Below are 141,393 nucleotides of genomic sequence, written 5' to 3'. Positions count from 1 at the left end.
AATTTCTCTCTGAGTGACTCTGTTGTTCGTGTAGAGGAAAGCTATTGATTTTTGTTTGTTGCTCTTGTATCCAGCTACTTTATTGAATTTGGTCATTAAGTCTAGAAGACTTTTGGTGGAGTTCTTGGGGTCTTCTATGTAGAATATTTTGTCATCTGCAAATAATGACAATTTGACTTCTTCATTTCCTATCTTTACTCCTTTTATTTCTTTCTCTTGTCTAATTGCTGTGGCTAATGTTTCCAAAACTATATTGAACAGGAGTGATGATAGTGGACATCCTTGTCTTGTTTCTGATTTTAGTGTGAAGGATATCAGTTTTTGACCATTTAGTATGATATTGGCTGTTGGTTTTTCATAGATGGCTTTTATCAAATTGAGGTAGAGACCATCTATCCCAATTTTTTGTAGGGTTTTTTTCATAAATGCATGTTGGATTTTGTCAAATGCTTTTTCTCCATCTATTGAGATGATCATATGGTTTTTGTCCTTGGCTCTATTGATATAGTGTATTACATTCATTGATTTGCATATATTGAACCATCCCTGCATCCCTGGGATGAATCCCACTTGATCAGGGTGTATGATCTTCTTGATGATCTTCTGCATTCTGTTTGCCATTATCTTATTAAGGATTTTTGCATCTATGTTCATTAGTGAGATTGGCCTATAGTTCTCTTTTTTGGTTGGGTCTTTCTCTGCTTTGGGTATCAAGGTGTTGTTTCCTTCCAGGAATGCTTTTGGGGATATTGCTTCCCTTTCAATTTCATTGAAGAGTTTAAACAGTAGTGGCATTAGTTCCTCTCTAAATGTTTTATAGAATTCAGCAGTGAAGTCATCAGGACCCAGGCTTTTCTTGGTTGGTAAGTTTTTAATTACATTTTCAATTTCATTGATTGATATTGGGTTGTTTAGAATTCTTTGGTCTTCTTCACTCAACTTTGGTAATTCATACTTATCTAGGAATCTGTCCATTTCTTCTGTGTTTTCCATCTTATTAGTATATAGTTTCTGGAAGTAGGTATTGATGATTCTTTGGATTTCTGCTGGGTCTGTTGTAATTTCACCCTTTTCATTCCTAATTGCATGGATTTGGGCCTTTTCTTTCCTTTTTCTGACAAGGTTGGCTAAGAGTTTGTCAATTTTGTTGATTCTTTCGAAGAACCAACTCTTGGCTTCATTGATTTTTTTGTATCGTTCCCTTAGTCTTCATTGCATTGATTTCTGCCCTGATCTTTATAATTTCCTCCCTTGTATGAGCTTTGGGGTTGTCCTGCTCTTCTTTTTCTAGAAGCTTGAGGTTCAGCATCAGGTTGTTTAATTGGGCTTGCTCTGTTTTCCTAATATGATTATTCACTGCTATGAATTTCCCTCGTAAGACCACTTTCATTGTGTCCCATAGATTCTGATATGTTGTATTGTCATTGTCATTTATTTTAAGGAACTGTCTGACTTCTTCTTTAATTTCCTCTGTGACCCATTGGTTATTCAGAAGTGTGTTGTTCAATTTCCATGTGTTTATGAAGTTTTTGCAGTTTCTTTTGCTGTTAATCTCCAATTTCATCGCACTATGGTCTGATAATATACAGGGGATAACCTCAATTCCTTTGCACTACCCTAAATATGTTCTATGAGTGAGTATGTGCTCTATTTTGGAGAATGAGCTGTGTGCAGCCAAAAAGAATGTGTAATCTGATTTTGTGGGGTGAAACACTCTGTAAACATCTGTTAGGTTCATATCTTCAATAGTTTGATTGAGTTCTATTATTTCATTGCTTTTGTTTTTTAGTTCTTTTATTGGTACATTTTAGGTATACAATTCATTTACATTTATCATTGGGTGTTTGTACCTGTACATGGTATATCTTAGTTCTTATTTTTTTTCTCCCATTACCAGTGCACCTTTACCCCCTCCACCTTTCCCTATTTACATAGATTTTATTTCCATTTTTTTTTCTTTTCTCATAGTTTTTCCTTTCCCTCTTTTCCTTTCCCCTTCCCCTCCATTCACTCCTTCATCTTTGGACCTTTTTTCCTATTTCAAATTATCAATTATTCATTTAAATCATTTTAACCCTTGTTTACACTATTAGTTTCTTATCGCTTCTTGACCTTTTGGCTAAGATCAAGGGTAGTACACTATTAGTTTCTCACACTAGTGAAACTATTCGGTATTTACACATGTCTGTCCTATTTATTTCACTTAAGAGTATGGCCTCGATATGCATCCATTTAGCTACAAATGACTCTAGTTTTTCTTTCTTTATGGCTGAGTAGTACTCCATTTTATAAAAAAACCACATTTTCTTTATCCAGTTTCCAGTTGATGGGCACTTGGGCTGTTTCCAAGCTTTAGCTATTACAAACTGTGTCGCTATGAATATGGGTACACATATATCACTGTGGTATGATTCTTTTAATTCTTTTGGGAAGATACCCAGCAGTGGAATAGCTGGGTCAAATGGGACCTCTAGTCCTAATTCTTTGAGGTATCTCCATACTGACTTCCACAGTGGTTGCACCAGTCTGCACTCCCACCAGCAATAGAGAAGGGTTCCTTTCTCCCCACAACCTCGCCAACATTTGTTATTTGTTGATTTCTTGATAGCAGCCATTCTTTCTGGGGTGAGGTGGAATCTCAGTGTTGTTTTCATCTGCATCTCTTGAATGACGAGTGATGCTGAACATTTTTTCATATATTTGTTTGCTGCTTTTACTTCCTTGTCTGAGAAATGTCTGTTCATTTCAGATGCCCATTTTTGAATTGGGTCTTTGAATTTGGGGGGTTTGACTTTTTTCAATTCTTTATATATTCTCGATAGTAGTCCTTTGTCTGAGGTACAGCTGCTAAAATTGTTTTCCCATATTGTAGGTTGTCTGTTAGCTCTGTTGGTGGCTTCTTTTGCAGTGCAGAAGCTTTTTATTTATTTTTTTGTATTAAATTCTTTTATTGGTACATTGTAGGTATACAACACAATTACATTTCTCATTGGGAATTGTACCTTTATATAATGCATCTTGGTTCTTATTTTTTCCCCATTCCTAGCCCTCCCTTCACGCCCTCCACCCTTCCCTATTTACAAAGACTTTATTTCCATTTTTTCCATTTCTCACCATTTTTCCTTTCCCTTCTTTCCTTTCCCCTGCCCCTCCCACTACCCCTACCCCTTTGGACCTTTTCTTCCTAATTTACATTATCAATTATTCATTCTAATCATTGATACATTTTAGGTATACATTATAATGACATTCATCATTGGAAATTTGCACCTTTACATAGTCTCTCTTGGTTCTTATTTTTCACCCTTGCCCAGCCCTCCCTTCAACCCCTCCAGTCCTCCCTATTTACAAGGATTTTGTTCCTATTTTTCCATTTTCTCATATTAATCCCATTCCCTTGTATCCTTTCCCCTAGCCCTCCCACTTCCTTCCCCTTTGCCCCTTTTCTTCCTATTTCACATGACCTATTATACATTTAGTCCTTATTTACACTTTCAGTTTTTCATACCAGAGAAACTATTTGGTATTTACACATGTGTGTCCTATTTATTTCACTTAAGAGTATTGCCTCAATGTGCATCCGCTTAGCTATAAATGTCTCTAATTTCTCATTCTTTATGGCTGAGTAGTACACCATTTTATAAAAAAACCACATTTTCTTTATCCAGTCTCCAGTTGATGGGCATTTGGGCTGTTTCCAAGTTTTAGCTATCACAAACTGCGCTGCTATGAACATGGGTGCACATATATCACTGTGGTATGATTCTTTTAATTCTTTGGGGAAGATCCCTAGCAGTGGAATAGTGGGGTCAAATGGGACTTCCAGTCCTAGTTCTTTGAGGTATCTCCATACTGATTTCCACAGTGCTTGCACCAGTCTACACACCCACCAGCAGTGGAGCAGTGTTCCTCTTTCCCCACAACCCCGCCAGCACTGATTTCATGATAGCAGCCATTCTTTCTGGAGTGAAGGGGAATCTCAGCATTGTTTTCATTTGCATCTCTCGAATGACCAGAGATGTTGAACGTTTTTTCATGTATTTATTTGCTATTTCTACTTCTTTGTCTGAGAAATGTCTGTTCATTTCAGATGCCCATTTTTGGATTGGGTCTTTAAATTTGGGAGGTCTGATCTTTTTAAGTTCTTTATAGATTCGAGATAGTAGACCTTTGTCTGAGGAAGAGCAGGTGAAGATTTTTTCCCACATTGTGGGTTGTCTCTTCACACTGCTGGTGGTTTCTCTTGCTGTGCAGAAGCTTTTTAATAAGAAGAGATCCCATTTGTTGATTGTTTGTGCTAGTTCACGGGCAACTGAGGTTTTGTTCATAAAATCTTTTCCTACACCGATGTCTTCAAGGGTTCTACCTAACCTCTGTTCCAACTGGTTCAGAGTTTCTATTTTAATATTTAGATCTTTAATCCATTTTGATTTTAGTTTAGTGCATGGTGAGAGATAACAGGTCTACTTTTAATCTTTGGCAAGTTGAAGCCCAATTTTTCCAGCACCATTTATTAAAGAGGCTATCTTTCCTCCAGTGAGGGTGTTTGGCTCCTTTGTCAAAGATGAGATGGCTGAGTGTGTCTGGCATTGTTTCTGCATCTTCTAATCTGTTCCACTGGTCCTCAGGTCTGTTTCTTTGCCAATACCATGCTGTTTTTATCACAGTAGCTTTGTAGTAGTTGCGGGTTGGGGATTGTGATACCCCCTGCCATGTCTCTGTTACCTAGAATTGCTTTTGCTATTCTGGGTCTCTTCTTGCTCCAAATGAATTTTTGGATTGTTTTCTCGAGGTCTATGAAGTATGCTGCTGGGATCTCAATTGGAATTGCATTAAATCTATATAGCAGTTTTGGAACTATGGCCATTTTCACTATATTAATCCTTCCTACCCAGGAGCAGGGGACGTCTGTCCATTTTCTGATATCATCTTCAATCTCTCTTTTCAGAGTGCCATAGTTTTCAGAGAAGAGGTCTTTGATTTCTTTCATTAGGATGATTCCTAGGTATTTCAGTTTTTTGGATTCTATTGTGAAAGGAATTATTTGCCCTATTTCTGTCTCAGTGAGTCTGTCATTCGTGTAGAGGAAAGCTATTGATTTTTGTGTGTTGACCTTGTAACCATCTATTTGACTCAATTTGGTTATTAAGTCTAGAAGACTTTTGGTGGAGTTCTTGGGGTCTTCTATATAGAGGGTCATGTCATCTGCAAATAATGACAATTTGACTTCTTCATTTCTTATCTTTATTCCTTTTATTTCTTTCTCTTGTCTAATTGCCATGGCTAATGTTTCCTGAACTATATTGAACAAGAGTGGTGATAGTGGACATCCTTGTCTTGTTCCTGATTTTAGTGTGAAGGATTTCAGTTTTTGACCATTTAGTATGATATTGGCTGTTGGTTTTTCATAGATGGCTTCTATCAGTTTGAGGTAGAGACCATCTATCCCAATTTTTGTAGGGTTTTTATCATAAATGCATGTTGGATTTTGTCAAATGCTTTTTCTGCATCTATGGAGATAATCATATGGTTTTTGTCCTTGGCTCTATTGATATAGTGTATTACATTCATTGATTTGCATATATTGAACCATCCCTGCATCCCTGGGATGAATCTCACTTGATCAGGGTGTATGATCTTCTTGATGATCTTCTGCATTCTGTTTGCCATTATCTTATTAAGGATTTTTGCATCTATGTTCATTAGTGAGATTGGCCTATAGTTCTCTTTTTCGGTTGGGTCTTTCTCTGCTTTGGGGATCAAGGTGATGCTTGCTTCCAGGAATGAATTTGGGAGTATTGCTTCCCTTTCAATTTCATTGAAGAGTTTAAACAGTAGTGGCAGCAGTTCCTCTCTAAATGTCTTGTAGAATTCAGCACTGAAGCCATCAGGGCCCAGGCTTTTCTTAGTTGATAAGTTTTTAATTACATTTTCAATTTCATTGGTTGATATTGGGTTGTTCAGAATTTTTAGGTCTTCTTCGTTCAACTTTGGTAATTCATATGTATCTAGGAATCTGTCCATTTCTTCTGTGTTGTCCATCTTATTGGCGTATAGGTTCTGGAAATAGGTATTGATGATCATCTGGATTTCTGCTGGGTCTGTTGTAATTTCACCCTTTTCATTCCTAATTGCATGGATTTGGGCCTTTTCTTTCCTTTTTCTGACAAGGTTGGCTAAAGGTTTGTCAATTTTGTTGATTCTTTCGAAGAACCAACTCTTGGCTTCATTGATTTTTTTGTATCGTTCTCTTAGTCTCCATTGCATTGATTTCTCCTCTGATCTTTATAATTTCCTCCCTTGTATGAGCTTTGGGGTTGTCCTGCTCTTCTTTTTCTAGAAGCTTGAGGTTCAGCATCAGGTTGTTTAACTGGCCTCGTTCTGTTTTCCTAATATGTGTATTTACTGCTATGCATTTCCCTTGGAAGACTGCTTTCATTGTGTCCCATAGATTCCGATATGTTGTATTGTCATTGTCATTTAATTGAAGGAACTGTCTGATTTCTTCTTTAATTTCCTCTGTGACCCATTGGTTATTCAGAAGTGTGTTGTTCAATTTCCATGTGTTTATGAAATTTTTTGAGTTTCTTTTGCTATGGATCTCCAATTTCATTGCACTATGGTCTGATAATATACAGGGGATAACTTCAATTCCTTTGCACTTACTTAAACATGTTCTATGTGTGAGTATGTGGTCTATTTTTGAGAATGACCCATGTGCAGCTGAGAAGAATGTGTATTCTGGTTTTGTGGGGTGGAAGACTCTGTAAACATCTGTTAAGTTCATTTGTTCAAGAGTTGGATTGACTTCTAGCATTTCATTACTTATTTTTAGTCTAGTTGATCTATCTATTTGTGACAGTGAGGTGTTGAGGTCCCCCACTACAATTATATTAGTGCATATATGACTTTTCATGTCCATTAGTATTTGTTTTATATAGTTGGGTGCACGAGTGTTTGGTGCATAGATATTTATGATTGTCATCTCTTCCTCTTGGATTCTTCCCTTTACAAGGATGTAGTGTCCTTCTTCGTCTCTCTTAATCAGTGTTGGTTTGAAATCTACTTGGTCTGCCAAGAGGACAGCTACTCCTGCTTTTTTTCAGGTTCCTGTCGCATGCAGTATTGTTTTCCACCCTTTAACTTTCAGTCTATGAGTTTCCTTTTGAATTAAGTGTGTTTCTTGTATGCAGCATATTGTTGGATTTTGCCTCTTGACCCATTCTGCCAGTTCATTTCTTTTGATTGGTGAATTGAGACCATTAACGTTGATGGTTATAACTGAAATGTATTGACTTGTCATTGCCATGACTTTTTCTTTTTGTTGGGTTCTCCCTCTTTGCATTTAATTTCTTGTTGTGCCAGATGGGTTCATTCTGCTTTGCTTCCTGGGGTTATGATCCTCAATGTCTTTTCCTAGGATATTGTGTAAAATTCTTTGGAGTGCTGGTTTGGCATTCACGAAGTTCCTAAGGTGCTCTTTGTCATGATAGTATCTTATTTCTCCATCCATTTTGAAAGACAGTTTTGCAGGGTATATCAATCTGGGTTGGAGGCTGTTTTCTTTTAGGGCTTGGAATATGTCACTCCAAGCTCTTCTTGCCTTGATGGTTTGTGTTGAGAAGTCTGCTATGATTCTGATGGGCTTTCCTTTGTATGTGATTTGTTTCTTTTCTCTGACTGCTTGTAGAACTTTGTTCTTCTGTTGTGTTTCTGGAATCTTAACAATTATATGCCTATGTGTAGATTTTTTTTGATCAAGGCTATTTGGAGTCCTATATGCCTCACTTATCTGTATGTCAAGCTCTTTTCCCCTGCTTGGGAAGTTTTCTGGCATTATTTCTGTGAAGAGATTTTTTAAGTCATCTGCACTCTCTCCTGTTTCTTCATTGAGCCCAATCAGTCTTATGTTATTCTTTTTTGCATCATCTAGCAGCTGCTGGATTGATTTCTCATGTTCCCTTATAATTTTGAAGCAATTTTTCTTTTCCTGGTCACTACTTGCAATCTTATCTTCTATATCTGAAATTCTGTCCTCACATTGGCTCATTCTGCTGTGTAGACTTTCAATGGAGTTTTTCATGTCCTGGAAATCTATTTGCATCTGTTTTATGGATTCCATTTGTTTCTTATGTTGGGATTCCATCATGTTCCTCAGCTCCTCTCTAGATTTATTGATCATATTTTGCACTAGGGGCACAATTTCTCCTGTTATCTGAGAAATTCTTTCTGATTTCATTTTTTCCAGATCCCCTTTTGTTGCCAGTTCAGTGGGTCCAGGTGGTTGAGTATCAAAGTGTTCTATCTCATTTCCCTTTGGGGTTGCTGTAGGTGATCTGGAAGTCTGGTTTTGAGACTTATTTACGTGTTTTCTCATTTCGACTGGGGCAGGGGGCTGTTAACGCCTGCACGAATTACCTCCCCTGAGCTGGGTGAGGTGGGACAGGGGCCGGGAGCAGCGGTAGGGTTGGTGACACAAAAGCCCTTTCCCGTGGGCTGGGAACAGCCAGAGGGATGGTGGCCGGGAAACCCCTTCCTCTGGACCAGGAGCAGTGGGATGGTGGCTCAGAAGCCCCTCCCTCTGGGCCGGAAGCGGTGGGAGGGATGGTGGCCCGGAAGCCCCTTCCTCTGGGCCAGGAGCAGCGGGACAGAAGGTGGCCCAAAAGCCCTTTCCTCTGGGCTGGGAGCAGCTGGAAGGATGGTGACCAGGAAGCTCCTTCCTCTGGACCAGGAGCAGTGGGACGACGGCTCAGAAGCCCCTACCTCTGGGCCAGGAACAGTGGGACTCAATACCTTGGTCTGGTGGTCTGGTGTCCTCTGCGTCTTTGTAGTGTGGAATCAAGTGGCTGCCTGTCTGCAGTGGGGTGATTCGGTGTCTTCTGCGTGACTCAGGACCTCAGTAGGGCGTGCACAGACCTGCCTGTCTGCAGTGGGCTGATTCGGCGTGTTCTGTGAGACTCAGGACCTCGGTAGGGCATGGGCAGACCTGCCTGTCTGCAGCGGGGTGGTTAGGCATCTTCTGCGTGACTCCAGAAGCTTTTTAATAAGATGAGATCCCAGTTGTTGATTCTTTCTGCTAGTTCCCGTGCTGCTGAGGTTTTGTTCATGAAGTCTTTTCCTATGCCAATGTCTTCAAGAGTTCTACCTAACTTATTTTTCAGCAAGTTTAGTGTTTCTGTTTTAGTATTTATATCTTTAATCCACTTTGATCTTAGTTTAGTGCATGGTGATAGGTATGGGTCTAATTTCAATCTTTGGCGGGTTGAAACCCAGTTTTTCCAACACCACTTATTAAATAGGCTATCTTTCCTCCAATGATGGTGGTTGGCTCCTTTGTCAAAGATGAGGTGGCTGAGCATGTCTGGAGTTGTTTCTGCGTTTTCTAATCTATTCCACTGTTCCTCAGGTCTGTTCCTTTGCCAGTACCATGCTGACTTTATCACAGTAGCTTTGTAGTATAGTTTCAAGTTGGGGATTGTGATACCCCCAGCCATGTCTCTGCTGCTTAGAATTGCTTTAGCTATTCTAGGTTTCTTATGGTTCCAAATGAATTTTTGGATTGTTTTCTCTAGTTCTGTGAAGGATATTGTTGGAATTTCAATTGGCATTGCATTGAATCTATATAGTAGTTTTGGAAGTATGGCCATTTTCACTGTATTGGTTCTTCCTACCCAGGAGCAAGGAATGTCTTTCCATTTTCTTGTATCCTCTTCGATCTCTTTTTTCAGGGTGCTGTAGTTTTCAGTGTAGAGATCTTTTGCTTCCTTTGTTAGATTGATCCCTAGATATTTCATTTTTTTGGATGCTATTGTAAAAGGAATTGTTTCCCTAATTTTTCTCTCAGTGAGACTGTAATTTGTGTACAAGGCTATTGTTTTTTGAGTGTTGACTTTGTATCCAGCTACTCTGCTGAATCTGTCAATTAAGTCTAGAAGTCTTTTTTGGTGGAGTTTTTTGGGTCTTCTATATAAAGTATCATCGTCAGCAAATAATGACAGTTTAACTTCTTCTTTTCCTATCTTTATTCCTTTTTATATCTTTCTGTTTTCTAATTGCTATGGTTAATGTTTCCAGAACTATATTGAACAGGAGTGGTGATAGTGGGCATCCTTGTCTTGTTCCTGATTTTAGCATGAAAGCTTTCAGTTTTTGACCATGTGGTATGATGTTGGCTGTTGATTTTTCATAGGTAGCCTTAATCAGGTTAAGATAAAGACCTTCTATTCCAATTTTCTGTAGGGTTTTTATCATGAATGCAAGCTGGATTTTGTTGAATGCTTTTTCTGCATCTATTGAGATGATCATATGGTTTTTGTCCTTGACTCAGTTAATATGGTGTATTACATTTATTGATTTTCAAATGTTGAACCATCCTTGCATCCCTGGGATAAATCCGACTTGGTCAGGGTGTATGATCTTCTTGATGACCCTCTGTATTCTGTTTGCCAGTATCTTGTTGAGGATTTTTGCATCTATGTTCATTGGGAAGATTAGCCTGTAGTTCTCTTTTTGGGTTCTTTCCCTGGTTTTGGAATCAAAGTAACACTTGCTTCCAGGAATGAATTTGGAAGTATTGCTTCCCTTTCAATTTCCTTGATGAGTTTAAAGAGTAATGGCAATAGTTCTTCTTTAAATGTCTTGTAGAATTCTGCAGTGAAGCCATCAGGACCTGGGCTTTTCTTTGTTGGTAAATTTTTAATCACATTTTCAATTCACTCATTGTTATTGGGGTGTTTAGAATTTCTATATCTTCTTCATTTAATTTTGGTAATTCATATGTATCTAGGAATCTGTCCATTTCTTCTGTGTTTTCCATTTCATTAGAGTACAGGTTCTCAAAGTAGGTATTGATGATCCTCTGGATTTCTGCTGGATCTGTTGTGGCTTTACCTTTTTTGTTCTTAATTGCATGGATTTGAGCCTTTTCTTTTCTTTTTTTTGATAAGGTTGGCTAAAGGTTTATCGATTTTATTTATTCTTTCAAAAAACCAACTCTTTGATTCATTGATTTTTTTGTATCATTCTCTTAGTCTCCATTGCATTGATTTCTGCCCTAATCTTTATAATTTCCTCTCTTGTATGAGCTTTGGATTCATTATGCTCTTCTTTTTCTAGGAGCTTGAGGTTCTGCATTAGGTTATTTATCTGAGTTTTCTCTGTTTTCCTAATATGGGCATTCACTGCTATGAATTTCCCATGTAGAACTGCTTTCATTGTGTCCCATAGATTCCTGTATGTTGTACTGGCATTTTAATTTACTTGTAGAAACTGTTTAATTTCTTCTTTAATTACTTCTGTGACCCATTGGTTGTTCAAGAGGGTGTTATTCAGTTTCCATGTGTTTGTTGGGGCTTTGGGGTTTCTTATGTTATTGGTCTCCAATTTTATTGCACTATGATCTGATAATATACAGGGGTAACTTCAATTCTTTTACATTTACTTAGGTATGTCCTATGAGCTAGCATGTGGTCTATTCTGGAGAATGACCCGTGCGCAGCCAAAAAGAATGTGCATTCCGATTTTGTGGAGTGGAACACCTGTAAACATCTATTAAGTCCATTTGTTCAATAGCTTGGTTCAGTTCTAGAATTTCCTTGTTAACGTTTTGTCTAGATGATCTGTCTATTTGTGATAGTGGGGTATTGAGGTCCCCCACTATAATTGTATTAGTGTTTATTTGGTTTTTCATGTCTATTAATATTTGTTTTGTATAGTTGGGGGCATTCATATTTGGTGCATATATATTTAGGATTGTCATCTCTTCCTCTTGGATTGTTCCCTTCACAAGGATGTAGTGACCATCTTTGTCTCTCTTAATTAGTTTTTGTTTGAAATTTACTTTGTCTGCAAATAAGATTGCTATGCCTGCTTTCTTCTGGGTTCCTGTGGTGTGGAGAACTGTTTTCCATCCTTTTACTTTCAGTCTATGAGTTTATTTTTGAGTTAGGTGTGTTTCTTTTGTACAGCATATTGTTACATTTTCCTTTTTAATCCATTGTGCCAGTCTATTTCTTTTGATTGGTGAATTGAGGCCATTAACATTGATGGTTATAATTGATAGATATTGATTTATCCTTGTCATGATGTTTTACTTTTGTTGTCTCTTTTATTTCTTATTTTTTTCCCCTTTCCCTTTAGTGTCTTAACTTGCCTGGTGGCTTCCCTCTGTTGGGCCTCATGGAGTTGTGACCTTCATTGCTTTTTTCTGGGATATTGTTTAGAACTGATTGTAGTGCTGGTATGGTGTTCATGAAATTTCTCAGGTGTTCTTTGTCGTGGAAGTATCTAATTTCCCCATCGATTTTGAAAGATAATTTTGCAGGATACAACAGTCTAGGTTGAAAGTTATTTTCTTTTAGGGCTTGAAATACTTCACTCCAGGCTCTCTTTGATTTGAGGGTTTGTGTTGAGAAGTCTGCTGTGATTCTGATGGGCTTTCCTTTATAGGTGATTTGTTTCTGTTCTCTAACTGCTTGTAGGATTTTGTTTTTCTGTTGAGTTTCTGGGATCTTGACTATTATATGTCTAGATGTAGATTTTTTTTTGATCATGGCCAGTTGGAGTTGTATATGCCTCACTTATCTGTATGTCCAATTCTCTACCTCTGTCTGGGAAGTTTTCCACTATTACTTCTGTGAGCAGTTTTTTTTAATGTCAATTGTGCTTTCTCCTGTTCTTTCATGGACTCCTATCAGTCTTATGTTTTTCTCCTTTGCATCGTGTAGCAGTTGTTAGATTGATTTCTCGTGGTCCCTTACTATTTTTAAGAAAACTTTATTTTCATGGTCTCTAATCGTGATCCTGTCTTCTATATCTGATATTCTATCTTCAGATTCCCTTAATCTTCTGTGGATACTTTCAATGGAGTTTTTGATCTCTTGAATATCTGTTGGAATCTGTTTCATGGATTCCATTTCTTTCTTATGTTGGGCGATCATAATTTCCATTTCTTTCTTATGCTGGGTATTCATGGCTTCCAGCATGTTTCTGAGCTCATCTATCTTTTTATCTGTTTCTGTTCTAGATCCTCTAATCATGTCTTTCACTCTGCTCACCATCTCTGTGGATATCTGGGAGATTATTTCTGCTTTGAATTTTTCTAGAGCCTCATTCATCTGTTTTGTTACTTCCTGTGCTATCAGTTCAGGGTATCCAGGTGGTTGGTTATGGGACTTTTCCATCTCATTTCCCCTAGGATTTACCCTTGGTGGGGTGGAAGCCTGAGTTTGTGCCTTGGTTAAATGTCTTCTCATTTTTGTTTTTGGTTCTGTCCTTGGATTAACTCCCAGGTTGATAGTTTGAAATTGCTTATTGTAGGTATCTTTGTTGCTTGCAATTAGAACCCTTATGGAATGATTGCTTCTCAGAGGTGTTTTCCAGATATAGCTGGTCTTTAAGTTTTGAGTCTCTAATGACTCTAAGGCTATCTCATTTTCCTTATACTAGGAATGTTCATTGACTAGATCAATACCAACACCTTAGCCCAAGTGATACAATCAGCAACACCCTTGGATCAAGTACATCTTTGAAAATGACATTTTGTGGTAGTTTTTAATCTATCACCTTTAGCTGTGTGAATTAAATCAAGATCAAGGAACAACCCACCATATAGTGAATAAACTCTTCAATATGACAACTTTACCCTGTGGGATGGGGAGTTAGAAGGAGTTGGGGAGGGAGGGATAGATGGAAACAAGGATAGGGGAAGGTTAGCAGTGTGGTCTGAGGACACAGGTGAGAAGGAAAAAGAGAATAATAGGAAAATAAAGAAGAACTCCGAATGAGGACCAAAATAGGGACAAAAAGGGAAGATGAACAATGTGAGAGAGCAAGAGAGTGAGTGTAAGAGAGAGAGAAAGGAAAGAGAAATGAAAGAAGAAAAGAAAAGAAAAAAAGGAGAGAAAAACAAATATTTGCAAAGAGTAGGGAAAAAAATTAAAGACAAGAGAAGCAAAAGAAAAGAAAAGAGAAAAAACCCAAACTAATAATACTAATTTTGGGAATAAAAAATAACCATGAAGATTAAGGGCCTCTTTCAGGGTATGTCTCTGCTGTCACAATAGACAACGTGGGTTGCAGTGTGCAGATATAAGTCAATGAGTCTCAGCAAGCTGGCCGCAGACCCATGAGATTCAGGCAGATTTCTGGCTGCAAATCCTAAGTTGAGCTCCCTGTCCTCCTGTAGTGTTGAACTCTGCAGAGCTGTATTGCAGGTTCCAGCTGCCTTTCCCCTGAAGATAGTCCTGCTCCTTATGGGAGGTGAAGATGACTCCAACTTACCCAGTACAGTGGTCTGGTGGTCTGGTGTCCTCTGCGTCTTTGTAGTGTGGAACCAGGTGGCTGTACAGAGGAGTGGGGGGGGGGTCCAGTGGATTGCTGCCGGGGCGTGGGCTAATTCAGCACATTCTGCGTGACTCGCGACATTGCTATGGAGTCCGCAGACCTGCCTGCCTGCAGTGGGCTGATTCGGTGCGTTCCACATGACTCCAGTGCTTTTTTTTTGTCTAGTTGATCTATTTGTGACAATAGGGTATTGAGGTGCCCCACTACTATTATATTAGTGCTTATATGGTTTTTCATGTCCATTAGTATTTGTTTTATATAGTTGGGTGCACTAGTGTTTGGTGCATAGATATTTATGATTGTCATTTCTTCCTCTTGGATTGTTCCCTTTACAAGGATATAGTGTCCTTCTTTGTCTCTCTTAATAGGCGTGGGTTTGAAATCCACTTGGTCTGCAAAGAGGATAGCTACTCCTAGTTTTTTTGGGGTTCGGGTCACATGGAGTATTGTTTTCCACCCTTTAACTTTCAGTCTATGAGTTTCTTTTTGCATTAAGTGTGTTTCTTGTATGCAACATATTGTTGGATCTTGCTTCTTGACCCATTCTGCCAGTCTATTTCTTTTGATTGGTGAGTTGAGACCATTAACATTGATGGTTATAACTGATACGTATTGAGTTATCATTGTCATGACTTTTTCTTTTTGTTTGATCCTCCCCCTTTGCTTTTAATTTGTCGTGCCCGGCGGATTCATTCTGCTGGGCTTCCTAGGGTTGTGATCCTTGTTGTCTTTTCCTAGGATTTTGTCTAAAATTTTTTGGAGTGCTGGTTTGGTATTCATGAAGTTCCTAAGGTGCTCTTTGTCATGAAAGTATCTTATTTCACCATCAATTTTGAAAGATAGTTTTGCAGGGTACATGAATCTGGGTTGGAGGTTGTTTTCCTTTAGGGCTTGAAATACATCACTCCAGGATCTTCTTGCCTTGAGGGTTTGCACTGAGAAGTCTGCTGTGATTCTGATGAGCTTTCCTTTGTATGTGATTTGTTTCTTTTCTCTAACTACTTATAGAATTTTGTTCTTCTGTTGGGTTTCTGGAATCTTACCTATTATATGCCTATGTGTAGATTTTTTTTTTACATGCCAACAGTATGTATTTATTATTCATGAGCAGTCAAGACTTACAAGGGCCATTATTATTAGTATCACCAAATATGAAATATCACTTAGCAACATGGAGTGAAAAGGACAGTTATATATTTATATTAAAAAAATACACATACACACTCTCAAGTGCTTACCATACACTGCTACAAAAGCAGGAGGCAACAGGCTTCAGAAGTTCCACTATACATAACATGTTGAAGTATCTCAAGCATAAAAATTGTACTTAAGTTGCAAAAATTAAGTTTCTTTCTTCAAACATTTGATCTGAGCTCAAGCAAATAACACCAATGATTTTTATACAATTTCACACACTTGAAAACAATCAACGTACAACAGTCAACAGCTGCAAAAAAAAAAACCCTGAAAATATGAAAGTTATGGGAGTGAACAATGCATTTCATCCAAAATAAGTTTACAGCAGATCTTTTTCATCCTGGCTCTCAGATATTTAAGAACCTTAATTTTATTCAAACCGCAAATTAAGCCAGAACAAAATGATAAAGAGAAAAATCATTAATGCAAACAAGGCATCAATGCCCTTTAAGTTTCTTTATATACCTTCACTAGTGCAAGAGCATCATTTACCTGAAAAACTGAGTCACAACTGAAGAATGCTCATACAAAACTATTTCCTTTTTTTCTTTAAAAAGTGCCACATACCATACTTTTCATTAAAACAAAAAACCACAAATAAACATGTGCTAATGAAAAACCGTTTGTCTCCATCTCTTGTCAATGAGGAAAGGCCAGAGTGATTCTTTAATTCCAATTCGAAATGGTGTTCACTGGCCAATGCCCAAGGTCTCCAATTTGGAGCAGTCAAGCTGAGCATTTCTTGGATGTTGTGCTCCTATGACAGGGCTGTCAGTAATAGGTCTTAAGTGACTGCTGGGGAGGTTGAAAGCATCTGCGATCGCACATGCCATTTCATACTTAGTCATCTGCTCATTGCCAGACCAGTGGAATGTTCCCTTAATTGATGGATCCAGCATTCTCTTCTCTGCCAACTGTCGACACACAGTGGCTACATCTTTGACATGAGTGGGAAACCTCTGCTGCCAGTGGTCCATGTTTGCTGACTTGTTGCTGAACTGCACTTTATCAAACATAACAGTTACAGCACTTTCTTCAAGCTTTTCAACCTCCCCATACAGAACAGGAATTCTCAAAACAGCAGCTCTTAAATTATTCTCCAGGACAGCCTTTTCTCCTTCCAATTTTGTTTTGCCATACAAATTTAGGGTAGCTGGTATGTCTTCCTCCCTATAAGGTGGGTTTGTTCCATCAAACACATAATCTGAGCTAATGTAGATGAGAAATGCTCCAACTGCAGCTGCTTCCTTTGCTAAATTCCCAGAAGCATCCACATTAGGCTGAGAAGCAGCATCTGGCTGATTCTCCACAACATCTGATCTTCTCTCTGCTGCACAATGTACTATGACATGAGGCTGAAAATCATGAATGATGTGATGAACTGCTTCAGAATCCAGCAGATTAACCTGTTCAAATTTTGGCCTTGCTCTTCTAAAACCACAACCAGTGGCATGCCAGTTGTTCTGCTGAAATTCTTTGTACACAGCTCTACCAAGAAGCCCAGTCGCACCAGTAACCAGAACCCGCCTACTGGGGACGTTCACTTCCTCCTCTACCAGTCGGCAGCACCCGGGACAAAGTGGATGGACAGTTCTTTCTCCCGCCCCACCAGGCCTGCTGTCTTCACGCCCGCGCCTTCCTCCGGGCGAAAACGGCCGCAGAGCGCAGCGCCGAAGCCCGAGGCCCGCCTCCCCCAGGCCCAGCTGTGTAGATTTTTTTTGATCAAGGCTAGTTGGAGTCCTACATGCCTCACTTTTCTGTATGTCAAATTCTTTTCCCCTGCTTGGGAAGTGTTCTGCCATCACTTCTGTAAACAGTTTTTTTTATGTCATCTGGACTCTCTCCTGTTTCTTCATTGACTCCAATCAGTCTTATGTTATTTTTCTTTGCATCATCTAGCAGCTGCTGGATTGATTTCTCATGGTCCCTTAAAATTTTAAAGAGTTTTTTCTTTTCCTGGTCACTAATTGCAATCTTATCTTCTATATGTGAAATTCTGTCTTCACGTTGGCTCATTCTGCTGCATAGACTTTCAATGGAGTTTTTAATCTCCTGGAAATCTGTTTGCATCTCTTTTATAGATTCAATTTGTTTCCTATGTTGGCATTCCGTCATGTTCCTCAGCTCCTCTGTTTTTTTTTAATCTGTATCCTCTCTAGATTTATTAATCATGTCTTGCACTATGGGCACAATCTTTGCTGCTTTGTGAGAAATTATTTCTGATTTCATTTTTTCCAGATCCTCTTTTGTTGCCAGTTCAGGGAGTCCAAGTGATTGAGTATCAGCGTTCCATCTCGTTTCCCTTTGGGGTTGCTGTAGGTGATCTGGAAGTCTGGTTCTGTGGCTTGTTTACCTGTCTTCTCATTTTGACATGGGGGGCAGGGGTAGGGTGGGTGTGTGTTCCTTGTGCCCACACGGCTCACCTCCTCTGGGCTCGGAGCCAAGTCATGTCTACCCAGAAGCTTCCTCTATGCTGGGAGCCGCAGCACGCCTACCCAGAAGAGTCCTCTTGCCTGGGAGCCATGTTGCACTGATCTGGAGGTCTCCTTTGGGCTGGGAACCGTGGCACACCTTCCCGGAAGCTTCCTCTATGCTGGGAGCTGCAGCACACCTACCCGGAAGCCTCCTCCTGCCTGGGAGCCATGGCGCACTGATCTGGATGTCTCCTCTGGGCTGGGAACCGTGGCATGCCTACCCGGAAGCTTCCTCTCTATTTTATGGATATTGAAGACACTGGCAAATCTCCAGTGCTTTTCAATTTATCATGTGTTGTAGAGTAGTAACCTCTTAACTTTTGGCCCATACATAATTAACTCAAAGATAGCTGAATTCCTTCTTTTTTTCAAAGAAACAAAAGAAAAGATAAATATGTTTTGTTTGTTTAAACAGATTTGAAAAAAGAAGAACTTTTAGAAAGTAAAAATATAATAATTAAGATTATAAAGTATTTTATGAATTCCTCTGTTAAGGAACAGCTTTTTTCATGTCATTTAAAAAATAGTGTTCAGATAATTAAGAATAAATATTCCCCTTTTAGAGCATTCCTTGTTCTCTAAAGCTAAAAAAAATAGTTGGTTATTCCATGGCCTTCTGGTGAACTCCAAAGACAGTTTAAAATGACAGATGTTTCTGAATCTTTATTTTTCTAAATATAGGACCTGAGGCAGAGAGGGCAAAATTATCAGAGAATATTGATAATTTAATTAGGATTATAGCACCGATGCCTGGAAAAAGGAATGGGTGTGGTTACTATGTAGAGCTAACAGTGCAATATTTTAAAAAATTAAAACTACTGAAAGTAACACAATTTTAAGGAACATTAATGCATTCAACAGCAAGTAAGCTTTACTTATTTGTTTTAATATTTCAGGGTATAATCAATTCAACAAAACCACAGAAAGTTATTGTGATGAGGTATAGAATTTCTGGTAAGTAGACTATACAGGTGATATAAAAATGATTTTTACTATTTCATTTTGGAGCAGACTGAACATGGCAAGACCAATTTGCTTTTGAACAGAGAGAAAACAATTCTAGTCTTGCTAAATGCAATACATGAATGCAGGAAAGAATTTTCATGGATGTACCTTGAGACTGTACTTTTAAGTGAGATAAATTGGACACATTTGTTTAAATACTGTATTGTTTATCTGGTATGAGAAACCACAAGTCTAAATAAGGACCAAAATATAGAATAGATATTAGGAAATGGGAAGAAAATGTTCAAATGAGAAGGGGGACAAGGGAGAGGGGAGGGAGAAAGGAAAGGACAGGAAAAAAAGAGAATAGAAGGAAAAAATGGAAACAAAGCTTTTGTAAATAAGGAGGGGAAGAGAGATCAAAGGGAGAGGAGAGGAATGGGAAAAAAGATGCAAGATATATCATGTATGGGCGGGGATTTAGCTCAGTGGTTCTGCTGCCTGCCTCGCAAGGGCAAGGACTGGAGTTTGGTCCCCAGTACAAAAAAAAAAAGAAAAAAAAACATATATATATATATACACCATGTACAGGTACAAATTCCCTATGATGAATGTGATCATTATGTGTATCTAAAATGCACTAAGAAAATAAAAATAATGTAATATTAAAAAAAGAAAGACAATACAAAAATAAAAATGTTTTTAATAAACTCATCAAATTTAAACCAATGTTGCCAGAGTTTTAACACATATCATTGTTTTTTTTCAGTGTCACTATTTGCAGGTATTAGATATAGTCCAAGGAAAAAATATTTAATTTTGGCAAACTTTTTGGTGTATATACATTTTAGATTTTTCCTTCACTATCATTTTTTACTTTCTAGTACAACTAAACACATTAATGAAAAAACTACTCTTTTTTTTATTAACAAAAACATCTCCAATTTCCCTGAATACATATTTATATTTCTTTGCCATTATTGTTTCAGTATGACCTGGACAACTTAATTATCACTGATAATTAAGATAAATTTCTCTTTCACACAGAAAACCAAGAGATAGGTAACAATTATGTCATGATCAAGAATTAAGAGCTCCAAAAGAGCTCATGACCACACAAATCCAAACCATAGTAGCTCCTTACCTTCTTTTTATATATATATTTAAGCAGCAAAAATAATTTTTTACAAAAACATAACCTATGTCAAGAATTATGAAAAATCTGAGGCTGCCTTTGAAGGGTCTGAGATTTTACCCTACATGAAAGTTAATGAGTTAGTCATTTCACAGATGTTAATAGAAGATATGATGCCCCTGCTTTAAGGCAAAGAATGCCAGTTAAGTCTACACAGGTGGAGGGCAGGCAAGGATAACACTGCAGCAATGGGTCTGCTCAGCTTCTCACATTTACAGTAACTGAGTAAGCCTAGGGGAAACATAAGAACTATGCATAAAGTCCTCCACAGATGTAGCTAGTGAGAAAACAAAAAACAAAACCCAAAAAACCTCACCCTAATTACTGTGGTTAGAAAACATGAACAAAACTATCCTATTCACAGTAGAGATGCCAGTTGGCAAGATATCCAAAATGCCCCCCTTCCCAGTTCTGTCTTCCTTTTCACCTGATTAACAGAAAATGTGAAATATTTCTCCTACAATCCCAGAATGAAAAGGCTTTGCAAAGTATGACACAATTCCATGAGCCATAGAAGAAAAGATTCAACAAACACAAAAGTATGTAATAAGGCCATATGGAGAAAAACTTTCAACCAACATTAAAAGGCAATAAATTAGGAATACTGGCAACACATGAGGAGCAAAGTGTTACTTTACTGACTATATTAAGAACTCTTACAAATAAATAAAAGTCAACACATTAAAAAGTTGACAAAATATGTGAACAGTTCATACAAAAGAAAATACAAATGACTTAAATTCATAAAAATTATGGTAATAGAAGAAATACAAATTAAAATGACATTGAAACACTTTTTAATCTACCAGACTATCAAATATCAGTAAGTTTTCAGTCTTCTATGGTGATGAGGACTTGGAGAAATAAATACTTTCATATATTTATTAAAATTTAATTTTCATTGATATGTATTTGTAGTCTATAATGATTACATTCCTCATAGGGAGTTGATACATATACATAACACATTCTTTTTTCAACTCCTTCCCCTTCTCTCCCTTTCCCCTCCATCTCTTGGTTCTCTTCCCTTTTACAAAAGACCTATCTTCCTATTTCCTATTAGCTATTTTTTTCCTTTGCTCTTGGGTTTCTCATATAAAAGAAATCATGCGATATTTAAGCTTGTGTGTTTCATTTTACTTCACTTAACATTATGGTCTCAAGGTGCAATCAGTTGCTACAAATAATTCAAGTTTACCCTTATTTATGTCAGGATAGTCATACTCCCTTGTGTATAAATATACAATTCTTTATTCATTCATCCACTGATGGACACATAGGTTGCTTCCAAGATTTAGGTATTATGAGTTGAAGCATTGTCATATATTGCCAAGGGCGTATAATTTGGTATAACTTCTCTGGAAAGACATTGACAAAAACCTATTAGCATTAAAAATACAAACAATTCCACAATTTATCCAGGAGATATGTTGTTTATAACACCAAAAGCTAGTTGAAACTATACATGTCCACCAAATTGTGTTACAGCCACATAATAGAATAGCTTACACCTATTAAATAAAATTAACAAGCTTGATATGGAAAGATTTACAAGGTATGTGATGAAATTTAAAAATCAAAGCACCAATGTTGTATGATACTATTTGGATGAAAAAATATAAATATATTTGTAAATGTATAGATGATCTCAAGAAAATGTTTGTGAAATGATAATAATATGGCTTCCAGAGAAGATTGACTGGGCAGGAAAGGAAAGTTTTTCATGGCCACCTTCTTGTATCTTTTAAACTTGCATCATTTGCACATATTACTAATTTTAAAGTGAGTAAAAACCAAACAAACAAAAAAACCCCAAAAACACAGGAGACCTGGGTGGTGGTCTACTTATAGACCTGTGAATTCTATTAATCTTTGAAATAGAAACAACAGATATTTCAAAATTACTTAGAACATTCTAGGTTAGAGGAAAAGATGGAAATTTCACTAGTTTATTTTATGAAAATAGCATATCTTCAGTATCAAAACTTAAGAAAGACAGCTCAAAGAGAGAAAGGATGGTCCAATTTTATAATTGAATTAATGTGCAAAAATTCTAATTGAAATACTGGCAAATAGTAAACATGAGTTCAACAGAAGAATAATAAAATACTGCATACTGTGGTGATACATGTATGCTCATGTTTATAGTGGCCTGATTCACAATAGTTAAGCTGTGGAAACAACCTAGATGCCATCAACAGATGACTGGATAAAGGAAAATATATATATATATATATATATATATATATATATATCAGCTGTAAAGAAGAATTAAATCTTGTCTTTTCAGGAAAAATGGATGGAACTGGAGACCATTATGTTAAGTTAAATAAGACAGTCAGAAAGTTAACTGCCCAGCATAGTGCCACACACCTGTAATCCTAGCACTTGGGAAGCTGAGACAGGAGGATTGCTGCACTTCGAGCCCAGCCTGAGTCACATAGTGAGTTCAAGGCCAGCCTGAACTATATAGTGAGACCTTGTCTCAAAAACAAAACAAAACAAAATAAAACTCCCACCAAAAAGAAAGTTAAGTATCACATTTTTCTCTTATATGAACTATCAAAAAATAAATTTTAAATAAATAAATAAATAAATAAATAAATAAATAAATGCGAGTTGACAAGAAGTTAGATGGTAGACTTTTAGAGATTGGGAAGAGGATCAGAGGGAGGAAAGAGAAAAGGGAAAGGGAATAATGAGGATGAAAATAACCAAAATATGTTATATGAATGTAGCAATACACCAAAAGGAATCTCATTATTCTGTATTACTAATATGTACCAAGAAAAGTAAAAATTTCTAAGGATTGGACAGAGACCTTAACAGACAGCTTACCAAAGAAGATATACAGATAGCGAATAAGCATAAGAAAAGATGCTCCAGGTCATATGTTGTTAGGGAAATGCATGTTAAAACAACGATGGAACACCACTATCTACCTATCAGAATGGCCACAGTCCAGAACCCTTGTAGTACTAAAAGCTGACAAGAATGTAGAAAAAGAAGAACTCTTTTTTAAAAAAAATTCTTTTATTGGTGCATTTTAGGTATACAATACGTTTACATTTATCATTGGGTGCTTGTACCTGTACATGATGTATCTTAGTTCTTATTTTTTTCCCTATTACCTGTGCGCCCTTCACCCCCTCCACCCTTCCCTATTTACATAGATTTCGTTACCATTTTTTTTTCTTTTCTCATAATTTTTCCTTTCCCTTCTTCCCTTTCCCCTTCCCTTCCCACCACCCATACACCTTTGGACCTTTTCCTATTTCAAATTATCAATTATTCATTTTAATCATTTTAACCCTTATTTACACTTTCAGTTTCTCACACCAGAGAAACTATTCGGTAGGTACACATGCGTGTCCTATTTATTTCACTTAAGAGTATGGCCTCAATGTGCATCCATTTAGCTATAAATATCTCTAGTTTCTTGTTCTTTATGGCTGAGTAGTACTCCATTTTATAAAAAACCACATCTTCTTTATCCAATTTCCAGTTGATGGGCACTTGGGCTATTTCCAAGCTTTAGCTATTACAAACTGTGGCACTATAAACATGAGTGCACATATATCACTGTGGTATGATTCTTTTAATTCTTTTAGGAAGATGCCCAGCAGGGGAATACCTGGGTCAAATGGGACCTCTAGCCCTAGTTCTTTGAGGTATCTCCATACTGATTTCCACAGTGCTTGCACCACTGTGCACTCCTACCAACAATGGAGAAGGGTTCCTTTCTCCCCACACCCCTGCCAGCATTTGTTATTGGTTGATTTCTTGATAGCAGCCATTCTTTCTGGGGTGAAATGGAATCTCAATGTTGTTTTCATCTGCATCTCTCAAATGACCAGTGATGTTGAACATTTTTTCATATATTTATTTACTGCTTTTACTTGACAAAGAAGAACTCTTATTCATTGCTGATGGAAATGCAAAATAAAACAGCCAATTTGGAAGATAGTTTGGTGACTTCTTACAATACTATCCAACAATTATGCTCCTTGGTATTTACCCAAAAGATAGAAAAACCTATCTCACCATAAAAACCTGTACTTGGGTGTTTATGAATAATTGCCAAAAATTAGAAGAAATCAAAATGTCCTCCATGAACATTTGAATCCTGGATAATAAATTTGATAATTGGATAAACAGTGGTAACTCCAGATATTGGAGTATTACTGGAGTATTATCCAGATATTGGAGTATTATGCTACAAGGAAATTAATTAAGCCACAAAAACACATGGAATAAATTTAAATGGATTTTGCTAAGTAAAAAATGCTGGTCTGAAAAGTTCACATACTGTTTTTTCCAACTACACGACATACTGGAAAATGCAGAACAATGGGTGCAGTAAAAAGATTAGTGGTTGCCATGGATTGGGTGGGAGGATGGTTATATAGATGAAGCACAGAGGGTTTTTAGAGCAGTAAAACTAATCTGTATGATACTTGTCTTAGTTACTTTTCTTGTTGCGGAGACAAAATACCTGACACCCAAAGTTAAAGGAGGAAAGGTTTATTTGGCTCACAGTTTGTAGAGGTTTCAGTCCATAATTGGCTGGCTCCAAGGCAGGGTGGCATGGCAGACAGGCATCGCAGAGGAGAAACAGTTCATGGCAGGCAGAAGGTAGCAAAGCAAGCAAACAAACCAAGAAGCGACTACGGCAGCTTCTTTCTGCACCTTTTATATCCTATCTAGGCTACCCAGTTTAGGGCAGGTACCAAATCAATCAGTGGACTAATTTTGTAATCACACACCCTTAATCCCAGTGCCCTTAATCCTAGCATTACACCATGAATCAACCACACAGTATAGATCCAGCCACCTCTGAAAAAGCTGCACCTATGATTGCATGAGGCTTTGGGGGAACATCTAAACATAAGCCATAACAATACTTAATGGTAGATACATGTTGTTATAAATTTGTCCAAATCCATAGATTATCTAACAAGAGTGAACCCTAATATAAACAAATGGTTCTATGTGATAGTGATGTATACATGTAATGTTTATCAACTGTACCATTCTAGTAGGGAATATTGATAATGGGGGGGTCTTCATATGTGTAGGGGCAGGAAGTATATAGAAAATCTCTGTTACTTCCACTGAATTTTTCTGTGAACCTAAAACTGCTCTAAAATTGTCTATTTAAAAAATATCTTGACGTAGCATCAGATTCAGCTTTGCAACTATTTGAAAAGTGCTACTTTCTAAGTGGTGGTATAGTATCAAAGAATAGCTACAATTTTCTTGAAATGGTACTAAAGTACTCCTTCCTTTTCCAACTACTATGCTGATTTGTGCAAGTGCATATTTTCTTATATATTTCTGCCAACACAATATCTGGAACAGAAACAATGTAGAAACAAATAGATGAATCTAGCTAAAATCCAAAGTTTCTTCCTCCACTTCTGCTTCCTTTCTCTAACACCCTCTTGCTTTCTCTCCCCCACTTGCCTCCTAATTCTAGTCACCTGCAGAAAGTTTTCAGGGCTTGATTGCAAGCAGCACAGTCACCAGGGTCTGGTAGGGCTACTTTCTGGAGCATTGGATTGGACAGTGTGAGCAGGAGGAGATAAGGTTGGAATAAGTCAGCATAAAGAACCAGAGTTCCATAACTTGGCATCTCCTATCCCCAGGCATTAGCAAGTAAATTAAAGGAAAAATGGATTGAGACTGGAGCACAGAGTATACATAGGTGGCACTTGTTGTGGGGTCAACTAGGCTCTCCTTTTCCAATATGTGTCTACTTTTTCTCTTCTTTTGAGCTCCTTTGACTTTTTCTTCAATACAGACACAACTTTTTTCACTTTCTTTTTTATTTTTTACTGATACATGAAAGCATAAAATATATATATTTATGGTATATGATGTAAAGTTTATATATAAATAATATATATATAATAAAATATATAATATAATAATGTATATATAATGTATATATATCAGTAGTTAAATGTTCAAATCAGAGCAGCAATCTTTCTTTCTTTCTTTCTTTCTTTCTTTCTTTCTTTTTCTTTCTTTCTTTCTTTTTCAGGGCCTTGCTATGTAGTTCAGGCTGACCTTGAACTTGCAGCGATCCTCTTGCCTCAGCCTCCCAAGTGCTGGGATTATAGGCATGCACCACCACACCTGGCTAGGGCAAGCATTTCCATCTCTTCTAACAGTTCTCATTTCTTTTTGGTAAAATATTCAAAATCATTTCTTCTAGCTTTTTGAGATATACAGTATATTATTGTTCTCTAAAGTCACCCTACTGTTCAATAGCATACCCAGGCTTCTTGCTCCTCTCTAAACCTTAGTACCCACCGGTCAACCTTTCCCCATCTTGTGTTCCTCCTGCTCTCTCCAGCCTCTGGTAACCACTATTATACTCTCAGATTCTATGAGGTCAATTTTTAAAGATTCTACATATGACTGAAATAATATAATACTTATCTTTCTGTGCCTAACTTATTTCACTTAATAATAATTTCTAGTTTGTTCTATGTTGTTGCTAATGACAGGATTTCATTCTTTTTATGCTGAATAATATTCTACTGTGTATAGGTACCAATTTCCTTTAGTCATCAGTTGACAGCTGCTTAGGTTATTTTCATTTCTTGGGTATTGATAATAAGCATTTTAATAAATATGAGAGTGCATGTATTTCTTCAAAATATTGACTTTATTTCTTTTGGATGACAGTTCTATTTTTAATATTTTGTTTTCCATAAGGGCTGTACTAAATTACAACCCCACCAAGAATATGCAAGTGTTTGCTTTTCTCTCTGTATCTTTGCCAACATGACTTCCTCATTTTTAACATCTGTGAAGTGGAAGCTGGGCTAGAAGGGACCAGGGTGCAGTTTGTTCTTTTTCCACTGCCCCACCCCTCCTTTCCCTTCCTGCCTCTGAATTTCCCAGAATTATTGGAGTTTCTATTACTGCACCCCATTCTTTGCTCTTACTCAGGCCTAGCCTGAGTCCCCAACACCTGAGCATCCTCCAGGAGCTCAGCCATCAAGCTCTCTATCTCTGGTGTCACTCTCCTCACTCCATCCAGAGGGAGGAAAAGACTCTGGAATTTCCTGGCCAGAATGTGGAGTGGGAGAGGAGGAGCAAACTTGTGGGGAAAGGAGCATACTTTTATTGAACATCAAATCTGTGATGGATATTGTTCCAGACACTTGCTTCACATTTGACTTCCGCCAACACCTTGGTAGGCACTTCAGATGACTAGTATTATCACAATAATAATTTTGACTTTCTGGATCCCTGACAAGGTCTCAGAAACCTGCATGAGTCTATGGTGTACACATTGAGAACTCCTGCTGTAAAATAACTAATATTTTGTAGTGATCTCATATCTAACCACATTGACAAATCCTCTTATTAATTCTAGCAGGCTTTCAAAGAATTCTTTTTTTTTTTGGTACCGGGGATCAAACTCAGGTCCTTCCACTTGCAAGGCAGGCAGCGGAACCACTGAGCTAAATCCCCGGCCTTTCAAAGAATTCAGCTTCTTGTATTTTAAGATGTCAATATAACATCAAGCATTAGAGAAAATGATATCTATTTTAACATTTTACTTCATATTTTCCTACATGTATTCACTTTTCTAACTAATACATTGTATGTTTAAAATGAATTAAAATTTACCTAGCTCGTTAATGAAGGCATCAAATATGGTGAAGATAATTAAGGGGAGTATAGGAGAGACAGAAAGATTGGTAATAATTCAAAAATTACTAGACTAAGACTGTTTAATTAAATGCAAAACTTACTTGCCCTACAGGATAATAAAGCTGTAATCTCTGGGCTGTCTTTTTTGTTTTTTTTTTTTTTAAGAGTAGGAAACATTTATTGAGAGAAAGAAAGCTTCTGTTTAAGAGAGACTGAAAAGTGGGTTGCCTGGGACCCTGTTTTCCAGGGAGTTTTAATGGAGCAAAGGCACGAGGTGAAGGAGATTCAGGTTGGGACCTGGATTGTCTTTTTAACCAGAGAGAATGCTTTGCATTACTGTTGGAGAAGAATAATTTGCCTTGTTATTACCTTTTTATAGATCCTTAAAATATAGCAACCAATATTAAATACCAAAGTTAGATAATTATTGTGTTTTTTAGTCTTTAGCCTTTTCAAAGTATTTTAGTGTAATAGTTATAGATTTGCATTTATTGTATTCCCTATCTCTAAGTTTTGAACATTTTCTAAACAATTTCCCCTTTTATCACAAATAATCTCAAGACATTTTTCTTGATCACTACAAAAGATGGTGATTGTACTAATTCATTTGCATAGGTACAGCATGAGGAGGCCCCTCCCTGTTCTTTGAGAGTGCTGCCCATGCTGCCCTTCATATGAGTCACTACACTGCAAGCTGAATGATCCTGCTATAAATGAGCCTCATTGTGTAACTCCTCGTCAAAACTTTTCGAAGTCACTGGGTGTCATGGCACATGCCTGTAATCTTAGCACTTAGGAGGCTGAAGCACGTGGATCAACAGTTTAAGACCAGCCTGAACTACATAGCAAGACTAAAAACAAAACAAAACAAAACACCCAAACACATTCTGTCTCAAATTAATAAACAAAAAAATCTTTTCCAAAACCTTTCTGTTGAACTCAGAGTAAAGGCAAGTTTTCTACAGGGACTTTCAGGACTTGGGTAATTCATCCCCACTTGACTCTTGGAATTCAGCTGCTGCTCTTTTGTCTTGCTCTCTCCACTCCAACCACACTAACCTCATCATCTTCCTAAGAGAGGACCAAAGTGATACTACGCAGGTGCTAAAAAGAGTGAAATACAGCTTTTTTTCTGACACAGTTTAGTTTAGTACACTGTTAGAGATATGGGTCTAGATTCAGTCTAGCCAGTTAAGCAGCACCATTTCTTTTTTTTTTTTCCTTAAATTCTTTTATTGGTACATTTTAGGTATACAACACAATTACATTTCTCATTGGGAACTTGTACCTTTACATGATGCATCTTGGTTCTTATTTTCTTCCCCATTCCTAGTCTTCCCTTCACCCCTCCACCCTTCCCTGTTTACAAAGACTTTATTTCTATTTTTTCCATTTCTCATCATTTTTCCTTTCCCTTCTTTCCTTTCCCCTGCCCCTCCCACTACCCCTACCCCTTTGGACCTTTTCTTCCTATTTTGCATTATCGATTATTCATTCTAATAATTGGTACATTTTAGGTATACAATATAATGACATTCATCATTGCAAATTTGCACCTTTACGTAATCTCTCTTGGTTCTTATTTTTCACCCTTGCCCAGCCCTCCCTTCAACCCCTCCAGTCCTCCCTATTTACAAAGATTTTGTTCCTATTTTTCGATTTTCTCATATTAATTCCATACCCTTCTTTCCTTTCCCCTACCCCTCCCACTTCCTTCTCCTGTGCCCCTTTTCTTCCTATTTCACATTACCCATTATACATTTTAGTCCTTATTTACACTTTCAGTTTCTCACACCAGAGAAACTATTTGGTATTTATACATGTGTGTCCTATTTATTTCACTTAAGAGTATCGCCTCAATGTGCATCCATTTAGCTATAAATGTCTCTAATTTCTCATTTTTTATGGCTGAGTAGTACTCCATTTTATTAAAAAATCCCACATTTTCTTTATCCAGTCTCCAGTTGATGGGTATTTGGGCTGTTTCCAAGTTTTAGCTATCACAAACTGTGCTGCTATGAACATGGGTGCACATATATCACTGTGGTATGATTCTTTTAATTCTTTGGGGAAGATCCCCAGCAGGGGAATAGTGGAGTCAAATGGGACTTTCAGTCCTAGTTCTTTGAAGTATCTCCATACTGATTTCCACAGTGCTTGCACCAGTCTACACTCCCACCAGCAGTGGAGCAGGGTTCCTCTTTCCCCACAGCCCCACCAGCATTTGTTATTGGTTGATTTCATGATAGTAGCCATTCTTTCTGGAGTGAGGTGGAATCTCGGTGTTGTTTTCATTTGCATCTCTCGAATGACCAGTGATGTTGAACATTTTTCCATGTATTTATGTGCTATTTCTACTTCCTTGTCTAAGAAACGTCTGTTCATTTCAGATGCCCATTTTTGGATTGGGTCTTTAAATTTGGGAGGTCTGATCTTTTTAAGTTCTTTATAGATTCGAGATAGTAGACCTTTGTCTGAGGAAGAGCAGATGAAGATTTTTCCCCACATTGTGGATTGTCTCTTCACACTGCTGGTGGTTTCTCTTGCTGTGCAGAAGCTTTTTAATAAGAAGAGATCCCACTTGTTGATTGTTTGTGCTAGTTCATGGGCAACTGAGGTTTTGTTCATAAAATCTTTTCCTATACCGATGTCTTCAAGGGTTCTACCTAACCTCTGTTCCAATTGGTTCAGAGTTTCTATTTTAATATTTAGATCTTTAATCCATTTCGATTTTAGTATAGTGCACGGCAAGAGATATAGGTCTACTTTTAATCTTTGGCAAGTTGAAATTCAATTTTTCCAGCACCATTTATTAAAGAGGCTATCTTCCCTCCAGTGAGGGTATTTGGCTCCTTTATTGAAGATAAGGTGACAGTGCCATTTCTTAATGAACCTATCTTTCCTTCAATCTATGTTTTTGGACCTTTTGTTAAAGATCAGATAGCTGAATGTAACTGGGGTTGTTTCTGCATCCTCTATTCTGTTCCAGTAATCCATATGTCTATTTTTGTGTCAGTAGCATGCTGTTTTTATCACTGTAGTTTTATAGTATAACTTGAAATCTGGAATTGTGATGCCTCATGCTTTCCCTTTGTTACCTAGGATTGCTTTTGCTATTCTGGGTCTCCTATGGTTCCATATGAATTTTAGGGTTGTTCTCTCCAGTTCTGAGAGGAATGCTGTTGACATTTTTATTGGGACTACATTAAATCTGTACATCAATTATGGAACTATGGCCATTTTGACTATATTCATTCTGTCTATTTAGGAACGGGATATTTTTCTATTTTTTGATATCCTTTTCAATCTCCTTTTTCAAAGTACTATAGTTTTGTTGTAGAAATTTTGCACTTCCTTGGATAGGTTAATTCTTACATATTTAATTTTCCTTGATGCTATTATAAATGGTAATGTTTTCCTAATTTCTTTCTCAGTGAATTCACTATTGGTTTACAGGAGTGCTACTGATTTTTGTGTGTTAATTTTGTATCCTGCTATATTACTAAATTTGATTATTAATTCTAGGAGGTTTTTGGTGAATTTTTTTGTGTCTTTGATGTAGAGGATCATGTCATCTGAAAACAATGATAATTTGACTTCTTCCTTTCTTGTGCATATCTCTTTTATTTTTTTTCTCTTGCCTGATATCTCTGGCTAATGTTTTGAGTACTATCTTGAACAGGAATGATGAAAGTAGACATCCTTGTCTTGCTCCTGATTTTAAAGGGAAAGGTTTCAGTTTTTCCTCATTTAATATGATGCTGGCAATAGATTTGTCACAGATGGCCTTTATCAGATAAAGACACAGTCTGTCTATACCTATTTTCTTCATGGCTTTTTGTTTTATCATGAATGGATATTGGATTTTTTAAAAAAAATTCTTTTATTGGTACATTTTAGGTATATAATACATTTACATTTCTCATTGGGAACTTGTACCTTTACATGACACATCTTGGTTCTTATTTTTAGATACTGGATTTTGTCAAAGCCTTTCTCTGGATCTATTGAGATGATCATATGATTTTTGTCCTAGTTTCTGTTTATGTGATGTATTACATTTATTTATTTGCATATGTTGAGTCATCCTTGCATCCCTGGGATGAAGCCTACCTGATTATGATGTATGATATTTTTGGTGATTCATCACATGCTGTTTGCCAGTATCTTGTGGAGGATTTTTGCATCTACAGTCATTATAAAGATTGCATCTGGTTATCTTTTTTGGGATAGATTCTTGTCTGATTTTTCAATCAGGATAATGCTAGCTTCCAGTAATGACTTTGTGAGTACTCCTTCCCTTTTGATTTCATTAAAAAGTTTAAACAGTATTGGCATTAGATCTTCCCTGAAGTTCTTGGATAATTTGACAGTGAATCCATCAGGACCTGGGTTTTTCTTAGTTGGTAGGTTTATTTTTTTTCTTTTCTTTCTCCTGCTTCAATTTCATTGCCGGTTACTGGATTATTCAGAATTTTAAAATCTTGATTCAGTTTTGGTAATTCATATGTATCTAGGAATCTATTAATTTCTTCTCAATTCTATGATTTATTGACACACAGGTTTTTGAAGTAATTGTTAATAATCTTTTGGATCTCAGCAGTGTCTACTGTGATTTCACTTTTTTGCTTTTAATGGTATTGGTTTTGGGTCTTTGATTTTCTCTTTTTTGGTAAGATTGGCTAAGGATTTGTCTACTTTTTTTTATTCTTCCAAAGAACAAGCTCTTCAATTCACTGATTCTTTGTATTGTTTTTTTATACATAAGTCTTCATCTCACTAATTTCTATCCTGATCTTTTGATTTCTTTCCTTGGACTATCCTTGGATTTGAATCATTCTTGTTTTTCTAAGACCTCGAGGTGCATAACTAGGTTATTTATTTGGCATACTCTGTTTTTCTTTTCTTTTTTTTTTAAGAGTAGGAATATTTATTGGGGAATAAGAATGAGAAATAGGAATAGGGAATAGGAATAGCTCCTGTGAGACAGGAGGGATTCCAAATGGGTTGCCAATGAGCTCACTTCCCTGAGAAAGTTTTATAGAGCAAAGTCACAAGGGGTGGGTACAATGTGGGTCAAATTATAATCAACCAATAAGGTTACAAGCATAGTCACTTAGCTAATGTTGATTCAATAGTAGCATGGGCCTGTGGATGACATTGTTAACCTTGGTTGATAATCTATAGTCCTAGTCTTATTTTTAGTCTTAGTCTTAGTGGGTGGGAAAGAATGGCCCACTCCTAATGAGATAATGGTTTATCTAAATGAATACATTTAGTACATCGTGAAATTAGCAATAATGAGTGTCACAGCTATATGGACACCTTTGTCTCTTAATTTCATTTTGTACCAAGAGCATCTTTCAATAAGAAAACTTTATTGTTCTACCCAGAGAAAACCTTTTGATGATAACTGATGTAAACATATAATATGTTTAGCACTGTTTATTGGGCTATGGAAATTATTGCGGTTCCATTAGTGAAAAAAGACTGGAATAAATGTTTCCAGGCAGCTGCTCCTTTATTTATCAAGGGGAGTCTTGTCCAGCAGTTTCCAAACCTAAGGGGTTCTCATTTAATTATCTTAACAAATTTTTCAGATAATCTATGAGAACCACATAATAATAATTAACACACTATTTTTGACCAATGAAAGATTCCCAAGTTATTGTACACAGAGATCAATATGCACTGCGTTTGTAAAACCAGTCTTGACATTATTTTGATCAGCTGGCAACCTGAGTGGAAGCATGCCCTTAACTCTAATGACACATCTACCAACCAACTTAAGCTGTAGACATAAATATTTTAAAAATCCAAAAAGGCAAAAAAGAAGAAAAAAGTGTTGAGCTCAAACAAAACAGCTTAGATGTTGCAACCAGTCACAAATTGGACAGACAGACAAACACACACACATAAGACAATTGTTCATAGACCACAGTGTACTCTGATGTATTTGGCCAAGTTGAATTACAATAACCCTTTTATAGTTTTTAGGTTCATAACTATAAATAGACTAGTCAAAACTTTTTATATGTAATTTAACAGAGATCTCTTGTAATAAGAATCAGAAGGAATAAAAACCTTTTACTCTTATGAAAGCAAAGACAGTTTTTAAAATGAGCTCTAGACTGATGGTTTATATAATTGGAATACCCAGCAATACAGGCTTCTCATTGTGGCTTTCATAGCCACAATTGTTTGGTGGTCACAGCTGATAGACAAAACTGCTGTTTTGATAGCCACATACAACTGTTCCCTCTAAAGGGACAGAGAGTTAAAGATAACTTTTTTCCATTAAGTTTATTGGTACATTTTAGATATAAAATAGTTACGTTCACCATTGGGATCTTGTACCTTTACATGATGTATCTTGGTTCTTGTTTTTTTCCCTTCCCCTGCCCTCCCTTCACCCCCTCCATCCTTCCTTATTTGCAAAGACTTTGTCTCCATTTTTTTCCTTTTCTGTCACTATTGAATCCACCAGAGCATCCTATGTCTGCCAAGTCTGAGTAAGTGGCAAAAGGAAACTGGCTAACATTTAAACCCAAGTTACTCCACAAGGTTGATACACTGCATGGCCAGAACTTAGGTGGGTCCCACCAGGACTGAGACCTGCAACCTGGGGGGCTACTTGGCTACAAAAGGAAAGGTGAGGCTTCCCAGGTCACAGCAAGCCGAGAAAGGCTTTGTCTTCCTCTATTGTCATCCCTGGACCCCCAAATAGCCACAGCTACTCAAAAAGAAGATCAGGTCCCAGTTACCCAGGGGAGTGAGCCCTTGAGACAATGACTGTGGGTCTGTGTGCATCTCTTGTGCAGGCTGGTCAGCTGTGGCCTCACATCCAAATGCTGCCAGGACCTGGCCTCTGTGCTCAGTGGCAACAGCAGCCTGACAGAGCTGGACCTGCAGCAGAATGACCTGGGCACCAGTGGTGTGCAGTTGCTCTGTCAGGGGCTCAGGCATCCCGCCTGCCAACTCACACTCCTATGGTAAGGCCAGGGGGTCTCCACTGGGGAGGAGCAGAAGGAATGGGAATGGGTCAGGGAAAGGAAATTGAACTGATAAATGCATTATCAGCCTGGGCTCCCTCCCAGGTCTGCCACATACTCACACCAGGTGACTTCAGCGACTCTTCTGTGAGACTTGGTTTCCTCACTATGTATTGGGGGTGTCACATCCACTTCATGCTTTCCAGATTTCTGGGTTCTGGGCACCTTGGGATCATAGGGAGATCACAGGAGAACTAGATTTCCCTTTTTGCTCACAGCCTGGACCACATTCTTCTGAGTGAGGAGATGAAGGAGGAGCTAAGGGCCTTGAAAGAAGAGAAACCTCAGCTGCTTGTCTGCAGCAGATGGTAAGGGTTGGCCCTGGGGCTGTCTGGACAACTCAGGCTGAGGGCTGAGCCACTGTGGATGGTCCAGAGTGAAGTGATGGGAAGGGAGTATTGGGCTGAGGGAGACAAACAGAGCCAGGAAGAACCCAAGAAACCACAGCCTGTAAGATATTTGTTTTATTTTGCTTTGTTTTGTTTTTTGGTTATTTAATGAGCACAGAATCACATTATATGCATGCTTACACCCTTCCGTTAGGCAACTAAGGAAATGAGAAAGTGAGTGAGTGAATCCTATGGGCCCACCACACTGTGATAACCACTGGTCACTCGTATTGTTGCCTTAAATTAAGAGAAGGTTTAGAACAATGGAAGCGGTGACCACAGAGTGGGGCACAAAGGCAAAGACACAAAGAGCCCTTTGGGAAAAGACCAACATCACTCTACCTGCCCCCCACACACCTATATACATACCTGGGCTTAAAAGGGAGTCTCAGGGCAGGAGAGCCAACCTCTCCCCCACTGGGAATGGGTTGCAGCCCCATGTGCTCCCATTTTGGCCCACGTTGTCCCATGACCATGAAATCTATCTTTCCCCAAGTTCCTGGCTATTATGCCTCACCTGAAAGGGAAAGGAAAGGGCTCCTAGGCTTAGAAGAAGACTTCCATTCATTAAACAAACATTCCCCGTAGACATACTGTGTGTTGGGAACTATTTGAGGATCTTAAATATAACTGAGAATGAGACACAAGCAGTCCAAACTCCTGGCAAACTCCAGTCCAAACTCAGTTCAGCAGGGAGAGAGGCACAAGTTCTCCCACAAGCCGTGTAATTGCACCTAGGGTTGCTGTGCATGCACTGGTAGGCCTATTTGACTTCACCCAATGGATTGAGCTGGGCTCTGAAAGATGGGAAGGGTGAGCTGGGGCAAGAAGGGGATGATTTCAGGCAGAGATATGTGAGAGAATGAAAATCTCTATGTATAGGAAGCCACGTGTGATGATCCCTACTGAGGGCAGGAATGGAAGAGAGATGGGTACTAGCACATCCTCACTCAAGAGGCAGAGACCATAGTCAGGTATTTGAAGGGGCCAGCTTGGGTCCATCATGGTGTGGCTGCAGGGAGGGGAAGCTCTGGGAGGTCATCCCATCTATCCCCCTGTCCCAAAGATGAGACAAGGAGGTAAACCACCTAGAAAGGCCCTGCTCCATGCAAGATCTTCAGTTCCTAGATCTCAGCTCTCCCAGACTTACAGTGTGATCTGCCCCTCTGCAATATCCATGCCAAGTGTCAGAGTCTTCACCGGGGCCCAGTCTCCCATTCTGGGCTTCTGTGACCTGAGAATCCCCTCCTTATCTCTGCCTGCCCACCTGTACTGTTCAGCTTTCCAAAATACCTGACACCCACAACTTAAAGAAGGAGGTGGGTATTTGGTTCATGGTTTCAGAAGTTTCAATTCATGGTTGGCTGGGCCCAAGGAAGAAACATTATAGGGTAATGGTATGGCAGAACAAAACCACTTAAATCACAAAAACCTGAAAGCAGATCGCAGGGGAAGACCACCATTGAGAGATATAACCAAAAAGGCAGCCCTCTCCAATGACCCACCTATGGCTGAGCTCCAACTCCTAACAGCACATTCAGCTGATGAGTGCAATTTTGACATGATCCGATCATTGCTCCAGGAGTCTTTTAATCCAGTCAAGTTGACAATTAAGCTTAACTATCACATCATTCATCCATTAAACCAGGTTCCTTTCTCAACTTTTTGACCTGGGACATGCTGAGAAAAGTAGTACTTCTGGACAAGTCGGGAAAGGGAGATGGGCACAGAGTGTCAGGGTCAGGGTTAGTGGGGTGCATATCCTAGATTACACCAGGTAGTACCAGGAGCAGTGACAGATGCAGCTGGAAGACTCCCTTTCATGACCACTCATGCCAGCCTCAGGAAGGACCCTGCCATAGGCCTGCTGTAGGAGGCTGGGGAGACCAGGCAGGAGAACTTGGAACTGACCACTTCCCTTCTGATCCCAGAGGAAGGCTCCCCACAATTACCCCAGATGGAACCCTTCTTTTTGCCCTCTCCCTCCCCTCTGGGACACCAGCACACGGAGCCTCTGGGGACTGAAGATGACTTCCATGGACCAACAGGGCCTGTGCTTACTGAGGTTATTGACAAAGAGAGAAACTTGTACCGGTGAGTGAGGGGCTCTGACTGCTCCAGACTGGGCTCCCCCACCCCAGTGCCCACACTGGATCCCCATAGACAGCACCACATCCCCTCTCCACTTGTTCCTTTGTTGTCAGGCCAGCAGAAACAGACTGAGATACTAGGTGTGTGGAAAATATTATAGAAATAGATGTTTAGATATAATATAAATATATAATTACACAAATTACATTTTATAGATATATGTCCATTTCATTTCTTGGAAACTATAAAGAAAAAAGCAAATTTCAGATCTGTTTTTCAAAAGTCTAAGGGAAATCCTGCAACCTCAAACTTATGTGTAAATATGTTCAAAAGCAGATGATACCAGAAAAGCTGCACAAAAATTCTGAAAGGACTGGTATGTATGAGAGCCTATGATTGGGAGAACTCAGAAATCACTAGTTTAAAAGTAGAAAATGGCACCCAAACACATAGGCTGGGTCCTTTGGTGGCTATAGTCAGCAAAGGAAATCAAGCCCCTTTGAACCTGCTAAGGTTTGGAGAAAATGAGAAAATATGGATATAGGAAAGCACATTTGAAAAAAACAACACATCTTTCCTTGAGCTGCACACCATGGGAAAGCTATTCTTGTCCCTTCATAACCCAATGCCCACAGGAAATTTCTGCAAATAGCTGATAGAGAAGACTCTAACTCATTCAAATATGAGTTTTAAATAGGAACTAACATAGCATTTACATAAGATAGCATATACTTTTAAATGAGAAATAGTTCAAAGCATTTTTACAGAAAGTATTCATCAGAAATATGTTTTAATTAGTTAGATAAAATATATATCCAATATATACTGAAATATCAGTGTGAATTAAAAGTCACTTAAAGCAACTGCCACTATGAAGAAACATCGTAAGACAAAATATAGTACAATAATGTGGGAACTAGATGACTAAACCACATGGAAATTAAAATGACAGCTAGTGAAACTCAGAAAAGAAATGAGATCCAATTACAGATTGAGTTAATAACTCTTAAAGATTCAGAACACAGAAAATGCAAGATATTTTAAGAGAACAGCAATTAAATTATTGGGCTGGGGTAGGAGAAGATATGGGAAAGTCAGTTTGGAGCTGGACTGTGAGAGGTGTGATTGCCACGTGGAGAACCTAGGACAGTGGCAGGTAAGCGAGAAGGTGAGGAATTCTGCGTTAAAGAGAAAGAGAGGGTGAAGAAGTAAGCAGTGTTTTATAAAGGCCAGTGTGGCCAACATGAGGAGGCAGATTAGAGCAGCACAGATTCATGGGAGGATGTGTATCATGATCCAGGTGACAAAAAGAGAAAGTGAAAAGCTGGAATGGAGGAGAAAGATGAGAAGTACAATCAGACCTGGATGTTAGTGGAAAAGTCCAGGAGAAAGCCAGTGTTTCGAGCACATGACTTTGGAGGATGGAAATGGCATTGACAAAATGGGAAAGCTCGAAGAAGGAACTCTTTAAGACAAATAATTAGATTTAGTTGTAACCAAGCCCATATGAGTAGTGGTGGTGGGTGACACAGAAAGGAAGAGTTGCTCGGCAGGTAATTGGAAATACAGACTTGGAATTTTTGAGATAAGTCAGAAGAGGAGACCAAGGAGTCATATGCACAGAAGAGGAGATTTTTCAAGAGCAAAGAAGTAGAGGGAATCCAAGGCCTGAGCCTAGGGGTGAGGAGGAGGGAAAAAAAGAGCCAATCCAGGGATCAAGAGGAGAACAGCACAGGGTTTAGGAAGCCAATGGTAATAGAGGTTTGAGGCTTAGGCAGGTAATTGGTGTCTAGTATAATGCAAACTTGTGGTATATATGTTTTTAATGCATAACTGTATAAGGACATACACTAAATTTTTAAGAGTGGTGAAAAAGAACTGAGGACATTCCCTTCAACTGTGCACGAATTTTTACAATTACTAGACATTATTTTTATAATTATCACCCTCCCCCATTACAGCCAGAGAAGAGTGGTAATGAACCACTTCGTTCTCCCACATCCTTCCATCTTTCCTTCCAGTCACCACCCTTTGCTTCTTCTCAGCCAGTGTCTTTACTTCCTTCACAGTGTACTCCTAATCTCCCTACTGCAGCCCGCTTCAATTTCCTCAAAGTGTGGGTCAACCACACTTTGTTGGGGGAAGGGTGAATTGTCCAAGGGGCCAACATAAAAAGACAGCTTGTTTTTGTCTTTAAGGTTTCACTGATGGTGGTTCTCATCCCTGTTTCTTCCCAGCCAGTTGTTTCTATCTTTAATGACATATGCTTCAGGAAGACCTTCAAGGTTACAACTATATGGCTATACTCTGTGAGCTTTACCCTGACCCTCTACATCTTGATTTTTACAAGATAAAATAATAACAAGAATACGGGGCTGGGGATTTAGCTCAGTGGTTCTGCCTCCTGCCTCGCAAGCGCAAGGTCCCGAGTTCGATCCCTGGTACCAAAAAAAGAAAAGAATACAGTGGTATCCTACTTATGTGTAGTGCAAGGTGGTTTAGAATCCTTCTCCTCGCAGGTACACATACAGATATTGTCCGCATGGAACAAAAGATCTAAGGCTCAGGTGGCCTGCTGGCTGCAAAAACCTAGAATAGCAATTAGAATTTAGGATTGCTAGTTCAATGCTTTTTATATAATGTCTCATGTGTTATATATAGTGTGACTTCTTTACTGTTTAATGTGAAATTATACATTTCATCAAACATACCTTATTATTTAATATTGCCATATCTTTGGCTGTGTCTCTTTACCTTCTTACTCATGAACAAAAATTAAATGACATTACCCTTACATTATCAGCATCATCTCATCTGGCTAAAGCCTTACTTTTATTATAATTTTAGATCATCTTTACCTTTTCATTACACACGCACACACACACAAAATATAAAATGCTCAGATCCTACTACTTGTTCCTGTGGTAGTAATCACTTAAATTCACTTCTTTGTTCTCACTCCCAAATCTTCCTCTTCTTTCTTTCTTCCGGAAATCAACAGCATGGATACAAAAAAAAGAGTCTACATTAAAAGACTTTGTTGGAATGGTTTACACTTTCCACAGAACAGAAACTAAATAACCTGTTATACTATTACAGTAGTCACAAATACAGTTTTTGAGGGTTTTTTTTCCCCCATGCAAGTAAGTATTGTCAAAAACATATCTTCTTTGTGGCAGTGAGGACCTGCCACTACTCTGCTTGGCTGTTGTAACCTGTAGCTTCCCTGCCACTTCTCTGGGTCTCCTCTCCTGTTAAGCTTTGTTTCCTGGCAGTAATTAAAACCTTCTGCCACTATCAGAGCTATTGCTGGTTCTGAAACCACCATAGCCAACTTGATTTTGAGGTTTCCCAAAGTATTGGCCTGCATCACCATAAAAATCAGAACTTCTGCCTACATTCATGGGTCCAAAATATGAAGACCGATGTAGCTGCCAAAATCATTGTAGCTTCTACCACCTCCAAAATTGCTTCCATCATTACCAAATCCTTTTTAGCCATACCCACTTCTACCATATCCACCACAGCCACGGCTGCCACCATAGCTGCTTGGACCACTGAAGTTTCCTCAGTGAACAAAATTGTCACTGCCACCAAAACACCTTTATGACCACCAGCAAAATTTTCAGAAGTGCATCGACTTCTTTGGCTAGATGAACCACTAGCTGTCTCCTGCTTTGAGAGGGATTTCCTCACTTCACAGTTAAATGGGCACTTGGTCTTTGAAAATCTTCTCTTGAGACCACTCTCTTTGGTTCCACAACTCTTACATCCACCTTGTGTGGCCCTGTATTCATGGCTGCACCCACCTCCTCCACAGTGGTGGAAGTGATAAACCCAAAGCCCCTGGAGTGCTTGGTATTTGGATCTCTCATTACTGCACAGTTCACAAGTGATCCCCATTGCTCAAAATGACATCTCAGACTCTCACTAGTTGTTTCAAAGCTCAGCACTCTGACAAAGAGCTTCCACAGCTGTTCCAGCTCCTTAGGAGACTCTGACTTAGACAGGACAGCAGTCAGAAGAGAGACTGTAAAGATGCTCCCATGAGCAGAAAAGGCTCCTCTCCTTTCTTGAAAGATCTTACTGCATTTCTGAGGGCAAGAGAGTAATTGCCTCTGACTTGTGTAATAGAAAAGAATCCCAAAGAAAATAACATATAAAGCTGAAGATTTGGTAACTGATATGGGACTTGACCTCCTATCATTAAAAATAAAACAGAAAGTTTGGAAAATATGTGAAACAAACTGTTTTCAAACACTGGATAAGAGGTAGTACAGAGTGGTGAAGAAAAGTAGGCCATAGGAATCTTGAAATTGCCTGGGCTTTCTCCCTTGAGGCCACTTCTGGCCTGCAACTCAAGCAGGGGGCTCCCAGACAGAGCTGCACTGAAGTTCAGAAGCAGAGATCAGAGGTGGGGAGACTGAGGCAGAAGTTAGTGGGCAGAATGAGAGAAAGGAAGGAACTACACAGAGAAAGCTCCAGAAATCTGCACGGAGTTCTCCTTGAATGTTTGGCTGAATATCAGTCTGGCAAAGGGTGAAGTTCAGTAAGGCTAGGCAATTACCAGAAAGACAACAATTATTTGGAGATCTGCAAGTCACAAAATTCCCTGAGCTCACAGAGGGCTGGAAGTTTTTCAAGCACCCACCAGAGTGGAGAGACCTCATTAAACATATAGCGCATTTGCTAAAGTCCCAAGCGCATCATCCTTAGCTCTAGGGATAACCAAGCCTTAGGTACAAGCTACTCCAGATCTACCCTACAGCGGTACCCAAAAATAAGACTCAAAAAGGTCAAGGGGATCTTCAAGCCTGTTAACTATCTGACAAAACAAAGTCCAACACTCTTTTAAGAGACATGATGAAGCACTCAACAGTGTATGATGTACCAATATCTGCCACTCAATCAGAAATCACCAGCTAGCCAGGCATGGTGACACATGTCTGTAATCTCAGCATTCGGGAGGACTGCCCTGAGTTCGAGGCCAGCCCGAACTACATTGAAAGACTCGGTCTCAAAAAAAAAAAAAAAAAAAAAATCACCAGCTATGTAAAGAAACAGGAAAGTGTGAGTCTTTCCAGAAGAAAATGTAGTGAATAGAAACAGACCAGAGGAGATGACAGAGATGATGGAGTTGTCAGAAAAGGCCTGTAAAAATTGCTTCTCGGCCTTTTGGCTAAGATCAGGTATAGAAAAGGCCTTTAAAACAACGACTGTAAATGTAAGTCTGCTCAAAGATGTAAAGAAAAAGACAGATAACAAAAGAGAAATTAAAAAATTAAAAATAACTAAGTGGAACCTCTAGAGATGATAAATGAAACCTTTCACTGGATGAAATTAACAGCAGGTAGTCCTGGTCAAGCTGTGGTCTGATTGCTATTTTAGGATTGGTTTTGTAAGGTTGCTTTGGAGAAGTCCTTTTGGCTTGAGGAGGCAATTTGTTTCCCACAAAATGATTGCTCCTCTTAGCCAGACATGGCAGTGCACACCTACAATCCCAGCACTCTGCGTGACTGATGAGAAGGACCTCAAGCTCAAGCCCAGTCTGTGGAAGTTAGTAACTTAGCAAGCTCCTTACTCAAAATAAAATATTAAAACAGAACTGGGGCTGTTGCTCAGTATGAAGGTACTGGGTTCAATCCCTACTAGATGCCACTCCCGTAGGTCTGGAACAGGATATTTATATATTTGTTTATTTGTTTGTTTGTTTTTGACAGGGTCTTACTATGCAGTTCAGGCTGGCCTTGAACTCATTGTGTAGCCCAGGCTGGCCTTGAACTCATGGCAATCCTCTTGCCTCAGCCTCTTGAGTGTTGTGATGATAGCCACCATACCTGGCTGGAACAGGATGTTTAAAAGCTGGCAATTAAATCTCCCCCCCAAGTCCTAAAAATACCTTAGTTACTCTGATGTTGGTGATCTCAGTCTTGAAGGGGAATGAGATAGGGTAGGTAAATTTAGAACTAATAAAACTTGTATTTCCAGTTTTTAGTTTGGTACCCCTTAAGTGATTAACATGCCTATATACAGAGCTGAGCAGGGTTCTAATTTAAAGTTTTAAAATAATGAAAGTAAACAGATATAAAATGAAGCCAGAAATGCCAAGCTTTATTCTGCTTTTAGTTACACCGTGGGCTTCTGGTGTCCAGTTTCTAAGTTCCTGTTATAACACGAAAAAAGATTAAATTTCACTTGTAATAACACAAAAGCAAATGAAAAGACACTGAGGTACCATTTTTCACCAATCAGATTGGCAAAAATCTAATAATACTAATACTAATAAAATCACCCTCTCTTTGTCCGTGACACTTACTGTTTTACATGCTTTAGAAATTTTAACTCACATGTTTAACATACTTGTATGCGTAAGAGGACTATAGAGAAATCACACCCATGTGCTACAAGTGGGTGTGTAACTTGGATATAACCCCTTTGTGGAAGACAATTTGGTGATATCTAGCAGGATTATGAATGCATATATTCTGTGACCCAGCAGTAATGTTTGTGAGCCCTTATAATTCATATACTTGCACACAGGAAAAATGTTTAGAAGGTTAATCATTGCTTTACTATTTGCTTTTGAAAAGAACTGAAAAAAAAGTCTAAATGTCTGACCACAGATGACTGGCTAAAACCATTACAGTGCATTTATACTAATGAAATAATTTTCCACTATACAAGAATGAGGAAGTTCTCTGCGCTGATGTGGAAAGGTTTCCAGATACGAATGAAAACAGTAAGATTAAGAACAGCGCGTTTAGTATGCTTTTATGGAGAAGTGTTCCTTTTTCTGGTATGTTCATAAGAAAACTCTGAAAGAATTTACAAGAAACCAATTCCATACTGTGCTCGAGAGAGGTGTATGAGGTGTGTGAGACTTGGGGAGACAGACACAGGAGGAAGAATACATTTGGTGTTATCCCTTTATTATTTATCAATGTGAAGCCAGCACATTTACAAATTCTTGGAGACAGTATATATAAGAACAAACTTTGTAGGGAAATTGCCGCTAAATACCTAGAAACATAAAAATATCCATTACCTTTTCCCCATTGGTTTCTCTCATGGAAATTTATACTTCAGAAGTAATTCAATCAAAGAAGAAATGTACAAAATTATTTTAACAGTATATTACTACTAAATGCAAAATTTAGTGGCGGAATGAAAAAAGGAACAAATGTATAGTCTCAATAGTTTTAGAAAATTGTAATCAGGCAAACCATGTTATAACTACTATGAGAAATCAAGCCAGACACCAGTGGCAATAACCTGCTTTAAGGATGGATGGCATGGTGTTAGGTCAATGACCAGTAGAGCATTTAAAATAAGACAGAGAGCCCAGAAGCAAATGCAGGCATATATGGACACTTCAGGTTTGACAGAGGTGCTGAGCTACTTGATGTGTTGATCAGGTGGGAAAAGAGGGACTATTCAATAAATGGTTCTAGACAGGTTTAAGTATACAAATTTTAAAATGTGCCTTTATTTATAGCATATGTGTTAGTTTCAAGTAGTTTAAAGGTTTAAATATAAAAGATAAAACTACAAAGATTTCAAAGGAAAATACCAGCAAGATACCACAGAAGGATTTAAAGATAGCACTAATCCTAAAGAAAAAGATGATAAAGTGACCTACACTAAAATTAAGAAACTAGTCTTTGAAAAACAATATAGTTGGGCCAGGGATTTAGCTCAGTGGTTCTGCCGCCTGCCTCAAAAGCACAAGGTCCTGAGTTCAATCCCCAGTACCAAAAAAAAAGAGAAAAACAATATAGTTGTTGAACACTGGTGATTGGAATGATGGGGTTTATCATACTTTCTATTTTGGGTTTATATTTTGTTTCAACATGACCACTAAAATGATATTTATTAAATGCCTGTAAAGAAAATTATTAAAGAACTAATAATATGGGAAAGAATTGCTAGTGCTAGTCACTAGAATATAAAACAGCTCCAGTAAATCAATATGTAAGAGACAACCTAATAGGTAAAATACTAAGAAAGGCACTTTACAAAAAAGGGGATCCAAGGGCCAATAAAAACATTGTTAACCTTATTAGGAATGAGGAAAATATTAATGAAGACATCCATGATACACAATTGTATACTTCCAGAATAGTTACTGTACCAAGGAATGTAGAACAAAGGGAATTCTCATTTATTGCTAGTGAGGCTGGGGCACCCAAAAGCAAAAAACTGAGAGTTTCTCACAAACTATTTTGCAGAAACTTAATAGTAAAAGAAATTCTGCTTGGCCAGGGATTTAGCTCAGTGGTTTCACCACCTGCTACACAAGCGCAAGGACCCGAGTTCGATCCCCGGTACCAAAAGAAAAAAAAAAATAAAGAAATTCTGCTTGTGAATTTGGAAAGGATAAAACCTTTGGTCAGGTCCAGGGGGTGGATGTCAAATCATTATATACCTTATGATGGAATCAGTTTGGTGATTCTGAAGTACGTAACTTTGACTTATACAACCCACTGTACTGGGACAGAAGAAAGGATGTGCTTGGTATCGGGCAGTTCCAAGACTGAGTTTGCAAAATGCCTAAAATAGTTGAGCACAGTGGCACATGACTGTAATCTCAGCACTCTGGAGCTTGAAGCAGGAGGATCCCAAATTCAAGCCCAATCTAGGTAATTTAGTGAGACTGCCTCAAACTGAAAAAAGTAAAAAGGATTGGGGTTGTAGCTTAATCCCTAATGTTGCAAAAATAAATAAATAAAATGTCTAAAGTAATAAGAATACTTGGGAGGAATACTTAATTGAAAATAACAGTAACTACAGTATAGAAATGGTAGAGCTGAATATATAGGCATATAAAGCCTCTAATATAGAGCCATACGATCTAAAGAAAAATATATGACTCAAGGACTTTAATTTGATGAGTACTAATTTCCACTTGGTCATAAGCTATTGATATACCTATCAGCTCATCCGAAAAGAAACTGAACTATGGCAACACGCCCTGGAACTTTGTGCACCCTTAAGAATTTCTGCTCAAAAAACAGATTCCTACTTTATGCTTGATTTTTCTATAAACCTAAAATTTCTCTGAAAAAAACTATTAATTTTAAAATGTATGCACTGGAAATAGATAATATTCTTGTTAAGAAAAACATGAAATCAATGTGTAATCAGATACAAAATGTACATGATAGCATTTCTGGTCTTAATTCTTAGAAACAAAATTAGACTTTGTTTTATCTTCAGAAAGAATAGAAGGAAAGCAAACTGATCCTAAAATGAAGATGAGTTACTGTTTCTGTTTAGATAAACCAGGAGAGGAAGTTAAACTGAGCAAGCATGAAGAAAAAAGTGGATTCCTTTGAGGGCTGCCTGTGCCTTTGGAGCACTGAAAGTAACAGATGTGCAACAAACTGGAGACCTGGTTAATGGTAATTAAAATGTCCTGAATGGAAAAGTTGTTTGGGATACTGATGAAGTATGTGATTACTATCAAGCAGGTTATGGGCGTACATTGCTATTGTATTTTTTATATAACTTCACATCAATATTTTTCAAAAGAAATGTCATCATCCACCAACCCTAGCTCAGATATGCTTTCCATTCAGGTGCCTGTTTGATGCCTGAAGGGCTTAGGTATTTCTAGAAATGACAGTTATCCTGGATTTTCCTAAGAACACCAGTTACCTTGCTCATAACATGTAATAACTCTCCCATTTACTACCTACTCCTAAAAATCTAATGAAGCTTATCTTATAATCTAAAAGTGTGAAAAATAGTTGTAGTCAGGGTTAGCACAGGAATAGATTTAATACAGGACACATAATTTATAAGATTATTTTATAATATTCACCCAAAAAGTCAAATGCAGAGGAGTACAAGAGATCTGTTTATGCACTAGAGACCCACAGAATCCAGCCAAGGGCCTCGATCCCACAACAATGTCCAGCACAAGTCCAGCTGAAGGCCTAGAGCCCAAGGCAATGTCTCATGCAAGTCCATATCAAGGATCTGCCCTGGAAAGGCCAAAAGGCCAGTGGTGGAAGCCAGAAAGTCTGTGCTGGCAGGGTGAAGCATTTGTGTCACCAGACTGAGAAATCTGCACTGGAATCAGGAAGCGATGGTCAAGACAAACACCAGAGCTCCCCTGACGAGAACAGCAGCCATCCCCAGAGATGGCAAGGACCCTAAATTCTCTGACGATGAGAATAGCGGAGTTCATATCATGAAAACCAGCCACAGAAAGCTTCACCAAGAAAATCAACAGTATGCTATCTTCTCCTCCAGTTCTCTTTTTATGCGGTTGACAACAATCCTCAAGGGAGACTTCCACACCCAGAACCATGCTGATTCAGTTCAGCTGGGCATTCCAACTTGACCATTAGTTAATCCACCATAATAGTCATGACGAGAATTTCTGCACACACAAAAAGATAAATTTTAAATGAAAAAACCTGAATCACATAGCTAATAAAGGTGATTTTTAAAATATGCAATCAATATAAAGTGCAAAACACTGAGAAGGCATCACAAACCTGGATTTTCACCTTCCAGATCTCCTGCTTTCTCAAATTTTCCTCATGTGTCAAGAAAGTATCATTACATTTCTGGGAACTAGTAGGTATTGCTCTAATGAGACATTCACTCAGGGTGGAAATTCAGAGAAAGTAAAGATAATGAAATAATTAATCAAGAGATTCCCTGCCAAGATTCATCCATTCATCCTAGCACTTTTCAAACTTTTCAGCCTATGTAGAACCAAGTATTATATGGTCCACATCATGTTCTCCGATAGTGTCAGTGGAAAATCCTAAAAGAAGACATTCTTGACTTCCAGAAAGATGGAGGAGCAGTAAGCAGCAACAAATCAGCCTCTCCAAGAATTGAATGCAGACACTGGAAAATAACAACTTGGAGAGGAAAAGAAGGAGAGAGGTGGATCTGTGGGACCCAGGAAAGATGTGAGGGAAAATCGGAGCCTGTAGAGAAATTGAAGAGACAGACCACAACTTAGAAAAAGGAAGGGGCAATTTGCACTTTCTCCCTGGCTCTGGCTTGTGAGGAGAAAAAGGAAGACAGAATCAAGAGAAGCACAGTGAAAGTGGGTGACTCTAGAAGCCTTCAGGGAGAAACACAGCAGTGGAATGGAGCACTAGATGCCATGCTGTGCAGCACTGCAACAGCCAGTGAGTGCCTGGTTGGATGCCATTCTAGGGAGGGGACAACTGAACCCGGCACTCAGAGCAGCCTCGAGTTGGCTTCATCTCAGGGCCCCTAGTGTTAAACTCCCACAGCGACTGGGTGAGGGACAACCACAGTAGACATCCATGGTCAGGGAGCTGTGGTCAGACTGGCAAGAGACACCCAAGGTCTCATAAACTAAGCAGCTCAGGCCCCATCCTGACAACCAGAGCCAGGTTCAACCTGAATTTCTGTGGAATTCAAAGTCCCAGAGACAGCACCCCGCCCTAATCCAACTGCTGGCTTTCTGGGATTATCCAGCACAGATCTGGGCTCTGACTGCCTCCCTTGTTTACCAGTGAGAGCAGAGTCACATCTTGAATTAGACATTGCCAGAAAACTGTAGACCGCAGAAGAAAACCACGGGATTGAAATCACAAAGAAATATATATACACATATATATGTGTGTGTGTGTGTGTGTGTGTGTGTGTGTATATGTGTGTGTGTGTATTTATGTGTGTGAGTATATATATTGCTTTAGGACTTAAAATTTTGTTTTATTAATTTGTTTTTTTGTTGGTTTGCTTGGGAGTTTTTTGATGAGTGTGAACACTGTTTTTAGTTTTGTTTTGTTCTTGTTTTTGTTTACTCCTTCTTTCCTTCCCCTTGTCTTCTTCACCAGTTTTCTGAGGCTTGGGTAATCTTCCTTTGTCCTTCAGCCTTGCTTCTAATCTCTTTTTCTTCTTTTATTTCTCTCTTTTTTTATACGTATCCCTTTTAAATTTTCTCCCCTTAAGATAAAGTTGCTTTACTGAGAAGATGGATACCTGCTGTATATACTTTTATGCTTAGATTTTTTTATATAACTATAAATCTTGACCCTAGGGTTAAACGTGGCACATTTTTAGTTTTTATAGTATGTTATTTTCCAGTGTGTGTTTGATGCTGTTAGTATTACTGATTGTACTTTTTTAGCCAAGGTGTTATAGTTGTTGAGATCAATTGATCTTCCTTGTACGCCAATACTTAGATTGTCTTGGGCTCATTAACAATACTACACCTCAGTACCAAAGAACTGGGTGCTACACCAAACAGGCTGCAACCTTTTGTCCCTAATAAACAGAAGAGGCAGGATCCTGGGACAGACTCAAAGACCAAAAGTTAGCTACACCTAGAAGACATCTCTGAAAAACTGTCATTTCCTTAGGATATCTTGATACTAGTAATAAAGCTACCTACCATAAGCAATTTATAAGCGTCAATGTGAAAGACAAATTTTAAGAAAAAAATGAGAAAACTCAAAATCAAGATGCAACCGAACACCCCCAACTTGCCCCATACAAGTCCAAGGGACTTTGACATAGAAGAAATAAAAAACCACTCAGCTGAAATTTCTGAAGTGGTAGTAGTGCAAGTAACAAGACAGATGGATGAATCTTTTGACAAAACCAAAACAGAAATAATTACAGAGATAATTGAAGAGATGACCACAATGAAAGAAATTGCTAGTGAATCTAGAGTAGATACAGATAAAAAAAAAAAATAGAGGAGCTTAGGAAAGAGATGGAAACCATGAATGCCCAACACAGGAAGAACTGGGTTATATAAAACAAATTCAAACACATATACAGGGGATTAAAAATTCTATTGAAAGTATATGCAGCAGAACCAAGCAATATGAAGATAGAATATCAGGTCTAGAAGACTTCTTAAAAATAGCAAGGGAGGGCTGGGGATTTAGCTCAGTGGTTCCACCGCCTGCCTCATAAGCACAAGGACCAGAGTTCGATCCCCGGTACCAAAAAAAAAATAGCAAGGGAGCTGGGGATTTAGCTCAGCGGCACCGCACCTGCTTTGCAAGTACAAGGTCCTGAGTTTGATGCCTGGAACAAAAATAAATAAATAAAAATAGCAAAGGACCATGAAAAATCATCCAGCAGGAGCCGGGGATTTAGCTCAGTGGTTTCGCCGCCTGCTGCACAAGCGCAAGGGCCCGAGTTCGATCCCCGATACCAAAAAAAAAAAAAAAAAAAAAAAAAAAAAAATCATCCAACAGCTGCTAGATGATGCAAAGAAGAATAATATAAGATTAATTGGAAACAATGAAAATTCAGAAGATAGCACAAAAGACTTAAGAAATGTGTTCACAGAGTAATAGCAGAAAAATTTCCAAGCATGGAAAAAGAACTTGACATACAGATAAATGAGGCATATAGAACTAGAAATAGATGTTATCAGAAAAAAACTACACCAAGGCATATAATATTCAAGATTCCAGAAATTCAACACAAGAACAGAATATTAAAAACTATTAAAGAAAAGAAACAAACCACTTATAAAAGAAAACCCATCAGAATCACTGCAGACTTCTCAACATAAACCCTTAAGTCAATGTGAGCTTGGAGTGAAGTATTTCAGGCCATAAAAGAAAACAACCTCCAAACCAGATTGTTGTACCCTGCAAAAATTATCTTTCAAAACTGATGGAGAATTAAGATACTCCCATGATAAAGAACACCTGAAGAAATTCATGATCACCACTTCAAATAGTTCTGAAGGATATTCTAGAAAGAAACAACAAAGACAACAATTCCAAGAATGCCAATAGAATGAATCCACTGGCAAGACAAACAATTAAATAGAGGCAAAGAACAGGAACTAATAACAGGAAGATAATAGTAAGATAAGGATAAGTCAAAACCTATCAATTACAACCATTAATGTGAATGGTCTCAATTCACTGAGGAAAAGCAACAGATTGGCAGAATGGATCAAGATACAAGATTCAACAATATGCTGCATACAAGAAAAACATTTAATCCCAAAAGAAATTTATAGACTGAAAGTCAAAGGATGGATAACAATACTCCATGTAACAGGAACCCAGAAAAAAGCAGGAGTAGCTATTCTATTTGTGGACAAAGTTGATTTCAAGTCAAGACTGATCAGAAGAGACAAAGACAGGCACTACATACTTCTTAAGGGAACAATCCAAGAGGAAGAGATAACAATCATAAATATATATAAAACAAATATCAGCCCACCCACCTATATACAACAAATATTAACAGACACAAAAAATCAAATAAAGACTAATGTAACTGTAATGGCGAACCTCAATATCCCATATCACAGCAGAGAGATCAACTAGATAAAAAAATCCAACAGTGAAATACCAGAGTTGAACCAAACCTTTGAACAAAAGGACTTAATAGATGTCTACAGAGTGTTCCACCCCACAACATCAGAGTGCATATTCTTCTCAGCTGCATACAGGATGTTCTCCAAAATAGACCACATACTAGCTTATGGGACATACTTAAGTAAATACAAAGGAATTGAAATTATCCCATGCATATTATCAGACCATAGTAAAATGAAATTGGAAATCAGTGGCCAAAAAAAAATGCACAAGAATTTTATAAACACATGGAAATTAAATAACACTCTCCTGAACAACCAGTGGATCACAGATGAAATTGAAGACAGTAGACAGTTTCTATAATTAAATAATAATGCCAATAAAATATACCAGAACTGGGCTGGGGATTCAGCTCAGTGGTTTCACCGCCTGCTGTGCAAGTGCAAGGACCCGAGTTCAATCCCCGGTACCAAAAAAAAAAAAAAAAAAAATACCAGAATTTATGGGACATAATGAAAGCAGTCCTACAAGAGAAATTTATAGCAGTGAATTCAGAAAAACAGAGTGAGCTCAAACAAACTATCTAATGTTGAACCTCATGCTTATAGAAAAAGAAGGGCAAGTCAAGCTCAAACTTCACATGAGGGAGGAAATTACAAAGATCAGAGCAGAAATTAATGCAATGGAAACTAAGAAAACAATACAGAGGATCAATGAATTAAAGTGTTGGTTCTTTGAAAGATTAAATAAAATTGGCAAACCCTTAGCCAACTTTATCAAGAAAAACAGAAAAGTCTCTAATCCATGCAATTAAGAATGAAAAGGGTGAAATCACAAAGATCCTGCAGAAATCCAGAAGATCATCAATACTTACTTCGAGAACCTGTATTCTAAAAAGATGAAAAACACAGAAGAAATAAACATATTCCTAGATATATATGAATTACCAAAGCTGAGTCGAGAAGATATAGAAATTCTTTTTTTTTTTTTGGTACTGGGGATCGAACTCGGGTCCTTGTGCTTGAACAGCAGGTGGCGAAACCACTGAGCTAAATCCCCAGCCCCAAGAAGATATAGAAATTCTAAAGAAACCAATATCAATGAAGTTGAAGATGTAATTAAAACCTACCAACAAAGAAAAGCTTCCACTTGATGGATTCACTGTTGAATTCTACAAGAATTTTAGAGAAGACCTAATGGCACTACTTCTCAAACTTTTCAATGAAATTGAAAGGGAAGCAATACTGCCAAATTCATTCCTTGAAGCAAGCATTACCCTCACACCAAAGCCAGAGAAGGATCCAAACACAAAAAAGAACTATTGTCCTATCTCTCTAATGAACACAGATGTAAAACCTCCAATAAGATACTGGCAAACAGAATGCAGCAAATCATCAAGAAGGTTATACACCATGACCAAGTATGACTCATCTCAAGGATGCAGGGATGGTTCAACATATGCAAATCAGTAAGTGTAATCCACCATATTAACAAAGCCAAGGACAAAAACCATATGAATACCTCATTAGATGCAGAAAAGGCATGTGACAAAGTCTAACACCCATTCGTGATAAAAGCCCTACAGAAAACTGGAATAGATGGTCTTTATCGAAAAGCCACCTATGACAAACCAACAGCCAACATCATACTAAATGGACAAAAACTGAAAGCTTTCACTCTGAAACCAGGAAATAGACAAGGATATCCACTGTCACCACTCTTGTTCAATAGTCACAGAGACAAGGCAAGAGAAAGAAATAAAAAGAATAAGGATAGGAAAGGAAGAATTTAATTATCATTATTTGCAGATGACAGGATACTCTATATAGAAGACCCTAAAAATGCCAGCAAAAGACTTCTAAATTTAATAACCAAATTCAGTGGCATAGTTGGATACAAAGTTAACACTCAAAAATCAATAGCATTCTTGTACACAAATAATAAACTCACTGAGAGAGAAATTAGGGAAACAATGCCTTTGATAGCATCCAAAAAACCCAAAATACTTAGGAATCAATCTAATGAAGGAAATAAAAGATCTCTACATGGAAAACTACAGTACTTTGAAAGAGGATATCAGAAAATAGAACATATTGCTTGTTCTTGGATAGGAAGAACCAATAGAGTGAAAATGGCATACTTCCAAAATCATTTAGTACAATTCTGATCAAAATACCAATAGCATATCTCACAGAATTTGAGAAAAACAGTACAAAAATGCATTTGTAATCAGAAGAGACTTAGAATAGCAAAGGCAATTCTAGGCAACAAAGGCAAGCCAGGGGGCATCACAATTCCTGACTTGAAATTATGCTACAAAGCTACAGTCATAAAAATGGCATGGTGCTGGCATAAAAACAGACCTGAGGCTCAATGGGACAGATTAGAAGAGCAGAAACAACCCCAAACACACTCAGTCACCTTATCTTTGACAAAGGAGCCAAACACTTTCACTGAAAGAGAGATAGTCTCTTTAATAAGTGGTGCTGGAAAAACCGGCTTTCCACATGTCAAAGATTAAAACTAGACATCACCATGCACTAAACTAAAATCAAAATGGATCAAAGATCTAAATCTAAAAACAGAAGCACTAAATCTGCTGGGAGATAGAATAGGTAGCACTCTTGAAGACATTGGTGTAGGAAAAGACTTTATGAACATAACCCAAATCACAGGAAATATTACAAAGAATCAGTAACTGGGATCTCATCTTTTTAAAAACTTTTTCACAGCAAAAGAAACCACCACAGAGTGAAGACGCAACCCATGGTGTGGGAAAATTATTTTTCCAGCTGTCCCTCAGACAAAGGACTAATATCTAGAATATATAAAGAACTCAAAAAAAACCAGACCCCCCAAATTTAAAGACACAATCCAAGGATGGGTAACTGAAATGGATAGACACTTTTCAAATGAAGAAGTAGAAACAGCAAATAAATATTTGAAAAAAATATTCAACATCACTGGTCATTCGAGAGATGCAAATTAAAATAATGCTGAGGGCCAGGGATTTAGCTCAGTGGTTCTGCTGCCTGCCTTGAAAGCGCAAGGTCTCGAGTTCGATCCCCGGTACCAAAAAATAATAATAATAATAATAATAATAATAATAATGCTGAGATTCTATCTCACTCCAGAAAGAATGTCTGTTATAGGGAAATCAACCAATAACAAATGCTGGTGGAGATATGGAGGAAAAGGAACCCGTCTCCACTGTTGGTGAAAGTGCAGACTGGTACAACCACTGTGGAAATCAGTATGGAGATTCCTTAAAAAAACTAAAACTAGACATTTCATTCAACCCAGGTATTTCCCTTCTTGCTATCTTCCCAAAAGAAGTAAAAGCATCATACCACAGTGATTTATGCATACCTGTGTTTATAGCAGCACAGTTTGCAATGCTAAATCTTGGAAACAGCCCAAAGGCCCATCGACTGATGAATAAAGAAAATGTGGGGATTTTTATACAATGGAGTATTACTGTTCCATAAAGAAGGATGAGCTTGAGACACTTCTACTAAATGGATGCACCTTGTGACCATACTCTTAAGTGAGATAAATCAAACACACATGTTTAAATACTGCATTGTTCCTCTGGTGTGAGAAACTGAAAGTGGAAATAAAGACCCAAGTATATAATACTTATTCAGAAATGGGAAAAATGTTAAAATAAGAAGGGGAACAAGGAGGGAGGAGGAGGAAAGGAATGAAGGGATAAGGTAAAAAGAGAATAGAAGGAAAAATGGAAGCAAAACTTTTGCAAATAAAGAGGAGAAAAAAGGTTGGAGGGAGGGGAGAGAAATGGGGAAAAAAGAAGCAAGATATATTATGTACAGGTGCAAATTCCCTTGATGAATGTTATCATAATGTATATCTAAAATAAATGTTTTGCTTCAAAAATAAATAAAATTTAAAAACTTTTTTTAAATGAAGAGATTCTCAGAGTCAAAGATACTTCTTTGACCTAGATTCTTTTTTTTTTTTTTTGAGACAGGATCTCTATAAGTCTCTAAGTTGCCCAGGCTAGGCTTCAACTTGCAATCCTCCTGCCTCAACCTCCCAAAGGGCTGGGTTTATAGCTGCATGCTAGTATGCTCATCTTCACATATTTCATTTCAGACAGAATTAACAATCTTATTCTTATTAGCAAGCTCTTCATGAACCCAATATCTTACATCACTTTTCCATCATTGGGACAAAATACTTAGCACCCACAATTTAAGGAGAGGTTTAGTTTGGCTGCCAGGTTTTAGAGATTCTGTCCCAAGATGACTGAGTCCAAAGTGGAAGGGCCTGGGTAGAGGGTTACTCCTCAAACCATGGCAGCCAGGGAACAGGGAGAGAAGGGAGAAGCCAGATTCACCCTTCCAAGTCATGCCCCCAGTGACCCACCTCCAACCAGGTCCCACCTCCTAACAGCAAGTCAGCTATAGCACCCCCACGATCCAATCATCCTCCAAAAACCCAACCTCTGAACACAGGAGGCTTTGGGCAGACAGAGTAGATCTAAACCATAACACTCAATGAACAAACTCTTAAGAGAGCCACACTTAGACCCTGACAAAGTACTGCAGATTTTCGTAAGCATAAGAAGGTTGAAGTCAAAAGCCCATTGCCATGATTCTCTGATGGTTATTAAAACAATCACCTGGAAAACTGTGTTGTACTTTAGACACCTAGGAAACTGTCTTCTTTTGACTCCTCAAGATACTTTGTACCTGATTATATTGAACTATATGTAGAGAAGAAGCAGGTTTTTTAATGTTCTCACTTGTAATATATTTCCTCTCTTAGGCTCTTCTATGAGAAGAACCGCTTGTTCATTATTCAAATCCAGTAATCATTGGTTAACTCTACAAATTTTCTTTTGCTCTTCTCATTTCCAAAAGTTCATTTTATCCCAAATAATTTCTGTCTTCAATGTTGCATTTCTTTGTTTTGCATTTTTTAAATCTTTCTACAACTATTGCTTAGCCACTTTTACTCATTTTTCCAAATTCTAACCCATGCTTCAGCTATTTTAATGTGCCTTTAAATTAGTCCCTCACTAATAAATTTGTCAAAACTGACTCCTCCCACCGAGGGAGGCCACGTTGCATGGCCTGGCATCTGTGTGATGGTTAGATGAGGGCGTGGCACTCTGGGTCCTGATTGCTGGGGCCGCTTGTCAGTGTGATGAAGATTGGCACCCAGGCCACAGGCGCTGCTTCTCATCTGTCTGTTCATCTCTGGACCTGTGGTTCTGCTCCTCCAGGTGCTCAGGTGCTTGTCATGGTCCCTGGCCCATCATTCCAGCTCCTCAGCTTTATTTCGAGACACCACCTGCTTCGGACTCAAGATGATCTGATGTCTTAAATCAAACTCTTGCTAACCATGATGGCCACACAGGCACTGAGTATAGACAGCTATCCAGGTGGACAGCAAATGCAAGTGGTAACAGAGTTTAAAACAGAGCGAGATCCAATCTGCTCTGAACCGGATGTGGGAGTGAGCCCTCCTCCCTTGGAGTCTCAGACCCTGATGGCTAAGGACAAGCAGGCCGTTTATAGGCATCCCGTTTCCATGCTTAGCTTTGTTGTTTAAAAAATGTGAACAGTCCATGCAAGGTTCCGAAGGCACGACTTCTGCCAGTTTTGCTGTGGACATTGAGAACTTTGTCGCGAAGCAAGAGAAAGAAGGAAAAAAATTTTTATGGTCTTTTTTCGTGGATGGGGTGATCCCAGGCTGAAGTGTTCTTTTCATCACTTTGATTTCATAAAACATGACTTATGAACCCCTCTTTACCTTACAAGACTGAACCAAAAGCACTAGAGACCATGAAATTATAATTCAGCTCCTTCGTCCTTTCCCATACTTCCCTAAATTATTTTAGAATTTATAAAACATTTTTAAAAGATATTTCACTGCCAGAAGTTTTAAAAACTACCTGTATTATAAAACAAAACAATTTCTTAGATATATACTATATATTATTTTTAATTCAAAAGTTTACATCTTTAAAAATAAAATATTTTCAACTACAAAAAAAAAACCACAAAGGGGGAGAATGCAACAAAAAGAAAAAATCGTGACAAGGCTTTTAAAACTTTTAACTTCGTCTCCCTAATGAGTGTATAATTCAATCTTGTTATTGTACTGATTAGTATTTTTCTGATTCTAGAGTTGCATACCTTTCCTTGTGCTATACTGGCTATTTATCATCTTATGTCTACTTTTTAATTGGGTTGTCTATTAATGAGCTCTAAGAATTCTTTATATATTCTAGTCATAGGTTACATGCATTGTAAATATGGTCTGCTTAAGGACTACTTTCCATTTTAACGATGTCATTTAAAGTTCTAAATTTTGATGGAATCTCATTTATCAATTTTTTTATTTTATACATCATGTTTTTTGTATCCTAGGAAGTTCTTGTCTACCCTAAATTCAAAAACATTTTCCCTTATAATTTCTTCTTAAAGTTTTATACTTTTAGGCTTTCATATTTAGGTTCATAGATCCTTTCAAGTTAGTTTTATGTATGGAAATAAAGGGTTGAGGTTAATTTTTTATATATGGATACCAGGTGTTCTAGTGCCATTCGCTGAAAACACTATCTTTTCCTCAGCTCTTGAATTGAGTTTATATTCTATAAAATGTTAATGTTAAATAATCTTTCAAAACTCAGTGGACCATATATGTATGGTTCTATTTCTAGATTCTCTGTTTTATTCCAATGATCTATGTGTCTTTCCTTACACCAACACTGCCTTGACTACTGTAGCTTTAGAGGAAGTCTTAAAATTAGGTACTAAATGTCTTCTAACACTGTTTTTTTTCCTTTTTCTTTTTACTTTTCTAGGTCCTTTGTACTCCTACATGACTTTTAAATTTCAATATCCAATTTTTCATTTATAGCAAGTATACATAGACCTGAATTTTTATGTATACCTTGTGTTTTCTAATCTTGCTAAATTCAAATACAAGTTCTAGGGGCTCCTAGAGATTTCTTAGTATCTTCTCTGTAGATGATCATTTCATCTACATATAAAGATTTTGCTTCTACCTTGCCAATCCTATCCTAATTGTGTCATTTTATTGCCAGACTATTTTGGTTTAGGCCTATGTTTCAAATTTTAATGGACAAATGAAGAGTAGGCATATCTGCCTTTGTTCCCCACCTTAGGGAGAAAGCATTGTATCATTTCCATTCATATAAGACATTTTTGCTGGAATTGTTATTGTTGACCCTTACTTTGCTAAGCAAGAAACTGAACTGTTACAAGATTACTCTTGAATGTCTACCACAAAATGTTGGTTTCTAAAAGAAGTTTGGCTATGCGGTCTCTGAAGAAAACTACATATGCCGGAGTTTTCTAAACTAAAAGTAATTTAAGAAAATCATATAGGAGCTGATGTGCTGCACCCAGTGGCCTCCATCAGCACTGAACTGAAAAGCACACTGCAATATCCCAAGTACAATGACGTTTAGAAGATTGCCTTAGGCTGGTGGGACATGCTGTGAATTCAGATCACAAATAAGTATTATAAAGGGATGATTTTTAACCAAATGAATATATTTTTAACTGGAAAAAAAAAGACATTTTTGCTGGAAGTATGGAGTACATGTGTTTAATGTGTGAGAAGGTTCTGTTCTACTTCTAGTCTCTTGATAGCTTTTACCATGAACAGCTGTAGAATTCAGTCTGATATTTTTTCTCCAACTAGTGACAGGATCATATGGCTTTTTCCTTTCCTCTGTCAAAATGATGACTTATGGGGGTGGGCCTTCCAACGCTGAACCAACACTGCCATCCGTATAATAAAACCACTTTCTACATACTGCCAGATCTGACTTCTAATAGTTTGTTTTGTTAAACAAATTTTTATCTATGTTCACACTTTTTTCTTCTATTATCTTTATCCAGTTTTAGGATTAGCACAATGTTGATTTCCTAAAATGAGGGAAGAAGTGTTCCTTCTTTCTTCTGCTTTAAATATTTGATATAATTTATCAGCTTAAATGTATATGAGCCTGTTGTTTTCATATAGGTAGCTTTTTAAGCTGGGAATATATTTTCTTTAATAGGTGCTATTCAAATTTTATATTTCATCCAGTGTCAGTTACATTAATTTGTCTTCCAAGGTACTTCTTAGAAGTTATCGAATTTATTTCAAAAGAGATCTTTGTAATATGCTTTCTATATCCTTTTAAATCCTATAAAATCTGTGGTAATGTCCTCTAAATCTTGATATTGTAATTTTAAAAATGTATAATTGATATTGTGTAATAGGAAGAAAAGGTCTAAAGGAGTAGGGGAAGTGGGAGGGGTAGAGGAAAGGAAAGAAGGGAAAAGAAAAAATATGAGAAATGGAAAAAAGTGGAAACAAAGTCTTTGTAAATAGGGAAGAGTTGAGGGGGTGAAGGGAGGGGAGGGGAATTGCGAAAAAAACAAGAACCAAGATACATCATGTAAAGGTACAAGATCCCAATGATGAATGTAACTGTATTTTATACCTGAAATGTATAAATTAAATTTATTGGTATAAACTTAATGAAAATAAAAAGATAGCTACTGCTTCTTTTTTTAGAGTTCCTGTTGCATGGAGTATTATTTTCTATCCTTTGATTTTAGTCTATGAATATCTTTTTGGGTTTAATATGTTTCTTGTATACAGTGTGCTCTTTGATTTTATTTCTTAGTCCACTCTACCAATCTGTATCTTTTAATTGGGGTATTAAGACCGTTCATACTGAGAGTTATTACTGATAGAGAATGACTTATTCTTGTCATTACATTATTTTTCTGGTGCTGATTCCTTTTTCCCCCCTTTCTACTGAAGAGTCACCCTGCCTGGTGTATTCTTTCTATTAGACATTTTGATATTATTAGCTTCACTTTCTCCACCTAAGATATCCTTGAATATTTTTTGGAGTGCTGGTTTGGTGGTCCTGAATTTCTTTTGGTACTCTCTGTCATGGAAAATCTTATTTCTCCATCAATTTTAAAAGATAGTTTTGAAAAAAAAAAATCAGTCTGTGTTGGAAGTTCTTTTCCTTTTTTTTTTTTTTTTTTTTTTTGGTACCGGGGATGGAACTTGGGACCTTGTGCTTTCAAGGCAGGCAGCAGAAGCACTGAACTAAATTCCCGGCCCCTGGAAGTTATTTTCTTTCAGGGCTCAAAACATTTAATTCCAAGCTCTTCTGGCCTTTAAGGTTTGTGCTGAGAAGTCTGATATAATTCTAATGAGTTTATCTTTATAAGTCATTCATTGCTTTTCTACAATTGCTTTTAAGATTTGGTTCTTGTGGGGCTGGGGATTTAGATCAGTGGCGCCCATGCCTGCCTTGCAAGTGCAAGGTCCTGAGTTCAATAGCTGGTACCAAAACATAAAAAATAAAGATTTGGTTCTTGTGGACTTCTGGGATTTTGACTGTGACATGTTGTGGAGAGGTTCTTTTCTGATCCTGGCTATTTGGGGTTTCATTTACCTCACTTATCTGTACGGTAAATTATTTTTCCTTATTTTGAAATTTTTCTATTATTTCTATAAACAAGCTTTTAAAATTCCATTTGTTCTGTCTTCTGATTTTTCACCAATTCCATTTAACCTTAGATTAGTCTTCTTTGCATCATCTTGCAGGTGCTGGATCCACTTTCCATGTTTTCATTTTACTTAGATGTCTCTGAATAATTGGTTGTCAACATCAGCCCTCTTTTCTAGTTTTGACACTCTGTCCTCACATTGGTCACTTCTGCTGCACATACTTTCAATAGAATTTTTAATCTCCCAAATTTCTGTGTGGTAAGTTTCATGGACTCTAATTCTTTGCTAAAACAGTCATTCATGTTTTGCATCACTTATTTAGGTTAGCTAGCTTTATATAGTGTCTTCTATAAACTCACTAATTTTTTTGTTTATTAGGTTCATTATCTGTTTAGTTATATCTTATTTGAGTTTGCTGAGCACCTTATTGATCTATTTTTAAAAATCTCCTCTGTTATCCTTTTGAATAATTCAGTTGTGTGGCTTTTGATTTCCTGCCCCATGGATAAGCTTTGAGGGAGTTGGAAGTTTTGGGAGACATTTGTTGCCTTGTTTTCTAATGTTTCTACGTGTGTGTGTGTGTGTGTGTGTGTGTGTGTGTGTGTGTGTTGAGATTTGCAGCTTTATTACAATGGAAGACTTGGTTACTTTTATGGAGACCTCTTTAGTTAGTGTCTGCTTCTCAGTGATGTAGTCTGGGAATGGCTAAGTATAGGCCCTTGCTTCCATCCCTAGACCCAACCACTTCTGTTGGGATGAGAGGTTGCTGGGTTTTTGGCTGCATACCCAATTCTTCAAGAATGAGTTGTGAAGTTGTTAATGAAACAAATGCAATCAAGATATTGACATACAAGGAAAATCAACTACTGTAATAACTATGCCACCTTGGCAATAGCAATAAAATCAGCAAAAATAATAATGTCAAAGACAAAATGGATATTGACATATTCTAAGAACCAATAATATATTACTTTTAACCATACAATAGAGATCTATGATTGTATTACAAATACTAAGACACACCAGATACTGACATACAGTAAATATCTACTAGGTACAATATTTATACCTCCACTAATGATAGAACAGTATTCAACACTAATAGCATAGTGTTAACTATATAAAGCTTTATAAAGCTTAGTGGCTATTCTAGTAAAGATTCATGGGGTAGGAACAGGAGAATGAAAAAAGTAAAATTTGGAAAATTAATTAGTGAAAGATGAGAAGGAGGAGAAAAAATAAGAGAGATGATCTTATTTGAGGAATAAAAGGAAATTAGTAGTATTAGATAAAAGCAACAGGAGAGAACAACAAAAAAAAAGAAAAACAGAAAATAAAATAAAGGACAAAAATGAGAAGGAAAAAAGTTAAGAGAAGAACAGTGAAAAAGGAAAGAAAGGAGAAAAAAATCCTGAAACTCCAATCAAACAATGAAGGAAAAAGGCCCAGGAAAAAGAAATTTAAAAATTTCTCTGTATTTTTGAATGAGTGGTTTCTTTTCAGGATATGAAGTCTTGAAATACAGCAAGTCAATATTTTCTTGTCTAGCTTTACAGCCTGTGGATTTGTGAGGTGCCCCTCTCCCTGCTACAGAGGTCCCTCTGGCCATACATCCCAGAGTATGGCAACCGTCCAAACCAAGGTGTATCTTGCCTCACATTTATAGATGGGGAAAGCAATCAAACCACTGGTTTCTCCTGGATGTGGGCCACAGAGTGGGGGCTCAAGCAGACTATTGGACTGTTTAGTATTCCAGCACTTTCAGATCTAGCTCCCTCTGAAAGGCATCCATACTTGCTGGGCCTGGCTTCTCACTACAGAGGGTCGGGCCTGTGTCCTTCTCAGCCTGCATTTAAACTTTCCAGGGGGTCTATGTTTAGCTTGCATCCTGTCCACAACTGTCTCCTGTGGCTGTCTCAATTTTCCTGTCTGGCAAGAATACGTTTTTGTTTGTTGCTTTATGTTTTGCTCTAATGAGGATTGAATTCAAGGCTTTGCTCATGCTAGACAAGCAATCTACCCTCTGAGCTACACTCTCGGCCTTTCAAAAACATTTTTTCATTTTGAGACATGGTCTGTATGAGTTGCCATGCTGCTCTCAAACTTGTAATTTTCCTGCTTCAGCCTTTCAAGTAGCTGAAATTACAGGCATGCACCATTAAGCCTAGTTTGCAATAATACATTTTAAAAAGACTCTTCTTTAATTTTAGGAAACTTCTCATCCTTGCCCTCTAATTACCCTTTAAGACTCTCTTCTGTAAAAGGATATTCCTTGTTTATAAGGAGATAAAACTACTTTTTCATAATCATGTAAAGATTTCTAAATTGCTTCTTAGGACTAGGAGTTTTAAGTAAACAGAGATGAGACCATGGAAAGGATAGTGTGACACTGGTTTGAATCCCTATTAGAGTCGTATGTTTGTTATAAACTACAGAAAATATCTGGACATAGGTAATATTGATAAACATTTGTTATACAGAGGTGTCTCACACAATCTACTTAGGGTTGAATTATATCCTTCAGAAGATATATTAAAGCAGGCATGATGGTACATGCCTGATAATCCCAGAACTCAGGGAGATTGAGACAGGAGGACTGCAAGTTTGAGCCCCATCTGGAGAACTTACTGACTTAGCAAGACCCTGTATCAAAATAAAAAGTAAATGGCTAAGGATGTAGCTTGGGTTCAATTCTCAGTACTGAAAAAAAAAAAAAGATATGTTGACGTTCTAAACCCCATTACCTCAGAATGTGACCTTCTTGGAAAGAGAATCATTATAGATGTGATAAGTTAAGATGAGGTCATGTTGAAGTAGGGTGTGCCCTTAATCCAATATGACCAGTGTCTTTCTTTCTTATTTATTTATTTAATTTTTTTTTTGGTACTGGGGATCGAACTCGAACTTGGGTCCTTGTGCTTGTGCAGCAGGCGGCAAAACCACTGAGCTAAATCCCCGGCCCATGATCAGTGTCTTCCTAAGAGAAGAGACACAGACACAAAGGAAGACAGAGATACAGGCACAGATGTAGCAACAGACACAGAGATGGAAGTACTAGAGCTGAAAGTTTAGGAATGCCAAGAATTGCAGATAAATCACTGAAAGCTGGGAAGAGGTAAGAAAGAATTCTCCTCTGCAGGTTTCAGAGGGAGCATGGCCCTGCCCACAGCCTGATCTCAGACTTCTAGACTCCAGAACTGTGAAACAATATGCTTCTGTTGTTTTAAGCCACTTTGTTTGGTGTACTTTGTTAAGGCAGCCTTTAGAAACCAATCTATGACCCTAAAGTGGGGGAGTGGCTGAAGCTCTCAGACTGGAAAGGGGAACTGAAACCTGGAAAGTCTGTCTCTCTCTCTCTCTTTCTCATTTTCCTTGTGAATTTTCCCTCTTTCCCACTGCAGACTATCCTTCTTGCCTCTGTAACAAATATTCTCCAGGGTCATTTCTTGCTCCTCTCTTGGTTCAGCTAAGCAGGACCTAGGCTATAACTAGCCTAGGATAGTTCCTACCCACTTCATTACCAAGGGCTAGAATTATGATTGGTTGAAACTCGTTGGGGCAGGCCTACTCTCTTTTGTCCCTGGTTGGTTTATATATGTGACTCGGTTCTGGCCAATGACACTTGAGAATCTGAAAGTTTCCCATGGCTGCGGTGAAAGATTTTCTTTTATGATGAAAAAAGAAAATGTGGGGTTGGAGGTGTAGCTTAGTGGTAGAGGATTTGCCTAGCACGTGTGAGGCCTTGGATTCAGTCCTACCATATGACCCCTTTGGGGAAGACAGCTGGGGGTTATCTGTCTACATAGCTGATTCAATTCTGCTTCTCATCTGTAAAATACACATCTTACAGTTAATGTGCTGACAGGTTTGGGGAAAGAGAATGATAAGAGCTAACAGGATCTGAAGAAAATGTGGGAATCATTGGCTAGAAAGGAAGACAAATGCCTCCCCCAGTGCTGCCAGAATTCTTAGGCTTTGAAATGTCAGAATTAGTCATAACTAGTCATGTTTTATAAGTGAAAAAGCACTTCTATTGTGTATTACTCACATAGTGCATGATTAATTCATGAGGGTGGACAAGAACAATATATTTCCATTTGATAGAATGGCTTCAGAATGAGAAGAGAAAAACATTCAATAAATCATGATATGCAGTGGGTACCCTCCTAACTCCAACAGTTTCCCACACATTGATTTGCACTAAGAATGAGGGGACAAGATAACCATCTGTTATGGTTTGGAAATGGTTTGAGTATGCCCTATAGGGGTTCATGTGCTAGAAGCCTGGCCCCTAATGTGACTGTGTAAGAGTGGTGGAATCATCAACATTAAGAGGTGGGACCTAGTGGAAGGTAATTAGGTGATCGAGAGCACTGCTTTCAGAACAGTTCATTTAATTGTGGCCTTATAGAATGAGATAGTTCCTGCACAAGTAGGCTACTTTAAAAAAAAACATGCATAGCTGACCCCTGAATCTTTCAGGCTTCCTCTCTTAGCCTGTGATCACGCTTGCACATGGTCCTACCACTGTGATGTCATCTACCATGGGACTTCACCAGAGGTGAGGCATAGCCACTACCATTAAAATTAACCAATTCAAGTTAATGCATAAACTCCAGTTTTTTATCTTGACCATGGTGAACTGAGACTAAGAATGGAGTGATTCTGTTCCAGAAGTTTGCAAATAACAGAATGCATACATATACTAGACTGCCTTTGACGTCTATAGAAAAGTTGTATAGATATCAGTCACAAAAAACTTTTGTTCCCACAGATCAGCAATATTGTTTGTTGAGCTGAAGTCCTCATAGGGTTCTGTTAATCTAGCACAGGGACATGAGTGAATAAAAAGTGACTTTATTTGCCATTACAATCCTCTCCCCTTTGACCATTCATATTAATCTCAAGACCTTTACTGGTTCATGACCTCCAATCAGAGTGAAGTGAGAACAGGTCTATAGTTCTTGATATAAGGGATTAGAACCCTTCCTCTCTTGCTGTCTCTGTCCTTCTCATTCTACCATTGCTCTTCAAGCTTTTCCAGAATTCTCAGGATGTCTCCTTTCTTGGCAAGATCTTTTCCATCCTTCTCATGAAAGAGTAGGAGGGGTTGAGTTATACATCTCCAACTCTTTTTACCTGAGGATCGGCCAGCCCACTTCTTTGCCCAAACCTGGAAACTGGTTCTATGAACATTGTAACATCCAAATTGTGCACATTACAGAATTCCTGTAAAGTAGGCAATGAACCAAACCCTTACTCTTCTGTTTGGATATTAGGAGATGAGCTCCTCCCATTGGAAGTCACCCACCATGTGTGCCTTTGCATTATCATGCTATGTGCAGCCCAACCAGCCCACCATGTAGCAGACAGCTCTGGTCTTACTAGCTTCATGTACTGGGCCTGAAATGGTGACAGTAGCTATGGATATTCCTTCCTGAAAAGCTCTCTATTTTGAAAGACTCTTTCTCTTGTTCATATTTCCAAAATTTCTTCTATTTACTTAAACATATTCAATATTACTTTGTGTTTTTTTTCAATAATTCAGTGTCTAAATTCTACACAGGTGTTATTCTGCTGTTTGCTATCTTTGGTTTGTTTATTATGTCCAGTTTTCTTTGTGTTTTGTGATTTTTAAAAAAATCTCTTAGTTTTTGGGACTTTTATCTTCCAAAAATATTTTTGGTGTGGTGTGATGGTATCTTCCTCCAGAGAGGACTTGTGCTTTTTTTGTTGTTGTTGTATATCCTTTTATTGGTACGTTTTAGGTGTACAATATAATGACATTCATCATTGGAAATATGCACCTTTACATACTTTCTTGGTTCTTATTTTTCCCCCTTCCCCTGAGAGGATTTGTATTTGTTTGTGCCTGAGGGCCTTCCAATCTGATACTTGTTTAATAAAATGCTCAGCTGGAAGTTTCTTGGATCTCAGATGTGAATATTTGTGCTCTGCTTCTGCTTGAGGCAAGCAGCTTCTGGTTAGGAATATTTATGGGAATCCTTTTTTTTTTTCTACCCAGAGCTGGGGCCAAGACAGACCAGTTTCCTTTTCATCTTTTTTTGTGGTGCTTTCCTTGCCTAGTATCATAATGTCCCCACTCTATGTGGAGCTGAGACTTTGTCTCTTGCCACCTACATAGGCATTTGAAAGCCCATTACGTGTAGCTCTTCAGTCTCTGTCTGCTTTGGTCTTTGTTCATGTCTCTGAATTCATGCTTCATAGTTAGGAATTTCCTTAATTTAAAAGGAATTTTTGTCCCCTTTTTAAAACCCATTTTTAGGTATTTTGTGGTAGGAGGGTTTTAGGAAAGTGAGATGCCCTACTGCTAGCAATGGTAGTTAAAGATATTCTAACCACCTTGCCAAGTTTTCTTATGATGTTTTAAGATAGAGCCTTTCTGTTCTCTAGATATTCAGTTCTATAATTATGTACTTTGTGTTCTGCACTTGTTAAACTTCTGGATATTGTTAAGTAACAACAGTAGGTCATACTATTATGGGTATTCTGTTTATTCTTTTTAGCAAAATAGATTTAGAGATTTTCTTTTTGCTATTTGCCTTTTTAGAGAAATATACCTTATCAAATTTAAGACGTTTCCTTATAGGCCTATTTTACTGAGAGTTTTCTTTTTAAAGTAGAAAATTGCTGCCAAAGCTTACCTAATGTCTTCTCAGAATTTACTGGCATTGGGGCCGGGGATTTAGCTCAGTGGTTCTGGCACCTGCCTCGCAAGCGCAAGGTCCCGAGTTTGATCCCCGGTACCAAAAAAAAAAGAACAAAGAAAAAAGAAACAGAATTTACTGGCATGAATTTTTAACCAAGTCTTGCCTAGTCATCCTTCAACCATTTACCACTCCAGCATGGCTGGAGCTGAGGCTACAGGACAGAGATCTCTGAAGATACAGTTTTTTGGCAGGATGCATTTGATAAAGGGCCTTGTGGTCTTTATCAAGAAAACAAGGCTTTTCCTGAGGCAGGAGACTTTATGGATAGATCAGATGAATTTTTGTAATAAAGAGAATGGGTTAGCCCAATTAGGAGATGCAGAGGAAATAGACATCTCTCTATGGTCCCTGTGTTTCCTTCTCCTTGGGACCATTCGTGCCAAGTGTACCTGACTCTTCTCATATCTGTGCCTAAGTCTGCACACAACACTCTGCCTACATTCACTATCCAGGTATGCCAGGGTAGAACTTCCTTAAAGATTCAAACACTTGGGAATCAAAAGCTCTCCCAAATTTGTTTATTTATTTAAACAAAAAATCCTTTAAACATAGACATCATGATGGGCTAGAGAAGCAACACTCATGAGACCTTCAGAAAATCCTCTCCAGGATCCCTGGGTACTCAGAAATGTCAGGGGGTGGGGCGGCTAACAAACAAAAAAACAAAACTCAGGAAGTCAATTTGAAGGAGAAACCCTTTGAATGAATTGCAGTATCAGGGGTGTTTACAGAAAGAAGCAAGGCAGCCTGCCCAACCCAGGACTGTTTACAGCCCAGGTTCAGCAAGCAGGTCATCTTAGGAAAGGCTCTGACTCTCTGGGGGAAGAAGCCTAGTACAGCTGTGGTAGCTGGATTTCTGCATTTGACACACTGCCTATAGTTGCTGCCCAGTGCCCACCTGTCCTAGCTGTCTTCCCATGAAGAGATGGAGCCCAGAGAGCAAGATTTTTGCCTCTTCAGATTAGGGCACCAAGGAAGGTATGAGCCAGAGAATCACTCAGAGGGTGGTGATTGAGTTAGGGTTGGCCAGCCCTAGGGACAGAAAGAAACAGGGTCATCGTCCTGGATAGGAACCTAGAACCAGGCATTGAGTGATCCATGGGACCATGAGTCCCAGAAGTGTGCAGTGGCTGTGACCAATTCGATCCACAGGTAGAGAACAGACACTGGAGCACTGTCACAGTGGGCATTCTCCCACCACCCCACCAAAGCCACCAAGCTCTGTGCTCATGTGGTATCTTTCCTGCTGCCCCCACAACGCTGCAGAGAGCTCAGCACCCATACAGAACCCATTCTACTGTCCACCAAAAGCTGCTGAGCTCAGTGCCCATGTAAGCTCCTCCTGTTGACTCCCAAATGCTACTGAATTCCAAGCAGAAGAGACTTCCTTCTGCCAAGCCATAAACACCACTGCATTGGTGGGGTGGATACAGACTATTCGAGAGGCTCAGACAGAGTTTGGTGTGGATGAAAAGCTGGAGAGCAGCTTCAAGCAGAAGGTGTTGCACAGCACAGTCATGTGGAGAGCTGTCGGAAGAGCAGACATAAGCAGTTGCAGGGATTATCACAAAGGGAAGGAGATGGAGATTGAGGAAGCCACTCCAGAGATCAGTAGAAGACCAAATGCTGATCTTTCAACTTCTCCCAATCTTTCTTCCTTTTTCCTGCCACTGCAAATAACCTGAAAGACCCTCTTTCCTTCCCTCCATCCCAAACATAAAAATGATTATCACCAAAGTCCTATCTCTTTTCTTTCTTTTGTTGGCTGTTACCTTTTTTCTTTTTTCCTTCTTTCTGAACTATTTTCTTCTTTCTTTCTCACTCCCTCATTATCTACATTCCAACCTACTTGTCATCAGTACTATTTTATTGTCCACCTAGGTTATTGAAAAAAGAGTAAAATCATTAAAACAACTTTTAAATTACACAATTGAATCATAATTGGTTCTGTAGAAATTGAAATGACTGGTAGTTGTTCTCTCCTTGCAATGCAGTGATCGTATTATGTTGAGTAGGCTGATAGGTGTATTATCACCAAAACATAACCAAAGCCACAGGAAGACATACACTAACTAAAGAAATCTCAACATTAGTGACTGTATTATTCTACCCTAACTGATCTTCAATTTTCAGCACAAGAATAATAGAAATATGAGAAAAAAAGATGTTAAGACGCCTCTAAAAACTCAACTCCAGGCCAAGAATGTAGCTCAGTGGCGCTGTGCCTGCATGGCAAGCACAAGGTCCTAAGTTTCACCCCTGGTACCAGAGAAAGAAAACAAACTCATAACTCCCCAAAAGCTGATCTTATGGGTATTGTAGTACAGGGTATTGCAAAGAACTGAAAAACTAAAGAATTAAAATGTTTGAAGATATCAAAGAATAAACTAATAAGCAAATCCATAAAATGTTCAGTGAGTTTAAGAGGATGTAAATAAACAGATAAAGGATCTAATCAATAAACTGTTTAATGAGCTTAAAGAAGACACAAAAAATTGATTAAATTAATGAAAGCAATGAAAGAGATACATGGCCACTTTGGTAACAACTAGAAAGTATGAAAGGGAATCAAGCAGAAATCCTGGATGTGAAAAATTCAGTTGAAAATATGGGTAACAAGAACAACCAATCTGAGGGGAAACTGCCAAACCTTAAGATTGATATAGAGGATCATGTAGTCAGTCATATCATAAAAACAAAACACCATGGAATCTGGATCTAACAGCTGATAGATGACTCAAAACAAAAACCCAATTTAAGAATTATGGGAGTTATGGAAAGGTTACAAGATGACACCAAAGTATAAAAAATTTATTCACTGAAATCATAGAAAAATTTCCAAATATAGGAAAAGAATTCAATATCCACATAAATGAGGCATAATCAGAAAAGAACCTCTCCATGATATATCATTGTAAAACTTCCAAAAATTCAGCACACAGAGAAAATACTCAAAACAGAAAAATATCAAATAATCTATAAAAGCAAGCCTATCAGAATAATAGCAGATTTCTCAAAACAAACCTTAAAGGCTAGGAGAGGTTGGAACAAAATGTTTTAAGCTCTAAAACAAAACAATTGCCAACCCAGATTACTATATCCTGCAGAATTATCCTTCAAAATTGATGACGAAATTCCATGACAAGAATCTAAAGGAATTCATGACCACTCACCCAGCATTACAGAAAGTACTTAAATCCTAGAGAAACAGCAAAACCAGTATCACCAAAGAGCCAAAATAAAAGAATATATCTAACTGGGAAGAGTAAACATAGGAAAATCTAAAGGAACCAGCCTTAGAAAAATAATGGAATGATAAGATTCAGTAAATACTTTTCAATGATAACACTCAGTATCAATGGTCTTCTCAATCAAAAGACAGACTGGCAGATTGGGTCAAAATACAAAACCTAACCTTATGTCGACTGCAAAAGATACACCTCATCCGTAAAGAATTGCATACGGTGAAATTAAAAGGATGGAAAAATGATGCTCTATGCAACTGGATACCAAAAGCCAGTAAGACTTGCTTTCTTATCTTCAAGCCTAAACAGATCAGAATAGGCAAACAAGAGCATTACATACTGGTAAAGGGAACAATTAGGCAGGAAGAGATAACAATTGTAAATATACATGCACTGAATTTTGGCAATTTCTCTCTCTCTCTCTCTCTCTCTCTCTCTCTTTCTCTGTACCGGTGATTGAACTCAGGTCCTTGCGCTTGCGTAGCAGGCGGCAAAAAACCACTGAGCTAAATCCCCGGCTCTCTCTTTCTTTTAGAGAGGGTCTCACTATGTAGTTCAGGCTGGCCTTGAATTCACTATGTAGCCCAGACTGGCCTCGAACTCATGGTGATTCTCCTGCCTCAGCCTCCTAAGTGTTGGGATTACTGGCATGTGCCACCACACCTGGCTTGGCTCATTCAATTTCATAAAGCAAAAACTACTGGTATAAAAGAATACATAGGGCCCTATAAGTGACGGCTTCTCATCATGGCAGACCCCAGAGATAAAGTGCTTCAGGACTACTGCAAGAAGCTGCTGGAGCACAAGGAGATCAACGGCCGCCTGAAGGAGTTAAGGAAACAATTAAAAGAACTTACCAAAGTGCAAAGGAATTGAAGTTATCCCCTGTATATTATCAGACCATAGTGCAATGAAATTGGAGATCCATAGCAAAAGAAACTCAAAAAATTTCATAAACATGTGGAAATTGAACAACACACTTCTGAATAACCAATGGGTCACAGAGGAAATTAAAGAAGAAATCAGACAGTTCCTTCAATTAAATGACAATGACAATACAACATATCAGAATCTATGGGACACAATGAAAGCAGTCTTACAAGGGAAATGCATAGCAGTGAATATGCATAGTAGGAAAACAGAATGAGCCCAATTAAACAACCTGAGGCTGAACCTCAAGCTTCTAGAAAAAGAAGAGCAGGACAACCCCAAAGCTCATACAAGGGAGGAAATTATAAAGATCAGAGGAGAAATCAATGCAATGGAGACTAAAAGAACGATACAAAAAATCAATGAAGCCAAGAGTTGGTTCTTCAAAAGAATCAACAAAATTGACAAACCTTTAGCCAACCTTGTCAGAAAAAGGAAAGAAAAGGCCCAAATCCATGCAATTAGGAATGAAAAGGGTGAAATTACAACAGACTCAGCAGAAATCCAGATGATCATCAATACCTACTTCCAGAACCTATACGCCAATAAGATGGACAACACAGAAGAAATGGACAGATTCCTAGATACATATGAATTACCAAAGTTGAACGAAGAAGACCTAAAAATTCTGAACAACCCAATATCAACCAATGAAAATGAAAATGTAATTAAAAACTTATCAACTAAGAAAAGCCCAGGCCCTGATGGCTTCACTGCTGAATTCTACAAGACATTTAGACAGGAACTGCTGCCACTACTGTTTAAACTCTTCAGTGAAATTGAAAGGGAAGCAATACTCCCAAATTCATTCCTGGAAGCAAGCATCACCTTGATCCCCAAAGCAGAGAAAGACCCAACCGAAAAAGAGAACTATAGGCCAATCTCACTAATGAACATAGATGCAAAAATCCTTAATAAGATAATGGCAAACAGAATGCAGAAGATCATCAAGAAGATCATACACCCTGATCAAGTGGGATTCATCCCAGGGATGCAGGGATGGTTCAATATATGCAAATCAATGAATGTAATACACTATATCAATAGAGCCAAGGACAAAAACCATATGATTATCTCCATAGATGCAGAAAAAGCATTTGACAAAATCCAACATGCATTTATGATAAAAACCCTACAAAAAATTGGAATAGATGGTCTCTACCTCAAACTGATAGAAGCCATCTATGAAAAACCAACAGCCAATATCATACTAAATGGTCAAAAACTGAAATCCTTCACACTAAAATCAGGAACAAGACAAGGATGTCCACTATCACCACTCTTGTTCAATATAGTTCTGAAAACATTAGCCATGGCAATTAGACAAGAGAAAGAAATAAAAGGAATAAAGATAGGAAATGAAGTCAAATTGTCATTATTTGCAGATGACATGATCCTCTATATAGAAGACCCCAAGAACTCCACCAAAAGTCTTCTAGACTTAATAACCAAATTCAGTCAAGTAGATGGTTACAAGGTCAACACACAAAAATCAATAGCTTTCCTCTACACCAGTGACAGACTCACTGAGAGAGATACAGGGCAAATAATTCCTTTCACAATAGCATCCAAAAAGCTGAAATACCTAGGAATCATCCTAACGAAAGAAATCAAAGACCTCTTCTCTGAAAACTATGGCACTCTGAAAAGAGAGATTGAAGATGATATCAGAAAATGGACAGACGTCCCCTGCTCCTGGGTAGGAAGGATTAATATAGTGAAAATGGCCATACTTCCAAAACTGCTTTATAGATTTAATGCAATTCCAATTGAGATCCCAGCAGCATACTTCATAGACCTCGAGAAAACAATCCAAAAATTCATTTGGAGCAAGAAGAGACCCAGAATAGCAAAAGCAATTCTAGGTAAAAGAGACATGGAAGGGGGTATCACAATCCCCAACCCGCAACTACTACAAAGCTACTGTGATAAAAACAGCATGGTATTGGCAAAGAAACAGACCTGAGGACCAGTGGAACAGATTAGAAGATGCAGAAACAATGCCAGACACACTCAGCCATCTCATTTTCGATAAAGGAGCCAAACACCCTCACTGGAGGAAAGATAGCCTCTTTAATAAATGGTGCTGGAAAAATTGGGCTTCAACTTGCCAAAGATTAAAAGTAGACCTGTTATCTCTCACCATGCACTAAACTAAAATCAAAATGGATTAAAGATCTAAATATTAAAATAGAAACTCTGAACCAGTTGGAACAGAGGTTAGGTAGAACCCTTGAAGACATCGGTGTAGGAAAAGATTTTATGAACAAAACCTCAGTTGCCTGTGAACTAGCACAAACAATCAACAAGTGGGATCTCTTCTTATTAAAAGGCTTCTGCACAGCAAGAGAAACCACCAGCAATGTGAAGAGACAACCCACAATGTGGGAAAAAATCTTCACCTGCTCTTCCTCAGACAAAGGTCTACTATCTCGAATCTATAAAGAACTTTAAAAGATCAGACCTCCCAAATTTAAAGACCCAATCCAAAAATGAGCACCTGAAATGAACAGACATTTCTCAGACAAAGAAGTAGAAATAGCAAATAAATACATGAAAAAATGTTCAACATCCCTGGTCATTCGAGAGATGCAAATGAAAGCAATGCTGAGATTCCACTTCACTCCAGAAAGAATGGCTGCTATCATGAAATCAACCAATAACAAATGTTGGCAGGGCTGTGGGGAAAGAGGAACCCTGCTCCACTGCTGGTGGGAGTGTAGACTGGTGCAGCCACTGTGGAAATCAGTATGGAGATACCTCAAAGAACTAGGACTGGAAGTCTCATTTGACCCCGCTATTCCCCTGCTGGGGATCTTCCCCAAAGAATTAAAAGAATCATACCACAGTGATATATGTGTGCCCATGTTCATAGCAGCCCAGTTTGTAATAGTTAAAACTTGGAAACAGCCCAAATGCCCAACAACTGGAGACTGGATAAAGAAAATGTGGGGTTTTTTTATAAAATGGAGTACTACTCAGCCATAAAAAATGAGAAATTAGAGACATTTATAGCTAAGTGGATGCACATTGAGGCAATACTCTTAAGTGAAATAAATAGGACACACGTGTAAATACCAAATAGTTTCTCTGGTGTGAGAAACTGAAAGTGTAAATAAGGACTAAATGTATAATAGGTCATGTGAAATAGGAAGAAAAGGGGAAAAGGGGAAGGAAGTGGGAGGGCTAGGGGAAAGGATAGAAGGGAATGAGATTAATATGAGAAAATGGAAAAATAGAAACAAAATCTTTGTAAATAGGGAGGACTGGAGGGGTTGAAGGGAGGGCTGGGCAAGGGTGAAAAATAAGAACCTAGAGAGATTATGTAAAGGTGCAAATTTGCAATGATGAATGTCATTATATTGTATACCTAAAATGTACCAATGATTAGAATGAATAATCAATAATGTAAAATAGGAAGAAAAGGTCCAAAGGGGTAGGGGTAGTGGGAGGGGCAGGGGAAAGGAAAGAAGGGAAAGGAAAAATGATGAGAAATGGAAAAAATGGAAATAACATCTTTGTAAATAGGGAAGAGTGGAGGGCCTGAAGGGAGGGCTAGGAATGGGGAAAAAATAAGAACCAAGATGCATTATGTAAAGGTACAATTCCCAATGAGAAATGTAATTGTGTTGTATACCTACAATGTACCAATAAAAGAATTTAATTAAAAAAAAGAAAAAAAGAACTTATCAAGCAGTATGAAAAGTCTGAAAATGATCTGAAGGCCCTACAAAGTGTTGGACAGATTGTGGGTGAAGTGCTTAAACAATTAACTGAAGAAAAATTCATTGTTAAAGCTACAAATGGATCAAGATATGTTGTGGGTTGTTGTCAACAGCTTGACAAAAGTAAGCTAAAGCCAGGAACAAGAGTTGTTTTGGATACGACTACACTTACTATCATGAGATATTTGCCAAGAGAAGTGGATCCATTGGTTTACATGTCTCATGAGGACCCTGGGAATGTTTCTTATTCGGAGATTGGAGGGCTATCAGAACAGATTCGAGAATTAAGAGAGGTTATAGAATTACCTCTCACAAACCCAGAATTGTTCCAGTGTGTAGGAATAACACCTCCAAAAGGCTGTTTGTTATATGGACCACCAGGCACAGGAAAAACACTCTTGGCACGAGCTGTTGCTAGCCAGCTGGACTGCAATTTCTTAAAGGTTGTATCTGGTTCTATTGTAGACAAGTACATTGGTGAAAGTGCTCATTTGATTAGAGAAATGTTTAATTATGCAAGGGACCATCAGCCGTGCATCATTTTTACGGATGAAATAGATGCTATTGGTGGTCGTCAGTTTTCTGAGAGTACTTCAGCTGACAGAGAGATTCAGAGAACTTTAATGGAGTTACTGAATCAGATGGATGGATTTGATACTCTGCATAGAGTTAAATGATCATGGCTACAAACAGACCAGATACACTGGATCCTGCATTGCTACATCAAGGAAGATTAGATAGAAAAATACATATTGATTTACCAAATGAACAAGCAAGATTAGATATATTGAAAATCCATGCAGGTCCCATTACAAAGCATGGTGAAATAGATTATGAAACAATTATGAAACTTTCAGATGGCTTTAATGGAGCAGACCTGAGAAATGTTTGTACTGAAGCAGGTATGTTTGCCATTCGTGCTGATCATGATTTTGTAATTCAGGAAGACTTCATGAAAGCAGTCAGAAAAGTTGCTGATTCTAAGAAGCTAGAGTCGAAATTGGACTATAAACCTGTGTAATTTACTGTAAGGTTTTTGATGGCTGCATGACAGATATTGACTTAATGTAAAAATAAAGTTAAGGAAAATAATGTGTGTATTGGCAGTGAACTCATTAAAAGTGTATAAATAAAATGTATGTGAATAAAATCATAAAAACTAGTATGTAATTCAACTTTTAAAATTGGTACAGAAAATATTTGTATGTTAATGTTGCATTTATCGCAGCAGAAGTTTTAAGAGTATTAAAGCTTTTCATATTTGGAGTGTGAGCATTTTGTAAAACATTAAAAATGGTTTGAAAGGGTAGTATGAGAGCATTTCTTATGACTTATTTTATATAATTTGTTTTCCTCATCCTAAAAAAACCAAATAAAACCTGTTTGATTTAGTTCTAAAAAAAAAAAAGAATAGATAGGCACCAATATAATTATGGTGGAAGATTTTATCATGCCATACATAATAACAGCACCTTTCTTTTCCCTTTAAGTATCCACTATGTTTGTGGATATATACATACATATATATGAGGTAATTTATCATCAGTATTTAATCCAACTGATTCTTTTTTGAAGTACTAGGAATTGAACCTAGGGTCTCATGCCTGCTAAGCAGTGCTCTACCACTGAGCCTTAAGTCCTAGTGGAGAACTTTAACACCCCATTCTCACAAATAGATCAATCAGACAAAAAAATAACAGAAATATCAGAGTTGAACCACATCATCAAGCAAATTGACTTAACAGATATCTACAAATGTTTCATCTAATAGCAGAAGTGTTCTCCTTTTTCTGAACAGCACATGGAACTTTCTCCAAAACAAGCCATATCTTAGGTCATAAAACACACTTAACCAAATACAAAAAATTGAAATAATCTCTCACATCCTTTCATGTCATAAGTTTCATATCAAACTAGAAATCAACAGCAAAACAAACCACAGGAGCTAGGCAAATACTCAAAGATTAAATAATATATTCTGGACTAATCAATGGATCACAGAAGAAATCAGGGAGGATATTTAAGTTTCTAGAATCAAATGACAAAGGAAGCACAACATACCAAAACCTATGAAACACAACAAAATCATTTCTAAGAGGTAAGGTTATGGCCAGGGATTTAACTCAGTGGTTCTGCCGCCTGCCTCACAAGCGCAAGGACCCAAGTTTGATTTGATTCCTGGTACCAAAAAAAAAAAAAAAAAAGAGCAAACCTAAATAAATTACCTAATGATACATCTCAAGGACCTAAAGAACAAGAGCAACCCAAACTCAAAACTTGCAGAAAGAAGGAAATCATAAAGACCAGAGCAGAAATTAATAAAATAAAGCAAAATAGAGAGACTCAATGAATCAAAGAGGTGGAACTTTGATGGGATAAACAAGATTGGTGGCCTTTCAGCCAAACTTATGAAAAGAAAGAAATAAAAATTTCATATCAATGCAATGAGAAATGAAAATGACAAAATCACAGTGGACACTGCCAAGATCCAGAAGATTATAAGAAACTATTTCAAAAACTTATATTCTACACTTGATCTTAGCCAAAAGGCCGAGAAGCAATAAAAACTTATATTCTAATAAGTTGGAGAATCTAGAAAGAATGAATAAATTCTAGACACATATGAATTACCAAAATTAAACCAAGAAGATACAAAATCCTGAGGAGTTGAATAGCAGGTAGTAAAACTGAAGCAAAAACCCTACCAACTAAGACAAGCCCAGGACCTGATGGATTCATCACTAAAGTTTACCAGAACTTCAGGGAAGAACTAATCGCAATATGCTTCAAACATTTTCACGAAACTGAAAGGACAGGAATCCTGTCAAATTCATTCCTTGAAGATGCCATTACCCTGATACCAAAAATGGACAAGGACTCAACAACAACAACAAAGCTACAGACCAATTTTCTTAACAAACAAAATCTTCAACAAGAGACTTGCAAGCAGAATGCAACAGATCACTAAAAAGATTCTACATCATAACCAAGTCAGCTTCATCCCAGGGATGCAAAAGTGGTTCAATATATGTCAATCAATAAATATAATACACTACATAAATGTAAGTAAGGATTTAAAAATCACATGATTATATCAATAAATGCAGAAAAATCCTTTAAAAAATCTAACATTTATTCATGATAAAAATATAAAAATAGATATAGAATGATCTTACATTAAAATGATAAAACCTATTTATGACAAATCCATTGCCAACATCATATTAAATGGGGAAAAACTGAAAGCATTCCCCCTAAAATCAGGAACAAGACAAGAGTGTCTGACCCACTCATGTTCAATATAGTGCTCAAAACTTTAGCTAGAGCAATCAGGTAAGAAAAAGAACTAAAAGGAATTCTAATAAGAAAGGAACAATTCTTATTTTCAGATGACATGATCTTTTGCATAGAGGTCCCAAAGAACTCTAGAAGATTCTTAGAACTAATAACCAAATTTAGCAAAGTGGAAGGACATAAAGTCCACACAAAAATCAAGTGTTCCTGTACACCAACAATGAATACACTGAGAAAGAAATAGGAAAACAATTCCACTCAAACCATTGTAGCTTAAAAAAAAATTAAATACTTAAGAATTAGCCTAACCAAGGAAGTAAAAGACAAAAGCTATGTAACTCTGAAGTATAACAAAAACTACAGTACTTTAAAAAAAGAGACTGAAGAAGACATTAGAAAATGGAAAGACAGTCCCTGATCTTGGATAGGCAGAACCAATATAGTCAAAATGGCCATATTAGGAAAAATGATGTATAGATTTAATGCAATTCCAATAAAAATACCAACAGCATTCTTCATAGAACTAGAAAGAATCCTAAAATTTATATAGAATAGAAGAGATCCAGAATAACCAAAGCAATCCTGAGCATAAAGAGAAAAAAAGGAGGCATTAAAATCTCAGATTTCAAGTTATACTACAAAGCTCCAGTAATAAATACAGCATTCTACTGATAAGAAAATAGACATATTGACCAAAAATAGAATTGAGGATGCAGAAACAATACCATGTACTTTCACTAATCTGATTTTTGACAAATGAACTAAAAATAAACACTGGGGGGAAAAAAGCTTCTTCAACAAATGGTGCTAGAAAGACTCGTTCTCCACATGCAGAATGAAATTAGACCCATATGTCTCATCCTGCACTAAAAAATCAAAATGGATCAAAGGCCTTGAGATAAAAACAGAAACACTGAACTTTCTGGAAGATAAATTTGGTAAAACTCTTAAAGAGATAGGCATAGGCAAGGACTTTGAGAACAGAACCCCAATTGCACAAGAATCAACAAATGGGATCAAAGCAAACTAAAAAGCTTCTACACAGCATAGGAAACAACTAACAGAGTGAAGAGACAACCCAAGTTGAGAAGGGCGGATTGCCACCTACTCCCAAGACCAAAGACTAATATCTAGAATATATGAAGTACTAAAAATAATTACACTCCCCCAAAATAAAATACACAGTGAAAAAACAGGAAATTGAAAGGAATAGACACTTCTCTGAAGACAAATGACTTCCTGGGAAATAAGGAGAGGTAAAATCACACAATGTTATCTTTCCTAAATCACAGTGAAATGAACCAACCAACCACCATAGCGGCGATTGGAAACAGTAAAGATTACTCAAGCAGCATCCAAATTTGAAAAGCTCATGCCTTTCAAATCTGACCTAAAATTTAAGAGAAATAGAGATTTGAAAATAAAGAATATAAATTTCAGCATTTTTAGATTTAGTAATTTATGTACTAATTATCTTGGATTTTTAAAACAGACAATTACATCATTTACTAATAGTAACAGTTTTGTCTCTTCCATCCCTCATGTGTTTCATTCATCTGTGTTGTTTTTCTGCACCATCTGGTAGAATCTCACAAAGAATTGGTAACATGACCACCCTTTATCTTATTCCTAGCTTTTAAAATATGCTTCTTGCTGTACTTACTGGGACATTTCCTCAACTTTTATCTTCCAATTCTTCTACTAATTCACTCATTTAAGTTGGAATTTTTAAATATTTGAATGTATTTATGTGTATACACATAAGTAAATTAAATTATTTATGTTACACACAAAGAAATTTTAAAATTAGAAAGAAATAATAGAATTCCTGATAGCTGAATGACATAGATCCCTGCAAATGCCCTGCACAATGGGTCCCAAAGCAGTCCCATTCTGATGAATTTCAGAATATCATGTTGGAAGTAAGATATTTAAAGATTTTCAGAGAGAACATTTTGAAGGCAATCACAAAATAATAGAAACCAGATGTATAATTTCTAAATCATTATAAGAAACAAAATAACAGTAAATCACCAAACATCAGGAGAGAGGGATGAGAGTATAGTTCAGTAATAGAGTTCTTGCCTGGCATTCACAATGCCCTGAGTTTGATCCCCAGCACAAAGAAGAAGAAGGAAGAAGAGAAGGAAGAGGAAGAGGAGAAAGAGGAGAAGGAGGAGATGGAGGAGGAGGAGGAGGAAGAGGAAGAGGAGGAGGAAGAGGAAGAAGATGAAGGTGGGGAGGGGAGGGGAAGGGAGAGGAGGGGTAGGGGGAGAAGAAGCAAGAAATATGGTAGCTAATATGGCAAATAGAAAATATGAATATATGTGACAGAAAAAATGAAAATATAGCAATATTTATAATAAATGTTTGTGGGTTTAATTCTAGTAATAAATAATAAAAACACTTAGATTTGCTTTTTAAATCCAGTTATATGCTGTTTATAAGCTGTGTGTATATATTTAAAACAAAACACAAATATGTTAATAAAGAAAAATATGTTCTAGACAAATGTTAATAAAAATAGCACAAGTGAAACAGTATATGACAAAAAAGGCTTTCAGATAAAAGGTGTTAAACCACATCATGTGTTGACAGAGTGCACCTAAAATGAGTCGTACATAGTTGACTCCTTTGATCTGAAGGAGTAGCTCCAACTCATTTAGAGCAAAAATCTGCAGAAATATAAGGATAAATTGATAAAGTCATAATTCATGGAAGATGAATTCACCTTTTCTTGCACAGAAACAAAATGACATCAACCTCTACCTTTGAGATAGCAAAATTTGAAATCAGAACTATGTCTATTTATAAAGGAAAGTCTACTTGAATTAAAGGTAAACTTGAACCCAAATCCCCTGGACTTAAAACATGGATGTTATACCACCAATACCTTATCCGGAGAACCCAGATTTATAATCTAATGAGTAAAACAAAAGCAAAAAATTATTTGTGGAAACTCAGGTCAGGGCAAATGTCAGGAGTGAGATTAAATTTGGCTCATCTCTCCAATCTGTTGTGTGATGGATTTCTTTTTAGTGATTTTAGTATTTGATGTAAAGACATAAGCTTCTCTTGTCACATCATCTTACTCAGGTGACTACCTTTTCTCATTTGAAATACAAAACTTTTTTGTAGGAACATTAAGTTTTGCAAAAAATATTTAGATAATGCTGAGAAGTCATAAAGCATTATTCATGTAGGAAGTAGCAATTTTCTTAAAGTATGTGTGTTAATCTCTGTAGCTATCACTGAATTTAAAATTAATGTCTTTTTAAAAATTTCTTTTAAGCACTTGAAATTCAATCTCTAAAAACTCATTGCAATATCTAATGTATGTGTAGTGTTTTGAAGTAGCCATTACATATTTTTATCTTGCAGTTGTAGTGTTCATAGTAAACTTTAATTAAATAAATGAGATTTTGGCATTTTAAAACCTAAAATATAATTCAAAACTTTGTTTTTTCCACATAGTTGCAGGTAAGTATTCATTGAAACAATGAGATAGAAAATATTTCTTGATTGGCAACAATTAAAAGTTTGTTGGAGAAGGTGTGATAAATGGGTATCCTTTTATATAATTGTTAAGAAATTAAATTGATAAATTCTTTTTGAGGCAATTTGGTAGTACAGTTATCTATATAAGTTTTTCTTTTAACATAGATGTTTCTACTCAGCAATTCTATTTCTAGATATCTAGGAGAAATATTTGATTATCATAAATAGGCAAATGTAATTCTTAAATAAATACAAAAGAATAAAAATAATCTCACATATATTGTCGGGCCATAGCACAATGAAACTAGAAATCAATGGCAAAATAAATCATAGAAACTACACAAATACACAGAGATTTAAAAATACACTTTTGAATAATCAACAGATCACAGAAGAAATTAAACATTACCTAGAATCAAATGGTAATGGCACTACAACATACCAGAATTTATGAGACATCATGAAAGGAGTCCTAGCCAGGCGTGGTGGAGCATGCATGCAATCTCAGCACTCAAGAGACTGAGGCAGGAGGAAGGCCATGAGTTTGAGGCCAGCTTGGGCTATTTAGTGACCTCAAGGTCAGCCTCAACTACATAGCAAGACTTTGTCACAAAAAAAAGCAGTTCTAAGATGAAAGTTTATAGCTGTGAATGCCCATACTAGGAAAACAAAGTAATCCCAAATAAATAACCTAATTGTCCACCTCAAAGTCTTAGGAAAATAATAGCAGTCCAAATCCAAAACCTGTACAAGGAAGGAAATAAAGAATAGAGTAGAAATTAATAAAATTGACACTTAAAAAATACAAAGAATCACTGAATCAGAGTTGAATTTTTGAAAGGATAAACCAAATAGACAAACCCTTACCAAAGAAAGAAAGAAAAAAATTCCTATCAAAGCAATTAGAAATGAAAAAGCAAAATCACAATGGACATTGCTGAAATTTAGAGAATTATAAACAACTACTTTGAAAACCTGTATTCCAATAAATTGGAGAATCTAGAAGAAAAAAAAGAGATTCCTAGACATGTGTGAATTACCAATACTAAACCAAGAAGATATAACAACATGGAACAGACCAATAATAGCAATGAAATAGAGGCAGTAATAAAAACCCTACCAATTAAGAAAAGCTCTCAATCTAGTAGACTCACATTAGAATTTTACCATAAGCTGAGGGAAGAATTACTACCAGTGCTCCTCAAATTCTTTTTTTTTTTCTTTTTTGGTACCGGGATCAAACTCAGGACCTTGTGCTTGTGAGGCAGGTGGCGGTACCACTGAGCTAAATCCCCAGCCCACTCCTCAAATTCTTCCAGGAAATTGAAAGAGAAGGAATACTGCCAAACACATTTCTTGAAACTAGCATTATTCTGATAGCAAGACAGGATAAGGACTTAACAAAAAAAAGAAAACTACAGACCAATTTCCTTAATGAACACAGATGGAAAAAATCTCAACAAGATATTTGCAAACAACACAACAAATAAATAAGATTCTACATCATGATTAAGTTGTTTTTAATCCCACAGATCCAAGGATAATTCAACATATGTAAATCAATAAATGCAATACACTACATAACCAGAAGTAAGAATAAAAGTCATATAATCATCTCAAAGATGCAGAAAAAGCCTTTGACAAAATGCAACATCCACTGATGGCTCTTTCTGCCAGCTACACAAGATATGGAAAGGGAAGAAGACCAAGAAGAAAAAGGCGGCCCTGGGCCCCGCTGTCACAAAGCAGGAGGCCAAGAAGGTGGTAAATCCCCTGTCTGAGAAAAGGCCAAAGAATTCTGGCACTGGACAGGACATCCAGCCCAAGAGGGACCTCACCCACTTTGTGAAATAGCCTCACTACAGCAGCAAAGGGCTGCTTAAGCAGTTGAAGGTGATTCCTGCAATTAACCAGATCACCCAGGCCTTGGACCACCAAACAGTTACTCAGCTGCTTGAGCTTGCCCACAAATACAGAGCAGAGATGAAGCAAGAGAAGAAACAGAGGCTGTAGGCCAGGACTGAGAGGGAAGCTGCTAGCAAAGGGAATGTCCTCACTAAGAGAACACCAGGCCAGAACAAGTGTTAACAATGTCACCACCCTGGTGGAGGACAGGATCAGCTAGTGATTGATGATTGCACACAACATGGATCCTATTGAGCTGACTGTGTTCCTGCCTGCCCTGTGTCCCAAGATGGGGTTCCCAGTGCATCATCAACGTGAAAGTCAGGCTGGGTGTCTAGTACACAGGAAGACATGCACAACTGTTGCCTTCACAGAAGTCTACTCAGAAGATAGAGGTTCTCTAAGCTAGTGGAAGCTATCAGGACCAACTGTGATGACAAATATGGTGAGATCCACCCCAAAATCTATGGCTTGCATTGCCAAGCTGGAAAAGACAAAGGCTAAATAACTTGCCACTATGTACTCTTGAGTTTTCTGTACATAAAAACTAATAAATTGTCACTGGGCATAGTAGTGCATGCCTGTAATCCCAGCACTTGGGAAGCTGAGGCAGGAGGATTGCCATGCATTAGAGGTCAGCTTGGGGTACACAGTGAGTTCAAGGCCAGCCTGAACTACATGGCGAGACTCTGTCTCAAAAAGCCAAAAATAAATAAATAAATAGTCCTTAATTCAGTGTTTAAAAAAAACCAAGCCAAACCAAATAAAAAACCTTGATGAAATTAGTATAGAAGGACTTTACCTTAAAATGATAAAAGCCATTTATGACAAACCCATTTCCAATATTATACTAAGTGGAGAAAAATTGAAAACATTGCCTCTAAAGTCAGAAACAAGACAGTGGTATTTACTCTTACCAATCATGTTGAAAATAGTACTTGAAACTTTAGCCAGAGCAATTAGGTAAGAGAAAGAAATAAAAGGAATCCAATTAGGAAATGAAGTCAAACTTTCCTTCTTTATAGATGACATGATCCTTTAAATAGAGGACCAAAAAACTCCATCTGAAGACTCTTAAAACTAATAGATTCAGCAAAATGTCAGCATATAATATAAACACCTCAAAATCAATAGCCTTCCCATACACCAAGAATGAACCCACTCAGAAAGTAATCAGGCGAACAATCCCATTCACAGCAGCTTTAAAATAATTAATAAATAGAGACCTAAACCTAGAAATTAACCCAACCAAAGAAGTGAAAAACTTCTATAACAAAAAGTATATACTCTGAAAAAAGAGATGGAAGAGGATATTAGAAAACTGAAAGACATTCTCTGTTCTTGGATAGGTAAAACTAAATATCATCCAAATGGCTGTATTACCAAAAATTATATATATATTTAATACAATTCTCATCAAAATATCATCAATTTTTTTCTAAAATTTATTTTGTAATCAGAAAAGACCCAGAATAACTAAAGCAATCCTGGCCATTGGTATTATGTTTTGTAGATGCTTCTTATTTATTTATTTAGGTACTAGGAATTGAACTCAGGACCTTGCGCTTGTGAGGCAGGCATGGCACCACTGAGCTAAATCCCTGGCCCTGTAGACACTTATTTAAACATTTAGAATTTCATTTTTATTTCTGTATTTTGGAGCTCCTTAACTCTCTCATGTCTTAAGCATTTATGTAAGTATGTGAAAAATTTTAGCCCTAATCCCTGTATACTCAGGGGGTAAACCACCTCTCCTTCAGAACAGCAAGGAAATAAACTCGGAAATCACAAGCCATCTAAGAAAGGCCAAGCTTTATGTATTTAGTGGAGCTCAGGCATCGATATTAGCCCACCCAGCTGTAAAGTATTCTCAGAACTCACTGGTCCTGAAACATCTGCTCTTGAGCCTTTGGCCCTACCTTCCTACTCCCAGATTCCTGGGCCCAGGGTAAATTCATTATCCAAAAACCAAGTTGCCCCTCCTAGACACCCAGCTGATGAGAATGGCTAGGGCTTCACCTCACCTCCCTGGAGACCTATGTAAGAGAAACTTCCCTCCAGGTGAGATGATGACACCACACGGTCACAAATGTGTTTTAAATTAGGGTCAGTCCTATTGTGAGGGACTCCTGGTTAGGAATCAAGGAAAGAGCGAGCTATCTTGAGCACTGGTGAGGCAAAGAAGCAGAGATATTTGAGCAACAGCAGCAGTCTTTAGGGCCAGTAGTGGCAGGCAGCGGCCAGCAGCGACATCTAGTGTCCCAGCAGTGGCTTTAGCAACTCATTTAGATGTGTGGTAGTCTGTGCTCCTGCCAAACCTAGGTCTGCAGCCTTCTTGATGATTTTGTGAGCTACCCAATATCCTTTAATAATTTATTTCCTTAAATAAGTCAGAGTAACTATCTGGGGATTCAAACTAAGAACTTTAAAATAAATGTTGGCCAAAGTTCCAGAACCAAAATATGCTAGGCTTTCATAAGAAATCCAGGAGTCAGATTCTCCAGACAGAACCTCAGCATGTAAAGGATGGGGATGGGGATGGGGATGGGGAGGTGGTGACCATGATGGGGACTGGACTGGAAGGGCTAGTAGAGGCAGATTTGGTAGAGAAGGTAACATGAGAGTCATTTGGGAGTAGGATTCTCATCCCATCCTAAACCATGACTCCAACTTAGTTTCACCCCCAGCTGCCTCATCTGTGCCAACCCCATCACCAGCTCCTGAGAGCTCCAAGTTCAGCTGATTCCTTACCCCCCATCCGAGAAGACTTGGGACTCAGGTCAGTTCCCCATCCAGCCAACTGGTCATCTATGTACAATGAGCCCCATCTCCCTTGTGCTGCATTACCCATCTTGATGGATGGGTTCCCATGGCCCTGAGTCACAAACTCAAACTTTTGTGTCCTCATCTCCTTCCAAGGCCATGTTCTTCTACCACTTTTCCAGCCCCTGGGTGTGGGCTTGAGATCTGTGTTGACTTCCCAGTGGGCTGATCTGGAGAGCTGGTGAAGGGAAGAGCTTGAGGGGACGGCATTCAGGGATAGGAGGCAGCTCTGTTAGATCTTAGCAGCCCAAGATCAACTGAGCCAAACACCAGAAGTCTTTATCTTTCTGAGTTTCTGAAATATAGCAATGTTCCTGTGGTTAACACTATCCATCCTTGCCTGCCTCTTCCCTCTCTATCCATCTTCCGCACAGAGAGTACCCTGGTGAGTGTGCCCAGGAATAGCTGGGCTCAGTCCAGGGCTTCCCTGAGAACAGGCCCCAGAGAAACTTCCAGCAGGTACTCCCATGAGAAAGCTTCATAGCCATTTTAGAGTGTATAAATCGAGGCAGACTCCCATGTCCCTTAAACAAATCATGTCCATATAGTCCTGAACCCTTTCTTATGATCTCCCTAAAGATGTTATCTTAGCATCTGCTTCTGGGGCTTTTCCACATCAGGCATTACTAACTTGGTTCACCAGTGACTCCTTCTTGTGATATCGCCACATGCCATGGAGCACCAGGCACCAAGTCCACTTACACAATGACTCCTTTGTCTGGTGTTTCTCTCATTCAGCCAGTCATCAGTCATCCTTGACATCTTTGGGTGTAAAAGATCCAGAGATCAATAATGCAAGGTACTACCTCCGGAGCCCCCAGTGCAGGAACAATGCAAGGGATGGACAGTTTCACTGCAGGCTAACAGTGTTTTGACTGAGGTAAATGTACGCAGCTTAGGAGCTGGTGTAGTCAGAGATACTTCCAGAAGAGGCTTTCTGCCCTGTCATTAGCCTTCTGTCGTCTCTAACTGCAGTGTGCCAGGAAAAACAAAACAAAACAAAACAACCTTGGAACAAATATGTACATACATAGTGCTATAAAGTATATTTGATCTCATAACTTGGGGAGAAAATGGTAATTTGTCTAGTTGTAGCATAATAGTTTAATCAAAGCATCACTTTCCTATGAAAACATGCATCAGAGATTTTTATAAAGTTAGGTACAGTGGTGCATGCCTGCTACTCAAGGCCAAAGCAGGACTGCTTGAGCCAGGAATTCAAGACTAGCCTAGGAAACATAGCGAGACCCTGACTCAAAAATAAATAAATTATACATTAATTAATTAATATTGTTATAAAGTAAAATTTAAAATTCCATGTGAATTTTCTACATAAAACAAAATATTTCAGAGTTTTCCCACACACAAAAGGCCTGCCTCCTAGATTGTCCTTACCCCTCCAAATGTGGCGTGGGTTCTCTCTCCTGTGTCCAGCTTCCAGTATTAGTGAATGCTACTTCAGTGGAAATGTGGGGGAAGTATCAGTCTCAGGAAAAACATTTCAATTCTTTTGTTTGGTCTCCAAGGCCTTTCCGTTTGGACCTTCTTCCCTAATAGCTTCATCCTACGTTATTCTCCCACCCACTGTCTGTTCTCTACACAGCAACTATTTACAGCTCCCCAAATAATAAACAATATACTAAGCTTTCTCATCCCTATGTAATTTTTCACAAGCTGCTCCCTTTGCCTGGAATGCCCCTGCCCACACATTCATCTGGCAAATTTCTACTCATCCTTCAAGACCCGGCTCAGGGGCTCCTCTTCTATGAAGCCTCCCAGAAGGCCCAATCCAATGAGTCAGTTCCTCCCATGCAAGCACTCTACCATGCATGCATCCCTCTTCTTGTTCTATTTCTTTTCTTTATGTGACTGATTCTCTAATTTAATTGCGGGGGCTGAAACAAGAGAGATTGTATCTTATTCATATTTGTAGTTCTAAGCATGGTACGAGGCATGTATAAAAGAATGAATAAAACTTATTTTGACTTCTTCATTCTGCTTTGTTTTAGAGTCAAGAAAAGGAGACCAGCATTTTCTCATAAATTTTGTAAAACATTCAAACAAACAAAAAACAAAAACAAAACAAAACGCAAAGAAAACCCCCCCAAAATTCCCATGTAGGAAATCAGTATGGAGATTTCTCAAAAAAATAAAAATAAAAATTCCATTTGACCTATCTATACTTCTTCTGGTTATATTCCCAAAAGAGTTAAAGTCATCCTATTACAATAGTACATGCATATCCATGTTTACAGTAGCATAGTTCATAATAGCTAACTCTAGGGCTAGAGATTTAGCTCAGTGGCACTGCGCCTGCCTTGCAAGCACAAGGTCCTGAGTTCAATCCCCAGTACCAACAAAACAAAACAAAACATAATAGCTAACTCTTGAAACCAGAATATATGTCCATCAACAGATGAATGGATAAAGAAAATGTGGTATACATACACAATGGAGTACTACTCGGTCATAAAGAAGGATAACTTTGAGTCATTTATAGAAAAATGAATGGATCTTGAAACCATTATACTAAGCAAAATAAATCAGACACGGAAGAACAAATATTGCATGGGTTCTCATATATGAAAAATCCAACATATAAATAACTTAAAGAGCAAAATAAAAGGGAGATGGCAGGAAACGGGGGTAGACTCTGTGGAGATGGGAAGGAGATCTGAGGAAGGAGGGTGAGAGGAGGATGAGAGGGAAGGGAGAATAAAAATAAAATGTGATATGTACGTGTACCAGTTTCCCAAGATGAATGAAATTATGTATCACAAATATATACTAAAAATGTTTCCATTTAATCTCTTTATAGACATTCACATTTTATAATCCATGTGGTTCTACTGGGAACTCACCAGACAAATTCGTTTCCTTGACTTTGAGGCATTTATAGAGTAGCCAGGTGGGGAAAGGGCAACAGGACAGAGTCCAGCCAGGTTCCCTTGTATTACAGTGACAGCAATGGGGACCAGCACCTATCACACTCCAGCACTGTTCTAAGTCCCTTACTTACACATGAACACACAGTGACTCATCTAATCCCTGTGATAACTGTATCAGGTAGCTACTACTACACCCACTTTAGAAATGAGGAACCTGAGGCACAGAGAGCTTGAGTAATATGCTTTCAATCATATAGCTAAGCAGCAGCAGAGCTGGGATCCTAACCCAGGAAGTCTAGTGTGGGGGTCCATTCTTCCAGTCGCTATGCTATATTTGCCTCCATAAGCAACAGATGGCAATTTTGATTAAAAATATAGGAAACACAAGGTAGAAGAAGAATGTGCTCTTCTACAACAAATCATCCAAATCCCAGGGTGTGGAATGCCCTTCTAAGTTCATAAATATTCTGCAAAAGTGCTCACCATTACTTGGTACAACTCTTGGACCCAAGAGGGCCCAGTCTCCTCTCTGACTTCATTTCTGCTTCACCACAGAGAGAAGGTGGTTAGTCTTAGTTGGCCTTATTCAGCTTTTGGCAGAGTCCTCACCAGGTGGCTTGAGGAGCTCCTGCACACTAGGCTGGGGAAACCGGTGGGGCCACTTTTCTACAGTATACCTGGCAAGACCTTAAACTTTGATGGACTCTTGTGGAATAGCCCAGGCATGTCCATGAAACAACTGAGAATTCACTGGCTGGGAATGTGGAAGAGGGCAGTGATGTGGTAGAAAGATGGAATGAAAGGTAACCTGGGTCTTTATTATGAAAAGCCTTATACACAAAGTAAAGAAATTAGATTTTCCCCCTCCCTATAAGCAATGGAGAGCCCTCAAAGGTCATGCCTTTTTTTTTTTTTTTTTTTTAGATTTACAGTTTCACAACTTTAAACACTTGCATTGCCTTTCCTTACATTGCAGATACTTTCTTAACATTTAGGAAACACTGCCATCATGTGGCTGCCAACAGATGCCCGGTCCAATCTGTAAATTGCTGAATTTTTCTTGCTATTGAATAATAATTACACCAAAGAACAAATTTCTTGATTTAAACATCTGAAATAAAGATATGCTAACCTGTAAAAAAAAAAGTTATTCTAATGTTTTTCAAGAAATCAACATCTAGATTCAATTCCCCAATTTCTTACTTTGCTTTTAAAATTCCAGCCTAAGTTTTTAGATTCTGATGGCAAAGATCTCTTCAGTTCCCTCCCTCTGCAAAGGTTCTGTCATTTCCAGGGAAGATTGCACCAAACTGTCTCTAGGCCATTTCCATTAACTGTGGCAGATTCTATTTCATTCCTAGGTTTGCTCTCCCTGTAGCCCGAAGTTGGACAGACCTAAATTCAAGTATTTCTACCATTTTTTTAGCTGAGTGATTTGGGACAAATTCCTACCCTCTCTGTGCTTCAGTTACTGCATCTGTAAAGGGGGGTGGGGGTGGGGGTGGTATCTTTTTCATAGGGTTTTTGTAAGGATGAAACGATAACACGGTAAAAGGACTGCCAGGCCAGGCACATCACAGATATTAGGGAGCCCTCTTCCCTCCCTCCTTGAGGGCATGCTATTGAGCAAGCAGCAGATATCCCTTGAGGTCAGGGATTTAATTGATATCCGAGATTTACCAGATCCTCAGCAAGGCTCCCGAGAACAGAACTACTCATCCTCTTGGTTTTGGGGACACCCTCTATTTCCATGCGTGGGCCGCACACCGTGGGTTTGGTAAAGATTGCAATCCACGCGTCTCCTCTGCGCTCAGTCTGTGGGAGGCGCGTGGGCGTGAGCCGGGCGGGGCCGGATTCATTCTTCGCTCTCAGCTCAGGCCAAGAGCGGTGTGCGGATAATTCAATCCCCCTGGGACTCAGAGTCCGGCCTCACCTGTGGCTCCGCTGATTGGCTGTCTCAGCTCGCCCCCACCCTCCGCACCCCGCGTCCCCAGTGGCTCAGGCCCCGGCGGTGATCTCTGTTTACGGAGAGAACCGGTCCAACTTGGGCTCCATCTCTGCACTGCACTTCAGGGCTCCGCTAGCAGAAGCCCGGAGAAAACGCGGCGGAGCCCTTACCCTCCCCCCCACCGCCCGAAGAGGTTGGGTAAGGGGGAAAGGGTGCGTGTGGGAAGGGGAATCCCCCGGCCTGGGGGATCCAGCTCTTCCCCTATCCCGGTACCTCGCGCACACCCAGGAGTTCTATCCCTAGGCCTGATTCCTGCGCCCTCCGCCCGCGCCCACGCTCGGGTGACGAGCCCACCCTGGGTGAGCAGCCCGATGCTGGATCTCAGAGATGCCAGCTCCTCAGCGGAGGCTCAGGCATGGAGACTTCACTCACAGGTGTCTGTTCACTCCCGCAGACGGCGATGACCCCCAAGACGGCCGGACCCCCTGACGGGGGCTGGGGCTGGGTGGTGGCAGCCTCAGCCTTCGCAGTGAACGGGCTCTCCTACGGGGTCTTACGCTCCCTGGGCCTTGCCCTCCCTGACCTCGCGGAACACTTTGACCGAAGCGCCCAGGACACTGCGTGGGTCAGCGCGCTGGCCTTGGCCGTGCAGCAGGCAGCCAGTGAGGGGGCCCCCCAAGGTGGGAGGCGGGAACATGGTGGAGGGATGGCGAGCGTAGTGATGGGAGACCCACCTGATTTCCAGACAACCCGAGTTCTAGAAACGAGTGGGTCTTGCGGTCAGGGGAGGAGCTATTAGGCCAGGGGAGGAGTTTTAGGCCCGGCAACAGCCAATGAGAAGTGTTGGAGAGAGTTTGGGGGTCCGGAAGCGTGTCTTCGTTGACTCCGCCCCCTTCTAGGCCCAGTGGGCAGCGCCCTGAGCACACGCTGGGGGGCGCGCCCGGTGGTGATGGTTGGGGGCGCCCTTACTTCGCTGGGCTTCATCTTCTCGGCTTTCGCCCAAAGCCTGCTGCACCTGTACCTCGGCCTGGGCCTTCTCGCTGGTGAGGGGAATGGGATGTCCGGGTCCTTCAGGGCTGTTGGAGGGCATAGGAGTTTGTTGGGGGTGTGAGAACGAACGAGGCGGGCAGCTGGGAATGCCGGGGCGAACATCCCGGGTTCCTGCCCTCATCCTGTCCTTTCCATCTTCAGGCTCCGGCTGGGCCCTGGCCTTCGCCCCTACCCTTGGCACCCTCTCCCGTTACTTCTCCCGCCGTCGGGTCTTGGCGGTGGGGCTGGCACTCACAGGCAACGGGGCCTCTTCGCTGCTCTTGGCGCCCGCCTTGCAGCTCCTCCTTGATACTTTCGGCTGGCGGGGCGCCCTGCTGCTCCTTGGCGCCGTTACCTTCCACCTCACTCCCTGTGGCGCCCTGCTGCGCCCCCTGGCCCTCCCCGGCGACCCCTCGACCCCACCTCGTGGCCCCTTAGCTGCCTTCGGCCTGGGTCTCTTCAAGCGCCGGGCCTTTTCAGTCTTCGCTCTGGGTACAGCCCTGATTGGGGGCGGGTACTTTATCCCCTACGTGCACTTGGCTCCCCATGCTTTAGACCGGGGCCTGGGAGGCTACGGGGCAGCGCTGGTGGTAGCTGTGGCTGCAGTAGGGGATGCGGGCGCTCGGCTGGTCTGCGGGTGGCTGGCAGACCAGGGCTGGGTGCCCCTTCCACGACTGCTGGCCGTGTTCGGGGCTCTGACCGGGCTGGGGCTGCTGGCAGTGGGACTGGTGCCCGCGGTGGGGAGAGACAGCTGGGGAGGCCCCCTGCTGGCCGCAGCTGGGGCCTACGGGCTGAGTGCTGGGAGTTATGCCCCGTTGGTTTTCGGTGTGCTCCCGGGGCTAGTGGGCATCGGAGGTGTGGTGCAGGCCACTGGGCTGGTGATGATGCTGATGAGCCTGGGGGGACTCCTGGGACCTCCCCTGTCAGGTAAGGACCTGAGCCAGGAGATCTGTTCACAACCACCCTCTGTCTCTGGGTTTCAAGGACTCTAATTTCTTTACCTCTCCTCTCAGGCTTCCTAAGGGATGAGACAGGAGACTTCACTGCTTCTTTCCTGGTGTGCAGTTCTTTCATCCTCTCTGGCAGCTTCATCTACATGGGGCTCCCCAGGGCTCTCCCCTCCTGCCGTCCAGCCTCACCTCCACCTACTCCTCCTCCTGAGAGGGGGGAGCTGCTCCCTGTTCCAAAGGTTGTCCTCCCCCCAGGAGGCCCTCACTCCACTATGGACACCACTTGTTGATTCTTGTCTCATTTAAGCCCCTCCTTTCAATAAAAAATTTTTATCTGATGCTCCAGAAAGCTCCAACTGTTAACCAACTGAGGACCTTTAAAATATTCTACTTAAGATCTCCCAAAAGGCTGGCTGAAAGGAACAGGACCCCAGTAGCCCTGAGGGCGGGGAAGAATGTGTGTCTGCCCAGCCAATCCGTTTCTCTTTGCCCATGTCCTTGCCATAACAGGAGTCTTTGAGGAGAGGTCTGCCAGTCAGTCAGTTTGCTGGAGATCAGGGGAGAGATGCTTGTCGGTACCATCTGTTTCATCTTCATTTCTCTTACTTGAGTATCCAGACCCCACAAACTTAACTTTTTCCTGCATTTTCAATTTCCCTCTATTGGCTTGAGGGAAATACAAGGACCCTAGGTTCAAACTTCAGCTTTTTTATGCCCCCCCCCCACATGCATGCATACACCCTGTCATCTTGTGATTCTCTTGATTTCTTTTCTAAGTCAAAGGAATAGTGGGGAAGTGGATTGGAGGACAGAACACTGGGTTGCCAGAGTTCCTGGACACCTGACCTCCCACACAGTCATGACTCCATCAGTACATGGGCCCCAGATCTTTTTGAGGTTATGATTATTGTCCAGTTTCCTTATTCAGTTTTATCCCAAAGGGACATCCTTGTTTCTCAAACATCTGTCTTTGGAGAGGAAACTTTAAGAGCAACACTAGGAATCACATGTAAAACAAAAAGTCTCTTTGATTCTCACAGTTGATTCACAGCTCAGTAGAGCAGGACCTCCGGGATCCTTCAGAAAAGATTGGGAAAGCAAAGGAGGAAAAACATGAGAGTCCTCAACAAAATACAAAGGGTTGGCACACATATCACAGGAGCCCCAGGCCTGGTCTGGGCGAGGCAGATCAAGAATCTTAAGGCACTTTGTTTCTATGGATGCCTTGTTAAGGCAGGAGAAGGACCTGGAGCTGTCAAGCTCTGGTTTTGGGGGACTGAATGCCTCTTGGTGGAGTTTAGTCCTCTCCCAACCCCTCCTCCCTGGGCAGGGAGACTTTGGTATCTAGTGCCTCTATTATAAGATCCTGGGGCCTGGAGGTAGGAGCTGAGAAGCAGGAGAAGAAGTGGGGCAGGGTAACGAGAATTCCACTTCCTGCAAGAAGGAAGGCCCCAGCCACCACAAAAGAAGCTGTGTAGTTGCCTGTCACATCTCGGAGGTACCCTAGGTCCAAGAGAGAAAAAGAATACACATGCATGAGTGATTTGTTCACTGGTACAGGCAGCTCAGGCTCATTTCTGAGCATAGAGAAAACTCCCTATCTTGCTCTTAGAGGAGTTGGAACTCCCAAGTTAGGGTTGGATGAATGTGAGAACTCTGGTTTCCCTTGGGGCTCCACAAGGTAATTTCAACCACCTTCCTGCCTTCAGAAAGGACCTTTAAACCAGCCCCAGATAACAGTATGGATTTGTGATCCAGATTAAGTCAGGCATACCTGTGGGTTTCTTTCCAGCAACTGTGATCTATCTACACCTTCAGTTAATAGTTAAGGGGAAGATGTTAAAGGTCTGGTATTTTGAGCCTAGAGAACTTTAACCAGATGGCTCAGAGCACCTGGGCAAGGGCCCAGTAGGGCAAAGGAAAGGAAGACAGTGGAATGCTATGTCAGGCCAGGTCCAGCTAGGTCCTCTGAAAACCCAGGGTGTATGTACCCTACCAAGGGTTCCACTTAGCTCCTCTTTGTCTCTCCACTGAAACCTTCTGAGTTTCAGGTTCTTTGTCCCATGGGCCCATTTCAGGGCTGCTGTGATTGATCATGTGGGTTGTATACTGTACCACACCAGAGAGCAATATTCACATACACTATAATGGGAATAGTTCCTTCCCCCAATTGTGCAACATGGCAGCCCTAGCCCACCAGGCAACCCCATCCCCTTTACCTGACAGAGGAGCCCCCAGCAGTCCTCCAATGCTCTCTACCATCTGCAACAGTCCGAGGCCACAGTAAATCCTTCCAGTCCCCACCAGTTCAGGTAGCACGGAGAGGGCCACTGGGGTCAGGGCCCCTGATGTAAAGCCGTAGGCCACAGCCAGAACCACCAAGGCTGTGGGAGCCTGAGCCATAGGGAAAAGGGCTAGTGACACTCCAGTCAGGGTGGTCCAGAGCATCAGAAGTCGTGCCACAGGCCCTGGGACTGCATCTCCCATCCAACCAGAGGCCACACGCCCTACAAGATCAGAAATAGCAGCCACCGAGAGTAGGAAGGCAGCAGACAGTGAGTCCCAACCCAGGTCCTGGAGATGGGCCACCAGGTGGACATAGGGAATGAAGTAGCCAGTGTTGATCAGGGTGAGGGCAACAGTATAACGGAGGAAGGGGCCATGATGAAGGAGGGAGGTTAGCTGGGCCCCAGGGCCACCCATAGCAGTGTCCTCAGCCAGGGAGAGTGGGCGAAGGAGAGCACCACAGGCTACAATGTGGCAGGAGAGGGCAGACACCATCAGTAGGGCCCCCCGCCAGGCATAGTGGTTGAGCAGCCACTGGAAGAGGGGAGCAAATGCAAAAGAGGAGAGGCCCACTCCTGTTAGTGCCAGCCCCATGGCCAGGCATCGACGGCGGGAGAAGTAACAGGACAGACATGCCAGGGTCGGAGTGAAGGTCAAGGCCCAGCCAGAGCCTGTCAAAGAGGAAGAAATGGGGGTTGAAGACTTTAGAGGGGAGCTCAGGGCACCCAGTAATCACAACACTACCACCAGCAGAATGAAGACCTTGCTTTGGAGTCCCACAGATTTGGGTTATAGTCCTGGCTTGACACTTCCCAGCTGGATGACTTTGTATGTTTAACTTACTTTCCCAGCCTCAGTCTACTCATTTGCAAAATACATAGTGTTAATACACTTTATGGGACTGGAGAAAACTAGAGAGGTCTGTAAAGTAATTCGCACAGAACTTTGGAGTTAGATCTCAGCTCTACCATTTCTAGCGGTGTAACCTTCCATTGTCAAGTTGTGTAATCTTTGAAAGGCTTTCTTTATACATAGGCTAATGATATCTATTTCACAGTCACAGTGCCTAGCACAATTTTATAGATATTCTTTCTCTTGCACTCCATTCCCACTAGCCTGGGCTTATATACTCGACATTCATCATTCTTTGGCTTTCCTAATTTTCCCACCCTCTTTATCAATTTAGTCATTCTTCCTAAGAATTGCCTTCAAGGCACAAGTGCGAGCCAATCTTTCTACTCTCTAAGCCTTTTGCAAGGAGCAGGAAGAAAATGAAAATCAAGGGGCCAAAGATCCAGCCATTTGGCTCTCCTGCCCTTGCCCAGAATCTCACCTGAGAGCAGCCCAATACTCAGGTATAGGTGGGTCAAGGAGGTAGCAAATGAAGCCAGCAGCATCCCCAGCGCAGCCAAGATGCCCCCAGTCATCACCACAGGCCTGGGCCCAAACTTCGTGCTCAGGGCACTACCTATTGGACCTGGGGAAGCGGAAGAGAGTTCTTTGGGGTCGTGGGCGCCCTCCCCAGCATCCTCCCAACCCCTCACCCTTGCCTTTCCTTCCCCTTCAATACTCTTTTTTCCCAGGGTCCCGGGACACTGGAACCAGGTGCAACACTCACTCCCAAACTGCTGCACAGCAATTCCTATGGAGGCAATCCAGGAAACACGCGCTGACTGCTCCTCAAACGCCACGACAAACTCCACGAAGAAGACACCAAAAGAACGCAGCACCCCAAACACCAGCGCGGACTGGAAGAACGCCGAGAGGACCACCATCCATCCCCAGCCGCCATCTGGAGGCTCGGCTCTGCCCGCCATCTGGGCAGGAACCGGGTTACCGCCACTAACAGCCCCTGCGGGAGCTGGGCTCTGGACGGGTCACCTCAGCCCACCCACCCATGCACCCTGCAGGGCGGCGGCGGGGTCGGGGGCCGCTTAGGAGAGGAGAGGAGGCTGATAGGAAGGCGTGTGAGGCGCCTGCGCCTTCCCCGAGGCTCCTAGGACCTAGGCGCCTAGAAACTAGGGCAGGCCAGGGCCGGCCCGGGGCCCCAGCGCGGAGGCGTGGCCCCGCTGGCCCGCAGCTACGAGTCCAGGCTTGAGACTACAGGCGGATCCCAGTGTTGGACTAAGGAATAGGGAGCCAAACTGGATTTGGCCCAGGCTCCAGACGCAAGCCAGTCTCTGTGTGGGTTGTGTTATCTTTGTGAATATCAGCACCTGCCCCACCGGGCAGACATCCTGTCCGTAGCTTGCCAATGAGGACGAGCGTACTCCTGAGCAGGGGGCGGGGCCAGAAGGGCTGGGCGGGATTAAAGCACTGTTCAGGACAGGCAGTGAGTGGGGCGCATGCGTAAGAGGGACGGGAGGAGGACGGCTGCATAGGGCCCCACGTGATGCAGGGATCTATGGTGAAGGTGCAGTAGTCTAGTTTCTATTGTAGCCCCGGTTTGTCTATTTTTCAGCAGCAAGGCCTACACTTAAGGATAGGTGGTGGATAAACTGATTCTGGAGAGATAAGCACTCACTACTTGCTTAATGAGGGGTTCAGGAAATGCCAGGCCGTGGTGAGAGGAGGGGAGAGGTTGTGAGATCTTTAAACCAAATACTGTAAGGCAGCCTTGAAAAATGTAGATGCCTGGATCCCTGAGAAGTTCAGAGGCCCTGGGAAAACAGGAGAGAAATGGGTGGTTGGACGCCTTCATTTCTGTGATGAAAACTCGTTCCTGTCATTTCTCTTCCCACTAACAGGAAATCTACAAGTCATTGAGACCAAAAATAAATGAGGGAAAGGAAGGGCGCTTGTAAGCTCACACAAAGCTCCACCAACACCACCTACCCCTTCCTCATCGGGGCTGGGACATTTTTCTCTACCTTCTAATAACAGCCATTTCCTACCCACAGTTTTTGATCTCATGATAGGGTAAAGAGACAAACTATGACTGTGTCCACTGGAACAGTCAGCCCCTCCTCAGTCAGGCCCTCCTATCCAACCCAGGCCCCTAACAAGCATTCCCCTGCCCAACACCAGACCCAAAAGCGCTAATGGCTTGCACTTCCTGTTCCTTCATTGTAACTCAAGCTCCTCAGGACCCTGATTTTAGACTTGAGTTCATACCCAGACTACTGGGGAAAGATGCAAAAAAAATGACCCTGTGTAGTTTTTTTAAAAACATGTTGAGCGTTATAATTTCATATACAAGAAATAAAAATCATACCAAAATGCTGTCTAGATGTGTTATAAGTGAAGTCAAAACACTGGCAGATGCAAATTGGTCTGGGCATGATCACAGTTCCAATCTTGACTTCATCACTTGTTAGCTTGGTCAAGATACTGAAGCTCTCAATTGGTGTCCCCATTTGTAAATTGGGGATAATACTGCCTAATTTTTTAATGGTTGCCAGGGGTGATAAATTAGTAAATCCACACATTAAAATGCTTAGTTTAGGGTATGACATGTAGCACAGGATAAGTAATAAGCTGGTCTTACTTTCAACAGCTGTAGTGAGAAGCAAATAAGGTTCTAAACTAGTTTGGGAGTGTTTTTTTAATGTCTAATCCAGTTCTTGGGTTTTAAAAGATTAAGAAACACAATCACAACCTGTAACACTGGGAAGAACTGCAAAGGCCATGTTAACTGGTTTTGATCATAGAAGAGGGACTTAAGGCCTAAACAAAGATTCCATTAGAATTAGTGATTTCTGCTCATGGGCAAGAACAGAGCTGTGCACCCCGGAGACACATAGGACAGAGGAAAGGTTGAGAGATGCACATGCACTGTACACTGAATAGATTCTAAGATACTATTGCTAAGACAAAGCTGGACTTGGGATGTTGGCTTTCAACTACTCGGTCTTCTCACTGCTGCCTCCAGACCCCGTTGTCCTTATGGCATCCAAGTCCTACCCATTTCTTTGGTGGTGATGGTACAGTGTCCCCAAAATTAAGATCCTCAGCAGAGAAACATCCATCCCCCATCTCTTGGTATTACTAGTAGCTTCCTAGTTTCTCCCTGCTGCCTCCATACCTCAGGCAGGAAGTGACTTCAGACTAGCAGGATGCAGGTGGCTCCGGAGAAACTTCATGAAGTCACTGATTCCTACACAATATACCGGAAAGCAAGGGCTGGGAGGGGAGAATACTTAAGATGTCTGGTGGGATAGCATAGTAAAATGAGTACGGAATCCCAGATACTATTCAGGAGGGAAGAAATCTCTTTCCAAGACCCAGATACCCCCAGGCAAGAATCCAGGACACAGCAGTAGAACAAAGAGGCTTCTTTATTCCAAGGCTCTGATCTCCCAAGATCTAATACTTCCATCCCCAGGCACTTTTCACCTGCCCATCCATTCTGATAAATAGAAATCATGGTTCCTTCTCACATTTCTCTTTTACTTTCCCTCCGTTCCTCAATTCTGCAATGGGGTGATGGGAATTAAAATGCATAAAGAAAATAGCTTTCTCACCAGTCCCCAAGTGACATCCTCTAGTATTGACTTGAGGAGTTCCACACCACAAATTCAAAAGTGCTTCTTATCCTCCACCCATGTCCCATCAAATAGGTCCAGGGCAACAAGGGTCTGAACTATAAATCAAGGCTTCAAAGTATTATCTAACATTCCAGACACTTCGTTTTAGCCAAGAGGCAACACCATTTCTAACTTTCTTCCTACCTGGTCTATACCAGAAGATGTAGCCCTCAACCAGCCTCTTCATCCTACCTGGCAGATTGGTCAACTAGAAGAGGTCTTTGGCCCATGAGTCAACCAGTCTTTTAGGTCTCTTAAATCTGTAATCCCAACAATAATCCCAATCATAATCCAAAACTTCAACAAACCCAGAATGGAACTCAGCCCCTTTTTTCTTCTTGTGGAAGGTTCTAGTACATTCACTGGTTCCAGACAGGAATGCAGTGATAGGAACACTATGTTACAGACCCAGCTTTTCTAAGGTAAGAAAGTTACCAAGGACTTGTGACTTTTAGAGACAAAGAAGTTGTTTCTGGAACCTGGACACTTTCGGAAAGATGTCCAAAAACAAGGAAGAAGGGGATCATCACAGGTAGAGAACATCAAGGAATATTCAAACCCAGACACCTCTGCACTAATGGATGGGTCATGACTCTTTAAAGTACAGAGTTTCATAATTCTCCCCTAGATCACAATATTCTTACAAACTGGTTTGGAATCAGAAAAGGTCACATCATCTCTGATAAGGCATTTCAGATCTCTCTATGGAGGGATCAACTCAGTGCTAAGAACAGGCCCAAGTGGAAGACTTATGGGCTTGACTTATACACTTGGGTGATAGATGCATATAGTGCAGCCAAACCCAGGTGACTAGGTTAATGGGACAGTTTAGGTTCTGAACCATCTTGTAGGAAAGACTACCAGCCTCACTTCAGGAGGCTGAAGCAGGAGGATCTTGAGTTCAAGGCCACCCCGGACTACAGAACAAGACTGTGTCTTTAAAAAACAAAACAAAACAGGAAATACAGAATCCAGTGCCCACACCCCCATCCTGCAGGAGGCATTTATCACCTCAATTTCAGGCTCACAATAAAGGTTTCTATAACCCCTGAAGAACAAAGAAGAGTCTATGTCAGTGGTGGCAAACCTATGGCATAGGTGTCACAGTGGGTTGTTTGTATCATTGAAAGCTCTAAAAGGTTCACCATCACTGGTCTATATTCAGTTCTAGCCTGCTAGAGAGTAACAGAAAGGGTTCCCATTCCAATTCCACAAGTTCCCAGGGCTTGCCCAAGAACAAATAAAGGTTCCAGACCTAGAAATTGGAGGGGCAGAACACAGAGAACCCCTTTCTTAACCAACACGTGAACAAACAAGAAACAGAACAATTCTAAAGATAAAAGTTATGACAATAACAATATAAAAACACCCAAGCCAAAGGAGAAAGCCAAGTGCTAATCTCTGCCAGCAGAGCTGTGACCTCACTTTCCCTGTTTCAGGTCACTTTTGATCACACTTGTAGAAGAGGGAACTAGGAAATGCCACAGAATGAAGGCCTTGGTGAAACCCAAAGGCCTCAATAAATTATATTTACAGATAAACCAGATGAGATTGGGGGCTGTAAGAAGAGGGCTGTTTCCTTAAGGAAATCAGGCCTCCATTCTCTCCCTTCCTCCAACCTCTAGCTAGACAAACTAGATTATGGGAAAGAGGTTTTGACCAGCAAAACAGAGGGAGATCTAGCCAGGATCTGCCCACCCCTGCTCTCCCCAGCAAGAAATTAAGGTGGCAGCAGTTTCTGACATCAGAGTTGTCCTGCACAGCCCTGTCCCAAGACTGACTGGAAGCCAGGCCAAAGCCTACATTTTCCCATCCTCCAGGGAACAAGTGGGGGCGTGGGCCAGCACTCAGCTAGGGCCCCCCCAGGATATGGTAGTGCACTTTGGTGTTGGTAGCAGCTCCGTGTTTCTGGCGCAGATGCAGCCGAAGTTGACTCTTGTGCCGGAAATGCAGGCCGCAGGGGTCACACTGAGGGAGGACAGCTGGGTCAGGTCACTTCTAGTTTACAACTTAAGAGTTGAGTGAGGGGGAACTGTCCAGCTTCCCACTGAAAATTAGGTCTTTGGCCCTTACATCCTCCTAAATCCTCAGAGCTGCTGAGGAGATTGGTCTTGCTTTATTTGGGAAAATGTTTCCCACTCCTTAGCTCCTCTTCGGGGAAAACTGCATTCACTCCTGAGGTGTAACTACCTCCATCCCAACCCCACCCCCTCTCTGCTCCATTCTCACTTGGACTCTTCAAGCTGCAACCCATTTCCTAGTGCTCTAGGGGCACCAAGCCTATTCCTCTCAAAGCCCCACCCCTAGCTAATGGGGAGGTAATTCTAAGGCTGGGCCACTCTGGGTACCCACGTGGTAAGGCTTCTCTCCCGTGTGGATGCGAACATGGCTCTTGAGGGTCTGTAAGTGGCGGAAGCGGGTTCCACAGGTGGGACAAGGATAGGGCTTCTCTCCAGTGTGGATCAGCACGTGTGCTCGCAGATGCGCCACCTGGGAGGAGAGGAGCCTTCAGACCACACCTCTGGGAGGGTCAGAAGCCTTTGTTAGCCCACCCCAGCCTCTAGCCTTTGAGCTCTCCAGACTGGCTTCTTACCTGTACAAAGCGGGAACCACAAGTCTCACACTTGTAGGGCTTTTCTCCAGAATGGATGCGGCTATGCGTTTTCAGGTTAGCTGGCCGGTTAAATCGGGCTCCGCAGATGGAGCAATGGTAGGGCTTTTCCCCTGCAAGCAGGGCGAATGACAGGTCAGGGACGTTACCATGTGAGAGCGGTGGGCACCAAGGCCAAGGTCCTTTCCTCCCCTACCTGTGTGCACTGTGCGGTGACTGGCCAGGTTGCCTTTGTAGCGGAAGGCAGACCGACAGAGCTGACACTTATAAGGCTTATCTTCCTCTCCAGGAGCAAAGGGGTCCAGCCCCGATGAGCACCCAGCCACAGCCTCACAGTTCTGGCAGCTGAAAAACTCACTTCCTGGCAAGGGAGGGGAGAGGGATGTGTGAGTAACAACTATAGTTTATTTATTGAGAGCTTCTTAGGTACTGGTGAATCCTCAAACCGCACAGCAGTAAGCTTTCTTCTTCCCAGTTTACTGTGAAGCCTTCCTCGGCCCAAAGCTATAAGGTTAGGAAGAAGACAGTCAAGTGAACCAAGTAGCCCTGTGGTCCCAGCGTTCTGTGTGCCTCTGCCGAGGCAGGAAGATTGAAAGTTCAAGCCTATCCTAGGCAACTTAGCAAGATCCTGTCTCAAAATAAAAAAATAATGTGCTGGGGAGGTTGCCCTGGGTTCAGTTTCCAGTATAGGGTGGAGTGTATGTGTGTGTGTGTGTGTGTGTGGTGAGCCAAGATGGGATTCCACATCTCTTCAATTCAGAGTACTATGCTATTTTTTTCAATAGTGGTGGTAAGTAGAAGCCCCTGCTAGTGGGCCAATGGTTCTGTTTTTCTCTTTTGCACCACTGGAGATGACAGCCTGCCAGAGGGACCCTGCCACAAGCCCTGCACAGACCACTCAGCCTTGGATGGGGATAGGCCAAAAATTCCAACTTTGCTGCTCACTGGAAGCACCTGGGGAGCTTTAAAAAATACTGATGTAGGGCCGGGGATTTAGCTCAGTGGTTCCGACGCCTGCCTTGCAAGCACAAGTTCCCGAGTTCAATCCCCCATACCAAAAGAAAAAAAAACTGATGCCAAAAATACCGATGCTGAAGAAAATAACCCCAAAAAATCAATGCCTGATCGCCACTTCCAGATATTCTGATCTATGGTATGTGATCTGGGTAATGGGAGTTTTAAAGGCTTCCCAAGTGATTTTAATTTACAGTAAAGTTTAGAAATCACTAGAAGGCCTTTCTTGAAAACTTTTGATCCAAAGTGACCTGAAGCAGCCACAGGAGGAAAGGGTGAAAAGAAATGCTCTTACCTGGTGGTGGTCGAGCCTGCTCAGAGGGTGATCCAGTAGTCTCCTGAGCCTGGAGTGTGAGGAGATAGTGGCTACTGGCTGGAGCTCCACATCTGAACTGCCCAATGGCAGCAGTTGGAGAGAGTCTAAGCAGATGGCAAGGCGCAGAGAAAAGGTTAGGAGAGATTATATGGGGAAGGGTTTTCCCTCCTGGAGAACTTGAAGGCAAAAGTCTATCTTGGAGGTGAACTAATATTGACTGATGAGTCAAAGTGCCATCCCATGGACTCAGCTTGGGCTCTGGTAAACTCTGTATGGTGGGCTAGTGTCTCTGAAACCCACCCACCATCTCCCTGTCTCCTAACCACAAGGACCCAATGGCTCTGCTTCTTGCTGAGGCCAGTGTCTACAAGCTCGTGGGGTTCCAGATTCTGTACCTGCTTTGGGGACCAGGAATGGGTCCTTCTTCACTGCTGCTGCTGTTGCTGGAGGCCTCATCTCCACTGGGGAGCCTAGCTTGAGGGCAAGGATGACCAGAATTCTTCTCTCCCATTAGGCTCCCTGCCTGGGAGGCCTGAGAGTTTAGAACGATGAATTTGTACTTTTTCCAGTTGCAGGCCTTAGGGTCTGGGCTGGCTGGACTTGGGGGACCTTGATTGCAGCTTCGAGATTCAGTAGGTGGGTCTGGGTGCCCTTCCGAGCGCCTAGGACTATCTGGTGGAGGGGCCGTTGGTGGTGTAGGGGGCTCCGCCTCCAGGGGTCGCAAGGAGATGCCTAGAGGTTCATAGCTGGGAAGTGTGATGGAGATTAGTTCAAGCTCCTAATCATTGCCTTTAGCCTCAGCACTTGGGTCACCACCTCACCCATGAACATGGAGCCGAGGGCTCTCTCACCTGGCCTGGATGAAGCGGTGGCATGCCTGAACTACATGCTCCATCTGCAAGTAGGTGGCAGCCGCAAGGACGGCTGGGGCAGTGGCAGGAGAGAGGCGCAGGCGCGAAGTGTACATGAAGTCCAGAAGCGGAGCAAAGCCTCTGGCTTCGGGGCCCCCGGGCAGGGAGAGCACATCCACCCCCACTCCTGCTCGGCTCCGAAAAATTGAATAGAAGAAGCCACTAGAGAGAGGGCAAATAAGTCATTAGGGGCTGGGAGCACAAGGAAGACACCTGCTGCTTCAGAAAACCCTGCCCCCTAGAAAGTCCCGCCTCCACTATCACCCCGCTCCCCCATTTGGGGCAGCTTCTCTCAGGCTCCTGGAAGACTTGGCTTTGCATTCTCCCCCAAGGGCTTTATGGCTCTGCCTCTTTCCCTTTTGATCCTCCCCAAGAACCTCTCCCCTCGAACCTGCAGGCGATAAGAACTGCCTTGTGTGCTCGAAGGGGTTGCCCGCCAACCAGCAGCGTGACGTCAGTGAGGATCCCGCGCAGGCGCAGCTCGTTCAGATTGCCAAGCACGTCGGAGGAGTGGCGAGTGAACTCGCGGACGTAGCCCAGAGCGCCTTCGGGTGCCGCGGTGGAACCCATCGCGACGCAGGCCTGTGGGTGCCAAGGCACAGACTCTGGGATCCAGACAGTCCTAAGACACATTCCCTTTTGTGCTTACCCTTTCCTCTCGAAAGGACCCCGGCCCAGCACTCTCAGCCCCACTTAAACCATCGTGCTCACTCTGCTCCCAAACGCGCCACCGCTCTTCTCCCTCTGCAAGATCCCAGAGCGCTCGGAGTAGGTGAAGGTCCGTCCTCACCGCTGCGTCCCTGGGGCGCGCGCGGAGTCCGACGCGCGCGACGCCGCTGGTTCGACTCCTCCTCCTCCTCCACCACCCGACTCCCTTTCCCCTGCTCCGCTGCGCGCCTGGGTCTCAGAGCTTGACCTTGCCTAGGGACCCCAGACGACCCGCAGTTCACACCTCTATAAATCCGACTCGAAGCTCCTTTCACCAACCACAGGGATTCTGCAGTCCTCTCTAATCCTCGATCCTAGTTTAGCGCACTGTCTGGGACTCAGTCTCCCTTTTGAGGGACCCTGAAGTCCGGTCCCCTCAGTGGTCGGTTCTTACCCCCGTCCTGCAGGGGCTGCAGCTCCTCTTCTTCGGGGGGCGGGGTCTCGCTCCCCTCTGGGTCTGGGCTCCTTTATCCGGCCGGGATGTCGGGGGCGGGGGTGGAGGTGGGGTGAACGCCTGGGTCTGTATCCTTCCTTCCTCCCTCTCTCTCCAGATGGCGAGCCCGGGGCGCGGTCTCCGTCTCAAAGGCGGGACCTCAGAAATGCAGGGTGGTCGTTACGGACCGGTCTTTGAGTCCCTAAAAGTGGACCCGAGGATGAGGCTATTGGAATAGCGGAGGAGGTTAGGGATGTCGAGGTTGAAAATGGGGAGGCCCTGGGTCGTCGTCGGACCTGGGGCAGCGACAATGGATGTGTTGGCGTTTGGAAGGGGGTGCCAGCAGTCTGGTGAGGACAAAGTGCAGCGAAATTCTCCCTTCCCATGTACTCTGTACAGAAGGAAAGGGGGAACCCAATGAGGTATCAGGTTTGAGGAGGGGCTAGTGGGCTCCCGTGGGGTCTTAGTGGGAGGGTGTGGTGTGAATGACAGGCACCTCCAGCAAAGCCCACAAAAAGGGGGCTCTGGCCGGGTGGGGCAGGCAGAGGGCGGATATGATTTCTAGTTGGTTTCCTTCTATTGTCCTGCGACCGGACGGCTCCGCCAGCTGCTTCCCCTTGAGAAGGTGGGGAAAGCCCCGGGTGGAGGCCGAGAGACGCTCAGGAGACCTAGGCGTCCGGCCTCTCACTCCCGCCTCCCTTCTGAGTCCTTTTAGGGATCTAGAGAGACGGACCCCCGTCCACTGTCCCCCCAGTCCCAGTTCACTAGGGCCTCGAGCACCCGCCGGTAGCCTACGCTTTGAGGCTGGCGGGACACCGGGGGTCCAGAGCTGCAAGTAGGCAAAGCTCCGCAATGTCTAGCTCCTTCCACGAGGGGGCGGACGAGCCCTAGCCTCGCTTCGCCCAGTCGTCTCCACCCGGCTGGGGCTGCGGGGCCCAGGATGGATTTGGTTTGGGCGGCTGAAACCTTCTGCGATGGTTTATTTTGCACCTCTGTCTCTTAGCGGGATATTAGACAGAGGAAAGTAGAGTTAGGGGTCACGGGGACATTCCCTGTGGCTGGAATTCCTACTGAGGTGGAAAATCCGCGGGCTTTGGGAATGAGAGAATGGATGTGATAGGTAGTGGGGCTTGAGCCTGAGGGCACAGGGTTTTCTTTTCTAATTAAAGTAACTACTGTTATATAGATGTTTTAAGAGTTGAATTTTTAGTGGCCATTAATATGGAATTTTCGTGGGATAAATAAGAGAGCAGAAAAACAAGGAAGAGGAAGAGAGGATAGGAGAGGCCTGGAAACCATAATTTAATCCCCTCATCTGGGAGATAGGCACAAGCCACACGCCCATATATTCTGGGGGAGATTTGGGATTGAGGACAAGATTCATCTGGAGAAGATGGGCCAGAGCTTGGTGTAGCTGCAAAGCAGGAGCCCTTTGAATTTGGGCTCAGGAGTATACACAACTGCCCAGGAATGACAGCAGTGGCCATGGAGCTGCACAGCCAGGCCTGTGGCCATCCTGTACAAATTTGCGTGTATCTTCGTGTGGATACGAAAGAGAACCAGGGAATTGGGGACTAGTAAGGATTCAGGATGGTGAGGTGGCTTTGGCTTGTGAGGGTTACTGTGGTCTCTGCCTGGAGATGAGAATTAGAATAGGGCTCCCTTTGGTATCACAGTAGTGTTAGCTGGTCAGTTGGGTGCTGTTTATGATAAGGTGCTGGGTTGACTTGATTGTTATATCAGTGTGGCCTGTATTTAGCCTTGAGGTAAGCTTGAGGCCTGGAGCCGATGTCAAAGCTGCACTAGTTTTTTGCATTTTGATACCCACCATTCGGAGACAGTGTTATTCTCTGTTACCTTGGACTATCAGGAGAGTCAGAATACTCATGCTGATTTTAGGGTACAGCCTGTTTTGGGGTGCTGTATAAATTTCAAGGTTCAGATTAGATTGTTGGAGATAAAATTCAATTTGGATTTTTAAAAACAAAATCACTGAGGTGGAACATAATAGGAAGTTGGGAATAAGTTTGAAGGCTTTCTGTGGTTGGAGTTTTGAGGGGGTACACTTTTAAATTTGAGACTTGTGGAAACTTATTTTGAGGGGAGGATATTCCTCTCTATGCATGGATAGCCATGAAACTTTTTCCAACTTCTTCTCCAAGGGGAGAAACAGGTGAGGGCCTCCAAGGACAAAGACTGAAGTTTTGGGGTGTCCTTATTTTAGGGTGTTTTGTCACTCACTGGGCACATCTGGTGAAGCTGAGGGATGGATCATAGGGTGAGACTGACTTGAAGGTTCACCTAGTTTGGTGCACGTTTCTGGTTTGGAATATCTTTTACTTATAGATCCCTCTCACCCCAGAATACAGAAATTTTTCTTTAGTGAACCCCCAAATAAGCCCAAAATTTGAAGGGAGGCATATGGGAAGGGAATGATGTCTTATCATGAACTTTTTACTATGTGGTCTGGATAGATCTGAGGGGAAAAATGTAGTTTCAGACTCCGAACCCCAACTTCTTAAGGAAGAATACCTCAGCTTAGGAGAAGGTGGAGGCAAATGGGGTGCCCTCCCCCTGACCAGAGGGCAGTGCTGCTGGAACTGTGGCAAGGAAAGGGGGAGGTAGAGGAGGTGATTCCTGCACCCTGATTTTCTAGGGTAAGAGCCCCAAACAGAAAGCAGACAGAGGACTGAGAGTGTGGGTGAGCCGAGGGGGAGGGGTTCCCAACGGCAGCAGGGGCTAGAGGATAAGCCAGGCCAGCTCTTCCCGCCTGGGTCCACGCTGTCTTCGGCTCTCCTCCCCTCTCTCCCTCCCACCGCCCACCCCACACCCCCCCCAACCCAAGGAAAAAAAACTGCCTGTGCAATAGCAATGGCAGATTCCAATCCTCCAGGCTTTCCTAAACCACCACGGAGACCAGCCAGGGGGGAGGGGAAGGGAAGATCGGGCTTTACTGCTTCCTTAAGACAGGGTCTATGAGCTTGACCTCCTGGCCCCTAGCCCTCTGAGGAGTGCCTCCCTCCCGGTCTGGAAGCCAGGTGTCCTGGACCCTAACCCCCGAGCGGTGGGGGGGCTGGAGGGCCGGGGAGGAGGAAGGAGGGAGTGACTTCCAAAATTGGCATCGGGACAGAGCAGGGCTGGCGGGAGGCAGGCAAAAGACAGAATTTTCCTGAAAAAACGGGGGTATCTAAGGACCCCAAATTTGGGGAGCTAGTCCAGGACCCTCTTCCCAACATCCTAGATTTTTTGGGGATTTTTGGGGGGCCCCGGGACCCCTCTAGGTAGGGTGAGGAATGTAGTGTTGGGGGAATCTGACTGGGGCATTGCAGCTGCCTCTCCCGCCGAGTTGGAGACGGATGGGCTGGGACAGGTTTTGGGGGGGTGTCCCCAATTTTAACTGGAAGTGGAGGAACCCCCTCCAGAGCTCTCTTGGGGGGGTGCCCCCTCCCCAGGGCATTCCCCAGTCCCTGAGCCAGCCGAGAGGAAGGAGGCCAACGATGCGACTGGGGCGGCTCCTTTCTCCTGCACCCCAAATGTGAGGGATGCACCCCAAAATTTGCTCCTTTCAAAATAGGGGACCAGGATCTCAGGGGAAAGTAGCTGAGGTAAGTGGGGAGGGAAGTGTCCCCTGTTCTCAGGAGAGACGTGGCGGTTGGGGGGGGAGGTTTGGAGGTGCGTGCTGGGGTGGGGTTGGGCTTTGTCAGTCTTAGAATTGGGGGGATTATTGAAGAGGCTTCCTTCTACACCCCTAAACTGTAGTCCCTTAGATGGAAACCAAAACCTGAGACCAGAGAGCCCTCAACATCTCCAGCCGTTAGGATAGTGTTTGATTTCTTTTACCCCCACAAAGGCTCTGCCGAGGGTGGAGCTGGGGGCAGCTTTTGTTTTGGGGGTTCTGGAGGGTGCAAAGAGGATCAGGAGGCCTTGGCAGGGTTTGATATAGGAAAGATAGGGGTATCGGGGAGGGAGCCTGGCATCCTCGGGGGCCTAAAAAGACTGCTAACATACACCATCTTAGATCTTCCTGGCTGCTAAGAGTTTTGGGGGGTGTGTCGGGAGGGAGGGTGGTAAAAGGTGAGATGGGGATATGGGAAGGTAACTTCTGGGTTTTACAGGGAATTATTTTGAGTTGCTGAAGGGATTTTGCTTTCTGGGAGGTGCTTTTAAAAAATCAAGTCCTGGACAGGAGGAAAAGGCTAAGGGAAGGCCTAGGGTTGGGGGTGGGGAGAGGCGTGTTTGTCTCAGTTTAAACGTGGCTCTCAGGGGTGGACCCGCCTGTCTGAGCCTGGTGGACAGGGTAATGGGTGTTGTTGTGGGGATGGAACCTGGGTCTTGGGTTCTAAGAGGGAGTGGGAACAGCACTGAGGCTTGAATACCTGGGCCCCAGGTCCAGATGGCCCTCTTCTAGGTCCTGCTGCTCCCCTCTCCCCCTAGCCTCCATTTTCTGCCTTTGGCCTCCATCTTGTGGCAGGCCCAGGGCCCAGGGCCACTTCCGGCCCCCCCCCCCCCGACGTGTTCCTGCCCCACCACCTCTGGACTGCCAACTCCTAACCCTGCTGTCCTTGGCCCTCTGTCTCTCCTAGCATTTCTCTTGGGTTCTGACCCAGGGAGGGTAGAAACGGACACAGGAAGCCTTGGATCCCTGCCCTTGCTGAGGCAGGAGGCAGTTCGGTGGTCCCCCCGAGTCATTCCCTATTTCCTCTGCCTTACTCCACACTAGAGATCCCTGAGCTGAGTTCCTAAGGAGGGAAGACGGTTCCAATCTTATACTCATTATCCAATCTTATTACATCCCTTTCCTTCCAGTTGCCTGCTCAAGTCGTCCCTAGTTCCTGCTTTCCCCAACTTTTTTGAGGGCCATGTTTGCCTTCTCTATCTCCCTGTTCTTGGTGGCAGGGGTCTTTACAGCACTGTTTTGTGCTCTCCTCAGCCCACCCCAGTCCTGCTCCCGCCCCAGCAGCACACTGTGGTTTGTACGGCACTGTGGCCACGTCCAAACCACACTGTGGTGTTAGAGCGAGGGTGGGGGAGGCACCGCTGAGCCCTGGCCCTGGGAGGCCACCCTGGAGAAGCAACACAAAACACATCTGGGGCCTTGTGATAAACTTCTTTTGAGGTGGGGAAGAAGAGGGTATTAAAAGTCCTGGAACAGCCCTTTTAAAATCCCTAGAGCAGTCTCAGAAATACTGCCAGTGACCCTGGAATAAATTCTGGCTCCTGATAGCAAAGTGGGGTCTTTGTTGCCCACACCCAGCTCCCCTGGCTCTAGCAGCACAGAAATATTGGCACAGGGAAATGAGTCTGCCAATATTGGTTGTGCTGCTCCAGGCAGGGTGGTGAGAGCCACCCAGGAGGGGCTGAGTGACTGTGGGCTAAGAAGAGGGGAGAGAGGAGCCTCTAACCACACCGTGCTAAGAGTTCTTTATTATTTTATGTATAAAAATGTCCATTAGATAGAGGTCAGGGGCTAGGAGCAGATAGTTATCAGGAACAGCCAAGTAGACGGCCTCAGCAGCCTTCTGACCCTTTCTCATGCAGGCCTTGCTCGGGTTCCAGGCAATCCACAGGTTCAGAGTGAACAGTGAGGGTCAGGGGTGGAAGGCTCAGCAGGAGAGTAGAGGAACATCAGTGGAGGTTGTGAGAAGGCCAGAATCCAAGGTCAGGCTGTCTAGAACAGGAAGTAAAATGGACCAGATGTAGAGCTCAAAGTATGCTTCCAAGGCAACACCCACCTCCCCAAACGCTGTGGTATTTAACTGACCCAATCTCCTGCACAGTGAGAGCACCTTCCCTTCCCTTCCCAAGCCCCTGTACGAAGGCAGAGCTTCTGCTGAGACCCTCCCCTGCCATCAGGCCAGCACTTCCTGCCCAATCCCAGCTGGTATGGTAGGAGGACTCCTACCCTGGTCAAAGTTGAGTTTCTTGGTTGGAGGAGTTTCTCCTAGCCCTTCAATATCCACCAGGTCACTGTTGGCGTCGGAGTCGTTCAGAGCACTAAGTGTCACATCTGGGAGGGGGTACAGGGTTATGTTCTAGGTTCTCCTAACTGTGCCCCTCCCAGCTTTCCAAAACTTCATGCTCTACCTCCCTGCATCTGGGAACGATAGGCAGAGGAACAGAGATTTGTCTATTTCTGACCCGGGCCCAATTCTCTCAAAGAACCTCAGATAGGACCTTTAACCCCTACCCTAGGTGCAACTCCATGGCCCTCACCAGCCTTCTGTTTCTTTATGGGAGGACCCCCCGCCTCAGGGACACTGGAGTTGCTGGGTGGAGGGGCAGCTGGAGGAGGTGACAGGATACCAGATGACAGCTTCTTGGGTCCTTTCTTGGGTGACTCAGTTGGAAGGGGGATGCCAGAGTCTTCATACACTTTTCGTTTCACGGTGGCCTTTATCTGAGCCCTGAAGAGAAAAGACAACAGATTAGAGAAGAAATTGTCAGGGTGGCTGAGGGAAAAAGGGAGGGGTGGGAATTTTGGAACCCCCTTTATAAGAACTCTGGTCAGGGTCCCAACCTTTTGGTAGGGTTCTCAGCACTTAGGGGAGATGGAGTGTGAAAGAGTGGAGTCCCTGAACTGAGTAACTGATAAGGCCCATCTCCAATCCTCTTCTGGGAGATATGTATAGATGTGCAGGGCCACCAGGTAAGACTAGGTGATTTACAAGTAGACCAAGACCTGTCACCTAGTTCAGAAATACAATATCCCTGGACACACTAGTGCTATATAAATAACCAGGGAACTCCCATTATCAAATATAATAATCAAGTATCTCAGGGTACCCTAAATTCAAATTCTTGGAAGATCCTGATTTACTACAGCAGTTTACAAAATACTGACCAATAGTGACAATTCTCACATTCTTTCAATTCTCAAGGGAATGCTGCCAAAACTAGCAAAAAGTAGAAAGGATGCTGAGCTGGGAGTTCTGAGGAAGATGGAATGGTTAAGAAGGAAGAAAGCTGCCCACCCCCCTTTCTCTGCCACCCTCCCTCACACTGTCCGTTCCTTGATGACACAGCTGATGTGATTAAGATCGTCCCCAAATCGCTTCACAGCAGCCCTCAGCATCTCTATTTCCGTCTCCGTCCACTTCGCACTGTCAGAAGGGGGGGGGGATGGATAGCAGAAAAACAGGAGGAGAGTGTGGAGCTAGCCCACAGGCTATGCATTCCACAGCCAACCAGCCTCCTCCCCACAATCTCTGGGTCCCCTTCAAGGGATCCATAAGGAGGGTACTCCTTTTTTAAAAAAGCTCTAGGGACCCCTAACCACACGAAATTACATCCACCACCCCCTTACAAAACCCTCTTCCTCATTAAACTGCAACAGCTGCTGTAAACAGCCCACTAAAACCAATTCACCAAGTAGAAGCCTTACAAACAGAATCCCTGAACGTAGTCTACAATAGATTGAGGGGATAACATAATTTGGGGTGGTGGTAGTGGTGGTGGCCAGTCGGCTCGGGTTGAACTGTGAAATCTAAATCCGGGTTGTAGAACTTTGCTTCTTCATTTGTCATTCACTTACTAATTTCAACAGTCACTTATCAACACCTACTCTGCGCTGTGACAGGCACAGAGAGAAACTAACATCTGCCCCTGCCCTAGAGAAGGTCCATGTCTGAGACAGGTCCAAGCGTCCGTTCTCGGCGTCCACGTCCCAGCCCGGGCTCACGTACCCCGCAGGGGAAGAGTCGGACACGGGATGCAGCTGCATCGTCAGCTCCCCAAGCTTCGTAAAGGCAGCGCCTGCTGCGGAGAAGATCTCTCCGACCTGGGGGCGGGGCAGCATTACGGGGGGCCGGCGGGCAGCCCGCTCGCCGTCCCGTCCCGCCCGGAGCCCCTAGCCCCACCCCAGGCTCGGCCCTCCCCCCGCCCGGCGCGGAAGAGCCTGGAGCCAAGCGGGGGCCCGCCCTCCCGAGACCGCCAGGGAGCGCTGTCCGCGAGGGAGGTCGAACCTTTGTGGACGCTGACGTCATGGCCCCTCGCACCTCCTCACCGAGACGCCTTGCCACCACCACCACGCGAGCCGGGACCACGGAAAGCCCGACGGCGGAGCCCCTCCGGCCCTCGCGCAGGAAGTCCCGCCCTTGCAGCAGCTGATTGGCTCAAGACGGGCCGCTTCCTGCCCCAGCTTCCGCAGTCATTTAAGCATTGCTTTGGGGAGACTAGAGGTGGAAGACACCGCCTCACTTCCGGTCAGCTTCACTCCATTTCCGTCGAGGAGTCGGGACTCCCCGTTTAGAGCCAACTTCTAGCCTTAGTCCATGCCCACCTCCTCATTCAAACATAGACACAAGGCTTAAGAGAGCAGCTTCTCTTTATTGTGGTAGGGAATAGGCGAGGAGGGCTGGAGAGACAAGGTGTTGTCAGCCCCAGCCCTCTCCACTGGGGCCAGACGCCTGAGGTTGGAGAATTGGGGATTCAGTCTTGCCAGGAAAACCCAGTCCCGCGGAGGCTGCCACAATGGGCAGGACGAGCCCCGAGTGAAGGGTGGGGAATCTTTAAATAGACAAGGGGGCTGAAGAGAGGAAAACACGATTGTGCTCTAGCGCACCATGTATTCCTTGCGCTTATTGAGTCGAGCTTGGCAGAAAGAGAAGCCTCCGAGTAGGAGGTAAAGGCCTGCAGCGATGAAACAGTTGTAGCTGACTTGCTCGTAAAGCTTGTATATATTCTGAGGACCATTCCTAAGGGTGGGAATTAGGTAGACAACCCTTAGATATTAAGAGCAACCAAGTTTCAAGGCATATGTTCCCTGGCACCATTCTAAGAGCTACTTCTCTCCTCCCCCAACTTAGTATGTATTAAATCCAGCGCCTTCACACTGACCTACCTCCCCAGTGCTTTTGATTTTGAGACAGGATCTTGGTGAGTTGCTAAATTGTCCAGGCTGGGCTTGAACTTATGATCCTCCTCCCTCCACCTCTCAGACTGCTGGGGTTATAGGCTTACTCCATCATGCCTATCTATTACTGGTATTACCAGTATTCGGTGTTCTCCACAACTCTATGGGATGAGTTCTGTTATAATAACCCTTTGGTAGAGGTGGACTAAATCAGAGAGGTAAAATACCTAAAGAGGCCACACTTAAATTGGTAGGTTTAGGATGGCTGCTACAGCCTGATTTCCAAGACTGCTCCTAAATACATTCCATTTCTTTTTTTCTTTCTTTTTGTGCTGAAGCTTGAATCCAGGCAGGGGCCTTGCAAGTTAAGCACACATTTTACCACTGGGCTACACCCAAAACCCTAACTGTTTCTATAGACAGTAGCTCTTCTCTCCCAGCTCTCTAACTTCAGGGTCCCAAACATCCAGCCACTGGCAATTTCCCACCCATAATTTTTACCATAGGCCCAGCTATCTCACACCTGCACCGACCCACTTTTTCCATCTGACCACTTACGTGAAATCTTTCTCTGTGAAGGGAACGTCCTCAATCAACACAGCTGAGTGCACATTGAAAAATATTCCGAGCATTATCTGAAAAGGAACAGGAAGGTTGATGAACACAGACACTAACCTCCCTAAACCTCTCTGATTTCTAATGTTGCCCCAACACCTGGACCTAGGATTAACCAGAACGAGCTAGAAGTAGGAGTAGTTGTAGCTGGATTAGGACTGGCCTCAGCCATCAGGACTAGGGGACACTGAAACATGCTGGTACAGGAGTGGGAATAATGAGCAAGCCGCCTTTTTTAGGAACCCAGACTATCCTCCTTCCTAAAGGCATCATTATCACGGGACAGGATGGAAGAGGTTAGAGACAACCAGCAGTTCATATTATTTCTACAAGTGGCAGAGTGTAGTCTGGGGACAGAAGGCCACAGTAACTCATTTCGGGAAAAAGCACTCCTGTTCCCCCTTAGCCGCCAACTCAGGGATCTCTCAGGACCCTAGCTCATCTTTTTCTTAATTTGAAAAGTCCACCAATTGGCCAGCCCCGGTTCCTTTTCCATGCTCCAGCCTCGCCATCCTTCAGCCTCGCCATCCTTCCTCTCCAGTTCCCCATTTTTCAATCTCATTTCCCTCTTGTTCCCTAGTGGCCAGCTAGCCAGCCTGCTTGCTGCTTTCTAAGGCACGGTGTTTCCTCCCTCTAACCCTGGAGCCCCTCAGGTCCTCTCCGATTCTCGGTGAGCAGTCCCCTCACCAACATGATCACGCCCCAGGCGCTGAGGACGATGCCGCAGGCAGCCAACTTGGGGCCACAGCACAGGAGCGACGCCATGAAGAAGCGAGTCGGGGAATCAGCCGAGACAGCGCCGAGTAAAAGGCGATGACCGGCAGCCTTGAATACGTAAGGGTCAGCGGGCTGGATTTGGGGACTTGCGCTGCCAGCTTTGGCTGAAAGGGCGTGGCCTTCGGCTCCAACCATGGCGGTTGGGGGCGGCAGCGGAGAAGGTGGACGCCTCGCGGTCCTCCTCAGGCTTCAGCGAGAGTGCACATGTCTGAAACTATAGCTGCCCCTCTGGAAGCCCCTCAACCTACCAGTATATATCTGGGGGCGTGAGTACTGCAAGACCTAGAATCCTGTTCCTTGGTCTCTCCCCCTCCACGTTGAAATGGAAGGAACTGAATGTCACGTGACCGGGTCTGGCAAGTCACATGACTAGGAGCTAGCAGTAACCAGGCCTCCAGAATCGTCTAACTCTGGCAGAGATCCTGGTAACTTGGGTAAAAGGGCTGTTAGGATAAAAGGCTTAGAGTCACAATATTTTTTCTTTTTTGCTTCGGGTACCTTAGTTTCAGGTGGTCCTTGTGATGGGGGAAATGGTAAGTGAGACGTGAAGATTTACTTCGAGAGCGCGTACATCTGTAGCGTCTCTACTCATTCCTCGCTTTTTAAATAGATACTCTGACACGGTAAAAGGAGCTAGAAACCCCCTCCGGAGGCCAAGCATACGGCTGTAGCTAGAATGCCTTAAAATTGTGGAGGGTTCTTTGGCAGTGAATATGTTTCTGTTAAGCAACATCACTTGACATACTATAATTTTTATCATTGCACTTGGATTATTGTACTAGTTCTGGATGCTGAATCCAGGAAAATTTAGGGTTAGGAAAATTCCAGGGAAAGCAGACTCCGAGCAAGTTATGAAGGTGAGTGGTCTTGCCCTATGAGGTGGAAAAAGGAATAAGTACAACTTGTTTACTAAATAAAGTGATTGTGGATCCTTTGAGCAAGATAAGCTACAAGATTAAAAAATACGAATGGGTCATCCTGCCTCCTCCTAAAAACGTTTGTGCATTGCACTAGTGAAAGAATTGCAATATTCAGGGAAACAGGAGTGTTTGAAGGTTTTTTGTTTTTTTTTAACGGAGTCTGAAGCCACAGGTGAAGAACACGATTTTGCCCTGAGCTTGCTGTACCCCTGCTGGTGAGAATAGGGACCACAGCATGGTTGAGAGAGATCATTTTGATTCTGAGGCCCCAGAACCAAACACTGTCATGGGCTAGAATAACTTTGTGGTATTTTCCCATTTGTTTTGTGCATATTGTTCTTAAAAGGGTTGTGAAAGAAAACATGGAACCTGGGTTCCATGAGTAACACATAGGGATCATTGGTCATTAAATGGGATGAGAAAGTGGACTTGAAACATGAGTTGCATATTTTTGTTTGGGACTGTCTGGGGAAAGGAGCCATTTGGGACAAAGGTTTTTAAATTGTGGGCTAGGAATACTATTCTTATTCACAGACACTTAGTACTGGGTCTGAATAGGAGCAATAAGAATGGAGGTAAAAATCACTGAGGAAGAAAGTCAGAAATTTGTTAGTTGGCCTCCAAGGATAGAATCTAGTTCCTGGGAAAAAAGAGTTTGGTTAGCTGAGGTAGCCGATTTCTCCAAAAAAATCACTACCTTCTACCAGCCATGTTTTGGAAGTAGAGTCAAGCCTTTGGCTAATGTAGGAGATAACAAAATCCAGTCAGTGGCCCATACATGTTGCTCAGACAAAGCACTTTCTTTTTTAGATAGTTGATTAAGCCAAGTTTTTTGGCACTGGAAGTTCATATCTCAATGTTCATAAATAAAGTTTTATTGGAACATAATCACACTTGCTTACAGATTGTGGCTGCTAAAGTGGGAGAACTGAGCAATCATGGCAAAGACAGTGTGGCATACAAAGCCTAAAATATTATCTGGCTCTTTACAGAAAATATTTACTATCCTCTGGGCCAGTGGGATACTGATGTAGAGCATTTAGTTGGGGGAGGAATTAGAGCCTTAGCAACGACTTAGGAACGTTAGAATTCAAGATGGAAATGTCAGTCCTAAAGCTGATCTGAAATCATCCAAGCAGGGTACTTTAGGGCTTAGATGGTGATACTGTTCTCTATGTGGCTGGGTTTTAGGTATTCATAAGGCAGGTCAAGTTGTTCATTCCGGGCTGTAATCTCATTTTCCAGGTTTTTCAGATCTGTTTGGAATTGCCTTAGCACAGCTTTGGCTTTGGGACCTGAGAAATAGTTTTCTTTGTGATGCCCCAGAGGTACCTAAAACAGAAAAAATGATCAGTCAGTTTCTAGTCTGAAGAGAAAAGCACCTAGAGCCCAGCCTCTCACTCTGATGTTTCTTTTCCAACTATCATTTTCCTCTCCACAGGGTCCCTTCTCACCATATCTGGCTGAAGGCGACCCAGATGCCATGTGATGGTCATTTGAAGACAGGACTGCTGGACATCAGGTAGTGACCCCATCACAGTGGCCATTGTCACATCTTCCTTGATGGTAGGTGGGGGCATCCGCATTGTGCATGGGGCATTAGGGACCCAGGAATACCAGTCCAGCTAGGAGAAAAAACTGCATCCCTAGGACACTTGTTCTTAGGGTTTGGATCCCCACCTCTCCCGTGGGTCTGCCAAGGTCCAGGCACTTGCTTTCAGAGACCTGGGATTTCAGCTCTTCATACCTGCCCCTGGTTGATGGCCCCGTGCTGGGCAGTGCATGTGAAGATACACATGGTTAGGAAATGGCAGAGTTCATCCTGGGACTGGAAGGAGATAGGGAAACCTGGACAGGAAAGGAATAGGATTTAGAGGCCACAGCAGAAGAGAAAAGAAATAAAGGCTGATGCCTTGATAGGTCCATATTTTAGAATTGATGAGTTAATTTATTTAGGTATATTTGCATCAGACATGGGTTATAATCCTGGCCTAATCACAGCTTGATTATCTTGGGCCAATTATTTAACCTGTCTGAATTTCAACATTTCACCTATAAAATCATAGATGAAATAGCAAATACTCAACAAATAATAATATTGTTATTATGGAAGGGTTAGGGTTAGGAGCTGAATAGCTCTGAGTGACCAAATATCCCCACCTCAAAAAGTGGTTAAGAATTTAGATGCCAGGTGTGGTGGCACACATGTGTAATCCCAACACTCGGAAGGCTGAGGCAGGAGGATTGCTGTAAGTTTGAGGCCAGCCTGGACTACACAGTGAGTTCAAGGGCAGCCTGAACTACATAGTGAGACCCTGTCTCAAACAAACAAACAAAGAACTTAGGGATGCTTCCTCCTATTCCCCGACAGGGAATTACAAATCACTGAGTTATAAAATGAGCAATAAGAGTGTTCGCTTTGGCAGCACATATAATAAAATGAGCAATAAGAGAAGTGTGGATTTTCAGTGTCATAGTTAAGAGGGACTTCCCAAAAGTGCTGTCTCAAGCTGTTCATTTTATAGTGGCTGTGGGGGCTCAGAAACCCAATAATGCTATCAGCTAAGTGGAGCATATATAATTAAAAATATATTTAATATATAAAATTTATATGTAAACTTTATATGTAAGAAAATCTAGCTAGATGTGGTGGTACATGCCTGTAATCCCAGCACTTTGGGAGGCTGAGGCTGGATATTTATAAATTTGACTCTCATCTTGGCAACTTAGTGAGACCTTGCCTCAAAAAATAAAAAGGGCTGGAGGTATAGCTCAGCATGAAGGCTTTAGGTTCCATCTCCAGTACTGAAAATAGTAATAATAATAAAATTTAAAAATCAGAGACCAGGGAAATTAAACTGCTTGTAGGATTATAGTTGGGAAAAAGCAGAAGCCAACCTTGAACTTGGGTTCCTGACTGGTTATTCCTTCCCCTTTTTGATTTTGGTGAACTTTAAAAAAAAAATCTCTTGGGAAAATTAAGCAAAGGTGAGCTTAGGAACTGAGGGAGGATAAGAAGGGGCAGAATGAGAGGCAATAAGTGGAGGTTAAAGTTAATAAGTGTGTTGGGGATTGAATGTTGGTGCCCCCCTCAGAACGCATGTTGAAATCTAATGCCCAATGTGACGGTATCCAAAGGTAGAGTCTTTGTGAGGTGATTTAGTCATAAGGGTGGAATCTTCATGGATGGCATCGGTGCCCTTATGAGAAGAGGCCACCAAGCTATTTGCTGTTTTTCCACCTTGTGAAGATATAAGGAAAATTTGGCTTTCTGCATCCAGTAAGAGAGCCCTCACCAGAACCTGAACATACTGGTACACTGATCTTGGATTTCACCCTCCAGAACTGTGAGAAATAAATTTCTTTTGTATAAGCCACCCAGTCTATTGTACTTTGTTATAGAAGCCCAAACTGACAGAGACAATGTGAATATTTATTTTTAATTTCTGGATATAGATGTTGTTCAAGGAGAAGAGGAAGAGGGATCTTTTGGGACATGTGGCGCCTAAGGGACAGGACTGAGAAGCACTAGAGAAAGTCTGTTTGGGTGCACCACAGATTCCTCAGGGACAGGCTCCCTTCAGAGCATGGGTGGTTGCTGCATCGCGAGGCCTGCCTAGCCATGATGGCTCCTTAGTAAATTGCCTCATGGAGGCAGGGATAGGCGTCAAAGGTGTGAACTGTGAGGGGCAGGGCTGAAAGATGTTTCAAAGTGGTTCAGGCCAGCCCCTTTGTGTTAGAGAAGGGAGGGGGGAGGGTGAGACTAAGAAATGCTCAGGAAAGGTTATTTTTGCCCAGAGATTAAAATGCTGGAAATGGGGCCCAGGGATTTAGCTCAGTGGTTTTGCCGCCTGCTGCGCAAGTGAAAGGACCTGAGTTTGATCCCTGGTACCAAAAAAAAAAATGGTGGAAATGGAGGTTACTAAAGGAGGTGACTAGATTTTGCCTGAGGATAGGGTTAGGAAGGGAGGGAGGACTGGATTGGCCAACAAAAGCTGAGCCCCAAGGAGAAAGTCACTGAGGTCAGGTTTGCGCCAAAGCATTTGTAGTACTGAGGTTGCATCTAGAAATGACCTTGCACTCTGTCAAGTATACTGTATGCCTGAATCTTCTGTACATGGTAGACAGACAATAGTAGGCAGGAAGAAAAGGAAGGGATAATGAGGGTGGGTAATCATGAGCTTTGGTAAGGAATTTTTTTCCCATTTCTACCTTAAGTGTAAGATATAAGTAGAACATCAGCCCCAGCAGGGACTGGGCAGAACTCTTCACTGGCTGTTATTCTGGCAGGATATGAGTGGTTTGACTCGGGGGTGGGAACAGGAATAGGTATTGATGGCTCCGTCTCTGAGGACAGCCATGGGTATCTAGAATTGTCCTGAGTCCTGGAAGGTATGAATGGGAATTGGATGCTTTCATGTATAGAGGGAGGGTTGTAATGAGAGGTTGAGGTTTGTGATGGATCTTACCTCGGTCCTGAGCTTTGCACAGCCCCACCTCAGTGATTTCCCGACACCACGCTTGCAGCTCAGGGTCCGCCCTCACAACGTCATCCCTCTGGTAGAAGACATGGACAATCCCCTCTACATACCTGCCCAGAGGAGGGAAGTGAGCTCTCTGAAAGCAGAATACTCCAGCCTCTGACCTCTGTTCCTCTTCCCAGCTGACTCTCATTGTGCCTGGGTGAGATCCTACAAGACTTGTCTTTTGGGACATTTCCCAGGTTCTTTGTTTTGCAGTGTGTGCTTGCGCATGCATGTGTGTGTGTTTGCTATGCTGAGGATCAAACCTAGGGCTTTGTACATGTTAGACATTCTACCACTGAACTACCTCCTCAGGCATTTGACAGTCTAGTGTAAAGAAGGAGATACAAGTCAGGGGTTCTAGGAATCCCCTATATATGGTTGCTACCCACTCTTCCCAATGAGACCCTTACTCTTCTAGATCCCTTGGTCTTCCCACCCCCATGGCTCTCCTCACTTATACACCCTGGCCCTACTCCAGGCTCTTCAATGTTAGGCTCCACCCATTATCTCCTTTTCCTCATCTCTCCCCTGGAGAAATGCATTGTCCCACCCTGATCTCAAGACAGAGCCCCACTCTCCACCCCTTTCCATTTGTCAGCTCTCACCCACCGGGCAATGATCTCCCAAAGCCGTAAAGCATCGTGGGCATAGAGAGCACTTGGGATTCCCAGCAGGCCCCGGTCAGCCAGGTCATTAGGAGGACAGAGGGAGCTGTAGGTCAGCTGAGCCATTGCCTGATGGAGCAACTGCACATGGCCCCCTCCACCTGTGTTTACTGCCTGGGACAAGAGTTGACAGGTCTTGAGGGATGGAAGCAGAATGAATAATCATGACTTATTCAGATTTAAAGTTATGTATATAAAGAGACAGGACTCAGGTTAAGGGTCAGGAAATTCACACAGGCTTGCCTGAGTTCCTGAAGGTAGTAGAAAATCACAGAGAAGTGGATGATTAGGCAGTTCCATACCCCATTCCTTCCTTACCTGGTCAAATATTCCATTCTCTGATATGAGTTGGGTCCGGGCCCTCGTGTTGATTTCCATAGTGTAGCGGATATGAGGGATCAGGAGCTGGAGTGGAGGAGATAGGGGGATACTTAGTGGAGACTTTTTGGATTCTTATAGAGGCCGGCACTTACCATGCTGGCCTGCTGGCCTCTTGATGCTTTTGTCCCTGCTGCTGCCTTGATTGGCTGGTCTCCTGTTTCTCTGATCACTCATTCTCATGTTCTCTAATATTTTCTTGTAAGTTGGGCTCTGGAGTCACACCAATCTAAGTTTCAGTTTACATTTTACCACTCTAATAAGTGGCACAGCTAATAATCCACTAATCTGCAATCTCTGTATCCATCAATAGAGGGCAATAATAGAATCTCTTATGCTGGAGCTGTAGTGATGTCTGTGATTATGTGTGAAGAATGTTTAGTCACACAAAAGTCCTCCAATAGTAGCTGTTGTTATTCTGTTGGTACCTTGAATGTAGGTGCCTTTATGAATCATTCTCTTTTCATTTGCTTTTATATTTCCTCTATCATTCACATCTTCATGGCTTAAACTAGTTTGTCTGCTTATCAAAGCTGCACCTCCTTCCTTTGGTTGTGAAACATTGATGTGTTTCTTTGGGGGAGGTGGCTTGGGCAGGTACTTTCAGTTAGAACTGGGGGAGCTCTATTGAGCTGCCTGCTTATGTAGCCAAGAGGCTTTTTGTCAATTCTCTTTCCATCCCCAGTCAGGCATTGTTAGGCTTTCTCTTTCTTGCTTTTCTTGGCTATTAAAAAAGGCCACCTGCCAGGGATTCAGCTCAGTGGTTCCACCACCTGCCTCTAAAGTGCAAGGTCCTGAGTTCAATCCCCAGTACCAAAAAAAAAAAAAAAAAGGCACCTAATCCTTACATTTTTTTTCTTTGTCTTTTTATACATGTTTCTTTTTATCTTTTTTGTGTGTGTGCTTGTGTTTGCGAGGCAACTTTATCTTATTTATCTTCCTTCCTACCCAGTTAATATGCAGGTTGTATCCAATTTTAGTATTTTTCTGAATTGATGATGCTGGACACAGGACCAACCTAGGTAGTGATTCCTTTCATGTTAATAGCAAAACTCATACTAGTCTGATACTTTTCAGAAAGTTCATGAAAGATGCTGAATGTTATTAAAAGCTCAAATTCCATATCAAGAGAAAAGATGCCTGAGGACAAACAACTCATCATCAGCAGCAGCACCATCATCATCATCATCACAATAAATAGCAAGAACTAATTTTGGGCAGTATTTAGTGTCACACTATTGCTTTGTGTCATTCTATCCTTTAACAAACCCATGATGAACATCCTGTGGATGTGGGTGTCTGGTAAGTTAGGACTCAGGATTCAGAGACTCCTGCGACCAAAATCCAGAATCTGTACAGGTAACCATTGTGACATTTGCACAGTTAGCCCTGCTGTGTGTCCAGTAACAAATCAGCTATTTGATTTGGGATGAAGTTGCTATGGTGAGTGGAGAAAAGTGGGGTTGAGCTAGAAAGCAGAATCACAAGGGTGAATAGAGGCTTTACCTGTCCAAGTTAAACAGAAGGTGGTGATGCAGGAGGTATCACGAGATAAAATCAAAGATCCTGTTAATCAGACTGGTCTGCATCCTGTCTGTATACCAAAGGAGTGACCTCAAAGGTATCTCAGCTACATTTGCCAGGCTTGGGGGTCCAGATGGAGGCCTTCAGTGAGACAATCCAGTTGTTCTCCTTATCAAATATTATTCACTTGCATACCTTGCCAATCCTTCAAACTTTCTGCAGCTAAACCCAATCACCTAATTTTTCCCCAAACCAATTTTTTAAAACTTTACTATTCTGACAATTACTATTTCATAAGCTTGTATTATTTTTGTGCCCTTCTCTGCCATATTTCATATATGTAAGGTGTCATAAGATTTTTGAGAACATTTTTTTAAGCAAGCACAAGTATTATTTTCCTGCTTTCTACCAATCAATGCCAAACTCACTGTTTTATAAAATTATAGTATTTCTGGGTCGGTACAACCCACATACCCCATGGGCTTCCAGGTATTAACAGAAGCTTAGACTCTGGTATCATCACTCTTGCATTCAGGCATGCTACAGCTGTTTGTGTTTCCTCCCTTTTCCACATCTTTGATTTTTTTTTTTTTTTGGTACCCGGGATGGAACTCAGGTCCTTGCACTTGCAAGGCAGGCGAGGGAACCACTGGGCTAAATCCCCGGCCCTATCTTTGATTTTTTTCCCCTTTTTATTCCTGTCACTATCATTGCTAATGTTTTTCTTTATCTACTTCCCTCTTGGGTAGGGCTGAGTAGCCTGCTGGGCTGCTCTCCTTGCCTGCTGATCTGTTTCTACTTAACTGACTCCCTGGTTGAGGTTGAGCATAATTAGTACCACGCTGTTTAGTGGCTGTCCTTCTGATTTCAAACTCTAGTTCCAGATAATGTTTTCTGGTTGGTTTTCATATACTTGTCTTCCTAGCTAAATACTAAATCTAACATAGGAATAAGACTTTTGTTTTACTCCAAGGCAGGAAAAAGGCTTTTGTTTTACTAACAATATTCCAGCTATAATGGAAGCCCATCACTAGACTGCCAGATATTTGAGAATTTCAGAGGGCTCCCTTGTAATGTGTCCTGAGGAAATGTTAAATGACTAAACTTGATTAAAATAAAAGTTATGGAACACTGATAGTCTTTTTCTGCTGTGCATGTTTCCATCAAATTGCTATAATTTTTTTTCTTTTGCTGTTGCACTGTCCTTTGAGCCTGAGAGAGCCTCTTTTGGGTCTGAGGAAGATGGGAGAGAGATACCTTGTAGATAGGGTGCAGTCCTGGGAGGCACCTCATAGTGGCAACGGCAATAACCTCAGCCACCAGATGAGTGTTCAGCAAATGATATTGGAGCTGGTGCAGTTGGAAATCTGCATTTCGGACCCAGGACTTGGCCAGGAGCCAGGCAAGTGGAGGATCTGAGGGCAGGAACAGTGCTGGGGTTGGAGAGCTGGAATTGGGAGGCTGAATCTGGGAGAAACAGAAATTAAGTGTTCATTGAACTAGTATATATATGACATGGTCATCATTCCTGGAGAAACAGATGACTAAATAAGACTATTACCTTTCAGGGGGTTATAATCTAGTAGGAAGAATGAGAAGCATTCTACCCTGCCTCTTCTTATCTGTGTGTCATGATAGGTTGAGTGCAGAAGAGACTAGAAGCAGGAATTTCAGTAAAGAGATTCAGCAGTGGTTTGGGAGAAATATGAAGGGAGTCAGAAGTCAAGCGGTAGAATAGGAAACAAGCTGGATATTAAAAATTATTGATGGTACTCATCAACTGGGACCAGTGAGAGAAAAGATAGTCAAACGATAGTGGGTGTTAGAATCGGGACACTGAGATTAATTGGATTCTCTAAATAGATTCTGCAACTGTGGTGTTGAACTGAACTAGTAGCATTAGCATTACTTTTGAACTTGTAAGAAGTACATATCCTCAGTTCCCACCCCAGACATTTCAAATCAAAAAGTCTGATGGTAGGGGCCAGGGATTTAGCTCAGTGGTTCTGCTATCTGCCTTGAAAGCACAAGGTCCAGAGTTCAATCCCTGGTACCAAAAAAAAAAAAAGATCTGGTGGTAGGACACAGCAGCTTGTGAGCTTATGTTTTAATAAGCACTTGAGGTGATTTGGAAGTACACTAATATTTAAGAACTGCTGGGCACCAGCTAACTCCAAGAGGCCATTATGACTCTTGAATAAGTACTTCCATATGTATGACTTGGGAAATTAGGCTGCAAGCAAACAGTTACATGAAGATAGGTCTTATTGAGGATAGTGTTTGGAAGCCAAAAGCCAAGGGATTGAGTCCCTGGGAGCAGAGGCTAAAGTGAACGGAGAACAGTGTCAGGAGTGAGATGTTCAGGGCACCTTACCTGGATGACCATGGGTAGCAGCTTCCCACTGGGCTCCATCTTCAGCATGACAAGGGGGGCAGCCAGGTACTGCTTCTCCCCTCGGATCACATTGGCTGGAATTCCATCCAGTAGGATAAAGTCAGCCTCAAACAGGGAACCATTCTGGAAAGAGGAATTTATCCATTTTTAGACTTTAAACTTGAGAGGCAAAAGACAAGGCATTTGAGGACATTCAGTCTAGCTTCTTGTCATTGTCTCACATCAGTCATCCCCTAATGGATTGCTTCTGGTTTGGCTCACATCAGCTTAGCAGTTTGTCTCTCACTTACTTCATATACAAATCTCACTTCCTCTGCCAAATATTTCACAGTGCTTCTTCCCTAGCTATCACTGTCATTGAATATAGCATCCATGTGCATGTGTACACACATATATCCTGCTGAGTCGCATCCTCTCATACAGTTCATCTCTTCCAAATCCAGTTCTCTTATTCCAGAAAATTGCCCTAAATTTTCCCACCTGAGGGTGCAGGCTTTGCCCCTTTCCTTACCCATAAGCACTGGAGTCCAGAGCACTGATAATAGCCAGGAATGTTACAGTTCCTGGTAACATCTCTGGCCCCTTTGTGCCCTGAAGATCAGTCTTATTTCCATGTTCATGCTGGGAGAACACAGGGGGATGTACCTGGAGTTCTTTCTCCAACTGGGCCTGAAGCTCCTCTGTCCCTGAGGGCAGCACCAGCCTGGTGGGCAGAGAGGTGGTGCGTCTCAACATCATGGGGTTTGCGCCATTGAGGAACTGGTACCCAAAAAGCTCATCATCCTGCCAGCACTGGTGAACCTTCTCTGTGGGGTAGGGGTGGGGCATGGGAGGGAGGATATTTACCGCAGCCTGGATATCCCTCTTCTCAAGACTCTGCCTCAGGGATTCAAAATATCCTGAACTCAGTTCCTTTCTTTTCTTTCTTGAGGCAACTGTGAGTATGTTTTCATTTGGAAAGGAGTTATGGGAACCACAAAGTGTAATGGATCCGTCACAAAAAGGGGCTGTTAAGGGACTGTGGAGACCCGGGGAAACTACTGACCAGCCAGGGCACTCTTCTGGCCCCAGAAGATTTGATCAAAGTCTTCTAGGCGGTTCCAGTGGCTCAAGAGGGTGTAAACACGTTTGAGGACCATCTCCGCAACCCTAAGACAAGTAGTGAGGATGAAGCCATCAGCTGACCCCTCAGCCCCTAACCATTTATCACTGTTCTTGGATCTCCCAGCCCTGATGCCACTCTGAGCTGTAGCCCTTTTCTAACCTTGCCTTCAGTGTGCATTCAAAGTCCAGCCTCTTGTCCTCATGGAATTTCATATTTGGAGGTAGATCATCCTTACAGTCTGCAGCTATTGTCAGGGGTAACCCTTTCTTCCAGGTGGCCCAGCTAGAAGTTGGGGACAAAGCTTTAAGAAGAGTGTCAAGGTCAAGGATGAGAGCAGGGTCAGAGAAAGGGTGGGGCAGTTGGGAAGCCTCTGGGTAGGTGTTTACCGGTAGATCTGTTGTCTTTCCTTCAGTTCCTTCTCTCGATGCTTCTGGAAGACATCCAAGGTGTTGTCTCCTGCCAGGCGGGCTGGGGAGACATTAAGAAGATTACCCATATCCTTTTGCCTGGTCCTGTGCTCTCCTCTGCCTGTTCTTTCTTTTTGTAGTGAGTCCTGCTCTGCTGCTTTTATCTCTGGCTTTGTCTCACTTGACTGATCTCCAGACACATGTTGCCAGTCGTGCAGTTGAATTTCACTTATTTCAGCCCTCACCTCTTGCCTGGAGACAAAAAAATCTCATGTTTGCCACCTTTTCTTGTACTTTAACTCATCTTCCCCCACTTGATCCTATTTCATTAACATCTAAGGTTAGAAAAAAACTCACCTTAAAGTGATAAAGTTTAGTCACCATTAAGCCCATACTTGTCTTTTAGTACATGTTGCTTTTTCCAATTTCATATCTTAAATTCACTGCCACACCTTCACCTGCCCTCCAGAGATTCTGTTTGCTTTCATTACCTGACCTCACTTTTCTTGGACTTGCAATCATAGTTTGTATTTATTGACCAGCTCCAACTTTTACTAATAGTATACTCACCTATTTCAAAGTCAAATATTTTATGTTTCCATCCTTATCACCCTTTTCTTTCATTTGTCTCTGTAGTCATCTCTCTCTTGCTTATTTCTCACGGTAAAAAAGAAATTCAGTATTTGCTGTCCGTATCCATCCCCTCCTCCTGCTAAGTTGTCTTGTCTTCTACAGTTGTCTTCGATGTTGTTCTACCCAAACCAGCTCTTCGGCATCATGCCATTTGTTTTCACAGTTGTCACCTGCTCCCAGGTCACCATGGCCCCTGCCCTAACTTATTAACAGAGATCTCCTGTCTGTTACTTTGCTTCTCTGTTTTCCTTCATCATCTCCATCTCGAACTCCTGACTCTCAGCTTCTTGGAAGAGGGAATCTCCAGATCACAGAATCCACGTCTCCACCCTCACTCCCAGCCTCACTTGTTTTAGGTAAAACTTGGGGAATGTATAGGTTTTCCTGCCTTGCATTTTGAGATCCCTAACCTTCATCTGCCATTTTCTAACCTCCTCTCCCAACCCCTCTCCCAACCTGCCGTGCCGCCCCTATCCCTTCCCGAGGCAGCCTTGCGCCCCCAGCCCCAACGCTGACCGCTCACCGGTGCCCTCGGGCAGGCTCAGGACGCCCTCACCCTGCACCCAGCAGTAGCACGGGAAGGCGGCCTCCGTACAGGCTCCCGGGCCCTGCACCGTGATGCGGTCGCAGAACCACGCGTCGTCCACCAGCGAGTGCTGTTTGCACAACCTCACGAACTGCAGCGGCCCCAAGTCCTCAGGAACCTCGAGGTCAAACTCCTCCTCCTGTGAGGGACCAGAGCCGCTAGACTTAGTAGCGGGGACTGAAGAATCCAGGAGGACACGGTCGCCTCTTTGTTAAGCCTGCCCCTGCCCCCACTTGCCCAGCCCGGCAGGCCTCCGAGGCCCCATGTAGGCGGGAGCCCGAGGGCCCGAAGCGCTGCCCGGTGGGACTCCAGTGGGAGATGGAGCATCCCCGTTGCCTCTACCGCCCCATTCGCTGAGCCCTCACCGCGCTCACACCTGCAGGGGGCCTCACGTCTGCTGGCCGGGTTGTATCTACCCTGGCTTGGGGCCATTTGGAGAAGGAGCTGGACGGAAGCTGCCAGGACCGGGGTCGGGGAAGGAAGGAGGGGACTGAGCCCGCCTGGGCTTTTAGCTCTCCACACTACACATACCTGCCCTGAATCCCTCTCACCCCACTCACTGGACGTCCCTGCTGCGCGGTCGCTGCCTCCAGCCTCCTGCCCCTCGCCCGCCTGTGAGCCCGGCCCTGGGTCCCCACTGTCGCCCGCTGACCTCACCCCGCGCCAGCCGCAGCTGTGGCTCCAGCTCCACCTCCCCGAGCGTCCCGACCAGCCAGAGCCGCACGCGGTTGTGCGACCCAGAGAAGAGCCAGGCCCCAGTGGCCACGCGAATGCGGTAGCGGCCCATGTTGCCTCCCCCGCAGCTCAAGCTGGGGAGCCAGGTCCTGCGCGATTCCTGGGACAGCCCAGGGCTGCTGGCGCCTCTGGGTCACTTCCAGGCCTTTAAAAGATGGGTCTGCGTCCCCGCCCTCACAACTTCTGAGCACTCCCATGTCCCCGCCCCGGACTAGCCCGAACCTGCGAGGGGAGGGGAGCCGAAGAGCAGTCTTTGGGCTGTGCCTTCGGGTGGCAGGAGCACAGCTGCCAAAAGGAGGATAAAGGAGGCCTGGCAAGAGTAAAGCCGGGACGATGGGTGAGGTGGGGCCCCACTGGACCTCCGTGGGAGGCCTGAGGGCCAGAGCCTCCCTGTCGGAGTGAGCAAGGATGAGGACACTTTCCAAGGTCTCCAGGGCTTTGGGGGAACTTAGAGAAAGAGGGTGAGTCCACCTTACAACGTAGGAAAAACCTATGGGTTGGGACCTGGGGAAAGCTTCTGGAAGGCCAGCTTGGAAGGCTGTGCCAGTCTTCCAGGGATGCTCTGCTGCTAGACCCCGTGCAGTGCAGGAAGTCCTCCGTCCCGGAACTCTACTGCCTGTGAGCCCAGTCCTTCAATAAGTGACCCAAACTACTACCTAGCAAAAGTAACAGCTTAAGCCTTGCTACCCTATGCACTCGTCCCTCTTACCCGATGCAGGTTCCCCCATCCTATTTAAACATCTGGTCCTAAGATCCCTAGTATACCAAATACCATAGCCAACATCTTGAGAGCTGCTGGAGGCAGAACTGTTTTGTCCAGTCTCTATATGGATGCAGGAAATGTTAGGCACACAGGAATACCAGTCTGGATGTCAGGGTGCTGTAGAGAATCACTTAGAGACCCAGTGGATATGGGCATTTCCCACCACTTTGTCCTTTCCAGGTGAGTGCAGCCCCTTCTCCTTCAGTAGGTCCCAGATTAATTTTTATTCCCAAGCTATCTCTTAGTCCTTACTGGATCTCAGGGTAGGAAAGGCAGGAACAGTAACTGGACCAGTGCTGGTTAGGGAGGGACTTTGTAAACAATGGAAGGATAGTTTGGGTGTCCGGCTTTCTTGCCCATCCAGCAATTAATCAAATCAGGCCTGACTGAGGCTCAGTCAGGCCCCTAGTCAACTAGTACAACTCTAGTCCAGGCCCCTGTCTAGATCTTTGTGATTCAGTTGTTGGAAGCATTTGGCTCACAATGGATGCCTCTAGAGAACTGGGCTACCAGATAAATCTGCTTTCTGGGGACCTCAAAAATGACTTGGTGTGTTGGATATTGGTAGGGATAAGTCCTGAGATGAGGGTGGGGGTCCTGGCTCCACCTTTCAGCCTGCAAACCTCACAGCAGTGTTTGATCCTTTCTGGATATTTGTCCTTGTCTTCTATGTCTGCCTCTGCCTACATGCTCTGCTGGGGACTGGGTGTCTGCCATTTGATAGTTCCCTGTTCTTCTGGTTTTTTGAAGTCACCATATTCTGCAACATCCAGATAAAATGGCTTCCCTTCCTTGATAACAGCAGGATCTGGTCCTTTCCACGTACATTTTCATGGGTTACTTTTGCCTTCTAGAAGAGAGAGCTTGTTTCCTAGCTACTTCCAAAGCCAGTCCATACCACAACCTGTTTCTCTGCTATTTTGTGACTTCTTTTGCACCCACTCTAGTATACTATGAAGTCATGTGCAGAAAGAGTTGAACTCATAGTAACAATAAAAAGGTAGTTCCCAAGGGCTGGGGGTTGGGGGAGAAAGGGAAATACTGTGCAAAGGGTACAGTTACTCCATTATGAGTAAGAGCTGGAGACCTAATTTACAGCATGGTGACTATATAGTTATACTTGAGATTTGCTATGAGAGCACAAGTGTTCTCACCACACACACACATACACACAGTCACTAGGTGAGATGCTGGATATGTTTATTAACTTGATTGTGGCAATCATTTCACAATGTATATATTTATGAAAACATCATGTATACACCCTAAATATACAATTTTTATTTGTTTATCTTATCTCAGCAAAGTTGGGGGAGGGGAGCTTCAGATGTTTATAAACAATTGTGTTGAAATACACCATTTGGTTTTGCTCTCCCCCAGAACATGCTGCTAATGCTCTTTTACAGTGGATTGCTGTGTGTTGGATATTGGTAGGGATAAGAGCCTGTGTGTTTGTGTGTGTGTGTGTGTGTGTGTGTGTGTGTGTCTCTGTGTTTTGTGGGGACACAGAGTTTGTCAGTGGTATCATGAAGGACAGTTTAGTACAAAGATAGAGAAGTAGAATGCAGTGTAGGGTGCCTTTCAAGGGTAGAGAGACTGGATCAGAGCTGGAGAGGATGGATAGGAGGGCCAATGGAAAGAAGTTGAGGTCCTTGGTGGGGGGTGGGGGGCTGAATCAAGGAGATCATTTGAGCCCAGGAGTTCAAGGGCAATCTGGACAACATACCTAGTGAGACCCCTTACAAAAAGGTAGGAGAGATAGATAGATGGATGGATGGATAGATAGATAGATAGAATTGGGATTTTTTTGTTTGTTTGTTTTTGCTGCTGGATAGTGAACCCAGGGTCTCACACATACTAAAGAAATGCTCTATTTTGAGACAAGATCTCACTAAGTTGCCCAGGCTGGACTGGAATTTGTAGTCCCCTGAGTGGTTGGGATTCCCAGCATGCACTACCAATACCTGGCTGTGACTGGGAAACTGACAGGAATGCTGGGCATAGATGAGACCCTAGAGGAAGTTGGTGACCATGAGTTTACCTGTTGTTCAGGAGTGTGACTTCCCTAGTGGATTCACTACTTGATTGTTGCTACAGAAAAAATAAAACATTGGACTCATCAGAGCATTAAGGAGTGGAACAGGGATCCCAAGGCTGACAAGAGCCCATCTGTCATTTCTGTTCTTATCTCCCTGGACAGCAGTGGTAGAGCAGGTATAAATTCTAGGCCCTATTCTTATTTGTTATCTTTTTTGTTATCTTATTTGTCTTTTAAGCAACTGTGGAGTCAAGACTGCCCTTCTAGGCATACCTCCCACCAAATATCATCTCTAAATCACTTCCACTTGCTTGTTCTGTAGCTGGCTCTGCTGAACAGTTCTGTAAAAGATTGGGAGGGCCATCCTCCAGCCCCCATGGCTAGTCTTTACTCCTCAGGATCCCAACACTGGACTCTCTTTTCAGGAATAGGAGAGAAGACCACACCCAGGGTATCTTGGGCTTCTCATATTACCTTGGAGAAGCCACACTTAAAGAACAAGTGGGCTGTGAGAATCACCCAAAGGATCTTCTCTGGGACCCCTGCCAATATTCTGTGGCAGCTCCTGCTGTGCTTATCTTTCTTTTTGTTCTCATGTTTACCCTACTCTCCCGCACTGTTCAAGTTTCTTACATGATTTCTAGAAAATTTTCATATCTTGCCTACTGCTTTGACCTACCCCACGCTGAGCCATATTTAAGAGCTGTCACTGACACTGAACTTTGCCACATGACAGATTTTACTGAAGATCTGCAAGGACAGGGAGTAGGGTGAGGTGATTGAAGCCCTTGCTTTGGGTGCAATATGTAAGAGGCTCCCAAAAGCTCAGTAATCAAGACAAAGAATATCTTAGTGCAATATTTTAATTTGTTCGGTTTTTTTTGGTACTGGGGATTGAACTTGGGTCATTGTGCTTGCGCAGCAGGTGGCGAAACCACTGAGCTAAATCCTCAGCCCAATGCAATATTTTAAAAGTCAAAATTAATGCAAAATACCCACAATGAACAAACTATCAAAATTTTAAAGACAGAATTAGTTATAAGGCTTAATATTAGCCATCTATATTTTAAATTTTAAATTTTTAATATTTATTTATTTATTTATTTATTTATTTTTGTTGTTTTGATAGAGTCTCGCTTTGTAGTTCAGGCTAGCCTTGAATGTACTATGTAGTCCAGGCAGTGATCCTGCCTCAGCCTGCCATGCACTGGGATTACAGACATGCGCCACCCCATCCAGCTAGCCATCTATATTGTTAACATATTTTGAAAAAAACCACTGGATAATTTCCTGTAGCTGACTTGACCCCCAGCATCCCCATTCCTAATCCATAGATGGTTTGTTGTGGAAGTTTTTTTTTTTTAAACCTTTGCTCTGTTTATTTCATCTTCTCTCCAGCAGTGGCATATTTGAAGAAATCAATATCTATTTTTTTTTTTTTTTTTTTTGCAGTGCTGGAGATTGAAGGCAGGGCCTTGTGCATGCTAAGCAAGCCACTGAGATAACACAGAGACACCACTGAGATACCACTGAGATACCTCTGTAGTATTATTTTGTTATGTAAAACAATTTATTATGCATTGCATAGTTAACTGATTGTGTCAACTTAAGAAACAGTAAACTAAATTGGATCAGCCTAGTTCTGGATGTGGCTGAAGATTTGCTAGAATTTACTGTGTGTAAGTGACAGCAACCAATAGGCTTGCCACTTGAGTGGAATAAAAGAGAAATGGAGAAGGAAGGCTCACTTCTGTTTCTTAGGAGGAACTCCAGTCTTCACCTTCACTGTGGATGTTGTCCCTGGATTCCAGCATGGACTCTTCTGCCTTCTGGTGCAGACCCTTCAGCTTCTAGTGCAAACCCTTTGGCCTCCTGATACAAACTCACATTGGACACTACAGTGAGCTCCAGACCTTTGACTGGATCCTTCAGATCTCCAGCATGCAACAGCCCTTTGCACTCTTCCACACCTGACTCTGTGGGCAGCCACTGTAAGCCAATCTTGTAAATTCTTATATTCTTTATATCTTTCATCAAACCTATTTTTCTAGTAAGCACTGACTGATACTCATTGTCTCATCTCCTTTCCAAACTTGGCTCTGCCTCCCAGCTTTCCAAAACCAAAATGGTTCTCCAAGGTATTTTGTAAATAACAGGCTGTCTACTTTCCACTTAGTCACATAAATAAATGATTTTCTAACATAAAATTCTCAAACATCACTGTCTTCTTCAGCAGGTGTGTATAAACTGAAAAAGACAGAGGCTTTTTCACTTAAAGCTCACTTAAGATTCATACACTGCTCCCCCATCCCCAAAGAATAATTGGCTCCAAGTAAGTATGTGTGTTGTTTATGTAGGTATATGTTTGATAGAAGAAAATTAATGTACCTAATTTAATCCTACAAAACTCTGAGTAGATACTTTTATCCTAGTTTTATAAACAAAGACACTTAAGGTCACACAGGGGAGAGGATGTTCTTAAAGTTGCACAAGTAGGTGTATTATCCTATATGTTGTTATGGGCTTGATTCATGGACTTATCTTCTTTCCTTGATTCTTTAGTGTTACTCTCTGCCCTTGTCATCATAATAAATCTACTCCCAAAGCTTTTTTTTTCTTTCTTTTTTGGTACCGGGGATTGAACTTGGGACCTTGCGGTTGCGAGGCAGGTGCTGGAACCACTGAGCTAAATCCCCTGCCCATCCCAAAGCTTATCTATCCTCTCTTCATTCTTAAATTCCTAGCTGTTGACCATTGTTTGTAAAAGTCTGTATCACTTTGATCAGGCTTGTCCCTAGGGTGCATGGAGTCTCAGGAAAAAAAATTTTGTGAGTCCTTATCTATATAAATGATTTGTTTAGAAAGATATGACAACAGTCATAGGCCCATATGAAGTATGGTGATTTATTATTGAATCTATAGAATAATGGATAGTGAGGTAGTACTTACATAATTGTTTATAAGACTTCAATTGCACCCGGAGCTTGGCATAATAAGCATTTGCTCCAGTAGTTTTCTGAGAAAGAGTGCTTAATAGGTAACATTTTAAAATTGTATGTTAATCTGTCTTTATTCAACTCACACTTGATTGTTAATTTGCCTAAGAATAGAATTGTGGAAAAGATAAAAAAACTTGCCTTAGAATTTTGATGGTATTTTTGTTAGTGAAAGTATAGGCAAAGCCCTTTGACAAAAACCCTCAAAATAAAGAAACTTAAACATCTGATTAATATCTCCTGTATTGTCACTATTTCTTCTAATCTTCAGCTCTCTGTCTTTTCTACTGCTTTCTTGGAGATGTCCATCTTTTCTATTAACTTGTTTTTCTGTTACGAAATCATTTTTGTCATGATTTTTTTGTTACTTTCAGAAAACATCCTGTTGTTGTTTCAAGGATGCTAAATCTCTAATATTCCTGAACATAGTATAGTTTAAAAGTCTCCTACTCCTGTACTGTCCCTGTTTCCTCTGAGTCCCTTTCTGTTTTAAAATGTGTTATGATCCTCTTCATATTTAAGAGTGAAGCAATAAAAAAGGTATTTGTGAACACTTTTTTTTAAGGAATAGGCAGAGATTTGGCCATTTGGCATAAGACCTTCTGTTGTCAGTATCTGTAGATCTTTTTTACTGGTATGCTTGATTTCTCCAGAAACCAGCCTTCTAATTTCAAGACCACAGTGATTTGGAAGAAGGCTGGGGACTCAACATTCAGCGTATTTATTGACTTTCACTATGCATGTTTTCAACTGGGCCTATCTGCTTAATGGCCCATGCCCACAGTCTCTCTGCCCTATCAGAGGATGTTCCACTAGTCCTCTGTTAGCGAGGAGGGAGAATTGGCTGACTGAATGGGGTGATGAAGGAATATGGGGGCCATTTGCTTTTCAGACAGATTTTCAATCACTTGTACTATGCTCACCCTTATCTGTATCCTTCCTACCTTTTGGGGTTATCAGTACCCAATTCTTTAATCTTACTGAGTATCTGTGCTTTTTGGCCCACCCACATACAAGCATCTGACTTTTAACATTCTCTGATTTGCTAATTCTCACTTTAATTGTTGACCAGTTAATTATCACTTGTCCATCTGCTTTCAGCTTCCAAAATACAGATATCATCTCCTATATACCCTTGTATCTCTTTATACTAGTAGGTTTATGTCTTTTTTTTTTTTTTTTGCATGTGTGTCTGTGTGCACGTGCATGTGTGTATTACTAGGGGATTGAACCCAGGGTCTTGTGCATGCTAGGCAAGTGCACCACCACTGAGCTGTATCCACAGTCCTTTTATTTTATTTGGAGACAGAATCTTGTTAAGTTTCCCAGACTAGGTTTAACATTGTGATACTCCTGCTTTATTTTCCTGAGTGGCTGGTATTGCAGGCATGTATCACTATACCTGGTTTATACCTTTTGTTTTAATCCATCAATTGCCATTTTAGTTGGAGAGAAGGAGAGCAAAAAAGGGAGGAAGTTTGACCTTTCAAGATTAGCTACAAGGAATTGTTTTCTTAAGTAGCATCTTTCCTGTATATTTTCTTTTTCTTTTTTTTGGTACCAGGGATCGAACTCAGGACCGTGCTCTTGTGAGGCAGTACCACTGAGCTAAATCACGAGCCCTCTTGTAATTTTTCTAGTTCCTCCTTCTTGCACTTATAGATAGATGTTAGAACTTTTGGATCTGCTCTCCTATGTTCCTCAGTGTCTTCTTCCTCACTTTACAAAGACTTATTTCTTAGTTGCCACATTTTCAGAGAATCCCTTGGCCAAGTCTAACAATTCACAGATTGGGTCTTCAGCTTTGTCCATTTTGCTACTAGGTTTTAATTATTTTTTTAATAATTCTTTTATTAGAACATTGTAGGTATACAACACAATTACATTTCTCATTGGGAATTGTACCTTTACATAATGCACCTTGGTTCTTATTTTTTTCCCATTTCTAGGCCTCCCTTCATGCCCTCCACCCTTCCCTATTTACAAAGACTTTATTTCCATTTTTTCTATTTCTCATCATTTGTCCTTTCCCTTCTTTCCTTTCCCCTGCCCCTCCCACTACCCCTACCCATTTGGACCTTTTCCTCCTATTTTACATTATCGATTATTCATTCTAATCATTGGTGCATTTTAGGTATACAATATAATGACATTCATCATTGGAAATTTGCACCTTTACATAGTCTCTCTTGGTTCTTAATTTTCACCCTTGCCCAGCCCTCCCTTCAACCCCTCCATTCCTCCCTATTTACAAAGATTTTGTTCCTATTTTTCCATTTTCTCATATTAATCCCATTCCCTTCTATCCTTTCCCCTACCCCTCCCACTTCCTTCCCCTTTGCCCCTTCTCTTCCTATTTCACATTACCTATTATACATTTTGGTCCTTATTTACACTTTCAGTTTCTCACACCAGAGAAACTATTCAGTATTTATACATGTGTGTCTTATTTATTTCACTTAAGAAATAAATATGTGTGTAAATATTTATACATGTGTGTCCTATTTCGCCTCAATGTGCATCCACTTAGCTATAAATGTCTCTAATTTCTCATTTTTTATGGCTGAGTAGTACTCCATTTTATAAAAAACTCCACATTTTCTTTATCCAGTCTCCAGTTGATGGGCATTTGGGCTGTTTCCAAGTTTTAGCTATTACAAACTGGGCTGCTATGAACATGGGCGCACATATATCACTGTGGTATGATTCTTTTAATTCTTTGGGGAAGATCCTCAGCAGTGGAATAGCAGGGTCAAATGGGACTTCCAGTCCTAGTTCTTTGAGGTATCTCCATACTGATTTCCACAGTGCTTGCACCAGTCTACACTCCCACCAGCAGTGGAGCAGGGTTCCTCTTTCCCCACAGCCCTGCCATCATTTGTTATTGGTTGATTTCATGATAGCAGCCATTCTTTCTAGAGTGAAGTGGAATCTCAGTGTTGTTTTCATTTGCATCTCTTGAATGACCAGTGATGTTGATCATTTTTTCATGTATTTATTTGCTATTTCTACTTCTTTGTCTGAGAAATGTCTGTTCATTTCAGATGCCCATTTTTGGATTGGGTCTTTAAATTTGGGAGGTCTGATCTTTTTAAGTTCTTTATAGATTTGAGATAGTAGACCTTTGTCTGAGGAAGAGCAGGTGAAGATTTTTTCCCACATTGTGGGTTGTCTCTTCACACTGCTGGTGGTTTCTCTTGCTGTGCAGAAGCTTTTTAATAAGAAGAGATCCCACTTGTTGATTGTTTGTGCTAGTTCATGGGCAACTGAGGTTTTGTTCATAAAATCTTTTCCTACACTGATGTCTTCAAGGGTTCTACCCAACCTCTGTTCCAACTGGTTCAGAGTTTCTATTTTAATATTTAGATCTTTAATCCATTTTGATTTTAGTTTAGTGCATGGTGAGAGATAACAGGTCTATTTTTAATCTTTGGCAAGTTGAAGCCCAATTTTTCCAACACCATTTATTAAAGAGCCTATCGTTCCTCCAGTGAGGGTGTTTGGCTCCTTTATCGAAGATGAGATGGCTGAGTGTGTCTGGCGTTGTTTCTGCATCTTCTAATCTGTTCCTCTGGTCCTCAGGTCTGTTTCTTTGCCAGCACCATGCTGTTTTTATCACAGTAGCTTTGTAATATAGTTGCAGGTTGGGGATTGTGATACCCCCTGCCATGTCTCTGTTGTCTAGAATTGCTTTTGCTATTCTGGGTCTCTTCTTGTTCCAAATGAATTTTTGGATTGTTTTCTCAAGGTCCATGAAGTATGCTGCTGGGATCTCAATTGGAATTGCATTAAATCTATATAGCAGTTTTGGAAGTATGGCCATTTTCGCTATGTTGATCCTTCCTACCCAGGAGCAGGAGATGTCTGTCCATTTTCTGATATCACCTTCAATCTCTCTTTACAGAGTGCCATAGTTTTCAGAGAAGAGGTCTTTGATTTCTTTCGTTAGGGTGATTCCTAGGTATTTCAGTTTTTTGGATGCTATTGTGAAAGGAATTATTTGCCCTATTTCTCTCTCAGTGAGTCTGTCATTTGTGTAGAGGAAAGCTATTGATTTTTGTGTGTTGACCTTGTAACCAGCTACTTGACTGAATTTGGTTATTAAGTCTAGAAGACTTTTGGTGGAGTTCTTGGGGTCTTCTATATAGAGTATCATGTCATCTGCAAATAATGACAATTTGACTTCTTCATTTCCTATCTTTATTCCTTTTATTCCTTTCTCTTGTCTAATTGCCATGGCTAATGTTTAGAGAACTATATTGAACAAGAGTGGTGATAGTGAATATCCTTGTCTTGTTCCTGATTTTAGTGTGAAGGATTTCAGTTTTTGACCATTTAGTATGATATTGGCTGTTGGTTTTTCATAGATGGCTTCTATCAGTTTGAGGTAGAGACCATCTATTCCAATTTTTTGTAGGGATTTATCATAAATGCATGTTGGATTTTGTCAAATGCTTTTTCTGCATCTATGGAGATAATCATATGGGTTTTGTCCTTGGCTCTATTGATATAGTGTATTACAATGATTG

The 141,393-nt window shown here is 41.5% G+C and overlaps 6 protein-coding genes, 1 long non-coding RNA gene and 4 pseudogenes across 25 annotated transcripts; 4 read left to right on the top strand and 7 right to left on the bottom strand.

The window, feature by feature from the left end:
- Window positions 1-15,132: 15,132 nt before the first annotated feature.
- LOC147823897 (methionine adenosyltransferase 2 subunit beta pseudogene) lies at window positions 15,133-18,350 on the bottom strand (annotated as a pseudogene). Its single transcript, XR_015443221.1, has one exon. The product of XR_015443221.1 is annotated as a methionine adenosyltransferase 2 subunit beta pseudogene (transcript).
- Window positions 18,351-71,884: 53,534 nt separating this feature from the next.
- On the top strand, window positions 71,885-77,169 carry LOC101724949 (26S proteasome regulatory subunit 10B-like; annotated as a pseudogene).
- A 1,065-nt stretch (window positions 77,170-78,234) lies between these two features.
- On the bottom strand, window positions 78,235-78,372 carry LOC147823896 (U2 spliceosomal RNA; annotated as a pseudogene).
- A 5,298-nt stretch (window positions 78,373-83,670) lies between these two features.
- LOC101724595 (large ribosomal subunit protein eL8 pseudogene) lies at window positions 83,671-85,036 on the top strand (annotated as a pseudogene).
- A 7,105-nt stretch (window positions 85,037-92,141) lies between these two features.
- On the top strand, window positions 92,142-94,485 carry Slc16a11 (solute carrier family 16 member 11). Of its 5 annotated transcripts, none has more exons than XM_021238209.2 (5): window positions 92,142-92,525; window positions 92,621-92,828; window positions 93,066-93,209; window positions 93,358-94,122; window positions 94,209-94,485. In XM_021238209.2, the coding sequence occupies exons 2-5, from the start codon at window positions 92,627-92,629 to the stop codon at window positions 94,433-94,435; spliced, it is 1,338 nt and encodes a 445-aa protein (XP_021093868.1). In that variant the 5' UTR covers window positions 92,142-92,525; window positions 92,621-92,626; the 3' UTR covers window positions 94,436-94,485. The 5 variants fall into 5 exon arrangements, with proteins under 5 accessions (XP_021093868.1, XP_021093867.1, XP_021093871.1 ...); XM_021238208.2 differs by having other exon boundaries at window positions 92,185-92,364; XM_021238212.2 differs by having other exon boundaries at window positions 92,210-92,359.
- A 670-nt stretch (window positions 94,486-95,155) lies between these two features.
- On the bottom strand, window positions 95,156-100,541 carry Slc16a13 (solute carrier family 16 member 13). 2 transcript variants are annotated; one of them, XM_004857356.4, is made up of 4 exons: window positions 98,050-100,541; window positions 97,765-97,908; window positions 96,365-97,102; window positions 95,156-95,648 (listed from the first exon to the last, which is right to left on the bottom strand). In XM_004857356.4, the coding sequence occupies exons 1-4, from the start codon at window positions 98,246-98,248 to the stop codon at window positions 95,443-95,445; spliced, it is 1,287 nt and encodes a 428-aa protein (XP_004857413.1). In that variant the 5' UTR covers window positions 98,249-100,541; the 3' UTR covers window positions 95,156-95,442. The 2 variants fall into 2 exon arrangements, with proteins under 2 accessions (XP_004857413.1, XP_087047835.1); XM_087191709.1 differs by having other exon boundaries at window positions 95,156-95,222.
- A 149-nt stretch (window positions 100,542-100,690) lies between these two features.
- Window positions 100,691-107,428, bottom strand: Bcl6b (BCL6B transcription repressor). Of its 4 annotated transcripts, none has more exons than XM_004857353.4 (9): window positions 106,912-107,428; window positions 106,201-106,391; window positions 105,750-105,971; window positions 105,294-105,644; window positions 104,878-105,002; window positions 103,765-103,929; window positions 103,551-103,681; window positions 103,310-103,447; window positions 100,691-102,925 (listed from the first exon to the last, which is right to left on the bottom strand). In XM_004857353.4, the coding sequence occupies exons 2-9, from the start codon at window positions 106,377-106,379 to the stop codon at window positions 102,809-102,811; spliced, it is 1,428 nt and encodes a 475-aa protein (XP_004857410.1). In that variant the 5' UTR covers window positions 106,380-106,391; window positions 106,912-107,428; the 3' UTR covers window positions 100,691-102,808. The 4 variants fall into 4 exon arrangements, with proteins under 4 accessions (XP_004857410.1, XP_004857411.1, XP_021093866.1 ...); XM_004857354.4 differs by having other exon boundaries at window positions 106,762-107,426; XM_021238207.2 differs by lacking the exon at window positions 106,912-107,428 and adding an exon at window positions 106,521-106,681.
- A 2,451-nt stretch (window positions 107,429-109,879) lies between these two features.
- LOC147823895 (uncharacterized) lies at window positions 109,880-136,730 on the top strand. 2 transcript variants are annotated; one of them, XR_015443220.1, is made up of 4 exons: window positions 109,880-110,555; window positions 113,829-118,050; window positions 119,555-119,679; window positions 135,630-136,730. It is a non-coding gene; the product is annotated as an uncharacterized LOC147823895 (long non-coding RNA). The 2 variants fall into 2 exon arrangements; XR_015443219.1 differs by lacking the exons at window positions 109,880-110,555; window positions 135,630-136,730 and having other exon boundaries at window positions 117,570-118,050; window positions 119,555-121,488.
- Bacc1 (BPTF associated chromatin complex component 1) lies at window positions 112,355-115,052 on the bottom strand. Of its 6 annotated transcripts, none has more exons than XM_004857347.3 (6): window positions 114,912-115,052; window positions 114,633-114,727; window positions 113,949-114,050; window positions 113,164-113,354; window positions 112,853-112,957; window positions 112,355-112,618 (listed from the first exon to the last, which is right to left on the bottom strand). In XM_004857347.3, the coding sequence occupies exons 1-6, from the start codon at window positions 114,930-114,932 to the stop codon at window positions 112,554-112,556; spliced, it is 579 nt and encodes a 192-aa protein (XP_004857404.1). In that variant the 5' UTR covers window positions 114,933-115,052; the 3' UTR covers window positions 112,355-112,553. The 6 variants fall into 6 exon arrangements, with proteins under 6 accessions (XP_004857404.1, XP_021093845.1, XP_004857405.1 ...); XM_021238186.2 differs by having other exon boundaries at window positions 112,355-112,614; XM_004857348.3 differs by having other exon boundaries at window positions 113,254-113,354.
- Window positions 115,256-117,328, bottom strand: Rnasek (ribonuclease K). Its single transcript, XM_004857352.4, has 3 exons — window positions 117,104-117,328; window positions 116,360-116,436; window positions 115,256-115,643 (listed from the first exon to the last, which is right to left on the bottom strand). Exons 1-3 carry the CDS (start codon window positions 117,326-117,328, stop codon window positions 115,502-115,504), a joined length of 444 nt encoding a protein of 147 aa, XP_004857409.3. The 3' UTR covers window positions 115,256-115,501.
- Alox12 (arachidonate 12-lipoxygenase, 12S type) lies at window positions 118,973-131,233 on the bottom strand. 4 transcript variants are annotated; one of them, XM_021238184.2, is made up of 14 exons: window positions 130,985-131,233; window positions 130,270-130,471; window positions 129,093-129,174; window positions 128,866-128,988; window positions 128,647-128,750; window positions 128,247-128,407; window positions 127,581-127,724; window positions 126,464-126,673; window positions 123,623-123,709; window positions 123,249-123,439; window positions 122,583-122,704; window positions 119,861-119,961; window positions 119,568-119,738; window positions 118,973-119,445 (listed from the first exon to the last, which is right to left on the bottom strand). In XM_021238184.2, exons 1-14 carry the CDS (start codon window positions 131,117-131,119, stop codon window positions 119,266-119,268), a joined length of 2,013 nt encoding a protein of 670 aa, XP_021093843.1. In that variant the 5' UTR covers window positions 131,120-131,233; the 3' UTR covers window positions 118,973-119,265. The 4 variants fall into 4 exon arrangements, with proteins under 4 accessions (XP_021093843.1, XP_004857402.1, XP_087047833.1 ...); XM_004857345.3 differs by having other exon boundaries at window positions 123,249-123,418; XM_087191707.1 differs by having other exon boundaries at window positions 123,249-123,418; window positions 130,990-131,224.
- Window positions 136,731-141,393: the final 4,663 nt, after the last annotated feature.

This window comes from Heterocephalus glaber, unplaced genomic scaffold (assembly GCF_053883595.1).
Source record: "Heterocephalus glaber isolate CG9 unplaced genomic scaffold, H.glaber_assembly_v1.0 deba00001564, whole genome shotgun sequence".
Classification (NCBI taxonomy): domain Eukaryota; kingdom Metazoa; phylum Chordata; class Mammalia; order Rodentia; family Bathyergidae; genus Heterocephalus; species Heterocephalus glaber.
Note: the sequence above shows the minus strand (reverse complement) of the source record. Positions and strands in the feature narration are given on the sequence as shown.

What these genes read in the sequence shown, in the direction of transcription:
- Bacc1 (XM_004857347.3), bottom strand. Translation starts at nt 114,932, where the DNA reads ATGACGTCAGCGTCCACAAAG. An exon ending in TCCGACTCTTCCCCTGCGGG is followed by an intron (nt 114,051 to 114,632) that starts GTACGTGAGCCC and finishes CCCTTCTGACAG; the next exon opens with TGCGAAGTGGACGGAGACGG. An exon ending in GAAACTCAACTTTGACCAGG is followed by an intron (nt 112,619 to 112,852) that starts GTAGGAGTCCTC and finishes TTCCTGTTCTAG; the next exon opens with ACAGCCTGACCTTGGATTCT.
- Alox12 (XM_021238184.2), bottom strand. Translation starts at nt 131,119, where the DNA reads ATGGGCCGCTACCGCATTCGCGTGGCCACTGGGGCCTGGCTCTTCTCT. An exon ending in GAAAGACAACAGATCTACCG is followed by an intron (nt 128,989 to 129,092) that starts GTAAACACCTAC and finishes CCCAACTTCTAG; the next exon opens with CTGGGCCACCTGGAAGAAAG. An exon ending in GAATGCACACTGAAGGCAAG is followed by an intron (nt 128,751 to 128,865) that starts GTTAGAAAAGGG and finishes TACTTGTCTTAG; the next exon opens with GGTTGCGGAGATGGTCCTCA.
- Rnasek (XM_004857352.4), bottom strand. Translation starts at nt 117,328, where the DNA reads ATGGTTGGAGCCGAAGGCCACGCCCTTTCAGCCAAAGCTGGCAGCGCA. An exon ending in CCTGGGGCGTGATCATGTTG is followed by an intron (nt 116,437 to 117,103) that starts GTGAGGGGACTG and finishes GTTCCTTTTCAG; the next exon opens with ATAATGCTCGGAATATTTTT. An exon ending in TTCACAGAGAAAGATTTCAC is followed by an intron (nt 115,644 to 116,359) that starts GTAAGTGGTCAG and finishes TCCCACCCTTAG; the next exon opens with GAATGGTCCTCAGAATATAT.
- Bcl6b (XM_087191708.1), bottom strand. Translation starts at nt 106,442, where the DNA reads ATGTGTCTTAGGACTGTCTGGATCCCAGAGTCTGTGCCTTGGCACCCA. An exon ending in GCAGGCTCGACCACCACCAG is followed by an intron (nt 103,930 to 104,877) that starts GTAAGAGCATTT and finishes CTCCCTTGCCAG; the next exon opens with GAAGTGAGTTTTTCAGCTGC. An exon ending in TCACCGCACAGTGCACACAG is followed by an intron (nt 103,682 to 103,764) that starts GTAGGGGAGGAA and finishes CCCTGCTTGCAG; the next exon opens with GGGAAAAGCCCTACCATTGC.
- Slc16a11 (XM_004857355.4), top strand. Translation starts at nt 92,582, where the DNA reads ATGGAGACTTCACTCACAGGTGTCTGTTCACTCCCGCAGACGGCGATG. An exon ending in GGCCGTGCAGCAGGCAGCCA is followed by an intron (nt 92,829 to 93,065) that starts GTGAGGGGGCCC and finishes GCCCCCTTCTAG; the next exon opens with GCCCAGTGGGCAGCGCCCTG. An exon ending in CCTGGGACCTCCCCTGTCAG is followed by an intron (nt 94,123 to 94,208) that starts GTAAGGACCTGA and finishes CTCTCCTCTCAG; the next exon opens with GCTTCCTAAGGGATGAGACA.
- Slc16a13 (XM_004857356.4), bottom strand. Translation starts at nt 98,248, where the DNA reads ATGGCGGGCAGAGCCGAGCCTCCAGATGGCGGCTGGGGATGGATGGTG. An exon ending in TGCTGTGCAGCAGTTTGGGA is followed by an intron (nt 97,909 to 98,049) that starts GTGAGTGTTGCA and finishes CCGCTTCCCCAG; the next exon opens with GTCCAATAGGTAGTGCCCTG. An exon ending in GAGTATTGGGCTGCTCTCAG is followed by an intron (nt 97,103 to 97,764) that starts GTGAGATTCTGG and finishes CCTCTTTGACAG; the next exon opens with GCTCTGGCTGGGCCTTGACC.